At 45.2% G+C, this 142,869-nt stretch overlaps 3 protein-coding genes and 4 long non-coding RNA genes across 11 annotated transcripts in view; 3 read left to right on the top strand and 4 right to left on the bottom strand.

The window, feature by feature from the left end:
- nedd9 (neural precursor cell expressed, developmentally down-regulated 9) overlaps window positions 1-20,699 on the bottom strand; it is a 31,862-nt gene extending 11,163 nt beyond the window's left edge. The window contains exons 1-2 of one of the 3 annotated variants that reach the window (XM_081612334.1): window positions 20,529-20,699; window positions 4,636-5,013 (exon numbers count right to left, since the gene is read on the bottom strand). In XM_081612334.1, coding sequence (XP_081468460.1) covers window positions 4,636-5,013; window positions 20,529-20,684 — 534 coding nt within the window. In that variant the 5' untranslated portion in view covers window positions 20,685-20,699. Of the gene's footprint in view, window positions 1-4,635; window positions 5,014-12,215; window positions 12,369-20,391 lie in introns of those variants that run through there. The other 2 variants (XM_008422923.3, XM_008422924.3) reach the window with 2 other exon arrangements.
- LOC103473013 (uncharacterized) overlaps window positions 1-39,922 on the top strand; it is a 57,602-nt gene extending 17,680 nt beyond the window's left edge. Inside the window, exons 5-6 of the long non-coding RNA XR_534962.3 lie at window positions 38,967-39,118; window positions 39,211-39,922. This is a non-coding gene — a long non-coding RNA (uncharacterized LOC103473013). The remainder of the gene's footprint in view (window positions 1-38,966; window positions 39,119-39,210) is intronic.
- LOC145553616 (uncharacterized) lies at window positions 6,003-12,209 on the bottom strand. Its single transcript, XR_014089669.1, has 2 exons — window positions 10,148-12,209; window positions 6,003-6,370 (listed from the first exon to the last, which is right to left on the bottom strand). It is a non-coding gene; the product is annotated as an uncharacterized LOC145553616 (long non-coding RNA).
- Window positions 39,923-57,123: 17,201 nt separating the features above from the next.
- LOC108166710 (uncharacterized) lies at window positions 57,124-60,997 on the bottom strand. Its single transcript, XR_001777064.2, has 3 exons — window positions 60,825-60,997; window positions 58,600-58,687; window positions 57,124-57,251 (listed from the first exon to the last, which is right to left on the bottom strand). It is a non-coding gene; the product is annotated as an uncharacterized LOC108166710 (long non-coding RNA).
- A 6,036-nt stretch (window positions 60,998-67,033) lies between these two features.
- On the top strand, window positions 67,034-73,559 carry tmem170b (transmembrane protein 170B). The gene is made up of 3 exons (XM_008422921.3): window positions 67,034-67,877; window positions 69,785-69,955; window positions 71,001-73,559. Exons 1-3 carry the CDS (start codon window positions 67,715-67,717, stop codon window positions 71,129-71,131), a joined length of 465 nt encoding a protein of 154 aa, XP_008421143.1. The 5' UTR covers window positions 67,034-67,714; the 3' UTR covers window positions 71,132-73,559.
- Window positions 73,560-82,883: 9,324 nt separating this feature from the next.
- On the bottom strand, window positions 82,884-92,462 carry LOC145553590 (uncharacterized). Its single transcript, XR_014089630.1, has 3 exons — window positions 92,158-92,462; window positions 83,305-88,903; window positions 82,884-83,174 (listed from the first exon to the last, which is right to left on the bottom strand). It is a non-coding gene; the product is annotated as an uncharacterized LOC145553590 (long non-coding RNA).
- A 105-nt stretch (window positions 92,463-92,567) lies between these two features.
- On the top strand, window positions 92,568-140,056 carry hivep1 (HIVEP zinc finger 1). Of its 3 annotated transcripts, XM_081612238.1 has the most exons (10): window positions 92,827-92,947; window positions 97,597-97,859; window positions 98,218-98,325; window positions 126,303-126,356; window positions 127,660-133,301; window positions 133,773-133,906; window positions 133,987-134,162; window positions 136,150-136,251; window positions 137,484-137,941; window positions 138,828-140,056. In XM_081612238.1, exons 3-10 carry the CDS (start codon window positions 98,286-98,288, stop codon window positions 139,599-139,601), a joined length of 7,380 nt encoding a protein of 2,459 aa, XP_081468364.1. In that variant the 5' UTR covers window positions 92,827-92,947; window positions 97,597-97,859; window positions 98,218-98,285; the 3' UTR covers window positions 139,602-140,056. The 3 variants fall into 3 exon arrangements, with proteins under 3 accessions (XP_081468365.1, XP_081468364.1, XP_081468366.1); XM_081612239.1 differs by lacking the exons at window positions 92,827-92,947; window positions 97,597-97,859 and adding an exon at window positions 92,568-92,698; XM_081612240.1 differs by lacking the exons at window positions 92,827-92,947; window positions 97,597-97,859 and adding an exon at window positions 97,878-98,101.
- The last annotated feature ends 2,813 nt before the right edge of the window (window positions 140,057-142,869 follow it).

Genomic DNA, 142,869 nt, shown 5'->3' with positions numbered 1-142,869 from the left:
ATCTCGATTTTCCTACCTGTTGATACTTTTTGTTTCTGAAATCCTTGGAATGAGAAGCACTGCTGGTCAGCTGGCTGCTACATTTTTCCCTCATTAGCAAAACTACGTAATTGTAAACATTCAAAAATGTTTCCACTTGCAAAAAACTCTAAAAAAGAGTCGAAGTACGTGAACCAAAGGAGCAACATTATTAAAGTAAGGCTGTTGTGAAACAACAGTAGAGGACTCTGGCTACTGGAGCAGATAGCCTGACTAAAAAAACCAGCAAAAATCAGTTTGTTATATCCTACAAAATAAAACTCCTTAGTTTAAATTTATTCTGTATTTTTCTCAAACCTATTAAAATTCACAATTTTTTAAGGTTTTTAAAAAATATTTTAGCAGCACTAACAGTAGTGTAAAATTATGTGTTTAGATTGTTTTTGCTGTTTGTTTTAAATGTGTTGGTGCAGATAAAGTCTCCTCCTGCTCCAGTCGCAGTGTGAGTTTCGTTTCAGCTAAAACTGTGAACATAGACAGAAAGAAAAGGACGAGTCAGTGAGATCAGGCGCCTTCTTTCTGCCTGCGGTTGATTTATACCACCTCCATTCGTGTTTCACACCTTTTCATTGCTTTTGTTCTCAATCACGACCTCTTCCTTCCCGCTAATGGCCGGCAGACACGTATCATGCAGCTGACCTCCTCTGTGGCCTTCAGCCGCCTGTTTGCATCGACCTGGAGGCTAGCTGCCTGCAGCGGTCGGCTCTGCTGCAGCCAGGCTGCAGGAACCTTTTCTGCCGAGTCACAGCTCCATCGTGACTCCAGCCTGTTAAGGCTCCAAACTAATTAATGCAGGAATCCCACCAGGCCGTCTCCAAAAGCCAAACAGCTTAGAGCCGATTTTGGCTCTAATGAAGATCATCTGCTGTGATCAAAGCAGCAGTTTAATCCGTCGCTGCAGTAATCTGTAAAGCTACTGGATGTGTCTTACGTCCAGCGTTTAGTTTCTAAGAAATGATGGATGTTTCCAGGCTGTTGGCCTCAGAGTACCAGGTGAGTCTGACGGAGACTCCTGGAGCGCACGCCGGCTTTACGGCTGCAGGACGTGTTACCTACAAATCTCTCTTATCTGTGCTTCCAACTCTCTAAGTGACCTTTGACCTCTTGCCTCTGTCATCTGAGTCACATGCACTGAGAATTTATGACAGCTGCTAGCAAAAACATCTTCCTAGATGTTCTCTGGATGGATACTGTGCTGCTGATGCGGCCCTGATGGGCTTATTGCCATGACGACCATACTGAGCGCATAACAAGGGATTATCATCCTGATTGAGACTGACAGGAGGAACTCAACTGGACTTTGATTGAGCCATTAGAAACATGCCTGTTTCCCTCTTCTCCCCCGCAGCATGATGCTGCCAAGGAGATGGTGGGGTCAGGGTTATTTTTCCTCCATATTTAATATATTTTAGGAGGGTAACACTAAATACCCCCGGCTAATTTAGATTTAAAATAATTTTTATTCAACCAGGAAGTTTGTTTCTGAGATAAAATGCGACATTCTCCTTTAAAAGAGGAAAAAATAATCAATTTAGAAAACATAATTGATTTTATTAATAAAGGCCACGTTGAATATTATTCCTGTGCAAGAACTCCTGTTCAACTAAAATCTGAAGTTATAAGGCAGCATTTAAGCTAAACAAATGTAATAATTATGGAAAACTGAATAAAAAGTGAGAAAAGTCTAAAAGTAGATTTTTTTAACGTGTTTTAAAACCATGTGGAAGTTTGGGAACCGTTGCTGGTTCAGTCCAAATATCTCAGGCTGAACCGTGAGAAATCAAACCATCTTCGTCTGCAGGACAGATTCATGCAGATATTTTGGACTCCAGAACCGACCCGGTTTTCTTTGTTTCCTTCTGTTTTGGTTTGAGTTTATGGTTAAAGAGGCTGTGAATGCCTCCAGCCCAGCATGCCCTGCATTCCTTCGGCTGTTCTCTAATACTTGATCACATTTACTGCTTCAAAGTTTCCATTTTGGGGGAAACGTCGCCGCAGAGCGGATTGTTCTGCTGATTTATGAGCTTCACAGGAATCTCAGACGTCTGGAGGATCTGAAGCTCAGATCATCGTGTTTAACAACCCGGTCACCTGAAGTCTTATCAAACCCGATGACACGCCCCGGGAGCCCATAAACTTCCTGAATTTGTGCTGCCGATCGTTAAATCTTTTGTTGCTGCAGTAGCAGATTGGGTCAGCGTCGGGACGCAGAGGGGGAGGGAGGAGTGGAGCAGGAAGAGAAGAAAGACAAAAGCGTCTGGAAGAGCCGATAAGAGCCGATCTGAACTCTGAACCCGGCCCGTCTGTAGGCGGCGAGCCTGAGGATACAGAGGAAATCAGCTGCAGGCCTCAAGAACCCCGGCGCTCTGGGTCCCAGTATGGAGGTACATCAAACCTCTGAGTCCGTTTCCACATCAGAACCTCTGAACTACATCAAGAGGAAACAACTGGATGAGCTGGAAGGAACTGGGACACAAAAACCAGCAGAACCTTTCCTCTGTGGCTACTGGGCTTAACGTACAGTCATTACTGGGAAGACTGGTTCAGCAGCTGGGAACCAGCCTCACTTCTACTCATTTCCATCCAATAAAATTTAGCTCAGGACTGAAATCTTTTTATTTTCTGATTCTGCTCGGTTTATTCAGTTTGTTTGAATTCAGGTAGGTCCAGTTCAAACTATTAAACCCAACTGGACTCACATTCCTGTCCAGTTCAACCCATTGAATCCTGTTTTCATCAAATACAACAGATGCATTTAAACCAATTCACTCCACTTTAATACGCTTTGTTTCTGTCTAAATGAATTTTAGTACAGTTCATATATGCTTTTCACGTTCAATAAATTAAAATCCGATTTAATCAGCAGGAAATATTTAAATTAAAATCCATTCAAACCACTCCTACTCCATTCATTCCAGTTTGTCCAAATATAATAGAGCTTAATTCAAACTAACCCAAACCAATGCTGTTCAACTCATTTTAAATCAATGCTTAATAACTCAGTCCAATGATGTCATAACACCTTTTTCAATTACAACCTAGTTTTAATCGAATAAAGACTGAAATCAAACTCGGGACGATCCAGTTAAATCCAGTACGACACAAGTACCACCAACGAGGCAGTTCTGATCAGATCAGTTGTAATCCAGTTCAATTCTGTGCTTTCTTTGTTTTTCCAGTTTATTTCAATTATAATCCCATTAAAATCCACAACATTTAATCGACAGCGATTCATTCATGATGTTAACGTTAATCTGGCTAATTTTCCTATGAATAAATCCTAATTTAAACCTCCGATGATTCACCTCTCGACTGAACAGTCGAGTCTGAATCCAGTAAAATAACGTCCAGCAGGCAACGGGCTTTAACTGGACCGGTCGGCGGATTTTCAGTCAGCACAGTCGGCCTTTCTCAGGACTATCTCTTTAAATCACAATGACCCTAAACTGATCCGTAGTCCTGATACACGTCCAGAACCTCATCTCATCCGCGCAGTAACAGGATTACAGCACAAAGCAGCCACTCATTAGAGACGCCGCTCATTTTCCACCTTAATACCAGCTCTGGGCTAAACCTGCAGGAGTGACTGACAGATGTGTCCTTTAAGCCGCCGCTGTGCAGCGAATCGAGCGCTAAGCTGCTGGCGCCGGCAGCCTGTTTATTCGGAAACACACCCAGCTCGTTTCTATGACGGCCGCAGTAGATCGTCTTAGAATCGAAAAGAGACCCTCAAGACGCCAAAAACTGACAGAGGATCTAATTACCATCCGTCTCCTGGAGGGCCGATCGCGTCTGAGGTGCTGGAACCAGTTAAACGCTTCAATAAACGAGGACATTTTCGCATCGTGTTTCAGCACAGACCTGCTGCTCTGAATTATGGTCATGATGGATGCAAACGCTGCATCTTTGGATTTAAATGTCTCTAAAGTTTATAGCCTCTTAACTTCTCCCTGAAACGCCTAGAAAAATGCACACTGAGGGAAATTAGATGCAGTTCTTCAACCTTTTGGAGCACATGCAGAAAGAGTCGGACTTATTCCAGGGACTCTGCTCATTCTTACAAAGTCTCAAATTCCTTTATAAAAAGATTAAGGCCTTAGAATGTCTGAAATTCATTAAAAATGCAAGTTGGCCTCAAATATCTTAATCACAGATCTTAAGTTTCGTCGTGGCTAGACAAAATTTATTCCATGCAGTTTAGTTTTCTCGCGGGACAAATGTTTGAATCACACGCAGACATCTTTATGAAAACATGGACATGTACGAGTTATTGATGATTTGTTGATAATATTCAGAAAATATTATGGTAATTATGCTTCAACAAACCTGAAAACCTGGAAAACTGTTGATAAAGATTAAGAGAGGATGATGAAGGAAACGTTTCCCTCTACTCTTCACTCCAGCAGCTGCTTTTGTTAATGAGACATTTATCAAGCCCTAATCAGAGAAATCAGCAGGTCCAGCCTCTCGTTAAAATGAAATCCTGGAAATTATCGTCTCTCATCCTGAACCTAATAAATCAACAGTCAGACTGACAGATTACCTGATAGAGAGAGCAGTGGTTGTGGTTAGCTGAGGGAAATGAAAATGACTCGCCTTGCTGTGTGTGCTCTCGGCAGCCAGCGTGCTTCTCGGTGGGACTTGGTAGATGTCCTGTCCTGCAGGAACCTGGTAGATTCCCTGCGGCTGCTTGTAGAGGCCCTGGGCCCCCGAGGTCGCCGTCTGTTGGAGGCTCTGAGGTGGTGACTGGGCGGCGGCGGCGGTGGCCGATGGCTGGGCCTCGAACATCGGGCCGATCAGCAGCTTCAGGCGGTTGCCGGGGGCGATCCCCTGGCGGCCGTGCAGAGAGCAGAGCCACCATCCTTCCAGTCCGCCTGTGTTCTGCTCGATGACGGTCAGGATGTCCCCCTTCCTGAAGGCCAGTTCCTCGGGAGACTCCGGCACGTTGTCGTACAACGCTTTGGCCATCAGGTTCTGCACAGACAGATCGCAGTTCTTTAGGGTTATCACCACCAAGAAGGAACAACTTTGGGTTTCTGCACCAAAGGGTCAGTATTTTGGGAAATGGCTGCCTAAATGCATTTTCCATTTTAGGAGTTGTTAGACCAATCAGAGCCCAGCGTGAGGTTTACAAGAGTCCTAGTCCAAGTCTGAGAACAGACACTAAAGGTTTTCCACAGCTTTTCCCAAAGGAGGGATGGACTCTGGTTGGATATACAAGGTGACAATCACTTGGATCATCAGCTCTACAATGGTTCCTGGGCTAACATGACTGAATCTGGATGAAACCTCAATTAACTTTTGTTTTACTGTTGGACCATCTGCTTCATGGCATTTTTTTAAACCGTTAGGCTGATTTATGCATCCAGTTTCTAGTTAACCAGCTCCAGAGTTCAGAATTATCCAGAAATAGGGAATAAAGGCATTATTATTCAGAGAAAGTTCACCTCCAGATTTTAAACACCGAACTGACTTCTTGCCTTTTAAACCAAACCTGAACTTGCACCGCTTCAGGAAACGGTTTCTCCAAAGGTCTGACGAGGGTTCAGGGATAATAACTGAAACCCAGAGATCCTGCAGATAGGAAAAGCCCTTGAGCACGGCGCCGCCGGTGCTGCTGGGTCTGAGCGAGGCATTTAAGCCTAATTACCGCAGTAAATGCATCAGTTCTTGAGCCTTTTTTTAACCAGTGAAGGAGGAAAGTGCATGAATACTTCTTTTGAACCTTCAGCTCTTTGCAGCTGTCCAACAGTCGTGCACTTTACCCTGCATGCTCCATTAAGAGCAATTAGGAAATACGTGACTTGCTCAAGGGCACATCGACTGTAGATATGAAGAGAGAGTACATGTACAGCAAACACTTTTATATTTAACTCGACTATAAGCAGACCCTTTGTTGTTTCCTGAAAGTCCAAATTAAAACACAAAGCGTGACAGTTTGTTGCACCCTTTTTACTCCCCGATTGACCAGAAATGTACATTTTTATTTATTAAAGTCAGCTCCTGAGTCAGAAAGACGGGAAAAGGAACATTTTGACTGGTAATCAGGAAGTTCTCTTTGTGGCTGCTGCTGGTTTGAGGCTTTCTTGAACCTTCGTTGACCTTCCTCTTTTCTGCCAGTCTAATCCACGTAGTTCCCATGTAAAACTCAAGGCCGTTGTCTCTCACTCCGTATCAGGCCAGGGTCTCCCTGCCCATTGTCTGATCCCAGCCAGTATCATCCGCCCCACAACCACTCTGAGCTGGACCCTGGGGTGGAGGCCGCTGGCCAATGGGGGCAGAGACGTAGGGGTCGCCTCGAGGAAGCAAGTACTGGTTCCTCTGATTGCTGCTGTAATTTAGAGAAAAACTGCTTTAACATCAAGATTATTTGATTTCACTGCATCCTAAGACTGCCAGGCATTGTTGTGTTGCTCAGACTGGCGACTCTTGAACAGCAGAACATTTTAGACCAGACTTTCTCCAATTCTTTTGATTTTAAAACTTATCCTGCTTGGAATACACATGGCAGAGTTTTACAGTTATTGGCCTATTTTCAAAACCTAACAGACTTGATGCATGATGATAAAAAAAAAATCTTAGGTATAACATGGTTGGTCGTACAGTTTGTGGTGCCCAGACGACGCTCCATACACAAACCGATTTCACTCACCAACATTCAGGTGTAAGTTGGGAAATCTCACAAGATCAAACATGAGTTCAGAGTAAACAAACATGGCAATAGTTTGCGGTAAATATCTACGTAAGCTGGACTTTATGGTGCGCCGTAGCAGTTGTTTTGTCCTCTGTACTCTGGATTCCTAGAATACAGAAGTGTCCATGTGTGGTGTCCTTGGGGAACACCACACATATCAGGCAAAAACAATCAGACACGCTGAATGTCCCTGATTTTAGATCGGAGAGGTTCCAAAGACCTTCTGAGCACACCGGATCACTCTGAATACACGGCAGAAAAATATCCCCAGATTATGTTGCAAAAAAATCCCTGTAGTCGGGAAGTGCTTAAAGTTGTCTGAAGGAGGAAATCTGGACAAAAATCGACATGAACCGGACATAAAGCCGTCTTTACTAATAGTTTTTTCTCAAATCTGTCAAGTTAAAAATTTTATCTTGACAGATTAAGCTCCCAATGCCAGACCTGAGAGGTGCAACGTCACGCAGCAGATCATCGAGTTTCCTGTCAAGTAACCGGGTGATGGCACTAATATGTTTCTGCTTAAGCTGCACCATATGAAAATCAACAGGATGCAGTCTGTCAAACCTACTGGATCTCTGTGCAGGACACTCGCAGCAGAAATTAAATCAAGGAATAAACAGACAGAAGAGCAGCCTTCATTATGCTTCTGCAGCTCTGTAACCCGCTGCCAGTTTCACTAACACCATGCACGCAGACTGAAACCAAAGCGGAAAAAGAGCTAAAAAAACCCCACCATTGCCATCGCTGTACGCCTGAGATGAAAGCTAGAAGGAGGGAAGGTGTAAAGGAAACTCTGACCCATCACCCGCCTTGTCAGCCGCAACAATCTGCTCATCGTCTTTATTTAAACATGCAGTAGATGTTAAACCCAAAGGGTGTTAAAGCCAAGACCGTCTCTAACCACTCAGTTTGCACCACTTTGATTTTTTTGTAACTGTTTTTATGCAGATGATAACATTTTAATTCTTTCTGTGGTTAAAGTCACCAAATTTCTTGGCTAAAGTTCAATTTATTGTCGGTCCTCAAACTTTTCTTTGTGCATTGAAAACATAAAACTCCAAAATACAAACACACCAAAGATAAAATATTTTTTAAAAAAAATGTAAACCAGGAGTCTACATCCACAGATGCCACATGATAAAGGACTTTTAATGTTTTCTAAACAGGCAGAAGGTGAACTAGCCCACACATGATCCTCACCTTCTAAACTCAGTGGAATATTACTGCAAAGGTAGCGCCAGTTTTCCACCAATTTTAAGTAAGAACCGGCTCTAAACTTGCACTGGAAACAGTTCTTTGGACAAATCCCATTAAGATATTTTAGATATGATCAGTAATTTTACCCCTTAGGAAATCTGACATCAGGAATGAAGAGTATAAGCAAAAGTTTTCTATGCCTTTCTTCATGTTGAAGAGGAGTCTTTACAAGCAAATCTTCCAAAAAAAAAACAACCTTTCAAACTCTTAAATTACTTCTGAAGCCACAAATAACAGATTCTAATTCAGTAAACCAAAAATAGTGTTTCACAAGAACTTTACAACTGTGCAGATACCAGCAGGGATGTAAACACTTATTGAGTTTGTTGGGAGCAGTGATGATTACAGAGTCAAACAGCTGCGGGGAGGAAGGGAAGGACCTGCGGTAATGCTACTTTATATGACTTTGGATGCAGAAAGATCTTGAACAGCGCCCCCTGCAGTCCCAAAGCCCTCAACCTCCTCAGCAGGTAGTCAGCTGAGTCCTGACCAGTTTATTGTTCAGGTGAACATCCAGGCATTGATAAGAGTCCACTGTCTTACTGTCCACCATAAGCATATAAACAGAATCTGAAAGTCATATTTGCAAGATTTAGGGGAAACCTCATGTAAGCACCTGAAAGATTCATTACAATGAACCTTTTTAGGTCTTTGTAGGTTTGCTTGGTAAATAATCCCAGTAAATGTTCTAGTTTTGGACTGAAAATGAGTAACCGCCTCCCCAAAGTCCACATAAAAGGCCCTCATGAAGCTCAAGAACTACACATCCAGACCACAGGAAGGAAAATGCAGTAAGTATGGCTACAGTAGAGTATTCATTGGCAAACTGGCAGAACAAAAGTGATCCCAGTCTCAGTCTCTGGTGAACACCTTCATTATCTTTGCCCCATAGTGTCAGACGTTTCTGATGAATTTCTGAACCTCTGTGACGTCGTTCAGACCAGCCAGTTTTGTTTTGAGCTTATTGAAAAACTCGCCCACCAAACATAGGACCTCATCGGCTGTGATGAGTCCGGAGACCGCAGAGATCCCAAAGGAAATGGTCTGACACGTTTTCACAGCTTCTCACTGCGGTTCTTTTTTTTATTGGGGAGGTAAACAGAACAGACGACGTCACTTGATGAATCATTGTCACTTTTATAGCATCTCTGCAAATGGTGAATGGTGGATTTCAAAGATGATATCTGAGGCTTGGTGTGAAGCAGTAAACATGACCTTTAACTGGTCTGAACTGGTTGTTGGCTGTAAAAACAACAGATCTGTCTGAAGATCTATCGATCTGAGCTGCTACGCTAACAAACCTGTTTGGGTTTGAGTCCAGATGTTCAAATCAGAACCGAGTAAACAAGCCAATGTTTGCATGGTCCTAACAGTGTTTAGATCTCCATCTAAGGAAGCCCAAACTGTTGGAGGCAAACCAAACTAGAGCACCTAATGGGTCAACTAGAGGCATCCAGATCAGGGTTAATCTCATGGTTTTTCAAATATTTGACAAATCTAACAAACAATGGCTCAGTGGTTCTGTTTTAGAGAAACGAGTAGCAAGAAGAAGAGGAAATGAGAGGATGGGGTACACCCTGGACAGGTCATCAGTCCACCTGGTGAAAACCCACGCATGTAAGCTCCATGCAGAAAGACCCAGGTTCAGAAAATGAATCTACCCATGTAGAAATGACTGAAGAGGAAACCAGCACACCTGTCCGCTTTTTAAGTTTGTTGGACAATTTTCAGAACCTGAGAGACCCAACACATGATAATAAAAAATAGTAGAAATTACAGATTTAGTCCTAGAGTTACAACACGGCACACATGAACCACTTTCAACTGTATTCACCATGTCAACATGTCTCCAGAGCAACCATTAGTCTCCTCTTTGGTCTCCTACCATCACAAAAACAAACAGGCAGACTTTGCTGAAGTGGAACTGGGAGGTATGGTCCTTTCTGATTGGTCGAGTTTGTAGTAAAAACAGTGGCAGGATGTAGAGTGATTGAGGAAATTAACCCAACTGAAAAAGAAATGACACCCCTCTCCTTTAGTAAGGGAAGAAATGGACCCGACTCTGATCAGACGGCACCGGTGTGTTCTGATTGGCTCCAACTCTGCTTGAACCCTTCCAGAAATAAAGGACGGCCGTTGCGTAACGAGCCCCACCTTTTTCTTTCAGCGTTCTGGGTGGTTTCCTCTCATCAGGATGAAGGCGGCTTTGGCTGAAGATTTCTCCAAACACACAACCCGGGTTCCCATGGCGACCAGCGCTCTTCTGTTTTGAGCCCAAACAAACAACCTGCTCCTAAAAGCGGCGGTCTGCTCCGCCGAGGAGGTGGGGGAGAGGGGGGGGGGGGCGTCGGCGGGACGGAACGGGCCGCACCGCTGCAGCACGTGTCCCGGCGGTGGTTCACACACTCTCATCTGGCCTCGTTTCTGCGCCTTAATATAGAACATAATTATAGTAATGACGGTAATGAGGAACTGATGACTTTTCCGAGCCGCTCCTTGGAGTGAGGCCTGCTGCGGGTGAAAGCCGGTTCAGATAAATGGGCCGTGTGAAGGTTCTGGTCGGGCAGGCTCTTGGGAAGCTGTTCTGAGCTCAGGTCGTTTTCGTAACCGACCGCCATGTGTTAACATCTTTACACCACTGAGGCCTTGGAGGGGACGTGACACAATACAGCCAATAACGCCTTACGCAACCAACCATAAATCAATACAGCACAAAGAGTCGCAACCGTAAACAATGCTTTATCTCTGAGGGCAGAGCAGAAGGCAAAGTTTCTGGCTACCTGGTCTGAGATCACACCGGCTCTGGGAAGCTCCCCAGAATGAGGCTTTACCAAGCCTCTGTCATCAGGTTCGGTTATTTACATTCAAATAACGAGACATTATTCTAAAGAATACCATCTGAAAGCTCGTTGGCACCCGATCAGCTTCTTCACCATGTTGTTCACGACGCCAGCACGCCCAGAGCTCTGCGGCATTGGCTTAAAACCACAGAAATGAGAACATCAGCGGAAGTTTTAGCTCATTCAGCGGTTTTAAAGCCTCTGACTGCAAAAGAACTGTGAATTGACAGATAAACATCAGCAGTGACTCAATTATTATCTGGCTTGTTTTTCATGAATCAGACTGACTTTCATCAAGAGTACCCCAGATATTTCACTACGTAATCTTCTCCAAAAGCTTTTAGTGCAATAAATCCAGCATAAATATTAATAATTCGCAATGCTCTAAAAAATCTAACAAGATTTTCTTCAGGAATTCTAAAACATTAGAGATTAAATGAATCCTCCGCCGCTTGCGGATGTTGCTTGTGCGTCAGATTTACGGGCGTACCAGAAACATGCGAATATGAAGGTTCCACCCAGGTCTTTTTTACCAGAAAAAAAAAGTGATTAATTGCATCAAAATTTTTAACAGGTAAAATCTTTGAAATTTATCAATTAAAATGAACGCGTTAGAAATTCACCACAGGCAGCATGTAGATGGATGCAAGCGGGAGCTGTTTCATGCAAATTTTGAGCAAACTTTTAAAATGTCACAAAAAAGAAAGGCAATGTAGTTTTGTTTCCATCTACTGGTAAAGTGTTTTTTCATCAGAGGTTGATGCTACGTATTGTGGTAATAAACAGGAAGTAAAGGTTGCTAAATAACATAGAAAAAGAGTCCCGCCCTCCAACTGGAAGTCTGGTGCCTCTGGTAAGGCACCGAGCCACCAGTGAATGAGAGCGTTCACTACGTTAGAACTTATTCAGCAAATGTGTTTCCACCTCCACTTTAGCACTTTAACTCTTTTTCATAAAACCTAAAAACCATCTCAAAGCGTAAAAACGTCTTTTGCAAAATTGAAAAAGTTCATTTGAATTTTGCTTTTTCCATCTACTTTTTTCTAATGCGATTCATCAAAATGCACAATGAAAAAATGATGGAAGCACGGTTAGAATAGAAACAAGTCTGAATCAGGTGTGATCAATGCCTTTCTGCCAAATGGTGCCAACAGTAGCGCTGCTCCCTGCTTCATGTTCTCTGTGCATGCAGGGGTTCTCTCTGGGTACTCCAGCTTCCTCCCACACTCCGAAAACATGACTGATCGTTTAACTGGTTGGTCTAAATTACCCTTAAGGACTAGTGGGTATAGCAGTCTGCATGAGTAAAACTCCCAAAATACTCAACAGAGATATTCTGTTTGATATTTACAACAAGTAATAAATAGATGGCAACTTCAAACCTTCTGTGGTAAAGATGAAATATCAGCTCCTGCAGAAGGAAGAGCTCGCTGCTCAGAGGAAATCACTTCAATGTTGATCTTTACGTCACTTTTGGCCTTTCAGGCGTTTAAACTGGAGAACAGAGAAAGCTCCTGTCAGTGTGAGCATAAAAAGCTGCCTTTGTCCCCAGAGTAAACATGACTGGGCCCCGCTGGCTGCAGAGGAAACCTCCACGCCCTGCAGTGTCAGAGCGGCAGGTCCGCAGCAGGATGTGAAGCCGAGCCGCAAACTGATCGCTGCAGCGTAATCATGACGAGACGAGGGAGTTTCCCTGGCAACAAAGCAACATACGCAGCTGTAATCTGTATGTTCGGGAGCCAAGTCATGACGTGGGTAAACTCTCTGTCCCACATCTTCACCCACTTTACTCTGAATCATTTATTTACATACAGTCTCCTGCCTTTAAACAGGCAGCAGCAGCTTTTAGTCTCCAGATGTTTTCATCTGCAGCAGGAAAACCTGCTGAAATATGAAATTTAGTCTGAAAATGTCTCCTCTCGTTCAGCTTTTATCCAGATTCTGCTCTAACTGTAAATCATCACGAGTATCAACACATTAGCTAATTAGGTTTTCTAGTATCTTACTAAATATAACAGCAATGAAACATGAAAATCTGTTCTAAATTAGAGCTTCTGACTTTAAAAGCCCCGATAGAGCTGCAGTTTACGCAATTCCATACAATCGTCTCCAAAAACCAGAAAGTCAACAAATCAGGAGAAAATCTGAGTCAAAAATCAACTACAAACAAACGAGCTCAGAGGACAGATGAAGAAAATGCACCTTGCTTCGGTTTCTGGTCGTTCTTCTGCTGGTTTGGACTTTTTCACACCAAACGTATATCAGCTTTTATACGCTGCCGGGTGTTTCCTGCTCACCTGAAGGAATTTGTCAATGAGACTTTTTTATTACGCAGAAGCGGGTGGACATTTCAGGTCCACTGATTTTTTTCTCTTTTTAAAAAATGTATCACAAAATTTCAGTAACGTGATATTTCTAAAGCAAAATAAAAAAAAAACCATTACAATATCTTGGATTTTAGTGTCCAGCTGTCATCACTAACCTCCGTGGATACCAGGGCCCCAGAGCGGTATGTTGCCAAATAAAAGGACAAAAATCAGAAAAAATATTAGAAATAATAACGTGAGGTCAGAACACGTGCCTAATCTCACTAAACAACTTGTTTGCTCTTTTTGTAAAGTGCTTTGAAATTCTCTGCTGTTGCTGAATTCAGGTTTTTAAACAGGAACGACCTTCAGATGTCGTTTTATAGAGTCCCTCTGCTGGGTTCCTGCTGTCCGTCTGGAGCCGTTAAACTCCTGATGAAACAGGACGTTTGCTCTGCTGCAACGCCTTCAGTCAGGAAACAATCCAGGTTCAGCAGGCTTCCTCTCATTTTGTGTTTTTCTGCTGATTTTACAACCACATAAACTCCAAGGTAGTCTTCCCTCCTCGCCCTGCAGCTCTTCCTGCAAACAGACCGGACTCCTCTCCGTCTCTCTAAGCTGTCATTAGGTCCTGAGGAAACGACGATTCATCCTGGGGCTCCAGCGGGAAGACGTTAAATCTGCGACAGACGTCTGTCCTGAAGTGATTTACAGCTTGGATGATGATCTGAGAGCCTCCCTGCAGGATTATTTCCCAGCTTCCTGGCGATGCCAGGCGAGGTTGCGCCTCAGCATCGTGGTAACCCTTGGAGACCAACAGTAATCCCCGCGGGGGGGCATTAGCTGACATGTGAAATATGTTGAGTGGTATCTCCGCGGGGCCACATTGGATGGTTTAGCATACAAGAATCCCCAATGAGCCGGAGATTCACAGCAGTGTCCCTCTGATTTCACGCTACGCAGAGATGCCAGAGACACAAAGACGAGTCGCCGAGACCGCCAAGTCCGTCTGGGATGAATCCCTCAACATTCCCACTTTTATCAAGACAACAAACAACCGGCTCTGTGATCACTCAGAGGGAGTTCAGGGTGTTTGACATGAGACGCATGGAAAACCAGAAGGATCTGGGTCAATGTGTGAAGCTGGACAGAAAACATTTAAAACTTTACTACACAACGCATCAACGCATAAAAATAAAACTAGAAGGGTCGGAGGTTCCTCGGCAGAGTTAAGCCTGGTTCACTTCACACAAGACTTAAGAATTATCGGCCGATTTTCAAAACCTGACAGACGATGAGATTATCTCTATGATCCAATGAGAATAACCTGCACACCGGTCAGCTTTTTAAGATTTTAAAATGATCAGTCGATTTTCAAAACCTGAGACCCGACACACGGTGATGAAATATTATAAAAGGTTGTTCTACAGTTGCAGCAAACCACTTAAAAACCAATTTTACTCGCCGACATTAGATGTCAGGCGGGGAATCTCACAGAACTTTGAGCCCAAATGTGAGTTCAGAGAAATAAATGTGACCAACCAGACAGAAGCAATGGGGACAGTTTGATACGAAGACCTCTCCAACATTCTCTGGACTTTCTGCTTCACCCTGGCAGCTGTTTTGTCTTCTGCATTTGGGATCCCCTCCATGTTTCCATCACATTCATCGACAATTCACCATGTTGAATATTTTAGAACGGAGCGGATCCAACGTTATTCCAAAAAGACCGGATATCTCTGAGCACATAGCAGGAATGTCCACCATGATTATCTTTAGAGCCATCTGGATAGTCAGAGCGTTCTTCAGATCGCCGGACAGGAAAACCATGTGAAATTGGTTTCAACAGGTTTGATTCCAACTGAAAATGAAGCTTCAAAGCTGGTTGAGAGAAAATCATCCAATTCCGATGCCTGGTCAATACTTTGGTGCATTTCTGGTAAGTTCTCTGAAAGTTTCAGACCCGTTTTGGTCCGATATCAGTGCCTACAACTCAACAGAACCTGACTGTTGACCGAACACACCTCTATTATCATCCTTGCTTTTCTGTAGATGAGCTGAAAGATGCTGCTTGTAGGAAAATGGGTCAAACAGCAGCAGGAAACACGACTGGTTAACCTGCAGGCAAAGTGCTTTTCAGCATTATTCTGTTCATATGTAGTCAGAAAAATTACATTTTAGTCCAATTCTGCTCAGGTTTCAGTCATGACGCCAAACCGATCAGAACCGCTAAACCTTTCCTGCTGCTTTTGTCACTGTGACACAGGAGCTGAGATGCATCTTGGCCACATTACAGGTTGGATTATTTAGTGCAGTGGTTCTTAACCTGGGTTCGGTCGAACCCCAGGGGTTCGATGAGTCGGTCTCTGGGGTTCGGCGGAGCCTCTGCCGCGGAGGTAAAGACACACTTGTGTAAAGTTGTGATGACGCCCCGCTTTGCCATCACTTGCTGCAGAGGATCACGTTACATTGCTTAGCCAATCAGAGTATCACGTTACATTGCTTAGCCAATCAGAGTATCACGTTACATTGCTTAGCCAATCAGAGGATCACGTTACATTGCTTAGCCAATCAGAGTATCACGTTACATTGCTTAGCCAATCAGAGCTGCGGAGGAGCCCTGATTGAAGGAGCTCCACTCCCAGCATGGATTTGAACTTTTGTCTTTAATTACTTCAGCAAAGCTCACAGTTTTTACCAAATTCTATAGTTTAAATCTGCTCCTTAGTCGCATCTTTTCGGGGTTGGTACTGCCTCTAGTGGTGTGGGGGTGGTAACACAACTAATATAATTACATTATTAAATCAGAATACCGCAAAGTATTTTGTGTGTCTGACGGAATAAGAAGAGTTCGGTGAATGCACATATGCAACTGGGGGGTTTGATACCTCAAAAAAGGTTAAGAACCACTGATTTAGTGTGAAACTGTTGGTTTGGAGGGTCGACCCCTGGTTTCCTCCCAGCTGAAAACAAGCGTCTCATTCAGGAACCGCTGCTCCGACACGTAAACACTGAAGCAGACAGGAGCAGAAACGAAACGGCTCGTTAACAATGTAAAGGGGGCATCTTGAAACAATCGGTGCATCTTCTGAACCAGCCTCCCATGAACCATCGCCCGGAATGCTCTTATTCTCCCAGGGAGCTCCTCGACCTCCCACCCCCACCCCCTCTTTCATTTCTGCAGGCCCTTTCAGCACCTCCTCCTCCTCCTCGCTCTCAGAACAATGTCAACTCTCCTCCAGCTATGTTGGCCCACTGCCTGAAGTCTGAACCCAAGAAACTCGGAGGGAAACACTGAGATTGGGTTCGCCTAATCGCTCCTCCTGGCTGTGACTGTGCAGCTATTTCTGCAACACTTACATCATCTGCAGAGAATGAGAAGGTTCCAGGGAAACCAGATCCCAACGTCACCGTGTTCAAACTGAATCACCTCGGCCCGAGCCTCACAGCAGCAGAAACACTCTCAAAATCTGGGTTTCATGGGATGTTTGGGTGTTTTCAGTGATGAGTGTGTTGTGACCTTTCAGCTGCCATTGTTTCATCATTTTTGAGCATGTTTTGAAGTATTGCTTCAAGGTTGATGGAAATGGCAAAATACAAAATTGTTTTCTCAATTTTGCAAAACTGTTTTTATACTCGCTCAAGATGGTTTTTTAGATTTTCTGAAAAAGAGCTAATTGACACACATTTGCAGAATACGGTCCGACGTCTGGCGCCTTTCGCTATCCTTCACACTGATTCGCTGAACCCAAAGACGAGGAAGACTGTAGCTGTTAGCTTCTGCGGTAGCGCCAAGATGGCTTCCACTGGGCGTATTAATGTATAATAAGGTACATTTGGTGTTTTAACTGTTAAAATAGGCAGAAGTGTTTTCATGAGTTTCAACTATTCACAGATTTTAGCAATTCATGGGCAGCTGTCGTCCCAAACGCCAAGATATACCATGGATGGATGGATGGATGGATGGATGGATGGATGGATGGATGGATGGATGGGTGGGTGGGTGGATGGATGGATGGATGGATGGATGGATGGATGGATGGGTGGGTGGGTGGATGGATGGATGGATGGATGGATGGATGGATGGAGTTGTGAACTCCCATCTTCTTCTCATTTATTTTTTTTACCTATATTTATGTTTAAGGTTTCAGCTGGTTTATGGTTTTATTTCTCATAAACTCCTGAAGCTTCTGTGAATGATCTTCTGTTTGTGTCACTGCGGATCCGTCTGGATGGACGTAGGAAATTCTGACCCTCTTTAACTGATCTGGGAGCAGCTGGAACCCGACAAGCCTGCTGTGACGCCGGAGTGGCCGAGTCCAAACGTCGCCGCCCTAGTGGACTCCTCTGGCAATGCGGTGTGACGAGAACGTGTTTATTATCAGCAGAGGGTGTTCATCGGCTGATCAGTCTCCCCGTTTCCCATGACCACTGTCACCATGGAGACGCTCACACCCAAACCATCGTCCTCCTGCTGGCCTGTGATTAAGGTGCAGGCCGTGACTCAGCAGGACTGGGATGAAGGTTCTGGATCCAACAACCCAGAGAGGAAACCTTGAAGCTCCTGGTGTTTGATTTGAAGCCCAGCTGACCTCTGGTTGGTTCAAATGTCTGGGATAAAAACTCGGGAACCTGCACTAGCAATATCAGGGCTGTCCAAAGTGTGGCCTGCGGGCCTTATGGGACCCAAAAATGGTGCAAATTTGGCCCTCCAGCACAGGAAGTTGAAGAAGATGGATCAGTTTTCACTGACAAAATGTTGAAATGGAAAATATTCAGTAGAAAACTAAGAATTCATCTTTTATCTCCTTCATGGCTTTCATTTTAGTTTAGCAGTAAATACAACCACAAACATCCAGCGGCTCCGACTGAAACCAGGTCTGGGCGCGACCCATTTATTAAGCTACGATAAGTATAGGAAGCTTTTTCACAGAACGACTGACACACTTCCTGTTCTTGTTTCTCTCAATGTAGTTTTATCTATGTTACAGTAATATCTATATAATGGAAAATAAATTTCATGCCTTCTTTTAATAATCGTCTTAATTTAAAGTGCTGCTCACATCCCTTTTTTTTTCCAAAAGTACATTTTCATTATTTGTTTTTCTCCAGTGGAAACCAGAAACTAACAGTATAATTGTTTGAATTTCTAACTTCAAGTCCATTTTTGGCAGCTCTGACTGCTCCAGCAGCGTGCTAACGGCTACGAACTGCAGAAACAGAGAACTTCCTGTTATGCAAACACCAAAGACGCATCAAACTGAGACAGATAGATGATGAAGATGATCAGGACAACATCTTCATCATCCGCGTTTCATAACAGAAAAACGGCCGACGTGCACCGACTGCGGCCGTCTTCTGGGCCCGTCTGCTTCAGTCGCAGTGGTTTGTTTAAACCAGAGCAAAGTTTAACTCTGATCAGATAATAAGGATCCGGTGCAGGAGGTTGAGCTGAGCTCTCCTGTAATGAACCGTTCATTCACTTTCCAACCGTTATATGCACCGATAATTCGGCCCAGATTTCCTTAATTTGGGAGGCTGGCGATCAGCCGACATGTCCATGTGAAACTGATCTTATCTGCCTCCACAAAGGCCTTAAAATCAGTCGCTGTGACCAGCCCACCAGGCCACCAGGCCACCAGGCCACGTCTGCACTTGGTAGTTATTCAGTAAAGCATTGTAAAAACTGCACTGGATTAACGCCGTTCACCTCGACACAAAACCCAGATACTGGGATCAGATTAGCTGAAGAGAAATATCAACATTCTGACCAATCACAGCGCGCCTCCCAGAGGTGTGTACCGGAGGGGAACGGCGAACCTGGGCTTCCCAAAGTTCGCCGGGTCGCCACGGGAATTTGGTAAAAAAAAAGAAAACTAAAATGAGTCCCAATGTTTTCCTTCAACGAAGGTAGATCCAGTTAAACCTCCTTCGTTTTTGTCGTTTACTACCGTCTCCATGGCAACGTCTGACCATCCCACCTTGTAACAAAATGGAGGCCGGCAGCCAGCAGACTTTTTATGTTTTTTAAATGGACTCTGAATCGTAGTAAATAAGAATTGTGATTCTGACGTGAATCAGTTTTTTTTATTTTATTTTTTATTTTTGCGACTTTTCTGGGTACGGAGCGAAATCAGGATCAGGTTTCTACAGATCTGCGCTCGGCTGCCTGGCCTTTACACAATTCTGTCTTAAGCTGTTTGTTCCGCAGCATTTAGGGTGAGAGAAATAAACAATTACAAACAGGATGTGGATCATTTCCAACAACCGTGAGAATAGCATGATAAGCTAACCACAAGCTGCGCTATTTTAAACGGCGATCTCACCCCAACCCAAATTTGCTTTTAATTTTCAATCTTTCAGCTGGAAATTTCATCATAATTTAGGTTTTTTTTTTTGTGTAATTTGATCACAAATATCAAAACAGATCAATACTTTTCCCTTAAAGAACAAAGGGAAGGCCAAGACTTTTCTACAGTTGATAGAGACTTTAATAAGTCTGACAGTGTTTTTACAAAAATGTTTCCAGAACATGTTTTTATGACAGGCAAAACTGTTTAAAACATAATTATCCGTTAAGATGAAGAACTGTCACATTAATACAACATTCATTATATTAACTGTTAGCTTCAAGAACCTAAATGTAATCTGGATTTTGGAAACAAATAATACAACTATTGATGAAAGTCATTAATAATTATTAAACTGTTGACAGAGTATACTGTAGTTTTTTGGTTTTGTATTGTCTGCAGACATCTTTATTTTTCTTTCACCAAAGATCTAGAAGTTAAGCCTCAGTTTGAGTTCACTAACTTAAAAAAAACAACATTTTTCTGCCTCTGCTGCAGTTTACTGATGTTCTGGATGGCGTCACATACATTTCCAGGTTTTAACCCTCATCATCCAGCCCACATGATTATAGGTTGGTCCCTGCAGCTGGCCACGCCAAAGTAAAACCTGAGTCCAGTTTTCAGTTTTTAACATGGGGGCCCTGGTGGCTTCGCGCTCCAACCGGGGGGAGTTTTTTCTTATTTGCGCCTCTGCTAGCAGCACATTTAAACCTGCGCTCTGAACCACATCAGCTACAGTTTGAAAAACTGTCATCGTTTCCTTTGTGAAGTTCCTCCTTCGTTTTCAAAAATCTGTTCGTATTTTAAAGGTTTGGGACTTTAAAAATCAAAACTCAAGCAGAAACTCAGCAGAAATGTTTCTGACAGAAGCGGCGGCGGAAAGTAACCAATCGCGTACTTACTTTATATTTCATCCTGCTTCTTGTCGCTGCAAATCCCCCAAAAAATTAATAATAATATCACAAATATCCGATTTCTGACGACCAGCAGCGACTCATGTAAAAGACAGCAGACCGGAGGAAGTTCGTCTTTCAATTACCGATCCATCCGGAGCCACATCCACGGAGAAACACGCAGAAATCCGTCTGAGAGCCGCAGCGCCGCTTTCTGCTCCGCTCCGACCGGACTGTTGCTCCACACCGCCCGGCTGCGGCGCTCCGCTGCGCACGCGGCCGCTGATTGGCCAGCGCGGCATTCTGGTCCCGCCCACTACTCCGTCCGCTACAAATATGACGTCACCCTAAAATAAGTCGGTAAAAGTAACAAAATAAAAGCTCGCAGTAAAATCCACCGTATAAATCGCCCTATTTGGGGGGAAAAAAGGCATATTATGTGAATAAAAAATAAAGATGAATTATAGTTTATATTGTAAAATAATTTTTAAAAATGTAAAAAGTTAGATTAAAAATTTTTTGCTACTTTTTATTAATTGATATTAATAATCAATGATTATGATTATCTTTTACACATATCCAGAACAGTGTAATACTTCATAGGTTAGAATATTATTGAAAAGTTCATTCATCTCATTAAGTGAAACTCATATAGATTAACTCCACACAGATGAATGTTTTAAATGTTTCATTTCTATTGTTATATTCTGCTTACAACTATAAAAACACAAAAACATTATAACTTCAGATCAATAAAAACATTTTACCACAGAACTGCAGGCATAATGAGATGTTTAATATCTGCTTAATGGTTTTCAAAATGTACTTTTGTTGAAAGTAACTGTTTAATTATAATAAAACAATATATTTATAATATTTAAAACATGTCTTATTGGCCAGAAGAGCTTAAATGCATAACTTTTGAAATGTAATAGCAAAGCAGATATTGCACACACTAACACAGGATGACATTTGTTTCTCAAAATATTCTGCAGCTAAAATAAATATTATATTTATATTTTCTTGTCTTGAAAGAGCTGAAAGCTTCAACTAAATCACATTAAATATAACAGGGAAGAGCATCTGTGGTCAAGCTTGTGGACAATTAGCCAATAGCAAACATGGCCACTCAATGTTTTAGTTGTTTTTATTAATCAGGAGTAAAACTGGCTTTATATGAAGTCACTTCGTTTCCAAGCTTTCAGCTTCTGTTGAAAAACTTTTAATCCAAAACTAAAATATTATTTATAATGTAGCATCCTCTAATTATCTGCGAAAAGCGAGCTGACACTTATCTTCTGCATGATCTCTGACGACAGATCAGGAAGTTCAGTAGGTTTATTTCAAACTGAAGGAAGTGAGTTTATGCAGCGCGTTTCATTTCATCTGCACGGAAACGCAGAATGATTTCACAGAAACCTGCAACACCAGATAGCAGCTTCTCACACTTCTGTTATCTGCTACAGGGCCATGCTGCAGCTCTGCTGCTGCAGCTCCTCTACTGCTGCTGCAGCTCATCTACTGCTGCTGCTCTTCTACTGCTGCAGCTCTTCTTCTACTGCTGCAGCTCTTCTACTGCTGCAGCTCTTCTACTGCTGCAGCTCTTCTACTGCTGCAGCTCTTCTACTGCTGCAGCTCTTCTACTGCTGCAGCTCTTCTACTGCTGCAGCTCTTCTTCTACTGCTGCTGCTCTTCTTCTACTGCTGCTGCTCTTCTTCTACTGCTGCTGCTCTTCTACTGCTGCAGCTCTTCTTCTACTGCTGCTGCTCTTCTTCTACTGCTGCAGCACTTCTTCTGCTGCTGCTGCTCTTCTGCTTCAGGGTCAGCCTGCCCTGCAGACAGTTCAGGTTTTGTCGTCAGGTCTCAGTTTGTTCATTCGTCCCTTGCAGGAAGTTCAGTTCAGGCTATGAACAGAAATTTACCAGAAGCTGTAAAGCAGATTTTTTTTTTACTTTTACTTCCTCTTGTGAAGATGGATTTTATCATAGCATCCCTCTGCTTCCTGAAGATAAATTTATTAAAAATATGTTTATTTTATTAGTGGTTACACTTGATTATTGTTTTAAATTCTAGTTAATTGCAACATATTTAATTAATGAAGCACAATTTTAATCAAAACCTACATATAGACAAAATAAGCAACATTTTCAGTTCAAAATCCCCTTTTTGCTGCTAAATTACTGAATGAATAGCCAGAGGAGCTGAACAGCAAAGACCTTTATGGTTTTAATCTGTCCTTCAGGCTGTTCAGCCATCAGATTGGAGCAAAGTTCAGCTTTCCAGAGTTTCAGGAACTCCTGATCATTCATGGAACTTCTTTAGAAATGTAGACTCCACAATTTAATTATTTATTTTTTGTTCATAGAAATAAAAATAAAATATCGGAGTCCTGTCATTTACAACATTAATCATATTGTATTTTCAAAGATCATTTTTATCAGTAAACATTTAATGTTCCCACTCCCAGACCTAAAAACACACATCCATATTTGCCCTGAACCCCCCTATCTGGGTTAAATGGTTCGTTCCTGCTTGGAGCTTCAGGGTGACGCTGTTAGCAGCAGACAGTAGGAAACATGAACGACTGTAGCTGTTACTATGCTGCTAAGAAAAGTTATAAAAGCAGGTTTAAAAAAAACAGAGAGAGAGAGAGAGAAAAAGACAAGAGTGTTAATTTATACCCCAGTTTTTCTCCAAGAGAGGTGTGTGAGATTATCAACCATTTAGCATAATTAGCTTAGCTACAGACTACTGTTTGCCTCAATTTCACTAGCATTTAATGAATTAAGGAAAAAAAATGACCAACATATTCATATATTTAACTTGTACCTTTTACCACTTAACAACAGGTGAGTCAGACAGCAGCAGCTCTAACCCACATCTCTCCTGAGTGAAATTAAAGCTGCAGTTTTTATATAAATTTTTTTCCACATAATTTTTTAAACTGTCATGATGTTGTGACAGTATGATATGAGAGGTAATCTGTGAAAAATCTATTTCCTCTGTTTTCTCCCAGTGCTAGAAACAACCAGTCAGAGGTAGGAGAGTTTTAACGCTGTCAATCACAATCTCATGTTGCTGCTCATCCCTATTCTGCAGCTAGCATAGCCTGTTGTGAATGCTCAGTTTAGTTAGCATAGCTACCAATGACGGCAGATAAACGGTTTCTTGTAAATGCTAAGTTGCTTCTCCACCATTAGCACATTGAGCAGTGAATGAATGAGGATGATTGACAGCGCTAAGACCCTCCTACTGGTTCTGATTGGTTGTTTTGGTCAGAATGGTGCATCACTTTAACCAGTAATTCAGGGAGGAGATGGTGGATATTGATTGTTTCCACAGATTATCTGTCTCATAACAAGCTGCTACGACATCATGACAACTTTAACAAATATGGAGAAAACATATTTTTTATTAATGTTATGAACTGCAGCTTGAATAAAATGCAACTACTAGGATTTTTTTAGAAGTCTGGGTTGCTTTATGTGTAGTTGCACGTTGCTTTTGACTGTTGCTCAATAGAAAAAATTTAAGCAACCTACTTGCATTCTGGATGTGGACTGTTGGATGTTAAATTCATGAGCAGTAAATATTGTGCTAATTATCAGTATTGAACCAAAGAAAGCAAAGCAGAAGAAGCCTTTAAGATTGTGACGTTTTTTATGGGTCAAATAGACTCAAAAAATTGTAACAGCATCTGCGCAGGGGGGCCCAAACTAATCTTTAGTCATGGGGCCCCAAGATTCCTGGCGGCGCCCCTGTCAGGGAGAGAACTACAACATGCAGGAATCCGGCCCTGTGGGCACCCTGCGCTAATTAATCGAAATCAACATGCAGCTAAGCAGTTTTATTTTTTATTTTGTCAAAAAAAAATTCACTTCCTTATTTTTCATGTTTTACTTATTAATGAATTATTTTCTTTCTCTTCAGAATTGCAGGCAACTGTCAGTTAATCAACCAAATCCAGTTTTGGTTGATTCTGAATATTTAACCTTATGAAAAAAAAGAGAAACTGTAGAGTACAAGGCTGAGCTGAGGACTGACGGGAACGGGTCAGTCTGCTTCAGAAAGTCCTGACCCAGTGATTGGACTCGGTCACAGATTGTACCAGAACGTATCAGCATGCGCTGGCATCATTCACATCTTGTTTTGTCTGCTTCTCTAAACTCTGTGTGTGTCAAACCGAAGTGAAAAGAAACGCCCGTCTGATTTCTGTAAAACTCTCCGTCTCTCTGCTCACGCCTCCAAGCAGCTCTGAAGGTCTGCCGTTCCTGTTTGGGCCGGTTCTGCTGCGCTGAAGGCCCGGACCTGTAATTATCCTGTTTTCCAACGCTCTAATCTCAGTCTGCTCATTTATCACAATCACAGAGATCCAATCGGCCTGTTTGTCCCGCCGAGCAGTCACATCCTCTGATGAAGGCCCGCTGCCTGGGCGCTCTAAACACTCGTCTGTGTAATGTACACTGAGCCCAGCTGGGGCCCATTCTCTGGACCACAAGTGGGCCATTCCTCTCTGTGTGTGCCGTGTGATTATACTCATGTGAACACCTGTTTCCTTGGACCGACCAGACTCATTTTCCCGTCTGCTTACACCAGCGAGCGTCTGGCCGTTGCTAATCCGCTCCTCGTCGTCCTGCTGGATCCCGCTTCTGGATCTCACGGGAGGCGGCGTACGGTCGGCAGCCAGGAAGGGATTTCTGCTGGCATCTGGGCCGCCGCGTGTCGCCATGACAACAGCGTCACGCCTGGCGTGTCGGGCGAGCAGAAGCGTCGTCCGGCGTCTGTGAAAGACGAGCCGGGGGCCGTTCCTCTTCCATAAGTAGAGGTCACAGGGTGGCCCTGGACGCTCCAACTCAGCTCCGGCTGATTTATGGAACCAGATGTTTGGGATTCCTCCTGCTGGACGCTTCCATTATAATAAGCTACTTAAAAAAGCTACTTTCTGATAAACAGATTTAGTGTAATGTAAAGAAGTTACATATAAATTTAGTTGAAATTGAAAGATTTTATGAGACCCAGTTTTAAAGTATGATTTTGCAGTGGTGCCCCTAAAAGGGGGGCCAGGGAGGGCCAGGGCCCCAGAAAAAACATGTTCAGTTCATTCAACGGCACACAAAGTCATGTTCTCAAAGTATACATGTAAAACACAGAGAATTAAATGTTTTATATATATATGCATATATCACAAAAACCTGAATTGTTCCTCTTGTTTCTGTGGGTTGACCTGAATTCAAAGTCAAAATAAATAGAGGAAAAACATTTTGTCAGCCGCCCTGAAGCCTCTACTGACCCGTCCGACCCCCTCCGATGAAAATCTTCTCCGATGTAGTTTTGAACATAAAAGTTATGCGGAAGCCTCAGAAAATTATTGGAATATTAAAATTAAAGATTTAATACATTTAAAAGTCTTATATATTATACACCCTCTTGGTTGTTCCCTGGTTGTCATATTGTTGAAATGCAATACTTTCATATTAAGTTACAAAAAAATCTGTTAAGCTTATTGAAGTCAGTGATCAAACTAATAAACTTTTTATTCAGAGTAGTAATTTAAAATTTAAATACATTGCATATAAAATACTGGAAATGAACAAAATGTTTCCTGTTGGAATTCAGAAACCATTTTAAGTTAACAGTAAATATAATTTACTGGGTTTGTTCAGTTTTGAATACACTAAAAAGAAAAGTAAAATCCAGTGTCAAATGGATTAAATGACCATTTTATTTGCTTTAAAAAAGCCTTAACATGTAAAATTATAAAGGTCTATACTGTTATGTATTTACATATTAATGTAAACTTGTGTTTGAATGCGGACAGTAGAAATCTCTCTCTCTTTCTGCTGAGTCATTTAGGCATTTAGTGAAGCTTCATTCAGCTTTTGGTAAATTATTGGTTTGTAGAATAAAGTTTCATGTTGATTCCTTTTTGTTATGCTGTAAGTTTACCAGAATAAATTTAACGTGGACCTGAATGTCGCCCCAGCAGCCCAGAGGAATCCACCAACACAATGCAGCAGAACCAGGGAGATAATTTAGGATTCTGGCCCTAAACCCAGTAAACCCAGTAAACCCAGTAAACCCCTCCACCACCGTGCTCAATAGTTGGTATTCCTGATATTTGTGCTGATCTGGTTCCGTCCGTCATGGTCCAAGGTCACTACTCTGTCAGAGGACGTTGTCCCAGAACTCTTGTCCTCCATCAGGTTCAGTCTGGCGGCCATCTTGTTTCTAGAAAGGAGAGGCTTTCTCTAGCAATCAGACTGGATTAGTGATGACCTTTAACCTTTAACCTTCTAACTGAGCTCTGAGATGGAGCTCTTGGCTTTCCGGTTTCTCTGAGAATGAGAATAATCCTTTTTTTATGTTCAGTTAATTACATTTTTTATTATTTTATTTTTGTCTTCTTTTCAATAAATTTTTTATTTGTACAATTCATTTCTTTTATTTATTTTTTTATTTTTAATATGTTATTTTAATTTATTATTATTTTTATTATTTATTATCTTGGAAATGCTGTTGCTCTCTTGGCGTTAAGTTAGCACACCCGTTGCTCCAGAGCAGAAAGGGTGTACTTAGTTTTCCACTCAGCGTTTCCATTATCCTTTTACAATGAATCAGAGTTGAATCTGTTGAGTGTTTTTCTTCGCCTGAGATTAGATTTGATGAATTATTCCTTAAAGCGCCTGATGAGTAAAATGTTCGCTGGCGTTGACCAGAGCAACACGAGCTAAAACATGCTTTAAGTTTCTAGTCGTCTATTTTAACATAATAAGAGCTGAACACTGAAAGAGTTTAGCCATCGCAGCCGTTTTCCTTGTTTTTAGCGGTTTGTGTGGAGCGTGGGGGTCTGAACGCTCCAGCTTTTCGTCGATAAGCCCCTGAAAGCAGCACAAATGCTCTAAGATAAGCGGTGGATCGGTTCCCGCAGGAATCTTTCAGCGCCACAGAGCCGAGCTGTTGGCAGGGATCGGCGTGTCGCTGGAATTTTAAAAGCGCCGCCGACACTGAGGCATTATCCCGCAGCAGCCGGTGACAGAATGATGAACGGTCGGCTCCGCGGCCCGACGCCGGAGCCGTCCGGAGGCCGGTGGCTCACGGGGGGGAAGGCGGGCCCGGCAACCAGCAGCCGGGCCCGGAGACACAGCCGACATTGAACTGGGAGCTTTTAAAAACGGCCTTGGCACCCGGTGCATTCACTGTGAGCCTGTGCAGCACAATCCAGACGTTTACGGCCTCGTTCTCCACCGCCCCCGGGTCACTGGCATCACTGGGGCCGAATAAAGCCGAGCCTTGAGCTGCACAAGGAGGCTTTCAGCTGGCTGAAATACGACTGCCACTGTCAGAGCTAATGATGCCCTGATGGTGGGGGGGCTGGCTCCGTCTGGAGCCCCTCTGGATGGAGGGGCTCTCATGTTCGGGATCCAGATCGTCCAGATATTCCTACCCAGTGGTTTGGGAAGGTGGATATTCCAGCTGAGTAACGTGGAGCTGCGTGGCGGCTTCACGTCGAGTCTTCGCTCGGTTCGGTTTTATTCCATCGACTGAAAAGGCGTCCAGATCGTCCAGCTGCGTTTTATCTGCATTATGAGGTTTGGCTTTAGTACGGAGGCCCGTTTCTGCCATGAAAGAGGAAATAAAAGCCCAACAGGAAGTTAAATCACAATTACTAGTTTAGTCAAATTTATAAGAATAAAAGTCAGATTTATGACTTTTATTGTGATCAACTTGATTTAGTCATACTTGTCAGTTTAAAGCTAGAATCACACGTTTTAAAGTTAATAGTTTTAAAGTAAATTACAGAAATAAGTCAATACAAGTTTAAAGGCACATTTGAAAGTTTTATAATCCTAATTCCTAAAAGTAAAAGTTAGAATTATGACCTTAAAGTCGCAGCATGATGCTGCCACTCCCATGGAGTTGAATAGAAATGTAAATTTTCCTTCCTCTGTGCCATCATGAGCTGCTTTATGCTGGACTTTCCCCTAAAATCCCGGTGAAATTTAAAAGTTCACAGGGTTCCTGAGTGATAACTAATAATCCATGATGCTGCAGGAGGATTTTTATGTGAAGACATATTTAAGTTTGCGTGGATGTCAGAGGAAGGTGACGATAAGCTGTCCACTCTCACACCTGACGCCCTGCAGGCTGTGGAGGTGGCAGACGGCGGCTTGTTGGTCGCTGCAGCCTCTTCCTGATTGGCTCCCCCCGACAGCGCTGCCCTGTGAGGAAGAGGTGAGAGGAAGAGCGAGAAGAGGTGTGAGGAAGAGCGACGCCCCAGCTTTAATCAGCTCAGTAAACCCCAGCAGCTCCACAGGCCGAAATAAATCAGTGAGCGGCGATGGAGGCGATGATGGAGCTGCTGTTTGTCTCTTTAGCGCTGATTAATGAGCCGTAGCAGCTAAACATGCGCCGCAGATTTGAACGTCGCTCAACATAAATTAATTTCAACAAAATGCGAACATGAGATACGATCATCTTCAAGGTTAAACAAGCGGCTCTCTCCTAACGACGCATCGGCGGTGATGGAGGTGTTTCTCACTGCTTATAAATCTTTCAGATGCACCAGATGGCGGCTCCATCGCTCTGCGTGTTGTTGGCCATCAGACACAAAACACATCATCACGTTTAACTTTACAACTCAATGTTTGCATGAGCCTTGAAGACTGAAGTTTTCACAGTCAGGACGAAGAGATGACGCTTCAAAATCACCTGGAGCCTGAAGGAGAGTTGTTAAAAAATAAATACATTCTCGATATAATACTGGAAAATGAATGAATGATTTCTCCAATAGCGTAGCTTTAACAACACGGCCTACTTTTATTTGCCGTTCATGTTGCTGATTAAACGTGACCTCAATCAGATTCGTCAGAAGAAGGATGTGGACGTCACACAGCAGCGCTCGGTTCACGGCAGCAGTAACGGCCACGGCTGTCTGTGGATCAACTTTAAAGTTCGTTCAGCAACGATAAAAACGTCACAAGACAGAAGAAGACTAAATGTTTTACGTCCAGATTTACTCCGTCTGGCTTCTTCTGGTGCAGAATCACGAAGGTCGGATAAAATGCAACCTGAGCGTTTTGACGGCAGGCGCTTTGAAACTATAGAACATGATGGATGGATGGATGGATGGATGGATGGATGGATGGATGGATGGATGGATGGATGGATGGATGGATGGATGGATGGATGGATGGATGGATGGATGGATGGATGGATGGATGGATGGATGTTGACTTAGTGAAGGTATTATCCTCAGGTTGCTTTAAAGGTTTTCAGTCATTCATGTTTTGAGTTTTAAAAGCATCAAGTTGAGTCTTGCCCCCCTGTTTCTTGCCCCCCTGTTTCTTGCCCCCCTGTTTCTTGCCCCCCTGTTTCTTGCCCCCCTGTTTCTTGCTCCCCTGTTTCTTGCCCCCCTGTTTCTTGCTCCCCTGTTTCTTGCCCCCCTGTTTCTTGCTCCCCTGTTTCTTGGCCCCCTGTTTCTTGCCCCCCTGCTTCTTGCTCCCCTGCTTCTTGCCCCCTGTTTCTTGCCCCCTGTTTCTTGCCCCCCTGTTTCTTGCCCCCTGTTTCTTGCTCCCCTGTTTCTTGCCCCCCTGTTTCTTGCCCCCCTGTTTCTTGCCCCCCTGTTTCTTGCTCCCCTGTTTCTTGCCCCCTGTTTCTTGCTCCCCTGTTTCTTGGCCCCCTGTTTCTTGCCCCCCTGCTTCTTGCTCCCCTGCTTCTTGCCCCCCTGTTTCTTGCCCCCCTGTTTCTTGCCCCCCTGTTTCTTGCTCCCCTGTTTCTTGCTCCCCTGTTTCTTACTCCCCTGTTTCTTACTCCCCTGTTTCTTGCCCCCCTGTTTCTTGCTCCCGTTTCTTGCCCCCCTGTTTCTTGCCCCCCTGCTTCTTGCCCCCTGTTTCTTGCTCCCGTTTCTTGCCCCCCTGTTTCTTGCTCCCCTGTTTCTTGCCCCCTTTTTCTTGCCCCCCTGTTTCTTGCTCCCCAGTTTCTTGCCCCCTGTTTCTTGCCCCCGTTTCTTGCCCCCCTGTTTCTTGCCCCCCTGTTTCTTGGCCCCCCTGTTTCTTGCCCCCTCTGTTTCTTGCCCCCCCGTTTCTTGCCCCCCTGTTTCTTGCTCCCCTGTTTTAATTCTCGGTGCAGAAACATCTGTGGAATCTCACATCTCCTCTTACGCTCTATTTACCCAAACTCCACGCTCCTGTTTTCCCTTTATCCCAGTGTGTGCCAAGGATTTGCGGTTCCGCTCGGTGGATCCAGCAGGTTTGGACGCGGCCGCTCTCTGTCCGGGCTCTGAAACAAAGCGTGGAGGGAAAAACATGGTGGGGGTTTGGCTCCGCTCTGCCGGTTATTTATGGAGAGGATCCAGCCATCCATTCTTGCTCTGCAGGCGGGGGCGATGCGGGTGGGAATTCTGGGAATTGAGGGATCACAGCGAGGCAGCGACCCGACTGTGGAGAGCCTCTGGCTTTGGGGAAACGCTGCTGCAGAGTTCTGCTCATACATGCAGCAAAACAAACGCAACAAGGAGAGTTTTAGGGGGACTTGACCTCCGACTCCTCCTGCCGTCTTTTCTCTTACCTTTCCTTCAGCTCCGTCTGAGCAGACCTTACGAACGCCTACGTCAGTTTCATCAAACCAAACCATGACCAGAACCGCAGTCACCTGCTGTGATTCCACCGACCATAAAGGTGCGTAAACTGAAAGGACAACAATAAATTAGCCAAATCAAAACACAGCAACTTTGAACAAACCCGGTAGGCGTTTTTTCAGCCACATCACATTAAGTGTATTTTACAAAACTGAGATGGAAAAACGTCTTTTGTGATCAACTGCCGAAAAAGGCAAATACGACAGGAAGTTGTAGGAGAACGATTTTTTATGACTTGTAGTGTGAACAGACTTATTCACATCTGATGTTATATTTAATTTCTTATTTAACTGAAACACTGCAATTACAACATTTGGATTTTTCGACATTAGCAGAATATCGACAACGTTTTGGTCACAGCAGTAACGGACCCTCATCCAGGGATGGAGCTGGGCTCTTTGTGCCCCTGGTAAGGCTGCAGTGTAGGCGTCTTGCTAACAGCCTCATAGCAGAGCACAGTCTGCGCTGGCGTGTTACTCGGGTCTGGAGCTCAAATCTAATTGTGGGTCTGGACGACAGGCTGTGGCGGTTCTGATTGGGTCGGGGAAACTGTGCCCGGGGTCTGCGGCTGCGCGGCCAACCAAACGCTGGCTTGGGTCCGGTTTGGGTGGAGGAGACCCGATGAGCCGAAGGACGCCTCTGGGACTCAAACCTGCTGCTGTGTGTCTGCATCCTAACAGGGTGTTTGTGAGAGTATCAGGTAGGAAACGGCCCGGTTCAGACTACGGTGCCGGGGCGTCACTGCATGTTGGAAAGTTTGCAGAGATGGATCTGATGGTTTACAAAGTAAACCTCAGGATAAATGATGTCCTGGACGGCTTGAGGCTGCAGACCTCCTCTGTGTCTACATAACCCAACGCTCCCGGTTTAAACTGCTCCTGACTCCTGCTGTCTCAAACACATTAATGCTCAACCAGACGTGTGGTCAGGAGACCGATCCAGTTTCTGCTCTCAGCCATCCGGAGTGGTTTGGTCTCAATGCCGCGCCTCCTTCCTCCTCCTGATGCAGCTACTCAACCACATGCAGGCCTCACACAGAACTCACTTTTAATACGAGCAGATTCACAGAAGGTGAGCAAAACGTGGAACTGTATGATGCAAAACCAAACATTCAATATGGAGCAAGACTGGAGGGCAAGGAGAGAGAGAGGAGAACCAGAGAGAGGAGAACCAGAGAGAGGAGAACCAGAGAGAGCAGAACCAGAGAGAGGAGAACCAGAGAGAGGAGAACCAGAGAGAGGAGAACCAGAGAGAGAGAAGAGAACCAGAGAGAGAATAGAACCAGAGAGAGGAGAACCAGAGAGAGAGGAGAACCAGAGAGAGAGAGGAGAACCATGGAGAGAGGAGAACCAGAGAGAGAGAGGAGAACCAGAGAGAGAGAGGAGAACCATGGAGAGAGAAGAGAACCAGAGAGAGAGAGGAGAACCATGGAGAGAGAGGAGAACCAGAGAGAGAGAGAGGAGAACCAGAGAGAGGAGAACCAGAGAGAGAGAGTTTAACCAGAGAGAGGAGAACCAGAGAGAGAGAGAGGAGAACCAGAGAGAGAGAGAGGAGAACCAGAGAGAGAGAAGAGAACCAGAGAGAGAGAGGAGAACCATGGAGAGAGAGGAGAACCAGAGAGAGAGAGGAGAACCATGGAGAGAGAGGAGAACCAGAGAGAGAGAGGAGAACCAGAGAGAGAAGAGAACCAGAAAGATAAGAGAACCAGAGAGAGAGGAGAACCAAGGAGAGAGAGAACCAGAGAGAGAGGAGAACCACAGAGAGGAGAACCATGGAGAGAGAGGAGAACCAGAGAGAGGAGAACCAGAGAGAGAGGAGAACCAGAGAGAGAGAGGAGAACCATGGAGAGAGGAGAACCAGAGAGAGAGAGGAGAACCAGAGAGAGAAGAGAACCAGAGAGAGAAGAGAACCAGAGAGAGAGGAGAACCAAGGAGAGAGAGGAGAACCAAGGAGAGAGGAGAACCAGAGAGAGAGGAGAACGAGAGAGAGAGAGAGTTTAACCAGAGAGATGAGAACCAGAGAGAGAGGAGAACCAGAGAGAGAGAGGAGAACCAGAGAGAGAGAGGAGAACCAGAGAGAGAAGAGAACCAAGGAGAGAGAGGAGAACCACAGAGAGGAGAACCATGGAGAGAGAGGAGAACCAGAGAGAGAGAGGAGAACCAGAGAGAAAAGAGAACCAGAGAGAGAGGAGAACCACAGAGAGGAGAACCACAGAGAGAGAGTTTAACTAGAGAGATGAGAACCAGAGAGAGAGGAGAACCATGGAGAGAGAGAGGAGAACCAGAGAGAGAGAGGAGAACCAGAGAGAGAGAGGAGAACCATGGAGAGAGAGGAGAACCAGAGAGAGAGAGGAGAACCAGAGAGAAAAGAGAACCAGAGAGAGAGGAGAACCAAGGAGAGAGAGGAGAACCAAGGAGAGAGAGGAGAACCAGAGAGAGGAGAACCAAGGAGAGAGAGGAGAACCAGAGAGAGAGAGGAGAACCAGAGAGAGTGGAGAACCAGAGAGAGAGAGAGGAGAACCAGAGAGAGAGGAGAACCAGAGAGAGTGGAGAACCAGAGAGAGAGGAGAACCACAGAGAGGAGAACCATGGAGAGAGAGGAGAACCAGGGAGAGAGAGGAGAACCAGAGAGAGGAGAACCAGAGAGAGAGGAGAACCAGAGAGAGAGGAGAACCAGAGAGAGAGGAGAACCAGAGAGAGAGAGGAGAACCAGAGAGAGAAGAGAACCAGAGAGAGGAGAACCATGGAGAGAGAGGAGAACCAAGGAGAAGAGAGGAGAACCAGAGAGAGGAGAACCAAGGAGAGAGAGGAGAACCAGAGAGAGGAGAACCATGGAGAAAGGAGAACCAGAGAGAGGAGAACCAGAGAGAGAGGAGAACAGAGGAGAACCAATGAGAGAGAGGAGAACCAGAGAGAGAGAGGAGAACCAGAGAGAGGAGAACCAAGGAGAGAGAGGAGTATTGGAGTTGAGGAGATCCGGTTTTTCTCCTTGTCATCACGCTCTTTGGTTGTTTTGTTCTTTATTTGTGATTGTTTTGATTATTTACTTGTTATTTTATATTCTATATTTCTTGCCATAGACATTTAACTTCTCTGTTCCCATTATTGTTCGAAAGGTGTTGCCATATAAGTTTATTCTATTGTTTCTGTGAGTCTCAGCCGTCTGTCTGTCTGCCTCCTCGGTTTATCTGCTCTCATTCAGCTGCAGCTGCTCCACATCTCCTCTGATGGCCTCACCTGCCTCCTCCGTCTCTTTCCACTCCTCCCTCCTGGTTTTTGTTGTTCTTTGCTCGATTATTCTGTCCCATTCCTGTCAGTCTCCTGATACCTCCGTACCTTTATTTTTCCATTATTTGATGAAAAATAACTAGAAACCAAACTATGAGGCTTATGTTAAAGGGATTTAGCAGAACGTCTGGTTCTGGCAGAGTTCTGCATCTTCTGTGTGCAGGAACATCTAATTCATCGCCACAACAAAAGAAGGTTTCCAGCCTGAATCTGTCCTGCTCCTCATCCATCGCCTCTCTCCTCATGACTCTCAGCATCTCAGGATTTGTTCCCGCCTCAGGCTAATTCGTATTTATTAAATGCAGAAGCAGAACCCTCAGAACAAATGAGAAATCCATCGGTGGAAGAATGCGGCGCGGGCTCGGTTCCCGACCCGGCCGGCTGTTTGTTTCTGCTGCTGAAGCTCCGGATGTTTGTGTTTGAGGAGCTTTTAATGTGGCTGAAAACGGAGCGTAAATCACTCCATGTTCCTGCTCAGAACCGCCGGAGCTGCACATGTTCTGGTGCAGAAACAGTTTGTGCCTCTGCTTGTTTTCTTCTGGAGTGGAAAAAGTTATTTTCTGCTCCAAAGGTCAAAGACGAGCAGCAGGAGCTCCCAGCTTCCTGATCGGGATTCAGGAAATATGGATTTCTCCTCGGAGCGAAAGCGGTTCCTTCGGAGCGCTGGAATGAAAACAGGGCAGCAGTTCTGCCGGGCCGCCGCCGCCGCTGCAGGGCATGCAGCTCCGATCTGACCCGATCTGACCCGTCTGCACAGAACCTCCCTGGAGCCAAAACGGACCAGAATCCACTTCATCTAAACCTCGTTTACTTCTGGTTGTGATGTTTGTTTACGAGTTCAGGTCATGCTAATGAAGCCTCTGGAGGAATGGAGCTTTTAAACGTTTTCAGACGCAAACCACACTTTACGGGCTTTTATTCTGAAGGGAAACATTTCTGACAGCAGAGAGGAGAAACTGAAGGAGATTCAGAAGTTCTGATGGAGGCTATGGTTCCTCTATCCATCCATCCATCCATCCATCCATCCATCCATCCATCCATCCTTCCATCCATCCATCCATCCATCCATCCATCCATCCATCCATCCATCCATCCATCCATCCATCCATCCATCCATCCATCCATCCATCCATCCATCCATGCATCCATCCATCATCCATCCATCCATCCATCATCCATCCATCCATCCATCCATCCATCCATCCATCCATCCATCCATCCATCCATCCATCCATCCATCCATCCATCATCCATCCATCCATCCATCCATCCATCCATCCATCCATCCATCCATCCATCCATCATCATCCATCCTCCATCCATCCATCCATCCATCCATCCATCATCCATCCATCATCCATCTATCCATCCATCCATCCATCCATCCATGCATCCATCCATCATCCATCCATCCATCCATCCATCCATCCATCCATCCATCCATGCATCCATCCATCATCCATCCATCCATCATCCATCCATCCATCCATCCATCTATCCATCCATCCATCCATCCATCCATGCATCCATCCATCATCCATCCATCCATCCATCCATCCATCCATCCATCCATCCATGCATCCATCCATCATCCATCCATCCATCATCCATCCATCCATCCATCCATCCATCCATCCATCCATCCATCCATCCATCCATCCATCCATCATCCATCCATCCATCCATCCATCCATCCATCCATCCATCCATCCATCCATCCATCCATTCATCCATCCATCCATCCATTCATCCATCCATCGATTCCATCCATCCATCCATCATCCATCCATCCATCCATCCATCCATCCATCCATCCATCCATTCATCCATCCATCGATTCCATCCATCCTTCCATCCATCCATCCATCCATCCATCCATCCATCCATCCATCCATCCATCCATCCATCCATCCATCCGACGTTGATCCGTCCGTCCGTCATTATAATATGGGGAAATGTTTGTTACTGGAATAATCTTCCATTGGAAATGAAACTTTTTATTAATAATTAGGAATTCGTGACTTAATGCAAACTTCCGCATCTTGTTGGATAGCTACTTGTATGTTTTTAGTTACTTATTTCCAGATATTTGTTGTAGAAACTAGACAACATTTAAGATTTTGTTAGTTTTTTGAAGTGTTGAGACATGACTTGGACTTGAGCCTTTTCTCTTTTTTGGGACGAATGACTTGTGAACATCTGAGTCTGGTGGTTAAATTTCCTGAAACTGTTTCTGTTCCCTTTGATTCACCAGAACTGGTTCTGGTTCTGGTTCTGGTCTGTTCGGACCAACCAGCTCCATTCGAGCCGCTTTCATCCCCTTTAAAATGAATGAAATATATTCAACCCATTTCCAAGCACGGAAATGTTTTGTCCTCTCATCCCTCCCAGTGAAGGATCGGGGAAGTGGGTCACGGCAACAGCAGCATTCCCACCGAGCAGACGGCGTTCCCGCCGGCATCACATCCGCCAAGCTTTCCCGCCGCTGCTCCGTTCGGGGAGGAGAAGCCTTTGAAACCAATCCTCGGCCTTGTCACAGAAAAATCAATGAAATATGAGTTTTAAGAGGAAGCCTGGCGGGATTCGTACCTGCCTCCCTGCTGCTCACACATCCGTCTCTGCAGAACAGAACAGGCTTTGTTGTGCTGACACTTTTCAAGGATTCACTTACTGACTTGTTTCTGCTTTTTTTCTGACTCCAGCTGTGAACGCTCCTCGGATTTTGTCTCTTGGCATTTTTAGAGCACATCTTCCCAAAACCCAGAGCCGGTTCTCTGGAGCATCTGGTGTTGTGGGAGAGACGGTGTGGTTTGTTTGTGTGGGCGGCAGACATGATGAAAAGCTCCGAGTTGGAGGAGAAACCAGATGAAGGATTTATGGAGATGGATGTTGGAGAAGGAGAGCAAAGAATCCTGCAGGAAGCATTTTTTTAAACCGATTATTTCTAAAAATGTCAACCAGACAAACAGTGACTGTCTGAGCTGGAGAAGTTCTTGTTGGCGTCTCCACCATGAGAGACAGCAGGACGGAGCCGGTCTTATCCCAGCTTTATCTGCAGGAACGGGAGCGATGCATTGCTGAAGCTCTGGATCTGCTGCTCCGGATACGTTCCGACTCTCAGCTGTGGTTCATCTGGAGCAGGACTGAAGGAACCCGATCCGGACCGGGCCGGAGGGATCCGGAGTAAAGCTGCTGCTCCTTTTATTCCTGAGGGGAATCATCAGGAAAACTGGGATACTAGACGGACGGACCCTAAAACCTTTCCATGTAAATACTCTTCCAGTTTTTCATGCCACTCAAACATTTATTTGCTTACTGGCTGATAAGAACCAATCAGAACCAATAATCCTTCGGTCCAGTTCCAGCCAGATTCTGACCCGTTCAACCCGGTTCGCTCTGAAGAACCCTGACGCTGCAGCGGAACCATAAAGCGTATTTATAAACCCGGAGCCAGTCATTATTTCCCCTCCGGTCGAACTGGAGCGGCTCTGAGAGAAGCAGATGATTTACGGAGCTCCCTGCTCCGCCTGCAGGTCCTGATCCCATCTTAGGTGTGTTTTTCCTGGGAAATTCCTGCTGCCTCGGGCGCAGGCTGAGGTCACTGACACCATGAGGTCAGTAAACACGTTTTCCCCCTGAACGTGTCAGCAGGCAGCCTCAGACCTCACATCCACCAGCAGACGGGATCCAACGAGTTCGGCCATGTTGCTGCTGTGTTTAGGAGACACAACTAAAGCTGGTTCAGCTGCAAACCTGCCGCTCCGAAGTCACAGATCCAAGTAGTGATGTCATGCATTCATCTAAACATGAGACAAAAAGTTCAGAACCTTCCGCTCCAGTTTATCCAGAACCGTTCAGAGGAGAAATCTGATGGGAATGAATGAAAGAGTGAGTGGGCATGACTCTGGCGTCTGATTGGTCGGAGATCTTTATGACCCCCAACAGTGAGAAACACCTGGCAGGAAGGAGACGGGAACCCCGACAGCCACCTGGAGAAACATGAACGATTCAACCGGGTCAGAACCGGGTCAGAACCGGGTCAGAACCGGTGGCCGCCATTTTTAAAGTTACACAGTCAAAAATGATCCAGAACCTTGTGAGAGAAAAACTTTGGGCTTTATTTTTACCATGTTATTCATTCATTTATAAATGTCAATTTCAAACTAAATGTTTACTTTGCAAGATAATTATTTAGCTTCAAATGTAATATTTAGTTAACAAGCTAATTTCTTTAGCAAGCTAGCTTTTTAGTGTCAGATTCAATATTAGCTAGCAAAATATTCAGTTTGAAGATTGATAGTTATTTAGTATCAAAATAAATATTTAGGTAGAAATACAAAAAAAAGCTTCAGATTGAATATTTATTTAATAAGCTAAAGACTTAATTTGAATACAAATATTTAGTTAGTAAGCTGGTTATTTAGCTTCTAACAAGTATTTAGTTAACAAGCTAAATAATTCAGTTTGAAGCCATAAAAAAAATATTGCTGTTAATTTTTGACTGTGATCTTACAAACGGTACTTTATGCAGACCCGTCATTTTACTCTCAGCTGAAGGGAAAATCTGAGAAAAATCCTACGGCCGTACCGTGAAAAAACTGGATGAAATGATAACTATGTGACGTCCATCCACCTGTGAGTGGTAGTTTTGATCTGTGCAGGTCCAAACAGAACTGGGTTTCTGACCAGCCAGGATCCTGTTGTTGCCTCGCGGGGAAAATGTTTGCAGTTTTTTGCTACTGACAGTCATGGGACACGAAATGCAACTGGATCCTTCGGGTTTACAAGTATAAACTGTGACAGAAATGGAAAGGTAACGTTAGCGGTCGTCGTTAGCAACACATTTAAATGTTGATGAAGGAGCCTCACACTGAGCTCTGAATGTTGCTTCTTGAATATTTTCAGCTCAATATGTGATGGGGTTTCTGGTGACGAAGCAAAGAGGAACAAGCTGCTGTTGGTATTTACAGGCTCCTCATTAGAAACAGTTTCCTCCGCAGTCAGCAGGTTGCTTCTGCGTTTGTGGGTCAGCATCGTTTGAAGACTCACAGAACTGGACATTGGTACCAGCCCCGCTCAGAAGTTGCTACCACAAGCTAATTTTCCCATGTTAATAAATCTCCCGCTCCGAGTCTGCACCTCCACCGGAAAATAAAACATCTGCATTTTGCTGAAGCATGAGATTCCTCCGGTGTGTGAGGAGCAGGCTGCTGCTGCTGCTGCGACGCCGGAGGGGCTCGTTACAGGCTGTAAATCCTGCACACATGCACTGTCAGCACACACGCAGCGGGACGCAAACACACTTACAACCCGACAAGCACATGATCATAACTAACCCAGGAATAACTTAAACATACAGTCTGAACAAGTTCAGTAACTGTGTTGGTAAAGCATGAATCACGTCCTGCTGGGCTGAAGTTTCCTGGCAGAAAAGAAGCTGAAAGGTCTGATGACAAAAACACCTGCTGACAAAAATCAGAGCAGCTGCATGTCAATAATCCATCCGTTTCACTGCATCGCGACCAAAACCTCCAGATCTGGCTGAAAATCTCTGAGCTGACCTGAGTTTTACCCTCTGTGACACTTTGAGTCGCGATGATGCAGCAGCTCAGCTAGTAATTATCCTGCCTCACAAGAAGTGTTACTTCTGCTATTTTACATTTCATTTGTATTTTAAAAGTATCCAGAAACATTGGCTTAAAATATCCAGTTTAAATAATAAAACAAAAAAGATTAAACAATTTTAGCTCAAACAAATCAGACATAAAAATGTATTTCAAGTCATAAATTATAGTTTTAAGATTGAGTTTTCTTCGGGCTTGTAGCTCATGATAATTACATTCATTTCAGTAAAATAAACTGAAATGAAAAGTGAAAGAAAAAAAGCTGAAAACTGTCAACGAATGAAGAATTTATGACGAGACGCCAAACGTCACCAACAAAACAGGAAATAATGTAGTGACAGGAAACGCTCCAGCGTCAGTTCTCAGAGTAAAGCTTCATCCCATAACAAAGAGAAAGTGAGGAGAATTGTTTAAAGTGGAACAGTAGTTTCGAGACTTAGCAAACCAGCACCCTGTGGAGGAATTTAAACCCCATCTTGTTATGAATAAAAGGCCTTTGGACTTTTAGATTCAGTTGTTTTCTGCTTCCGTCTGCAACTAGCTTCCCCACAGCAACATGTTGTTTGCTTCAAGCTAATGCTACACATGTGGTGGATGGGAAGGACGGTAAAATGCTGAAACACAATCAGACTGCAGCCGTAGTCATTTGGCTCAGACATGGAGAAAAGAACCATCACAGCCAAAGCTCACCATGCAGGAGGAACGTTTACAGTCAGGAGCTGGTTTCAGTGATTGTCCAGCACAGAAACAAGATTTTGTTTGTAGTTTTTTCCTCCACCCTGTGGGACGATCCCAGAGCAGAGGCCTCCAGGGGCCCATGATCAGGGTTTCTCATTCACACGTTTATGCTTCTCTTAAAAAAAGAGTTAAAATTCCTCAAACAAGACTTATTTGGGCTTTAATTATTTTTAAGATATTATTTAGCTAAAGTTTGTTGACCTTTGAACCATGACGTGCTTGTCTTCATGGAGTCAACGACTCCAGCAGCAATAAACTCGGTGATAAAAACGTCTTAGCTGCACGTTTCTGTTTAATTAGTGGGATTAGTTCTCCCACGCTCCAAATGGGAGGCAGACGGTCGGGAAAGGTCGAGGATTAAACGATTTGAGCCGAGATCCTCCTGCAGAACCTCACCGGCCTGAGCCCGGAGCGAGCTGCGTTCAGGTGCAGCTGAAAGACGACCTCCCTGCGTGGACCCACGTCTCTGATCCAAGGACAGAGCAGTGTCCGGTTTCTCCGCTCCAGGGTTCTGTGAGAAAACAGGGAACAAAATGCAGCAGCCAAGAGGAAACCCGAGATTTACCCACTTAAAGCACAACAGAGATCAGGTGTCCCCCACCAGCTTGTTAAAAGACGTCCTCAGGGACACCAGTGGGGACTGAGTGGGACATCTGCCACCGTCTACCTCACAGAGACAATGACTCACACGGCCGAAGGGGAGAAACACTCGTCCTTTAGCTGGTAAAAGGATGACTGCATGGGTGACTCACTTACCCAGGAAGCATCGCAATCTTAGACATATTACTGGACAAGCACTGGCCGGGGCCCCCCAAGGCCCCTGGTGGGGCCCACCAGGGCTGGGGCCGCCCAAGGCCCCTGGTGAGGCCCCACCAGGTCTGGGGTCCCACCAGGCCTGGGGCCCCCAAAGGCCCATGGTGAGGCCTCACCAGGTCTGGAGCCCCCCAAGGCCTGGGGCCCCACCAGGCCTAGGGCCCTCCAAGGCCCCTGGTGGAGCCCCACCAGGTCTGGAGCCCCACCAGGTCTGGGGCTCCACCAGGCCTAGGGCCCTCCAAGGCCCCTGGTGGAGCCCCCCAAGGCCTGGGGCCCCACCAGGCCCTAGGCCAGGCCTGGCCTTTCGGAAGGCCAGGCCTGGTAGAGCCCCACCAGGCCTGGTGCCCCACCAGGTCTGGGGCCCCACCAGGCCTGGGTCCCCCCGGGGGCCCTGGTGGAGCCCCACCAGGTCTGGGGTCCCACCAGGCCTAGGGCCTCCCAAGACCCCTAGTGGGCCCCAGCCCTGGTGTAAAAGTAACAACAAAATAACCAAAAATGGAAACGATGAAGTTTGCCTGAGTTTAGTGTGTTTTGATCTCAACTGTCATGTGAGAAACTAAATGTTTCTGTTGCTGCTTGGAAACGTTTTGCATCCAGACTCACAACCAACAGTTTAAAGACTCATGAGCTGCTTTTTCATGACAGAAATAAATAATATCTTCCTGCAGGACGTCACTGAGTTGTCTTGGTCTTATAAAGCCGAATGGTCGGCATGGAGATCAGAACCATCATCAAATAGGAACCGGGTCAAATATGAAATACAGTTGGAGTCAGAAAACGGACTCCAGCGCCTGGCAGTGGTGGAAACACTTCTGCTAATGTGTTGGCAAAATGTACGACGTTGGGTCACGAGCAGTAAATAAACTTTACTGGACTTAAAAACATTGAAATCCATCAGAGTTATAATCTAACTTATTAACTGATTAGCCAGAACTTTCTGGACACATGTCCGGTATTAAAAGTCTCTCTGCCTCCAAACCCGGCTGCTGCTGGGCCGGGTTGGACCGCTGAAGGCTCGCTGCGGGTTCTGGCTCTGGAAGTTGGGAAGTGGAGCCTCCATGATTGATTCAGAGAAGTTGAAGGCCAAATCTAACCACTTCTGAGGCATTTCTGCAGCAGTTGGTAGGGAGCGTTATCCTACCGGAACGCCTCCATGAAGACCCGGACTGGGTCAGCTGCCATGTTCGAATTGGCGCCGCCATTGAAAGCATCATCCACAGGAATGTTGGGCCTTTGGTCCAACATTGTCCAGATGCCCCTGGTGACTCTTCTTCTGCCTGTAATAGATCCTGAAGTGCGACTTGTTTCAGTTTTTCATCAGTCGTCTGATCACCAGGATCTGGTTCTGGTTAAAGTCGCCTCATTTTTACCGTTTTTTCTGCCTCCACCAAATCTCAACGCTTCCTTTTCCCTTCCCTTTCGACCTCTGCTGTCAGCTTCATGTCGTTCCTGAGGAAGCACCAGAACCTCCCACACTCTGAAGGCTTCATCTGTGGAGCAAACAGTGTCGGTATGCAGCAGTCCCCACTGGGAAAATCTCATCCTGCTGTGGATGAGACCCTGCAGGCCCCCCTGACCTCTGACCTCTGCTCTCGACACGTATCTGAGTCTGGTGCGGTCTTCCGGACCCTCCGGGAGGCTCTGCCTCAGACGGACTGACAGCTCTGCGTGTTCTCAGAGCTGACAGCGTGCACAGGGAGCGTGTTTTCTCAAGGCCTCGTCTCCTGTTAGAAAAACACTCCATTTGTTGTGCGAGCCGCTGGGGAGTTCAGTCTGTGCTGCTGAAGGTCGGTCAGACCGCTACGAAAGCTGCAGCGGCACGCAGATGTTGAATCTGACACAGATCTGTTGATGGTGAGAGCAGTTTCTGTTTTTCACCGTCCTGCTGAGACGTCCTGCAACAGTTTCCCTGGAGAGTTACACAAAGAGAGAGGACTGAATAAGGCAGACTCCAGGAGGAATTATGGTTTAGAAAATAAACCTAAGCCCTTAGAATCCTACAAAACAGCTGACGGCACATTTACCATCAACAAACATCACCGCAATGCTCTAATCTGAGGATTTACTTGCTTCTTTGGCAGTTGTGAAACAAAGAAGACCTGCTTAAGCTCCTGAGATGGTTGCATCAATTATCTTCCTCCAACTGTCTGCAGAAGCAGCTCTACCTCTGCAGAGGAGCAGAGTTTTCAGCTGGCACTGATGAAAACAGGATTTTAGAAGTTTCTCAATTCAACTTTTATTTTTCGGTTGATTGTTGTTCCTTCTTACGTTGGCTCCCCCGCTGGTCCGAACCTGTTGTGCAGCTGTGATTGTACACTCAGCAGACCTCAACCCAACAACCAGATCGAGACGCACGTTATGAGGCCGTCCGCTTCCAAACGAACTCTGGTAGGATTTGTTTCTGGTGTGGATGCAGAACGGCCTTGATCCAAACCAACTACAGGACATGTACGTGTTCTTGGACTTCCCAAGCCTCCGCTGCTGCATCATAGCAAAGACCTTGAGCCCGTTAGTGTTGCTAGCACTGTGAGTACTCTGATGTTGTGCCTGATCTTGCGTTTTCTGCTTGGCGATGCTGCAGTGGGTCCGGTGGCGCCGAGCATCTAGTTCCATTCAGCTGCATCTCCGTGGTCTCGGATGTGGAGGTGCTGATCCTCATCCCAAATGCTTCCCACTCAGCAGTGAACTGATTCGCTGCAGGTGAACATTCTTCCACTCTGAAGTCATTCAGTGGCGCCGGGCAGAGCGCGATCCCACCACAGGAGGATCACACTCTGAGGGTCCATTCATGGTTCTGGAGAGGAGGGTCTGCCGAATGGTCAGGCTTCAGATTCAGGAGCAACACTGTGGTTCTGGTTCTGGTTGTGGAAGACTGGACCAGTTCTGCACCCTCATCAGGGTCCTGTGGGGTCCATGGAGGTTCCCCCTGCCGGTCTACTTGTTTTATGGACCTGGTGTTCGGCCCGTCCCTCAGGTGCTTCAGGAAAACGGGCCGTTTTTTTGGACCGGTGTCAGAGCTTGGTCCACATTGTAGGCAGTAAGTAGTGCCTGGTTCTGGTGACAGTTGGACTCCGCCAAGGTTCGTCTCTGTCACTGGGTTTGATCATAACCTTCATGAACAGAGTTTCCAGGTGCAGCCAAGCAGTTGAGCGGATCCGATCGGGTCTCTGCTTTTTGCAGGTGGTTCTGTTGGCTTCACTACACCACAGTGAAGTGGTGAAACAGATGCAGGGAAATCACAGACATCTTGGTCCATAAACCTGTTTATGAAAGTTTGATCTGCTGTAACAAAACAACCATCAACAAATCTGACTCCCCACATTTCTCCATTTCTCCACTGCTGTGGAAACTGTAGAGTGGATGTGTTTCGGTCCTTTATTGCTCATGTTTGTTAGTTTTCCATTGTCCAAGTAGTGAACAATGGAAAGAATTCAGTCAGAATTCAGTCAGAATAAAACCGTTTTATTGTCCAAATCCAGATGAGAAGTTTGTTTTTTAATGTCACAGAACCCTTCAAACTCCACCCAGATCTGTTTTCATCCTAATCAGGACTGAAAAACCACCAGGAATGTTAATTTAATTCTGAGACGACGCCAGAAAAAGACAACAGCTTGTACTTTCAGGCAGATAAGCAAAGAAAGATTTCAGCTGACCCATTTTACTGACAGAGACCTGTTGATACCATCTGACACGACGGCTGAAAAACGTTGAACAGCAGCTGATGAACCATGAAATTAGATGCCATCTTTATTTAACGCTGTTCACATTTTTGCTGCCTGGTGTTTTGGGAGTGGAAACAAGTTCAGACACGCATTACCTCAACATTTTCTCAGTTTTTTGTCCTCTGTTTGGAGACGGTGCTGTCATCCAGCAGACGTTACACAAAGGCAGTCTATCATTTGACACGAGGCGAGCCGCTGCCTCATCCAGAGCTCTAATGGATGCGTGTTGAAGTCATCGGGGATCTGACACAAAGAGAGAGCTGGGAGAAATATCCAGAGCTGCGGTGTCAGCGCCTGTCAGGAGCAGAAAAATGATGTGGAGATGAAAGCCGAGCCTCTTTTTCGTTTCTGCACCATCAGAAATTCGCTTTTCTTTTTTAAAGGGGCAGTATTGTGTCTCCTCCAGCCACATATTGTCATATTATAGCAAAATCAAGTAACTGTTACCTTTAGTTGTTAAAAATGCTGTATATATAAAAATTTATTTAAAAAAAAAATTTACTTCCTGATTTAACACCTTGAAATTGGGCCTCCGTCTCTTTAAGAAGCTCCTGCTCTCTCTGAAGCTCCGCCTCCAGGAAGTCGTCCCAACATGGCTCCTCTGTTAACCCTTTAACCCAGCGTCAGCCCCTGTAATGAGCTCAGCAGCTTTTTGCTAATTGCTTCTGGCTAGTCTGAAGGAGCTGAGTGGGGGAGGAGTTACGGCTCGAAGGCGGGGCTAGGTCCACCCAGGCGTTTTGCAGCTGAATGGTTGCCATGGAGATAAGAGGATTTCTTAAACATGCATGAAAGAATCAAAGCAAGGTGCCTACTTACTGGGAAGCTTTGAGTCTAGCAGGAGATCCTCTTTGGTAAGATACTGCCTACTCATCAACTCCCTGCCTGATGTCATTACACCGATGGAGAACATCACCTTCAGGCCACCTGCACAATGATGTCATCAGGCTTACCTGGCTAGGTAGCCATTATACTGTCTGTTGTTACTGCAGAAACCCGACGGGTCGGTCCGAACAGCGGCGGCGGCGGCTCCTCCGTCTGACACGTCCGTGAAAACAGAAAGCGACAAACAGACACGAAGTCCAAAACTGGACCTGAAATTACAGTAATTTGATGATTTCTCAGCAGCTGAGTCCTCACTGAGCTCTTCTAGCTTTGATTCTGCTCATTTATGGGTCCGATTGGACGTCATTTCCACTAAAGCAAAACTTTTGTTTTAGCTAATGTTTGTTCCTGATCATGTTAATTAGTTAATCGATATTAATCACATTGTAACTGAAAACCATATAACAACATTTTAATTCAAAAACCTTGAAAATGAAAAACCTGGATTTTCTCGTTTTGCTCATAATCTTTTAATCGCTTTATAAACTCATTGCTGAACTGCAGCAAGTGTTGCACTATGTGAAACCTGAGTATCGGTACATTTGGACTTCTATCTGCTGCTTAACATCTGAGTTTTCATTTTTCTCTGTATTCAAACCAAGACTTTAAATTGTTTGAGGTCAAAGTTCAATAAAACGTTGTTTCCACTAAGCTTTTTTATGAATATTATCCACCATCAGACCAGATTTTTTGGTGAAAACCTTTAATGTTTTCATGACAAACCGGTGGAAACGTCGCGCAGGCTTTGCTCGTTCCTGCAGCAGCAGCATCTGTCGGAGTGCAACCTGAATTTAATTTCACAGCCGTCTGTGAGGAAACAACGCTCTGACTCACAACCAGCGAAGCTTTACTTTGGCACCGATCGGTTAATGAGTTGTTCTCTCCCGGTAAATATTGTTGTCTGGGAGAGAAACTCAGAAATTAAACCAAAAAAAAAAAACCCCACAAAGAATCTCCAAAGTATTTATCCTGCATCAGCTGTAATTATTTCCACAATTAGCATTTTTAATTTGTGTCGTCGTGCGGGTGGGGGGGATTGCTATCCGGTCTGTTTTCTTCCCACCAGAGGATAATCCCAGTTTGTCTCACGCAGAGCCGCATAATGTTATGCAAATGAGTTCATCAGGCTGGAGACGGAAATTAACTTGATGAGGAGCAGATAGCTGGAATTTCATTCTCTGCGCTTCGACTCATTTAGGAGACGGATGAGTTTTTATTTCAGAGACAAAGAGACGATTCCCAATCAGCCCCAGACATCGGCTGCTAAATGTAGAAATCTACTGTGAGCGTTCAACGTTTCTGCTCGTTGAGATAAAATTTAAAAGGAGGTTTGATGGAATAATCCAATCACAGAAAGTTAACAACCACAAATACCTGCCTATTTTAATAGTTCAAGCACCAAATATGAGTTGAATGCATTAATATTCCAGTGGAAACCGTCTGAGCGCTAATGCAGAAGCTAACATCTGCAGCAGGGATGCCCAGTGACATGAATAGGCCTTCTTTAGAAATAGCTTTTTTATTATAAACGTCCAATAATATACTAAAAATGTAACATTTTATTTACATCGACAAAATGCTTTTATAAATCAGTGAGTCTGGTTGTGTTCACTGGCTGGTTCCGTTCTTATGTTTGTGATTCCCGATGCAGAAACGTCGTTAATTATTGAGAATCTATTCTTCATACCTCGTTTTTCAAACAGGATCTGTTGATCTGTAAAATATCTTCCTCTACTAGATGAGAAAGTGTCGATGTGCGGCAGCCGCCTGCGATTCAGATTTACTCCATGTGAGACCTGAGGTGGGCCGTACAGGGGCCTCCAGAGGGCCGTGAAAGGCCCCCGAGCCGGGCCTTGGGCATCCTGGTGTTGAGCTGCAGCGCCGCGGTGGAGCTGAAGTGACTCATGCTCTCTGCTGGACGCCTCATCGACCTCAGGACGGCCGCTCTGCAGTGATCAGACGGCGAGCCGGCAGAACACGGCCGGGTTGAGGGTCCGTGACCGCAGAGACCTCGGCCCACTTTGCTCTGACAAGCACCACCTGCTGCTTTCAGAACCAAAATAACTCTGGTTCCTGATGAACAGCGACTCGGGGTGTCTCTGCTGTGAGTCCGTCTGGTGTCGACCAGAAACCCGACCGACCCTCCAGGACCGGGTCCAAACCTCCGGCTCTCATCGCGTCACGCCGGGCGTTCGGTTGGACCGTCCTCCCCATGGTTATCCAATCACCACCCTGCCACGACCACACGGCCCAGTCAAAGTTTTCCATGGCCCGGGCTGGTGAGAGCGCTGTGGTTTGGGGTTCAGGAGTTGAGAGGTTCTGCTGGGTTGGTGGATCCATGTGGGACGGGTTAGCCTGTTATTACGGCCATCTGGGAAGAGACTCACCGCCGCGGTTCTGGATCAAACACGGATCCTGTTGTCAACCTGGGGATCTGTGCAGCTCAGACTCATCAGAGTTCTGTTGATGAAGAAATGGTCGGTGACCCGGAACATCTTCTGGACCTGCAGGTTGACCCAACGTGCTGCCAAACCAGGAAAGACTTCCCACTTCTTTAAATCCTTGGATTTTATGTCTTTTATTTGCATCCAGGGGTTCGAGGGTAGGAGGAAATATTAAACCCAGACTAACTCATAATCTTAGCAGAATAAAGATGCAATAATGCCAGATTAAAGTTATTCAATACGAACAAAAAGTCGTTTAAAAAAAGCTTCTGTCATCAGATTATAATAATCTGATGCGTTAAAAGATCAAATATCTCCTCATCTGTAAAACTGATACCAAAATAAAACTTCAATAGATGCTCAACGTTCCTCGTTTTAATTATTTTATATAACTAAAATTACTATTTCATTCTCCTAATATTACGACTTCATCCTCACATTATTGCAACTTTATTCTGGTATTATTATGATTTTATTTTACATTTATACAACTTTATTATTGTACTATTGTAACTTTATTCTCTTATTACGACTTTATTCTGGTAATAAAATGACCTGATCTCCTGACAATGCTACACGAACTGGTTAGCATGTTGCTATTTTAGGCTAGCATAGCTTCACTGAGAGGCTAGCTCCTGTTAGCACAGCAATAGTTCATCCCTGCGTCCAATCGGATCGTTTAGAAGCAGAAATTAACCCCCAATGGGCCGAGAGAAGCGACGCTGTATGTTACCAGCTTCATCCTTAAACATTATTTCACAAACAGCTGTGGGGTTTTTGGGAATCTGACATCTTTTCTGGCTCATCCATGAATAAAACCTTCGGTTTGCACGTCCAGCCATCTTTGTGAGTTTCTCTGTCTCGTCAGAAGGGAAACGTGAGGAGAATCGGGTTTCTGTCCCTCAGTCTGACTCAGCCTGCGCTCTGAAGACGACGGCCTCCCTGTGAGTCAGTCAGCTGAGCCCCCATCAGGCCTGCATGCCTTCCCCTTGAGCTCAGCGCGGATCCAGAACGCACCGAGGTTCTGCTAAATATACCACATGTTGGAGCAGAGAGCTGGTGTGCTGCGCGCGGCCAGGCCGGCCCGGTCCGGTTCCAGTCTCAGGCTCGACCCGAAGCACCCGGGGGAACTTTATGCTGTTTAAACACCAAAGACAGAATCAGCCGAGCTGAACGGACCAGACGGCAAATTTATCCAAAGAAATGGACGAGGAGACGGACAGAGTCTCGAAAACGTCTCACTCTGGAAGTGGAGGGAAAATGTTTCACAGTGAAGACCAAAGTCAGGGGTGTCCAAAGTGCGGCCCGGGGGCCGTTTGTGGCCCAGGGACCGTTTGTAGCCTTGGGGCCGTTTGTGGCCCGGGGACCGTTTGTGGCCTTGGGGCCGTTTGTGGCCCAGGGACCGTTTGTGGCCCGGGGACCGTTTGTGGCCCGGGGACCGTTTGTGGCCCGGGGACCGTTTGTGGCCCGAGGACCGTTTGTGGCCCGGGGACCGTTTGTGGCCCGGGGCCGTTTGTGGCCCGAGGACCGTTTGTGGCCTGGGGACCGTTTGTGGCCCAAGGACCGTTTGTGGCCCGGGGACCGTTTGTGGCCCGGGGACCGTTTGTGGCCCGGGGACCGTTTGTGGCCCGAGGACCGTTTGTGGCCCGAGGACCGTTTGTGGCCCTAGGACCGTTTGTGGCCTTGGGGCCGTTTGTGGCCCTTTGAATAACTGAGTTTGGGCCCCAGATGAGATTTGGCCCCCCTGGCGTTTGGAGGAGATGCACATGGACGATTTTTGTAGACAGATTTTGTCCAGATGTTTGTCTTTTAATGAGACAGAATGTGGAAAAGGCCAGTGGTGTGAGCACTTTCTCAAAAACTGGTCAGGTGTGAAATGAAATGAAGGCTAAAGCAGAGAGACGAGGGTTTCACAGAGATTGTGCATTTTTAATGTTTTTTTTCAGAGAACATTTGTGAACAGCTCCATAGTTTGGTTGGTGTGACCAGAGGAAGGAGGTCGTTGATGTGTGAACCCGGTAGGACGAGGACATGGATCGGTGGATTTATCTGCAGTACAGAGAAGAAAAATCATCCGGTTCCTCCGTGCTCCAAACCACCCAAACCACTTCCCCAGTCAGCTCCTTCAGACTAGCCAGCAGCAATTAGCAAACACCTGGCGGAACTGCATAACATAAAAATGTTGTCAAAGGGTCAACAGAGGAGCCATGTTGGGATGACTTCCTGAAGGCGGAGTTTCAGAAAGAGCAGGAGCTTTTAAAGAGACAGAGGCACAATTTAAAGGAGCCAAATCAGGAAGTAAATTTTATTTTAAATCATTTGGAATATACAGCGTTTTTATAATAACTGAAGTTAAGATATTTACTTGATTGTGCTATAAAATGATATGTGCCTGGAGAATACATGATACTGCCCCTTTTCCAAAAATAAAAATGTGGTTAGGTCAGGCTTTTGAAGATCTGCGATCCGCCAGCTCTTGGTCACTTGTTTGCAGTGGATCAGTGCTACAGAGGAGGATGTCTTGTTGCATTTTTGATGAAGTTCCCTCTGTGTTAATGAGAGAAAGTTGAAAACATGGAGCTCATGACGCCTCTCTGGGTGTGGATCCTCAGAAAACCGTGTTTTGAGACACGCTGGACCAAAGCTGCTATTCCTCTGTTTGCATAGCTTTTGGCTAACTCTGGCTTCAGCTGGCTTGTGCAACGGATCGGTGGTAACTGCCTTAAAAGGAGTCACCTCCTGGGGAAGTCTGTCCTGTTAATACTTGCCTCCCGAGGCCTCAAATTCAGCTGGAAGGAGAGGAGATGGATGTGGAAATTTACCCCAGAAGAAGAAAACAAAAATACCACAAAGATACCAACAGCATCAGATCTGTGAGGTTCTGGGATGTCAGATGGATCTCAGCCAGTGGTTCTTTCCTACGTCTAACAGCTGCTTTCTTCCCGGTTGGGAAATAATTAATCTGAGTTCTGTCTCCGTTCTTGCCGGAGTAAATTCCCGGCTCACCTGGAATGACGCCCTGCCTGCACCGGTCCCGTTAAACTGTCCAGGCATGAAGCCCATCAGAGCTCCGTTCAGGAAATGACATCACTCAGAGGAGTGATTTGCTGAAACTCCTTCAGCTTTCAGTCACTGCTAAATGGTTTGTTACCAAGGAATTTCTCCGCCTTCAGGGGGTGAGTTCAGGAAAGCATCGTGACGGCAGTATTCAAACATCTTGGATTTTCCAGGTTTTGACACCTGAAGCCCAGATTTCAGTGGAAACGCGTGACGTGCATTCAGAACCCAGGGACCCATCGGATCATCGTGGAAAAGTTCAAAGCACAGTTAGCTTCTACCCAGCAGCATCCCAAGCTTTGGTCAGTCCATCATCTGAACATTTTACTCTAAAAAGGTTTCAGCTGTAGATACAAACATAAAAATTAAGGTCGTATTTTTTAGTATTTCCCATGAGCCACTTGGATTTCAGCATGACGGCCAGTGTTCAAGATGGCCACCGTTTTTTGATCATCTTAGATCAGTGGTTCTTAACCTTTTTTGAGGTACCGAACCCACCAGCTTTATATGCGCATTCACTGAACCCTTCTGTAGTGATAAATAAAATATGATTTTTTTCCCCCCAAATTCAAGACATAGGGGTGACCCAACTAGACCCAACTAGAGTTGGTGACCCAACTAGACCCACTAGAGTTGGTGACCCAACTAGACCCAACTAGAGTTGGTGACCCAACTAGACCCACTAGAGTTGGTGACCCAACTAGACCCAACTAGAGTTGGTGACCCAACTAGACCCAACTAGAGTTGGTGACCCAACTAGACCCAACTAGAGTTGGTGACCCAACTAGACCCACTAGAGTTGGTGACCCAACTAGACCCAACTAGAGTTGGTGACCCAACTAGACCCAACTAGAGTCTAGTTATGTCACCCCATGGTCACTAAGTCTTCTTAAAAGGTAGAGTCTCTGAGAACAGTTCTTCAAACTATAGTCAGTGTTTTCAGCAAAGTTGATCTGACTGTCCATGAACGACCCAAAGTATTTAAAATCTGCCACAGTTTCAACAGGTTGGCCATCGAGAGAAACTGGAACCACTTTAAGGTCTTTAGATCATTTAATTAGCTCTACATTCTTAAGAGATTGAAAAATTAATAATAAATAATAAAGACTTTGCGGTTTTCTGATTTAGTAATGTAATTATATTAGTTGTGTTACCACCCCCACGCCACTAGAGGCAGTAGCAACCCCGAAAAGATGCGACTAAGGAGCAGATTTAGAAGTTCACCGAAAGCTACAGAATTTGGTAAAAACTGTGAGCTTTGCTGAAGTAAATAAAGACACAAGTTCAAATCCATGCTGAGAGTGGAGCTCCTTCAATCAGGGCTCCTCCGCAGCTCTGATTGGCTAAGCAATGTAACGTGATCCTCTGATTGGCTCAGCAATGTAACGTGATCCTCTGATTGGCTAAGCAATGTAACGTGATCCTCTGATTGGCTAAGCAATGTAACGTGATCCTCTGATTGGCTCAGCAATGTAACGTGATCCTCTGATTGGCTAAGCAATGTAACGTGATCCTCTGATTGGCTAAGCAATGTAACGTGATCCTCTGATTGGCTAAACAATGTAACGTGATCCTCTGATTGGCTAAGCAATGTAACATGATCCTCTGATTGGCTAAGCAATGTAACCTGATCCTCTGATTGGCTCAGCCAATCAGAGGATTGGCTGAGCCAGAGCGGGGTGTCATCACGACTTTACACAAGTGTGTGTTTACCTCCGCGGTCGGCGGAGGCTCCGCTGAACCCCTGAGACCGACTCACCGAACCCCTGGGGTTCGATCGGACCCAGAACCCAGGAACCACTCTCCTGGGTTCTGGGTTCTGGGTTCTGAACCCAGGTTAAGAACCACTGGTTTAGACCAATCATTGCCATAAAGTGTTTTCTATTTTGATGACTTGGACTTGAACTTTGTGTCAACAGTCTTACCTGTTCGAACCAGAAGCTGTTGCCACAACACGAATGAACAAATCTTGTAAGACCTAAACATAGTTAGCGACTTAGCTAACGCTACCACCAAGAACATCTCTGAATGGATTTGGATTATGTGTTCCCACAGACAAAAACGCAAAACTGTTTATGTAATAAAACTATTAAAAACGGGCAGAACCTCCAGGAGCTAACAGCTAGCGCGCAGTGCTAGTGCTAAACAACAGCCAGGACGTCGCGTCAACGAACAGGAACACACACCTAGAATAACGTTGGTTTTCACTGTTTTCATCCCTGGACTTTGACTACAAAATCTCTGCAGCAAATAACGTTACATAACAGTTAAAGAAAACATGAGGAATGGAGGAAACTGAAATAAAAAGATAACGACACAGCACCAGGAGAGACTGAATTCAGCTTCTGTGCCGTCAAAGACAGGATGTCCATGACTCCGTAAAATGTCTTCAATTCATTTTAAATATTGAGTTGTCCTTTAACATGTTGACAAAAAGTCTTAAATTTGTCTGGACAGGACAATTTAACCTCATATATTCTATGTAGTGTCACATTTAGACATCTTGATCACGTTCTGTGAAGGTTGACGCTACCGCTAACTCACTGCTAACTGACCCTCTCTAGCTAGCTGCTAGCTGGCGCTTCACACCTGAACTCAGCCTCCCAAACACAACGGCTACAACTCTGGAAACTTGTGGAAGCCTTCTCAGCTCGTTTCTTTTTTTTTTTCTCAAGGCATATTTCTTGATTTTGGTCATGGAAATAAAAGTAACTAAGTCAGAGTACAGTGGAAAAGAAAAAGTTGTAAACTGGTGTTATATATAGCCTTAATGTGAAAACGCTAACGGTGAGTAAGCAGCAGTGTGTGTGTGTGTGCTTTCAGGATTTTATGGGTAAAGTCCAGCAGTGTTTGTGTAGGTGACTGATTGTGCCCATGTGTGGAGCAGGAATGAGGAGGCCACATTATGGGAAGAGTGAACAGAAATAGCTCTGCGGGATTCGGGCCTCCAATGACCTCAGCGCTCCGAGTACTACGAGTTCTGTTTAGTCTAAACGCCGCTGCGTTTCAGCGTGACTCACACCAGCTTCACCAGTTCACAGGAAAACCTCTGCGTGGGTTTGGGGATGATCTCTGCATCGACTCGCACGCTTTGCTCCAGATGAGCGGATGTTGTCTGAGGGCAGGTTCTGTTTCCGACCCGTTTATCTGTAAGGAATTACTTTTGTCCTTTTACCCAGGAATGACTCAGGTTGACTAAACGCACAAATGATGAGAGCGGTCGTTTTCATGTACAATAAAGTCCATACTTCATATTCTGGTAAACAGACATGCTAACCGTTGAAGCTGTGAGGTCAGGAGGACGTTGCTCGCTCTTTTTCCAGTCAGCAGCCGGTTGTTTTCTGGGATCTTAATGTTTTCCGTGTGTTTAAACTCCAACATGAAGCGGGATTACGTGAAGATGCCAGTTGTGTTTTGGTTGCTGTGCCAGAGGTTTTCCTGTGGGTGGCTTTGTTTGTTTTCTGCTATATTTCTTCCAAAATAAAGTACAAAAATAAACTCAGAGGGCTTGTTTCATAAATCGCATTTGGTCTGTCACGTCTTACATAGCAACAAGGCGAACAACATTCCTTCTGTTGCTGAAATAGCTTCTCGCCACTGATTTTTCTGTTCTTTTTGCAATCAGATCTATATTTCTGTAGTTTTTATTTCAATGTTTCTGTGCATTTATCCAAGAATCTGTCAACTGCACCAAAAAGCTGAGCACATTTCTCAGCAGGAGCTGCCGTGCAGCACAGAGATCATTTTAATGCTCCTCGTTAGAAAGAAAGTGGAAGAGATTCAGTTGTTATGCTAAGCTTGAGTGAAATCAGTGCTTTTAAAACGTTTTAAATGGTATCCTGATGTGAAAATAATGCTACATTTACTTAAAACATATTAGTTTACAGAATATTCAACCTTTTTTGAAGGTTTTGTGAATTTACGTTGACTCAAAACATCTGATTTTTATGGAATATTCATACTTATTTGAAGGTTTTGATGCAGAGAAACAGAGAAATGTACGGCTGACTTTAGCCAAAGATTTGGTTTCTAGAGAAAACTGGGATCCTGGATGTGCAGACGGTTCACAGAGCCAGTCTGTCTGCAGTTCATGGACTAAGTGAGGAGATAAGATGGACAGATTGGAGCTCAGGTGTGTGTCCCCAGGTGTGTGTCCTCAGGTGTGTGTCCTCAGGTGTGTGTCCTCAGGTGTGTGTCCCCAGGTGTGTGTCCCCAGGTGTGTGTCCTCAGGTGTGTGTCCTCAGGTGTGTGTCCTCAGGTGTGTGTCCTCAGGTGTGTGTCCCCAGGTGTGTGTCCTCAGGTGTGTGTCCCCAGGTGTGTGTCCCCAGGTGTGTGTCCCCAGGTGTGTGTCCTCAGGTGTGTGTCCCCAGGTGTGTGTCCTCAGGTGTGTGTCCTCAGGTGTGTGTCCCCAGGTGTGTGTCCTCAGGTGTGTGTCCCCAGGTGTGTGTCCCCAGGTGTGTGTCCTCAGGTGTGTGTCCTCAGGTGTGTGTCCCCAGGTGTGTGTCCTCAGGTGTGTGTCCTCAGGTGTGTGTCCTCAGGTGTGTGTCCTCAGGTGTGTGTCCCCAGGTGTGTGTCCCCAGGTGTGTGTCCTCAGGTGTGTGTCCCCAGGTGTGTGTCCCCAGCTGTGTGTCCCCAGGTGTGTGTCCCCAGGTGTGTGTCCCCAGGTGTGTGTCCCCAGGTGTGTGTGTCCTCAGGTGTGTGTCCCCAGCTGTGTGTCCCCAGGTGTGTGTCCCCAGGTGTGTGTCCCCAGGTGTGTGTCCTCAGGTGTGTGTCCCCAGGTGTGTGTCCTCAGGTGTGTGTCCTCAGCCCGTTCTGAAGTCTCCTTATCTGCAGCTGTTTGGTCAGGATAGGATATTCTGGCATCAGCTCACCTGGAGCTGAGCAGCAGAGCAGTGTGATGTAAACGTCTGGATCGGGTCGAGCCGATCCAGACGCTGATAGTTCTGTCCGGACCGGACGGCTTTGGCTGCTCCACTGACTCAGAAAGTTTCCGTGTTGGACTCGGCCGCATACCGTTGGCGTCTGCTCCTCTGCTTCCCGACTTCCAGACGAATTACCGCAGCGCTGAGATGGATACGGGTCCCCTGGGGGACCGGCTGTCCCCTGGGGGACCGGCTGTCCCCTGGGGGACCGGCTGTCCCTTGGGGCAGCCGGCTGGAATAAGCGAAGTTTCAGGTTAGCACCTTCCACTGGCTGCATTTCTGCTCCTTGCAGCTGAGCAGCCATTTTTACCATCAAGCCTCCTGGAGGCTGGGAGGCTTTAGCAGGACTTCCTCAGTTCTGATGCTGATTTGATTCAGACTAAACACTTTTTTCATCCAGTTCAGAAAAATGATAAATCATGCAAATGGAAATTATTGAGCTCGTTTTAATTTATCACGCGATTAATTGATTATTAATTGTTTACTGCGACAGGCCTACCTGTCAGGTTGACGTTTGTAGATTCTGTTGCAGTGATCAGTGCAGCTAAAGATGGACGAGCTTCTCTAGATCTTGTGGGAAATTCGTTCTTTAATCCTGGAAATGTCCTTCAGGTGATAGAAGGCCGACTTTGTAGCCGTCTTTATGTGGCTCTGCAGGTTCAGGTCCATCTCTGCATCCAGATTTAAGGTTGTTTATTGGCTGAAACGCCGTCAGAACATCCACAGACGGGACTGGGTTTACGTCTTAAAGGAAGCAATGAGAACAGGATTTAGTTACTCTCTTGTGCTTAAACGTATAAAATGTGTTTTAATAAATTAAATAAAAAGCAGCTTTGGGTTCTTTAAAGTTTGTCTCTAAGTAGAAGTTGATAAATAAATAGTTTCTATGAAATTAAAGAGAGATGTTTGTTCAATAACTTTGTGTTGTGCTCAATATTTTCCATCGTAGAAACTTTTATTTAGTCAGTAGTAATTTTGTCTCCCTCTGCATCACCCTCCTGCTGTGGCAGGCCACAAACAGTCAGTCAGTGGGCCGAAAATGGCCCCCAGCCCACACTTTGGACACCATTACTGTAGGCCAAAACATTTTTTACCTTTTAATTGATCTTATCTAATTTAATCTGTCATTTTTGAGTCGTACTTGTGTGTAAATCTTTGATAAATACAAACTTTAAAGCTTCTAGCAGCTGTTTGCTGGATGATCAGGATTCATATAAATCATTAAAGGTCCAGGATAAACAGGAACCTTCTGCCAGCGATGAGGGAACGTAAACTTGCTAGGCATTCGCTTCTGGCCGCATCTGAGCAGCAGCCGCTCATTTCGTTACCACAACATTCTGGTTCTGCTGCTGCCCTCCAATAAAAGCCCATCAGAGTAGAACGTTATTAACGAGGACAAGTAAATTACCCGACGCAGACCAAAACAGAAACTCTGGGCCCTCAGGGAGCCGCTTTCCTCAGTGAGAGAGCCGACATGAATCAGCTCGTCCTCTCCTGACTGGAGGAGCTGAAGCTCATCCTCCTCATCATCGTCATCATCGGTCACTTCTTCAAAGAGACGTCTTCCCTTTAATCAGGCAACCGCTCGCTGCAGCAGATTACCGCCTCCGCTCGCTGCTTCCCAGAGAGACTGGGACGGTTTTCCAGCTCCAGATCAACCTGCTGGCTGTGGTTCTGGTTTCTACCTCCGTTTGCATCAAACGGGTTTGTTGTGAACACCTGCCGCTAGAGAAGCCATCAAAGCAGGCAGAAACCCCCGGCGTGTGATCCTGCAGCCGCTCAAAGGAAACCGCAGACCCCGCCCCGCTGGACCCCGGCAGCAAGCCCTGCTCTGTCCACCTGTCAGGGCCAAACCGTTCGTAGGACCAGCCTCTAACGGCCCAGTCCGCTCCAACTGGGAATCCAGGGACAGAAACTGGTTAATAATCTGAACTGAGCACCAATAGCTGGTTTTAACCCAGATTAAACGATATGTCACAGAGCAACGTTCTTCATGTTTTAGATGTGTCTCTGTTTCATCACATCTGATCACCTGTTTATCACCTGCTGAACCAAACCTGTGGGGTTGAGATGTTTTCTGGTTCTGACCCACCTGAATGTAACGACTGGTTCAGTAGCGGACCTCCGCAGAACTTCATGGCTGCTAAGGAGGTGATTGGCCATGAAAACCAGGGACATATCTAAAGCATGAAGGACAAATACCATGTTAATGTAGCACATTAGCATTAGCTTCCGCTAAATACCATGTTAATGTAGCACATTAGCTTCCGCTAAATACCATGTTAATGTAGCACATTAGCTTCTGCTAAATACCATGTTAATGTAGCACATTAGCTTCTGCTAAATACCATGTTAATGTAGCGCATTAGCTTCTGCTAAATACCATGTTAATGTAGCACATTAGCTTCTGCTAAATACCATGTTAATGTAGCGCATTAGCTTCTGCTAAATACCATGTTAATGTAGCGCATTAGCTTCTGCTAAATACCATGTTAATGTAGCACATTATCTTCCGCTAAATACCATGTTAATGTAGCACATTAGCTTCTGCTAAATACCATGTTAATGTAGCACATTAGCTTCTGCTAAATACCATGTTAATGTAGCGCATTAGCTTCTGCTAAATACCATGTTAATGTAGCGCATTAGCTTCTGCTAAATACCATGTTAATGTAGCACATTATCTTCCGCTAAATACCATGTTAATGTAGCACATTAGCTTCCGCTAAATACCATGTTAATGTAGCACATTAGATTCCGCTAAATATCATGTTAATGTAGCACATTAGCTTCTGCTAAATACCATGTTAATGTAGCACATTAGCTTCTGCTAAATACCATGTTAATGTAGCGCATTAGCTTCTGCTAAATACCATGTTAATGTAGCGCATTAGCTTCTGCTAAATACCATGTTAATGTAGCACATTATCTTCCTCTAAATACCATGTCAATGTAGCACATTAGCTTGCGCTAAATACCATGTTAATGTAGCACTTTAGCATTAGCTTCCGCTAAATACCATGTTAATGTAGCACATTAACTTCCGCTAAATACCATGTTAATGTAGCACTTTAGCATTAGCTTCCGCTAAATACCATGTTAATGTAGCACATTAGCTTCTGCTAAATACCATATTAATGTAGCACATTAGCTTCCACTAAATACCATGTTAATGTAGCACATTAGCTTCCACTAAATACCATGTTAATGTAGCACATTAGCTTCCGCTAAATATCATGTTAATGTAGCACATTAGCATTAGCTTATGCTAAATACCATGTTAATGTAGCACTTTAGCATTAGCTTCTGCTAAATACCATATTAATGTAGCACATTAGCTTCCACTAAATACCATGTTAATGTAGCACATTAGCTTCCACTAAATACCATGTTAATGTAGCACATTAGCTTCCACTAAATATCATGTTAATGTAGCGCATTAGCTTATGCTAAATACCATGTTAATGTAGCACTTTAGCATTAGCTTATGCTAAATACCATGTTAATGTAGCGCATTAGCTTCCGCTAAATACCATGTTAATGTAGCACTTTAGCATTAGCTTATGCTAAATACCATGTTAATGTAGCACATTAGCTTCCGCTAAATACCATGTTGATGTAGCACATTAGCATTAGCTTCCGCTAAATACCATGTTAATGTAGCGCTTTAGCATTAGCTTCTGCTAAATACCATGTTGATGTAGCACATTAGCATTAGCTTCCGCTAAATACCATGTTAATGTAGCACATTAGCATTACCTTCTACTAAATACTATGTTGGTATAAAGCATTAGCTTCCACTAAGTACCATTGCAGGATAGTACTTTAGCATTAGCTTCTACTAAATACCATGTTAGCATAGTTCACTAATGTCAAACTGGAGGCCTGCGGGCCAAATCCGGCCCACTACAGGTTTTTATGTGGTCCTGTAGGCTCTAGTTTACCACATAAATAGAACTGTAAAGATAAAAGTTGCATGCTTAATTAATATTTATTGATCAAATCAATTCAGTTTTTATCTGTAAACGGCCAAATTAACAATGTGAAAACATGTTCAATGTTATTTAACTTCAGAAGGTTTTCATCAAAAGCAGAGAGAGCTATTTATTAATATTTGATCATTTATTAATGTGCGGTTTTATCAGCCTCCTGCTCCACGTCCCACAGGACTTCTGTCGGACCGAGACCTGGTCACCGTGGCAACCACTGGGCTGACGGGATCCAGTTCAGGACGCCAGTTTGAGGCGATCAAAGGTGTTCTGACCCGGTCCACTCAAACCCAGTCAGATCATATTGTTGCTGCTGTTGATGACTCACCTGAGAGGAGACACACCTGTCTGAGGGGGGAGGACGGGGGACAAAGACTGGCAGGAAGACGTCAGGACTCTCTGATGTCCCTCTCAGCTCAGATTCAGTTACAGAAAAAAACCAGAAACACAAAAAGATGAAAATCTGTGAGCTGAAGAGAAAAGCTTTGCGAACCGGTTCCAAAGAGCCGCAGGTCCGAACAGAACCTGACTGATTCCCGGCTGGGATCCGGTTACCACCAAAATCCCCACGACCCAGAGCCACTCGGAACCAGAACCAGTTCTCCTCTCAGGAAACGTTTCCTCTGGAAAACAAGGAGAAGGAATCCACCTGCTGGCCGAGCCGGGAATCGCTCCGACCCGGAGAGCCCATCAGAACCGGGGGTACTTCTGGGCTTTCATTACACTTTAGTTTCATTTCAGTGGGTTTGCACATTTTTATTAGTTATTATAAGTTAAATATTGTTTAGTTTTTATTGGTCAAATAGTTTTATTTTTTTCATATTTGGTTAATTTTCAGGTTCTGATATTTGACTCGGTTGCTGATCAACACTCAGCAGCAGAAAACATTTTAAAATATAGACTCAGTTATTGTTCACTACTGTGATAAACTATAATATTGCTGTTTTCAGACCAGTTCCGGTATTATAATGGTAATTAAGGCATAATAATGCAAGAACACATTCTCAAATTAATAAACTTTAAATTCTAATGAACATTAAACACTGAAAGACATTTTAAAATATCCAAAATAAATAAACAAAACAACAGAAACAGCAAATAAAATGAGTCATAAAGTCTGTAAACAAAATTATCCTGAAGCCAGTTGAGACCAAAACACCAAACTGAAAACTTTATCATCCAGTTTTTGGTAGAAAGAGAGAAAAACGATGAATCATGCAAATTGAACTTATCAATTGATTTATTGATTATTGTGACAGGCCTCATCATTTCTGGCTGCACTGGGAGGAACCGAAGAAAGACGAGGAAGAAACTTACAAAGGAAGGAGGGAAGGAGCCTAGGAAAGGAAAGGAAGGAAGCGACCTTCCTGTTTTCAGGTCACCAGGTGTTAAAGGTCACGGGGTCAGCCGATGTGAGCTGGAGGTCAACCTGGTTTGAAACTGGGGTAAATTTTCCCAGAATCCTCCCCGGCCTCAGAAACATCCAGCTGGTTTGAGCATCTGCTTGATGTCATGCAGTGAAAACTGAGCCAGCAGTTTTCCTGAGACTCACCTGTAAACTCAGGACGCAGTTTTCCTGAGACTCACCTGTAAACTCAGGACGCAGTTTTCCTGAGACTCACCTGTAAACTCAGGACGCAGTTTTCCTGAGACTCACCTGTAAACTCAGGACGCAGTTTTCCTGAGACTCACCTGTAAACTCAGGACCAGTTTTCCTGAGACTCACCTGTAAACTCAGGACGCAGTTTTCCTGAGACTCACCTGTAAACTCAGGACGCAGTTTTCCTGAGACTCACCTGTAAACTCAGGACCGGTTTTCCTGAGACTCACCTGTAAACTCAGGACGCAGTTTTCCTGAGACTCACCTGTAAACTCAGGATGCAGTTTTCCTGAGACTCACCTGTAAACTCAGGACGCAGTTTTCCTGAGACTCACCTGTAAACTCAGGACGCAGTTTTCCTGAGACTCACCTGTAAACTCAGGATGGAGTTTTCCTGAGACTCACCTGTAAACTCAGGACACAGTTTTCCTGAGACTCACCTGTAAACTCAGGACGCAGTTTTCCTGAGACTCACCTGTAAACTCAGGATGCAGTTTTCCTGAGACTCACCTGTAAACTCAGGACCGGATTTCCTGAGACTCACCTGTAAACTCAGGACCGGATTTCTGAGACTCACCTGTAAACTCAGGATGGAGTTTTCCTGAGACTCACCTGTAAACTCAGGACGCAGTTTTCCTGAGACTCACCTGTAACTCAGGACCGGATTTCCTGAGACTCACCTGTAAACTCAGGACAGAGTTTTCCTGAGACTCACCTGTAAACTCAGGACGCAGTTTTCCTGAGACTCACCTGTAAACTCAGGACGCAGTTTTCCTGAGACTCACCTGTAAACTCAGGACGCAGTTTTCCTGAGACTCACCTGTAAACTCAGGATGCAGTTTTCCTGAGACTCACCTGTAAACTCAGGATGCAGTTTTCCTGAGACTCACCTGTAAACTCAGGACGCAGTTTTCCTGAGACTCACCTGTAAACTCAGGACGCAGTTTTCCTGAGACTCACCTGTAAACTCAGGACGCAGTTTTCCTGAGACTCACCTGTAAACTCAGGATGCAGTTTTCCTGAGACTCACCTGTAAACTCAGGATGGAGTTTTCCTGAGACTCACCTGTAAACTCAGGACGCAGTTTTCCTGAGACTCACCTGTAAACTCAGGATGGAGTTTTCCTGAGACTCACCTGTAAACTCAGGACCGGATTTCCTGAGACTCACCTGTAAACTCAGGACCGGATTTCCTGAGACTCACCTGTAAACTCAGGATGCAGTTTTCCTGAGACTCACCTGTAAACTCAGGACGCAGTTTTCCTGAGACTCACCTGTAAACTCAGGACCGGATTTCCTGAGACTCACCTGTAAACTCAGGACAGAGTTTTCCTGAGACTCACCTGTAAACTCAGGACCGGATTTCCTGAGACTCACCTGTAAACTCAGGATGCAGTTTTCCTGAGACTCACCTGTAAACTCAGGACGCAGTTTTCCTGAGACTCACCTGTAAACTCAGGACCTGTTTTCCTGAGACTCACCTGTAAACTCAGGACGCAGTTTTCCTGAGACTCACCTGTAAACTCAGGATGGAGTTTTCCTGAGACTCACCTGTAAACTCAGGATGGAGTTTTCCTGAGACTCACCTGTAAACTCAGGATGCAGTTTTCCTGAGACTCACCTGTAAACTCAGGATGGAGTTTTCCTGAGACTCACCTGTAAACTCAGGATGGAGTTTTCCTGAGACTCACCTGTAAACTCAGGACGCAGTTTTCCTGAGACTCACCTGTAAACTCAGGACCAGTTTTCCTGAGACTCACCTGTAAACTCAGGACGCAGTTTTCCTGAGACTCACCTGTAAACTCAGGACGCAGTTTTCCTGAGACTCACCTGTAAACTCAGGACGCAGTTTTCCTGAGACTCACCTGTAAACTCAGGACGCAGTTTTCCTGAGACTCACCTGTAAACTCAGGACCGGTTTTCCTGAGACTCACCTGTAAACTCAGGACAGAGTTTTCCTGAGACTCACCTGTAAACTCAGGACCGGATTTCCTGAGACTCACCTGTGCACTCAGGATGCCGTTTTCCTGAGCCTCACCTGTAAACTCAGGACGCAGTTTTCCTGGTTAAAGACTCACCTGTAAACTCAGGACCGGATTTCCTGAGACTCACCTGTAAACTCAGGATGGAGTTTTCCTGAGACTCACCTGTAAACTCAGGACCGGATTTCCTGAGACTCACCTGTAAACTCAGGACAGAGTTTTCCTGAGACTCACCTGTAAACTCAGGATGGAGTTTTCCTGAGACTCACCTGTAAACTCAGGATGGAGTTTTCCTGAGACTCACCTGTAAACTCAGGACGCAGTTTTCCTGAGACTCACCTGTAAACTCAGGACCGGATTTCCTGAGACTCACCTGTAAACTCAGGACAGAGTTTTCCTGAGACTCACCTGTAAACTCAGGACAGAGTTTTCCTGAGACTCACCTGTAAACTCAGGACCGGATTTCCTGAGACTCACCTGTAAACTCAGGATGGAGTTTTCCTGAGACTCACCTGTAAACTCAGGATGGAGTTTTCCTGAGACTCACCTGTAAACTCAGGATGGAGTTTTCCTGAGACTCACCTGTAACTCAGGACGCAGTTTTCCTGAGACTCACCTGTAAACTCAGGACCGGTTTTCCTGAGACTCACCTGTAAACTCAGGACGCAGTTTTCCTGAGACTCACCTGTAAACTCAGGACGCAGTTTTCCTGAGACTCACCTGTAAACTCAGGACGCAGTTTTCCTGAGACTCACCTTTTTCCTGAGACTCACCTGTAAACTCAGGACACAGTTTTCCTGAGACTCACCTGTAAACTCAGGACGCAGTTTTCCTGAGACTCACCTGTAAACTCAGGATGCAGTTTTCCTGAGACTCACCTGTAAACTCAGGACCGGTCTTCCTGAGACTCACCTGTAAACTCAGGACGCAGTTTTCCTGAGACTCACCTGTAACCTCAGGACCGGATTTCCTGAGACTCACCTGTAAACTCAGGATGGAGTTTTCCTGAGACTCACCTGTAAACTCAGGACGCAGTTTTCCTGAGACTCACCTGTAAACTCAGGACCGGATTTCCTGAGACTCACCTGTAAACTCAGGACGCAGTTTTCCTGAGACTCACCTGTAAACTCAGGATGGAGTTTTCCTGAGACTCACCTGTAAACTCAGGATGGAGTTTTCCTGAGACTCACCTGTAAACTCAGGATGCAGTTTTCCTGAGACTCACCTGTAAACTCAGGATGGAGTTTCCTGAGACTCACCTGTAAACTCAGGATGGAGTTTCCTGAGACTCACCTGTAAACTCAGGACGCAGTTTTCCTGAGACTCACCTGTAAACTCAGGACCGGTTTTCCTGAGACTCACCTGTAAACTCAGGACGCAGTTTTCCTGAGACTCACCTGTAAACTCAGGACGCAGTTTTCCTGAGACTCACCTGTAAACTCAGGACGCAGTTTTCCTGAGACTCACCTGTAAACTCAGGACGCAGTTTTCCTGAGACTCACCTGTAAACTCAGGACCGGTTTTCCTGAGACTCACCTGTAAACTCAGGACGCAGTTTTCCTGAGACTCACCTGTAAACTCAGGACCGGATTTCCTGAGACTCACCTGTAAACTCAGGATGGAGTTTTCCTGAGACTCACCTGTAAACTCAGGACCGGATTTCCTGAGACTCACCTGTAAACTCAGGATGGAGTTTTCCTGAGACTCACCTGTAAACTCAGGATGGAGTTTTCCTGAGACTCACCTGTAAACTCAGGACCGGATTTCCTGAGACTCACCTGTAACTCAGGATGGAGTTTTCCTGAGACTCACCTGTAAACTCAGGACGCAGTTTTCCTGAGACTCACCTGTAAACTCAGGACCGGATTTCCTGAGACTCACCTGTAAACTCAGGACGCAGTTTTCCTGAGACTCACCTGTAAACTCAGGATGCAGTTTTCCTGAGACTCACCTGTAAACTCAGGATGGAGTTTTCCTGAGACTCACCTGTAAACTCAGGACGCAGTTTTCCTGAGACTCACCTGTAAACTCAGGACGCAGTTTTCCTGAGACTCACCTGTAAACTCAGGACGCAGTTTTCCTGAGACTCACCTGTAAACTCAGGACGGTTCCCTCTGTGCTCCGGAATAATCTGTCACCTAAAGCAGATTCTGGGTTCTGACTGGGTTTTTCCGGACGTTGAACCTGAAGCTGAACTCCGCCTGCAGGGGAAGCGGTGCCGATCCAAACGGCGTCAGACGTACGTCTGAACTGGGTCAGCTCTTCCCAAAATACTCGCCGCTCCTCAGAGAAATGTTCCAGAACACCACGGATCTACGTAGCAGCAGGTTTCCTCTCCGCTTCCCACCGGCTGCAGGAGAAACGGCAGAAAGCTGTGAAACTTCACATGGCTCCGTTCTACCGGTCCGGTCCGGTCCGGTCCGGTCCGGTCGGATCAGCTTCATTCATCCGTTTAGTCAAATAACATGTTATTATTTACATTCATCTGCAAAACTGGCTGGAATCTAAAAGTTCAAAATGTGGAAGATGTGTAGATTAAATGTTTTAATTTCCTGAATTGATGGAATTGCTTTGGTAAAACAAGACGAAACAAAACTGCAGCATCTGTTCGTCTCCAGCTGCTGTGGTTTCACATTTACCATTCTGGATAGATAATAGAACTTAGATATTCCTCCCTAAATACTAAAACACATGAAATATAAGATATTGGTATAACTACAATTAATAGAAAAATATATAAACCAAAATAAATCAAGTAAACCAGGATTTATTCTGAGTCAAGCAAGAAAAGTTTGATTACAGTGGCTGTATTATTATTATTATTATTATTATTATTATTATTATTATTATTATTATTATTATTATTATTATTATTTATTTATTTCTTTTTATTATTATTATTTCATTTTTAATTAACTTTTTTTACTCCTTGTTTAAATTCCGTATTTTATTTCCAAAATAAAAAAAATCTCTTCCGAACATTAACCTCACACTCAAAAACCAAATGTTCTGTTGATTCAAACGATAATTTACAAAAATTACATTTAATCGTTTCAATTCTAAATGACGTCATCGGATTTAAATAAACCGTAAAACGGTGACGCCTCAGCAGCCAATCAGGGAGCTGCTGCATCTACCCGTTGTCAAGGGCAACGCTGCAACGGCAGCTAACGCTAAATGTTGTTAATCGGAAAATATTAAATAAATGCAGATTTACAGAGTCTGTGTGGGTTTTAGCTCATTATTTATTGTAAATTTCGACCCTCTGATGTGTTTTTATTAATATTTGTCAGATACGTCGCTTTTTACGTCCTTGCGTTGCGCCTGCGCACCGATTCCCATTCACAGAGCGGTTTACGGCAGCGCGGATATTAGAGCGGAAGCCCGGATCCGTCAGAGGGATGCTGGCCCTTTAAGGATGATGCAGCGGGACCAGCCGATGTAGGACGAGCTGACCGTCGGTGCGCCCGCCCGCCCGCCTGCCGCCGCTGCTGCTCCGCATCATGGCCTCCGCACAGCCCGCACCGCCGAGGACCAACCGACCACCCCGCGGCCCTCCCCTTCCCGCAGCGGAGACGGACGTCAAGCCGAAGCAGCGGCACCGGTAGAGGCGAGCCGCTCCGCCCCGGTCTCCTCCATGCCTCCGTCCAAAGCCAAGTTCAGCTATCCGATAAAGAGGGCTGCGAACCCGGGCGACGGCGGCGGCGGCGGAACCATGAGCCGGGATTATTCCCTGAACCTGTCGGTGCAGCAGGTGCTGAGCCTCTGGGTCCACGGCGCCACCCTGAAAGACTTCACAGGTAGGACCCGCGGGGAGCGGCGGGCGGCTGGCCGCAGGCGCAGCCAGCGCCGCCTGCTGCCGCGCCGCCGCGAGCGGCACCGCGTCCATTTTACAGCAGGAAATAAACCAGGGAACCGTGAGCCAGGAGGGGTCTGTGAAAACCAGGGATGCCATGAGGTATTATGGGATGTAAAACCTCCTGATCCTCCCTTTGTCTGCAGAGTCCGGCACGAACCTGAGCTCCGGGTCACATGAGGCCATTAGAGTCAAATCATCTTTTTTTATTTCGCTTTAAATCAAACGACGCAGACTCCCATCTGCATGAATCCGCCGCTGCAGAAGCATCAGCGATTTAATCTGCAGGAAGGCCGGCTCTCCATCTGCAGCGTGGAGTCATGGTTGGTGTGTCATGTAAACAGCAGATTGCAGCAGCAGAGGCGGAAATGTGCTCACATTTCTCCACTCATCTCCGTCCTGAGTGGAGAAACACTCAAAGCGTGCGACGCTGACTCAGCAAGAAGCGCATCTCAGAAGTTTGCCGTCCCGCCGCGCTGCACGCATGGATGCATGCATTCACGCTCCGCTCCGGCCGATCAGCCGCAGCGGGCGGCTGGTGGCAGAGATACGGCATGCGGTCAGCGGAGATGCAGGCCTTCCTCTCAGCCACCCGGCGGCTTAAACAAATCAGTTTCCTGTTTATGAGATGTGCGGTGGAGCAGTTTCACTTCAGCAAACCATAAATAGAGGAAATTTAAATACTGAGGCTTCCGGAGCTCAAACGGCCCAGCAGGTCTGCAGCTCCAGGCCTGAGGAAACGAGGCGCGTCTGGAGATTTTTAGGACTAAATTCAACAAGAAAGAGAAAATAAATAGTGATTTAAGTCCATCACGTGTCAAACTCGAGGTCTGGGGGCCAAATCCGGCCCGACATCAATCAGTCGCTCCAGCTTTGTGAAAATTCACACAAAATCAACGTATTCATGCTACTGCATTATTATGAGTTTATTGCTAATTTTCTGCAAAAATGATGAAAAGTGTTGGATTTAAGTGACTAACTCCCACCTGTAGGTGGCAGTATTCTCATTTTCGCTCCACTGCTGCCTCAGCTCTACTTGATGTCACAAAAACTCACATTTACTGTCATCTTTAAGCACAAAATACTGCAAAAATATCTTACAGATGTTTCCAACATGGCTTTTGATCACAAAAACAACCACAGAGTCCTGGAGGCGCCGTGAAAAGGTTTAATGTTTTCACTCAATCCAGACATTTATTTACCGTATTAACATTTTAATCATCAGTTTCATCAACACATAGTTCTCCCATGAGTCTGAGCAGGCAGTGATCCGCGCCACTGGACCGCCATCTTGGTAGGCGATCGCAGATGAACAAACAGGAAGTGCTCTGACCCTCTGGACCAACGTACAAGAGAAGGTCACATGAACAAAACCTCTGCTGTCGGGATCGACTCAAATGAGACGGAGAATATGGACTGTTTGTTGTTGCCATAGAAACTACCATGAGTTAGTTACAGATACCTACCAAGATGGCTGCCTGCTACAAAGTTCCCTGAAGTGTGACATCACAGAAAACTACATCTTTATAAAAAAATAATAATGTTCTAGACTTTATTCCTCATTTATAAAAGTTAGTTTCTTTGTTTCCTCCTTTCCTTCCTTTTTCTCTGCGTTGTTCCTTTATTCCTTTCCTTCCTCTCTTGTTGTTTCCTTCCTTTCCACCTTGTGGTTCTAAAGTAACCAGTAGAATAATAATTCTGCTCCTTGACTTTAGAAGCAGGTTAATGTTGGATGGTGATGTTTTGGTTCTGATGTGTTCTTCCTCTCTGTTCTCCCTCGTTCTTCCTCTCCTCCTCCCTCTCCTCCTCTCTCTCCTCCTCCTCTCTCTCCTCCCTCCTCTCCTCCTCCAGAGATGTGGTACTGGGTCTTCCTCTGGTGTCTGTTCTCCTCGCTGTTTGTCCACGGCGCCGGCGGTCTGCTCATGTTGGTCATGCTGCAGCGCCACCGGTGGGGCCGCCTCATCACGCTGGTTCTGGTCAGCGTCGGCTTCCTCGCCTCGCTCTCTGGAGCCGTCATCACAAGTAAGTGAAGCACGGTGGGGGCAGCATGGGGCTGCGGGCTGCAGGAGGCCCTTCCTGTGTGGTTCAGTTCAGGGCCACCAGGGGGAGACAGAGGGAGATTAGTAGAGAGGAGGAAGAGGAAGGAAACGTCAGAGATCCAGAAACTACTGAGTTCATGTCAGGACCTTTGACCCCGTGTTGCCATGGAGACCAGAAGACTCTAGAGAAAGATTTTAATTGTCATTTTTTAAGAGTTGGTTCCTTTGTTCCCTCCTTTCCTTTTTCTTGTGTCCTTCCTTCCTTCCTTCCTTCCTTCCTTCCTTCCTTCCTTCCTTCCTTCCTTCCTTCCTTCCTTCCTTCCTTCCTTCCTTCCTTCCTCCCAGAATATTCAGCCTCTTCATTATTAATGTGCAGTGGGGGGGGGGAAGGGGGGGCAGTGATGAAGAGGAGGAAGATGAAGGAAATGTCAGCGTGCAGGGAAAAGGTCAGAGATCCGGGTTTCCACGTCGTCCTTTAGCGACGACCTGGTTCTGATCCAATAACGGTTCAGAACTTCAGTTTCTCCAGAACCAGAGAGTCTCTCTGCTCTCTGATTGGTCAGAAAACAGGAAGTGCTGAGTCAGAAACATCCCTGATTGGATGGAGAACCTGGTAGAATCCAGAAGGTTCTGAAGATTCCACCGGGTCAGAACCGTCATGGCGCTCTGGGCTGATGGTTCTCTGAGAAAAACCCTTAAAGTTAAACTGGGATTGTTGGGAAAACTGGAAACGGGATTGGAAATTTAACTGGGTCGGAAAAAGTCCAACTTCCTGTGAAAACCGAGTCGGATGAATCCAGCAAAGATTTTTTAGAAAGCAGGAAAATTATGGATCCTGGAATAGTAATGGAAAGTTGAGTGGAAGGAAAAAGTAGAAAATCCTTTAAAAAGCTACATTTGTTTTTATGTGAGATCATCTGCATCCTGACTGAGTTGGATCAGAACTTCCTGTGTGTGTGTGTGTGTGTGTGTGTGTGTGTGTGTGTGTGTGTGTGTGTGTGTGTGTGTGTGTGTGTGTGTGTGTGCAGGCGCGGCGGTGGCCTGTGTGTACCGCGTGGCGGGAAAGGGCATGGCGCCGCTGGAGGCTCTGGTGTTCGGCGTGGGCCAGACCTCGCTCTCCATCATCATCTCCTTCTCCCGCATCCTGGCCACGCTGTGAGGACGAGGGGCGGAACCCGGCGCCGACCCGAGGGCGAGGAGGAGGAGGAAGAGGAGGAGCGCTCACGCTGGCTGCAGCACAGGGCGCCCCCTGCTGACTCTGGAGGGTTACTGCAGCCGTCCCTGGGCCAGATGGAGACTCATCAGGGAGCCGTGGTTCTGAGGTTCTGGTGCCAAAATCCAGCTGCTGCTGGAGACTCAAAACCTCCAGATCAGAGAGGAGGAGGAGGAGGAGGAGGAGGAGGAGGAGGAGGAGGAGGAGGAGGAGGAGGAGGAGGAGGAGGAGGAGGAGGTTTCAGCACTTTTATGTTCAGTGAGGAAGAGGAGCAGAAACCAGCAAAGACTGGATCAGACTGAAGGTTCGTCAGCAGGAGTTCCTTCTTCTGAACCAGTTCTCCCGTTGTGGTCCCGGTTCTCCGGTTCTGGTCCCGGTTCTCCTGTTCTTGTCCCGGTTCTTAGTCCCAGGTCATGGAGATGTGGGTGGAGATTCCTGGAATTCAACGACCGCAGCGACCAATCAGAAACGCGTCCTGATATGATGCAACATGACCCGGGTCATCGATACGTCAGGATGTCGGCCATGTTGTGAGGGGCATGTCTGCTGTGAAACTGGCTCTAAACGAACAGCTGAGATGATCGTCGTTTTTAAGATCAGCAGCATTTGATGGTAAAGAAACAAAACCTGCTGAATAAATATGAAAAATAAAAAAATATAAACTTAAAGAACCTCTGAAGACAGAAAACCAGCAGCTGTATTTTCATGTTGTTCTCCTGAAAGTATTATTTAAATGCTAAATTTGTTTCAACAGTCTATAATTTATTAACGGAAATTAATAAACATTAATTATACGATCATTTTTATTAATGATTAAATTATTAACACTTTAATTTATTATTAATAATAATTTAAAATCCAATTGATTAAGAATACATATAAATAATTACATTAACTTATTAAATTACTGTTGAATTAATATTTTTTTATAAATTAATAAATTTATTTCATGGATAAATTAATTTACTAAACTAGTTAGTTTAATGTGAAACTGATGAGCTGCTGCCCACTTCCTGTCCGTCTCAGCAGAAACGCCCCTCACAATATGGCGGCCGTCACATGACCAGAAGCTTCCACATGAAACCCACTTCTGTAATTAATAAGCAAACATCGCCCCCTGGTGGAAGCAGGAGCCGCTTCCTGAAGCTGCTCACAGTTTGAAACGTAGATATCGGCAACAGACTCCAGGCGGAGTTCCTCAGAGCTCAGCGCTCGGCCCAGAGCCGGTTCTGCCTCGTGACGTTATTGGAAAGCAGAATTTTAAGATCTGAATAATCTCCGAGTGAAAAAGTTTTCACACCCCATGAGCTTCACTTTGTCCCATTCCCAGCGCAAACTTTAATTTATTTAACGGTTTAACTAGGAGGAAAGTCGTCTGTTGGTTTTCATAGTGCTTTGATGAATGTAAAAATCTAAAAAGTGCGGCATGTTTTTTTTCCCGTCAGGTGTCTTCTGGAGGTTTTGTTCCAGAACCATTCTGGGTTTGGCTCCATCCAGCCTCCTCGCCCCACAGCATGATGCTGCCAGCCCCGTTTCTCACTACAGTCTATAATTTATTAATGATAATTAATAAACATTGATCAGTGCAGCAGATTCTGAGCTGGACTGCTGTCATTTAGGGGCGCCAGAGTAAAGGGGGATGGATGCACTTGGTTGCCTGTGACGTTTAAGGAGCTGTTGCCGTGGAAACGTGTGAATGAATCCCAGATTTTCCTGGCATCCCGTTGTTCAGGCCTGAACACGGTTCTGTTTGATCCGGGCCGGTCCGGTTCCGGGTCAGCGTCGTCCCATTCGGGACCCAGAACCAGAACTTGGCTCTCCTCGGCTCCTGGAGGTGTTTCCCCTCTGCCTCGTTCCGGGCCGCTCTTCAGGTCGCGCCGGGGGTCAAAGGTCACAATGCCAAAGCTTTATTCATCCCGTTTCATCTGGACTCTGCAGACAGTTCTGAGTTTAATCTGAGGAGGTTCTGCTGGCTCTGCGTAACGGACCGACCGTCAGTACCGGCCCTGAGCACCGGGGGGCAGCGCTGCCCCGTAGTGCAGCTGCAGCAGCAGCAGCCGGTGCTGCAGCGTTCTGACCAGAACTCTCTCTGAGGACGTTCTGAATGCCGCTGCTGGTTCTGCCGACCTCTGCGGCAAGAACGGCCCTGATGGAGCCACGGCTAGGGGTCAAAGGTCACCCTCAGGAGGACTTCTGCTCAAACGGACAGACAGCCAGAGATGAACAAGCCGTGTTCATACTGTAAAATATTCTTTTTTTTAATTTTATACCAGCCAGACCTCTGATATTTATAACTACTGCCTATTTCTGTACAAACTGACCTCCTGTACTGTAAATACAGTCGGTGGAAATAAAAACCTTTTGCAACATGAAAGCTGCTAATAATCTGTTTGATTTTTAACCTGCAGCTCCCAGAAAACATCATTTTCACAGGTAAAGTAGGAAAACTTTTCCTTTAAACGTGTTTTTACGGCTCCGTTTCCCCAACAACCTGGAGACATTTTATGAAGACATGGCGGACGATGAAACTCGTCCGTTTTATCTGACCGGTGTTTTACTTTCTGTCACGCTGCGTTTTCAGGTTGTTAAAGTTACAATAAGTTCGATTCAGCGCAGAAAAAAGTTTTCACACCCCCTGAAAACGTTTAAAAATCTAAAAAGTGTTTTATTTATTCCTCCCCAGTGAATCCATCCCATAATATCTCCTCCAGTCTCGGCTCTCCTAGCAGGTTTTCTTCCAACCATCAGACCAGCAGCATGATGCTGCCACCGCCGTGTTTAAAGTGAGGATGGTGACTCGGCTGATGTGACCTGCGTGGTGAAGCTGACCTTTGACCTTGCTCCTCGGCTCAGGGCAGATTAATCCTCCCAGGTTGTGAATCTCTGCAGCTCCTCCAGTGCCGCTGCCGCCGAGACTTGGTGGGTTCAGAGTTGAACCAAGGTCTGATTTACCGTTAAAACAGATCCACTTTTATTTCATGAATTCATTTTAAACTGTTTTTATGCAGCGCATCCAAACTTTATTAAGTTCCAGGCGGAACCTTTGTATTCACGTGTTTCTGGTACGCCCGTAAATCAGATGCACGTCTGCTAGCAACGACGACGGTCGGACATCCATCCATCCATCCATTTTCCTGCACCCTTTTTCCCTCAGTGGGGTCGGGGGTGCTGGTGCCCATCTCCAGCCAACATTTCGGGCGAGAGGCGGGGTCACCCTGGACAGGTCGCCAGTCTGTCGCAGGGCAACACAGAGACACACAGGACACACAACCATGCACACACACACACACTCACACCTAGGGGCAATTTGGAGAGACCAATTAACCTGACAGTCATGTTTTTGGACTGTGGGAGGAAACCGGAGTACCTGGAGAAAACCCACCATGCAGGGAGAACATGGAGACTCCATGCAGAAAGACCCCAGGCCGGGAATCGAACCCAGAACCTTCTTGCTGCAAGGCAACAGCTCTACCAACTGCGCCACTGTGCAGCCCGACGGTCGGACAAAAATGTCTAATTCTCTCGACCCACTGAGGTTTAATTTCTGCTTCTCTAAGCGATCTGATTGGACGCTAGGAAAGATTATTGCTAAAAGGAGTTAGCCTACCCGAGAAGGTATGCTAGGCTAAGGCAGCTTCTCAGTGCTAAACATGTAGCTAATGCTAACGTTAGCATCCACAGCCCACATTTCAGATGGTTGAATAAATGTTGCTTGATTTTTTATTTTAATGAATGAACTTGATTAAAAGCTTTATTTGAGTCCCACATTAGTGAAACTTGTTTTTCCTAAATCTTTGCAGCTTAAGGAGTTTAAGGTCCTTGTCAAAGGAGGTGGCAGTGTCATGCTGTGGGGTTGAAAAAAAATAATGTGGAAATATTGAAGCAACGTCTGAAGACATGAAACAGGAAGTGATGTTTGGTGATAAATGGTCTCTTAAAGGGACAGTAACCGTCCGTGGTTCGGAGGGTAGACGCCGTTTTAAACATGGAGGACGTGATGCTGGACTCAAACGTCTCACATCTGATGTGACCTTTGGTGTCGGGCCTGAATGGACCGCCTGGGGTTTCGCCCCCGACCTCAGCCGGGGGAAGGCAGGTCGCCACTTATCAGCCTGTTTTTTGTTATTTTGTGCTTTAGCAGCGAACACAGCATGTGACGGCGGCGGCGGCTGTGGTCCAATCAGAGGCCGGGCTGAGGCGCGCTGATAAGCGGCCGGCGGCCCCGGGCCGGGCAGGAAGTGTTTCATAAGAGGCCAGAATGTGGCGCAGGAATTTCTGCGTGTTTGATGGATGTTTGCTGAGCTGGGCCGCAGAAACAAAGATGTTTTCCCTCCGATCCGAACATTAATCACAGGAACGCTGCAGCGGGCATCGACTGGGAAACCTGATTACTCAGACTGGGAATGTGGGAATTCCTTCTGACTGGAATGTTGTTTTTCAACAGTTTTCTCACACAGGAAGAATGTTTGCTCTGCAGACACTTTCACAGCCTTCCTACCAAATTACCAGCATCAGGAAATGTTTTTAAACTCGTTTCCAGCTAATATTTGCTCCATGTTTCTCTATGTTTAGACTGAGATGCTGAGTCACATTTCCCTCCAAAAAATCTGGGAATAAATCAGTTCCTCCTCATACATGGGACCAGAAAGTGTTTGGTGATACATAGTTTCATTGATCCCAAAGGGAAAAGCCTGCTAGCTAAATATTTAGTTAGAAGCTAAATATTTACCTTCTGATTAAATATCTAACTTGCAAACTAAATATTTAGCTTGCTAATTGCTATTATATTATAGCTAATTAACTATTTGGCCCACTAGCTAAATATTTAGTTTGAAGCTAAGTATTTAGCTTGCTAACTACATGTTTAGCTTGAAGCTAAGTATTTAGCTTGCTAACTACATTTTTAGTTTGAAGCTAAGTATTTAGCTTGCTAACTACATGTTTAGCTTGAAGCTAAGTATTTAGCTTGCTAACTACATTTTTAGTTTGAAGCTAAGTATTTAGCTTGCTAACTACATTTTTCGTTTGAAGCTAAGTATTTAGCTTGCTAACTACATGTTTAGCTTGAAGCTAAGTATTTAGCTTGCTATCTGTGTAACTGTAAACGGCTCCTCTTTTCCTCCTCTGTTTTTGATCTGATCTGCTTGGTTCTGTCCATCCAGGTCCATTGTCTCATCTGTCCAGAGGACATCGTCCCTGTAGTTTGTCCTCGGCTAACCTCGGTCCGGCAGCCATCTTGTTTCCAAAGAGGAGTCTTTCTCCTTCATCCCCTCCAAGCTGCCATGGTGGTTTAGTGAATGTTGGCAGCTGAAATGTTTTCCTGTTTTCTCACTTCATTAATGCCATAGCAGAAGCTGCTTCCTGTTTCTATGAGCATGCAGAACGTTTTGCAGCGTTCGGGTTCGTGATGTAAATCCGTCCTGTCCTGCTGCCTGGTCTCCTTCAGCTGCTTCCTGTTTCTATGAACATGCAGAACGTTTTGTGGCGTTCGGGTTCGTGATGTAAAGCCGTCCTGTCCTGGTGCCTGGCCTCCTTCAGCTGCTTCCTGTTTCTATGAACATGCAGAACGTTTTGTGGCGTTCGGGTTCGTGATGTAAAGCCGTCCTGTCCTGGTGCCTGGCCTCCTTCAGCTGCTTCCTGTTTCTATGAGCATGCAGAACGTTTTGCAGCGTTCGGGTTCGTGATGTAAATCCGTCCTGTCCTGCTGCCTGGTCTCCTTCAGCTGCTTTCTGCTGCTGACCTGCAGTTTCAGGCCGACTCCGAGCCGCTGGCTGCTATTGTTTCCTGGACAGGAAACACTCCAGAGTTGATCATCAGTGCAGACGAGGCGACGACTGCCTGCCTGCTCAGAAATAACAGGACCCCCCCGACGCTCCTACAACCCCAACAATGGCTGGCGGGCGGCCGAGCCTTTGACCCGGCGGGTCGCTCCGCGGTGCCGGCCGTCTCTTTGTGCTGCAGCTGTTCATGAGGCGCAGGCAGGACTCGGTACGATCAGCGCCGGCCGTCTGGGCCGAACCAAACCAGAGCTTTGGGTCAGAACCGAACCAGGCCTTCGGGTCAGAACCGAACCCGAACCAGACCTTTGGGTCAGAACCGAACCAGGCCTTCGGGTCAGAACCGAACCAGGCCTTCGGGTCAGAACCGAACCCGAACCAGACCTTTGGGTCAGAACCGAACCAGGCCTTCGGGTCAGAACCGAACCCGAACCAGACCTTTGGGTCAGAACCGAACCAGGCCTTCGGGTCAGAACCGAACCCGAACCAGACCTTTGGGTCAGAACCGGACCAGGCCTTCGGGTCAGAACCGAACCCGAACCAGACCTTTGGGTCAGAACCGAACCAGGCCTTCGGGTCAGAACCGAACCCGAACCAGACCTTTGGGTCAGAACCGGACCAGGCCTTCGGGTCAGAACCGAACCCGAACCAGACCTTTGGGTCAGAACCGAACCAGGCCTTCGGGTCAGAACCGAACCAGGCCTTCGGGTCAGAACCGAACCCGAACCAGACCTTTGGGTCAGAACCGAACCAGGCCTTCGGGTCAGAACCGAACCCGAACCAGACCTTTGGGTCAGAACCGGACCAGGCCTTCGGGTCAGAACCGAACCCGAACCAGACCTTTGGGTCAGAACCGAACCAGGCCTTCGGGTCAGAACCGAACCCGAACCAGACCTTTGGGTCAGAACCGGACCAGGCCTTCGGGTCAGAACCGAACCCGAACCAGACCTTTGGGTCAGAACCGAACCAGGCCTTCGGGTCAGAACCGAACCCGAACCAGGCCTTCGGGTCAGAACCGAACCAGGCCTTCGGGTCAGAACCGAACCAGGCCTTCGGGTCAGAACCGAACCAGGCCTTCGGTCAGAGTTTGACAGTAAATAGGGTAATGCGAGAGGGCGAAGACATGCAGCAAATGTCACCAGGCCGGGAATCGAACCTGCGACCACCGCCACGAGGACCAAGGCCTCAATATGTGGGTTGTGCTTTTCCCCTGTGCCACCACAGCACCCCCTGCTTTTCATACTTTGCATATGAAAGACATTTTTGGCCTTCTTGGTGTTCCATACCAGAGGAGCAGAAACGTCTGAGTGGAGAATCTCACATTCAAAATATCAGAACCATAAGTTGTTGTTGTTTACATGAATATGAGTGAAAATCCTCGCTGTGGCGTTCAGGTCCATCCGGTCTGCGGCTCCTCCATCCTCTCTCCAGGTCCGGGTGACGGATTGGTCGGAACCTGGCAGATGTTGGCAAAACTTCACATCTGGATTTAACCTCCAGGAGAATCTGACGTTAAAGTTTGTGGTTGGAAGGGGAGGAGAAAAGGCGGAGGCTGACCGTCCTCTGATGATGATGATGATGATGATGATGATGATGATGATGATGATGATGATGATGATGATGAGAGCAGCCTCTCTTCGCCTCCATTGTTCTCGCAGCAACAACCCGTCTCAGTTCGCTGCGGTTTGTCTCTCCTGAACTTTTGTCCCGACCTGCGGCGGTCGCGTGCGAAAACAAAGATACGTAAACAACGATCAGCAGACAGGAAGGCCTTTAACCTTTGACCTCTGAAGACCAGGAAACCCTAGAAACGCTGGGAATAGCAACAAAAGCCTCGGCGTGTTTTCCTTCCTCTGACCTGGAATCCCAGTTTGTCCCTCAGTTTTTCTCTCTCTGAAGATCTGAAACTTCTTACTGATCATCTTAAAACTATTTATTTTTTCAGCTCAGTACATCTGAATATCGAAATGTCCTGAAGCGTGCTGATGGAAAGTTAAGTGGAAGGACAAAGTGGGCAGAAACTTGAGGTGATGTTTCTACGGTGAGTGAAATCTGGGAAACATTTGAGCGTTTTCTCGTTCTGGCCTGATTTTTACCTGCTGCACTCGATGCTGCAGGAGTTTCTTCTTCTCTGTTCATTTAAAATCTGTAAAAAACCAGTAAGTCCTCCAGAGGGGGGCGCTATAATCCCAATCTGAAACTTTTTGTTCTCTGTGCATCACATCAGATTTATAAACCAGTCTACATAAACAGCACAACGGTCTGCATTACATATGTTTATGTTTTTAAACATTTAATTATAGTTTCAATCCACATACTGGATGCGTTTTAATAATTACTGACTAAATAAAGCGCTTTAACTTTTTAAACAAGTTTCACCAAACAAAATACATTTTTGATGATAAATAAACAGCAACATAATAAATGAGGTAAGCCTCCATCTGCTGGCGCAGTCGGGAAGTAGATTATGAATATTTTATAAAATATTTCAGATTTCTAGGATAGAATAAATCCTTGGTGCACTTCCCTATAAGAACCACCAGAGGGCAGCACCACACGGCTCAGTTTTCATGTCCAGGTTCTGATAAGCCTGAGAAGAATGGAGCTGCTGCAGTGGCCTAGTTCAAGGATTTGCAAAGTGTGGCTCCTGTGAGCCAGAAGTTAAAATGATCCAGGATTTATCCTGCAGTTTTATTGAATTTCTGTTGTAATGAACCACGTTTTAAATTCCTCAGGAAACATTCAGCTTGGATTAACACAATCTGACCGACTCATTCAGTTCTCGTTGGTTTATTTCCTGCACAGAAGTAGAAAATGTAACAAGTTTATTCTCAGTATCAGAACAGAGTTTATGTTTGAAACCGGTGGCTGTATTTATCCAAGTTTAATAAGCTAAATAAAAGCTGACTGGCTTGTAGAAAAGCCTCTGGATAGTCGTGGTTCTACTTGCTACGGAAAGTTGGTTGTAGAAAGACGGATACTTAATTTACCACTGAAAGAAAATCATGTCTGAAATTATTTTACCCTGATTTTCAATAAAAAGTTTCCATCTGCATCAACCACCTGCTGCTCTGCGGGTGAAACGTTTATGTTTCCTGGACTGCAGGTGGGGGCCAAACAAAATCAGTCCACGGGTCACAAATGGCCCAAGCGCCACACTTTGGACACCCCTGACTTAGATTTAACTGTTAAAGGGAACCACTATTAGTTATAAAAATAGACTTTATTTGGGATTTATTTTAGACGTAAAAACGATACAGTAACTAATAATAACCGTAGGGTATTTAGTTTTTATTTCTAATAAAATATTTTCGCAGAAATGTCGCCATGTTGTTCACGTTGCAATGCATTCTGGGTAAATGACATGTAATGGTCCAACTGCCTGGTTTTGAGTAACAATATTAAGCCTTTTTGATTTGAACCGGAGCTCATTGAAACCGATCAGAACATAGAAATAATAAGAGGTGATGAAGATGAGGAGGAGCAAACAGAGGAAGAGGACAGAGTTGGCCGTAGGAGCTGCTGCCGCCTTCCTCTGGTTGGACTGCGTGATCCGGTAAGTAGCTCTGTGTCCAGTTAGCCAACAGCGGTTTAGGGTCCGAACTTTGTTCGGTGTTGGGAGTGGTTTCACATTCAGCACCGTTAGCATTTCCAGCAGTAATAGCTCAGTTAGCATTTCCAGCAGCAATAGCTACTTTAGCATTTCCAGAAGTAATAGCTACTTTAGCATTTCCAGAAGTAATAGCTCCGTCAGCATTTACAGCAGTAATAGCTCAGTTAGCATTTCCAGCAGCAATAGCTACTTTAGCATTTCCAGAAGTAATAGCTACTTTAGCATTTCCAGAAGTAATAGCTCCGTTAGCATTTACAGCAGTAATAGCTCCGTTAGCATTTCCAGCAGTAATAGCTACGTTAGCATTTCCAGCAGTAATAGCTTTGTTAGCATTTCCAGCAGTAATAGCTCCGTTAGCATTTCCAGCAGTAATAGCTCCGTTAGCATTTCCAGCAGTAATAGCTCCGTTAGCATTCCCAGCAGCAATAGCTCCTTTAGCATTCCCAGGAGCAATAGCTACTTTAGCATTTCCAGAAGTAATAGCTCCGTTAGCATTTCCAGAAGTAATAGCTCCGTTAGCATTTACAGCAGTAATAGCTCCGTTAGCATTTTCAGCAGTAATAGCTCCGTTAGCATTTACAGCAATAATAGCAGCGTTAGCATTCCCAGCAGTAATAGCTCCATTAGCATTCCCAGCAGTAATAGCTACTTTAGCATTTCCAGCAGTAATAGCTACGTTAGCATTTACAGCAGTAATAGCTCCGTTAGCATTTTCAGCAGTAATAGCTCCGTTAGCATTTACAGCAATAATAGCAGCGTTAGCATTCCCAGCAGTAATAGCTCCATTAGCATTCCCAGCAGCAAAAGCTACTTTAGCATTTCCAGCAGTAATAGCTCCATTAGCACTTCCAGCAGTAATAGCTCCATTAGCATTTCCAGCAGTAATAGCTCCATTAGCATTTACAGCAATAATAGCAGCGTTAGCATTCCCAGCAGCAATAGCTCTATTAGCATTCCCAGCAGCAATAGCTCTATTAGCATTCCCAGCAGCAATAGCTACTTTAGCATTCCCAGCAGCAATAGCTCCGTTAGCATTCCCAGGAGCAATAGCTACTTTAGCATTTCCAGAAGTAATAGCTCCGTTAGCATTTCCAGAAGTAATAGCTCCGTTAGCATTTACAGCAGTAATAGCTCCGTTAGCATTTTCAGCAGTAATAGCTCCGTTAGCATTTACAGCAATAATAGCAGCGTTAGCATTCCCAGCAGTAATAGCTCCATTAGCATTCCCAGCAGTAATAGCTACTTTAGCATTTCCAGCAGTAATAGCTACGTTAGCATTTACAGCAGTAATAGCTCCGTTAGCATTTTCAGCAGTAATAGCTCCGTTAGCATTTACAGCAATAATAGCAGCGTTAGCATTCCCAGCAGTAATAGCTCCATTAGCATTCCCAGCAGCAAAAGCTACTTTAGCATTTCCAGCAGTAATAGCTCCATTAGCACTTCCAGCAGTAATAGCTCCATTAGCATTTCCAGCAGTAATAGCTCCATTAGCATTTACAGCAATAATAGCAGCGTTAGCATTCCCAGCAGCAATAGCTCTATTAGCATTCCCAGCAGCAATAGCTCTATTAGCATTCCCAGCAGCAATAGCTACTTTAGCATTCCCAGCAGCAATAGCTCCGTTAGCATTCCCAGCAGCAATAGCTACTTTAGCATTTACAGCAGTAGTAGCTCCGTTAGCATTTCCAGCAGTAATAGCTCCATTAGCAATGCTTGTCTTTGACGTTTTCCCAGCGCCCGTAGCTCTGTGTCCGGTTCGGCGTCAGCTGTGCTGCTTAGAGTTCGGTGTGGTGGTAACAGCCACACCGGACCTCCATGGATCCGGTCGGATCGGTGATATCAGTACCCAGGCAACGTAGCTCCTGTTAGCATCTCAAAGAGCGTCCAGCTCTGCCTGTATCCACGGCATTTATTTTTTAACTCGTTTAGGTAACGATCACCTGTTGGAGCCTTCGTTGGTTCTGCTGGTATAAATGGGTCAAAGTGTTTGGAGAAACGTCCAGATCAGGTGATTCTCTCCTTTCTTTCATGTGGGAAATTATCCAGATTCGCCTCGATTTTTATTTTTTTTAAATTACAGCCGATAGTGACACCATGTGGTTTTATCTAAAATGACACCAGTCAAACGCAATATAAACAACTGCTGGGGCAAAGTTAGCCTTCCTGTGTTGTAGACTCCGGTACAGAATGGACCTGATGACGTCATCAACCCAACAGTGACAAAATGGCGGCCTCCATGGGTGAAAAATATAACAAAAGACGTTCATTTTTGAAATAATTATGAGTGTTTTAGGAAAATAGCAGCATATTTAGTTCAACATGTTCAACTAGTCCTGGATCCTTTACGATGTTTTCATTTTATTTTGACTCTAAAAATTCAGGTAATCATGAAAATCATCAGTTTTTCTCTCAGGATTCAGTTTCCTTCTCTCAGCTGGAAACGACTCAGCGTGTTTCCCAGCAACGAGGGAATCCTTGCTGCCTCCATCCATCCATCCCTCCATCCATCCCTCCGTTCTGCTGCTGTAACGGCGTGTAGCTGCAGCGCCGGCTGCTGCTCCTTCATGGATCCACGAGAAGATGTTCCATCTTCAGGAGTCTAATGAACAGTTGCATAAGAGCAGAGGAGGTTCAGGGAGTGCAGGGGGGGGGGGCAGAGGTCATTCAGGGGGGCAAACATGTCAAACTGCCTCAAAGGTTCATTATTATTATTATTATTATTTTCTCACATCGATAAACAGCCTCAGTCTGATGTTTTCTCCTCATTTCTGAATTTTGGGGTCGATTCGTCTGATTTTAAGCTATTTTTCTTTGTTCTTATTCTCCTTTCACTATAAACTTTGCTGTTTCTCCTCACATCAGCATCAGATTGTTGTTATAATTCCTGGTTGTGTTTCAGTCGGTTTGAAATCATTTTGAAACGCCTGGTTATTTTTCAGCTTTTTTGCTTATTTCCTGTTGATGTGGCTGCCCACCCAGGACGCCCTTCTAGCAAGGGGCGGCTCGTGTTTCCATTGTTTTTAAAGTTGCAATTAACACATTTAACATCTTTTTCTTAAATTCTGTTACCTGTGAATGAATCTCTGCAGCCTGCAGAATCCAATTACTCAACAAGACATTTGAAGGTCTATTCATGTTATTTCTAAGTCTTTTATTGTGAAGGGCGGTTGTGTGTTGGTTTGACACTTGTGTAGCTGCTTCCTGTCGTCTCAGCCTGCGGTTGGCACTGATAGTGACGTTTGTTTCTGTGGTTTGTCGTTGGGTTTGTTTTGGAGTTTTTCTCTCTTTCTGCAGACGTCTACTTGACTTCTTTTTACTTTATCTCTTTGCTTCCCTTTAAACCTTTTCCCATCTTTCTACCTTTGTTTTCTGTGTCCTTTACATATGAAATAAACTCAAAGAAATTTCTAGAAAAGTTTATCGAGCAGGGCGTCACCCTGAGACCCGGACAGATTGGACGTTTAAAAATTAACAGTCCGTATGAGGTAGCAGTGTGTTTCATTCAGCTTCAGAGTCAGAGAAGTCAACTGTACCTTTCAAAATGGTCGCTGCTTGCATCATCATCATCATCATCATCAGGAAGCTGTGGCAGAAACCAGTTAATTTTACAAACTTGTAAGAATGCGTCTAAAATCAAAGCTGCATATCAGAAGTGATCTTTGGTTCCGGAAAGAAAAGTTTAAAACGACGCGACGTCGCCACGTTCAAATCCCGACCTCTCCACCGAACTTTTCTGCATACAAAAGCACACCGCACTTTTCAGATTTACCCTCCACTTCAGTTATGCTTTACTTTGCTGATTAGTTACATAGAATCCTAAAAAAAAAACAGATAAAATTTGCTGTTTTTATGAAAAAGTGAAATGTACGTATTTTTTTGCTCTTTTTTTTCCATATTTTTTCTTTTTCTGCAGAGGATTTTATCATTCTGATTCCATCCTGGCTCTGTTTGTGGGGGAACCTTTACGCCAACATTCCAGTGTTTTTGTTCTCCATCTTCTGTTCTTGTTGTTCCGAGGAGAAGGCGGTGGGCGGCGGATGGTGGGGTAAAAATAAAGAGCAACCAGAATGAGTCACGGCTCCCTGAATCCCAGTCTGGATAAAAATACTTCCTCAGACACGCGTGCAAACATACGCTGCTCCACGCGCGGCGCGCGTTACATAAGCTGCAGCGTGGGAGGCGGGATGCGAGGCGTGCATAATTCATCGACGCGGGGAGGCTCGGTTCTGCTTGGACGGACCGGGGAGAGCGAATCCGGATCAGAACCAGGGCAGCAGGGAAAACCTTCATTCATCAAAAACAACGTTAGCAGAAGGAGTTGTAAAGTAGGGCTTAATCGATTATTCTAACGATTAATCATTCTGCATCATTTTAAACCATTTTTATACAATAATACAAATATTAAAAGATGCAAATAATTCAGTTCCTTTTATTAAACTTGAACCTGTTGAAGATAAAGTGACGTCACTTCAGGAGTTTCGGCTGAAATACGTTTACAGATAAATGTGTTTTAGCTTAAATTAAACATTTTTATTTTTGTACAATTTTAGCTGAACTCTGAATATTTTAGTGTTTTTTTCAGTAAATGACCTTTTCTGATTCTGAATACTGATTAACAATCAGTTACTAATTTATTTGATGATTGTTTCAATAATATGATTAATCGTTTCATCCCTGCTGTGAATTAAATCTGCTGAGAGAATAAAATGCCCTGCAGCTGCAGTGAAACGGGATCAGTTTCAAACGGATCCTGTCCTGGAAAACCTGCAGTCAAGCCGAACTTCTGTTTGATCCCACCGGTCCTGTTCGGACCCGGTTCGGTTCAGATCCCGTTCTGGAAAAACTCTGTGTGGATGTTGGCCAGCGAGTTTCCAGGGAAAACCTGCACTTTCATGGTGTCAACGTTTCCAGTGACGCAATCCGGAGGGAAAAGTCCCGGCTGACGGGAATGCCGGCTGAAGCTAATGAGGGAAACTTTCAACTCACAAAGACCAGAGAGGAGAAAATATAATAAAATAAAAATATAAATAATGTTTAACGTGGGCAAAATCAGGAGAAAACTAAAAAATCCACCTTATAAAACTATTTACTGAAACTGTCTGTCTGTGCAGGTTTCCCATTGAATTCTTCCAAATCTTCATACATTTTTAATTTTATTCAAACTTGCTAATGAATTTATCTGAACTGGAATTAAAGATTGGAAAAGTTAAAATTTTTGAAAAGAAGAGACAGGAACCCTGGAACCTTTGTTAATGGGATCTGACCTTTGACCTTACCTGACGTGAGCCAGAATGCTTCTTGTGTTGACTCGCTCTGTGTGTGTGTGTGTGTGTGTGTGTGTGTGTGTACTGGTTTATCTAACCTAATTGGGACTGGTTCTGCCAGATTTGCTTATCTGTGCGTTATGGGGACCGGAGCCCGGCAGTGATCCAGATTATTAATGGTTTTGGAAAATGTCTGTTTGGCATAAATTCAGTTCCTAAAATGAATGTTAGTCAGTATGACATCACTCTGACGTCATACTTGGTTTTCACTGAAGGCCATAACTCAGATTGTTTGCATGTGAACAGTGTAGTGAATATTTAATGTGTTTACATAACTAACTCTGGTGTTTTAAGATATTTTCCCGGTTCCGTCAACATCCGGGATCCGGATCAGGCATTCTTTCGGAGAACGTTCCATCCGGCCCCGACTTTGCTTGTTTAAACGTGAGTGAGACTGAAAGGTGCGGTGGTGGGAGGATGTCTTGGTGTTTCCATGGCAACAGCCTCAGTTATGCAACAGTCAGCACTGCGGAGTAAACAAATCATCCACCTTTCATCAGATGTGTGATTGATTCAGGAAAACTGAGTTTGATCTGCATTTATTTGCAGCCTTCAGCGTCAGTGGAGGTTCTGCAAACAGAACAACATGAATGAAAACATAAATGCTGGAGCAGCACCGGTTTTTACCAAACTCCCCGCTGCGAGCCAACAGGAACAGGACGCGCTCCCGGTGAATGCTGCCTTTCTCTGGATCTGGGTCTGTCCTGAGCAGACAGCGCCAGGAAACCCTGCGGACTCGAAGCAGGACAGAGGATCCGATTGTTCCAGTTTGGCTCTGATGGGCAGCTGCGCTGGTAACCCGTGGTACCACGGACCGAACCCCCGCACGGTCCATTCAGGAAGTCCGATTTGATTCACATCTGTAAAGTTACAGTCAGAAATTAATTGGATTATTTAAACTGAGACAAACATGGTGGTTCATTTTTATGTCAAAGTTTTACTGAACCAGACTAAATATTTAGTTAGGAAGCTAAACATTTAGTTTACCATCTAAATATTTGGCTCTCGGATACCCAATTATTTACTAAGCTAACCAAAAGCTCGGAGTTAACTAAATATTTAGTTTACAAGAGCAGAGATAGCTAAATATTTAATTAGGAAGCTAAATATTTTGTTTACCAACTAAATATTTAGCTCTCAGATAGCTATATTTACTAAGCTAGTTCACCAACTAAATGCTCAGAGCTATATTTAGTTAGCTCTGAGATAACTAAATATTTTGCTATCCAGTTTACCAAACTACTTTACCAGCTAGTTTAATATCTAGTTCACCAACTAAATGCTCAGCGTTAACTAAATATGTAGCTATTTCAGCGCTAATGATTTAGCAAATATTCAAATTTACTTGTGTGACCAGCAGGTGTAGATCATTTTTAAAAGTGACGAGATGCACCCGAACAAAGACTTATCAGTGCACAATATTTTATTAAACAATTCTTTAAAACATTTCTTTTTAAAAACGAGGCTTCAAGCCCACTACTCTGTCCCTGGAACAAAAGGAAAAAGGACAGACAAGATCAATTATTCCAAAAGAAAACAAAAGAAATTGGTAAATCAAACAAACAAAAAAGAACACAAATTAGTAACTTCAATCACAAAACAAAACTAAAAGAAAACAATGGAACAAATCGTTGTCATCCGCTTCCAAATGCCCTTCGATGGGCCCACAGGAGTAACGCCCCGCCCACGCAGCCGGCTCAATTTGCAACAGGTTTAGTTGAGAGCCACCAAGACAAGACAAGACAGCAGAGCGTCCAAAGCGCTGCAGCTCCAAACACCATCAGGTGCCTGAAACAGAAAACCCATTAACGGTGGATCCAGATAAAACAAATCAAAAGCTAAATAGCAGGTAGCTTACCCAAGGGTGGAAACATAACCTAACCTGGGAGGAAGCGGGTCAGCAGGTGAGGACCAGACGAAAGCCGCACGCCACAGCAACGCCAGCAGTTCAACACTGCAGAAACGCACGACAGGTGTAGCACCCAAAAACCAACCATGATCTCAGCCACGGATAGCAAAACCGCCACTTACGATTGCAGACGAGTCGACCAAACCCACAAGCCGACATGTAGCCGCCAACCGTAGCAACAGTGGGAGGAACAAAGACACACGCACCCTGCAGCGGCCCGCCCAACTATAAAGGCGTTCGCCCCGCCCACCAATCAACGGTGCCCGGTGCACAGAGTGGGGGAGGGTGGAACACCATCCCACCACACTTGCATAAAAGTGGAAAATATTAATGATGAGTTAACATGAAGAGATTTGAAAGCAAAAGTTTATAAGAAGTTCCCAAGATGCAGCTTTTGTTTTCATGAAAATACTTACCTGAGTTGAATAGCTTCAAACTAAATATTTAGTTGGGTTTATTTAATACTTAACTTGCAAGATTTTTGAAAGAATTTAATGAGAAAAAACTATTGCAAAAATCCTTGAGATTTTTCTTAAAGAAGCGCCACAAAATCTAAAACATCGTGACATCTTGGAGCGGCGTCCAGAATGAATTCAAATAGCACTTCTTGGGCCCCATAAGGACTAGTCGGGCCCCACAACGTAGTGTGTGTGAGGAAAATGGTCCTTACAGTACATCAAATAGAAGGCCACACACACGCACACACACACACACACACACCACACACACACACACGCACACACACACACACACACCTTCCTGCAAATTCCACCCTGAGCTGTAAAAACTATAAATCTGCTTTTAGCGGCTGCTAATTGTCACACAGGGGAGCTCCGTCCTCCACCTCCCTGCCGCACCAATCAGATCTCTGCCATGGCTGCTTCCTGCTCAGTAAAAAGTTTCGATATTCAAATGTAGCTTTTAAAGTTGCTGCAGTTGGCAGAGGTGAGTCATAGAGTCCCACTCTGCTGTCTGCAGGAAGCCGTGGAAGTGGGCGGCTGTCACACGCCGACTTCTTAAAAGGGACATTTTCCATCGCTGCAGCAAACTTTCTCCAGGTGACGCCGGCTTTTTCTCACACGCTTTATGCAGCTGCTGCAGCGGCCAAAGAAAACAAAACACAAAACACAGATCAGGGTTTAAAATGTAGCTTAACTTCTCCATCATCAATTCTTCACAATGTTCTGCAAAACACGGATTTTCTCTGGTGAAAATAGCATTTTGTTAAAACCTCCCTCAGAAGCATCATTTACAGATTAAATTAGTAACTAAATATTATTTACAGTTTATCACATGACATTGAAATGAAAAACCTGGAGATGTGACGGAAAGTGGTGCCACTTTCCGCCAGCTTGAAAAGAAACTTCCCCACAGCATGAAGCTGCCACCACCGTGGTGAGGCTCCGTTCAATTTCACTTAATTACACAGATTTTAACGTGCTAAAAATGTTAATTTTTCAAGTTACGCACAAAACGTAGAGGCGGAACTTTTGTATTTGTTTCTGGTACGCCATTAAATTTGACGTACAAGCACCATCCGCTAACAGCAGCGATGAAGTGGTTCATTTCTACTTCTAACTGATCTGATTGGACCCTGGGAAAGACCCAATCAGATCACAACTTTGTGTTTAGTTGTGCTAAAAAGAGTTAGCCTATCAGCGAAGCTGCAATAGTGCTAACATGTTGCTAATGCTAATGTTAGCGTCCAATTCTAAAGAAGCTCCATGAATAGCACTTTAAGGTTTCTCCAATCTGATGGTTGAACCTGAAGAACAGATGAAAATGTAACGTTTTTATTTTACATGCATGTATGAGTGCATCTAAAATCCATGCTACTTGTAGCGCCTGCAACTCCAAACTGGGCAAACTAAAAGTGATGTTTGAGTTTGGAAAGTAAAGCTTAAAACGATGTTCGTAAGAGTTTCTGCGAATAATGTTTACTCAGTTGTCGCCATGGTGAAATCCCGACTCTTCTGACTTTGTTAACTGGAACGATGTTAACAAAGGTAAATGGAGCGCAGTACAAAGCACACCGCACTTTTCAGATGTACCAGTTTCCTTTCCCTTCAGTTTTGCTCTACATTGCATTGATAAAATCCCAGAAGAGTTTAAATTTGTTATTTCAGGAAAAGAAACACAAAAGTTGAGTAAGTATTTTTGCAAATAAAGAATATCTTATTTTTTGCATATTATGTGCTCTTAATAAAGCATATTTTAACCATAAATAACGACCTAAGCAGACATTAACCACACGGACACCACAATTCTGTATTAAAATGTTTTCTCATTGCTCTGATATAATATTTTAATCTAATTTTAATATTTAAAATAACCTTGATGATGTTTTTCAGAGGGAGTTCTGCAGAATTCAGATTTTAACCCGGGCTAGTAGCTTTTATTTTGAAGGATGCGGGTTTCCCAGATAATTTTGTCCTGTTATTTGGAGCAGGTTATGTAATGTGAATGTGAGCGGGTCGTTTCATGACTTTCTCTCGCAGCGATCAGAAGAAGACAGTTTCCCAGCATGCAGGCCGGTTTCTCCTCAGAGCTGAAACGGTTTATTATGATGAGGCTGCAGTGGAAAGTGTGAGGCGCAGCAGTGAGCGTGTGAACTCAAAGGTCAACGCAAACACGACTGACGACTGGGAGGAGTCTGACCTCTGATGTGCAAATTAGATTTAACCCCTGAAACTGGTTTAGCTGGATTTTACCCTGTAAATGACACAAAATATGTCATTAAACAGGATATCTATATGTAATTATTTATTGCAGCTTCATCCCATTGGAAAACAACTGCTGGGGTCAGCTAAAAAAATTGTCTTAAAGTTTTCATTTCAAACTGAAAAAAAAAAAATTGCTCTCAAGAGAAATGCAATTTAATTAGCAAAAGTTGAATCTGATATGTTTCCTATATAAAAATACATTTAGGATCTATAATTGGAATTATGACCAGTCAGAATAAAAGTGAGATATCTCAAATTTATTTTGACCAGACCTATTTGTTGATATCTGAAATATGTTTCACATAGTAATTTATTGTAGATATGTAGAATTCAAGCCTCTGTACATTTTAATGGTAAATGTGACATCATTTAGTCAGAATGTAATTAAATATCTGAAATAGCTGTTTTATTTAGTGAAATTATAATATGTTTGTAACAAACCAATTTCTGATTAAGTCTGTGTTGAGTCAAATTTTATGTTAAACGGTCTGCCATACCCCCTTAAAGTGGACCCGACAGATTCAGAACCCGCAGTGACGTCAACGTCGCACAGGTGTCAATCAAAGATGGCGGAAAACGAGCCGATGATACGAAGTAAGTAGATAAAATATGTTTAGATTAACAGTTTCCCCCAGCTTGGCCTAATGACCTCAAGCTAAATGTCTTAGCACAAAAGCTAACGGTGTTGCTAACATTAGCGCCGGCTTTTGTTCGGCTTTCGAGCTGAAGTTAGCATGAGGATTGTAGCTTCCGATTGGCCATCTGACTGAAGGGGACATACTGCGTTGTAAGCCCTAAATCAGATACTAACTTCATTGTTTTCTGAACCTTTACAGATATTATTTATTTAAGCTAATAGCAACTTAACAGTTTTACTGGTGTCTGAAGGCTAAATAACTACTAAATAACTGCTTTTATTAAACAAGGTTGTTGTTTATACTTTGGCCACTTGGAGGAAAAAAAAAGAATTATATTTATATACGTATATAAATATAATTCTCTAGTGGTGGAACTCAATAAAAATTTTTTAATCCAGTTACTTTGAGGGCCTCTGATTAATTAACTACACATGTCTCTGATTAATTAACTACACATGACTGAAACACGTCAACAAGATAAGAAACATTTTCTATTCAAAACCTTTTTGCTTTTAAATTACTGAATAGACATACAAGATCAACAATATTTATAGTTTTTAAACATATTAAGGTTCTTAACCCATCAGCTTAGAAAACATTACATCTAGGTAAATGTGGAGGAAATAATTTGATGGAGAAATATTGGAGGTAAAAAAAAATCTAAAATGGCTAATGAAGTAAATATATCAACATCAGTTGTGTAAATAATTATATTAAAGAAGTCACTTTATAAAAAACTAAAACAAGGGCAATTAAAATATAAAATAATCAATAATACATCATTTAAAATTTTAGTTGAATAATCACATTAAAACAAAAATAAATTTTAAGTGCTAGATCTAAATATTAATATCAACCCGTGTAACATATTTTTAGTTTTAGATAAAAATAAAACCAGTTTTGTTGTTTTTGTTTAATTTGTGAATTCAGTTAACACAATCAACTATTTCTGTTTATTCTTGGTTTTTGCATGTTTGGTCCTCCATACTTCGGATCTGCTCTGTTGTTGGTGAACAAACTGGATGTTTGTGAAAGTAAATTCATCGCAGTGTTCCTTGGAACCGCAGGGAAGGGGTTTTCCTGAATGTTTTGGACCGGGAGAGGCCTGCGTTCTCCGGGCGCCGCCCCGGAACCCGTCCCGGCTGTTCGGCTCCTGCTGCGGGGCCGTGTGCAGGGGAAGCCCGGTCGGTGGCGGCGGAGGGCTACAACGTGACCTGACAACAAGGAACCTCCGGGAAAACCGTCAGTCCTGAACTCTGAGCCGAGCCGAGGCCGGCGGGGCCCGGCAGGGGGGTTCCAGCCGGGCGCCCGGGCCCTGAAGGCGGGGAGATACTGCCGTATAGACGGCCGTCTGGAGCCCCCTCGCGGCGCAGAGCGCCCCCTCGCGTCTGGGAGGCGGAGACGGGACCCCCCTGACGTCAGAGGGCCTGTCTGAAAGTGAGGTAGAAGGTGAAGCAGAACCAGAACTGACCCCCGCCCCCCGCTCCGCGGTACTGGAAGCCGCCGAACCTCCAGCACGACCCGGCCCGGTGAGTACGACCCGGCCGCCGCTCCGCCCGCCGATCCCCGGGCCGCCGCGGCGGGTCGATCCGCCGCTGCGGCCGCGCAGGGAACGGGTCATCCGGTGTGAAGTCCCAGGGCCGCCGAGGAGCCTGCGCGCTGCCCGGGCCGTGTTTGCGTGGTTCTGCGTGGTGTCCGCGGACTCCCACGGAGTTGTCCGCGTTCATGTGACGCGGTGCTTGTGCGCGTGCGCGCCGCAGGCTTGCAGGAGCAGGAAGGCGTACCTGCGTGAAGCTGACACCCCACCCACGTCAAAAATCCCACAAATAGTCTGAATGGTTAGTGCTCCGTTTGTGCAGGTTTGTGCCGTTAAAATTTTCGTTTGTGCAGTTTTGGTTTCTGAGATATTAAACATTATTTTTTAGGTCATCTAGAGTTCACCATCCCCCCATATCGCTCCAAAACAAACCAAAGTGGGCTAGTTCGTTAGTGCTCCGTTTGTGCAGGTTTGTGCAGTTAAAATTTTCGTTTGTGCAGTTTTGGTTTCTGAGATATTAAAAGTTATAATTTTGGCCGATGACGTCACCATCCCCCCATATCGCTCCAAAACAAACCAAAGTGGGCTAGTTCGTTAGTGCTACGTTTGTGCAGGTTTGTGCAGTTAAAATTTTCGTTTGTGCAGTTTTGGTTTCTGAGATATTAAAAGTTATAATTTTGGCCGATGACGTCATCATCCCCCCATATGCTCCAAAACAAACCAAAGTGGGCTAGTTCGTTAGTGCTCTGTTTGTGCAGGTTTGTGCCGTTAAAATTTTCGTTTGTGCAGTTTTGGTTTCTGAGATATTAAACATTATTTTTTAGGTCATCTAGAGTTCACCATCCCCCCATATCGCTCCAAAACAAACCAAAGTGGGCTAATTCGTTAGTGCTCCGTTTGTGCAGGTTTGTGCCGTTAAAATTTTCGTTTGTGCAGCTTTCGTCTTTGAGATATTAAAAGTTATAATTTTGGCCGATGACGTCACCATCCCCCCATATCGCTCCAAAACAAACCAAAGTGGGCTAGTTCGTTAGTGCTACGTTTGTGCAGGTTTGTGCAGTTAAAATTTTCGTTTGTGCAGTTTTGGTTTCTGAGATATTAAAAGTTATAATTTTGGCCGATGACGTCACCATCCCCCCATATGCTCCAAAACAAACCAAAGTGGGCTAGTTCGTTAGTGCTCTGTTTGTGCAGGTTTGTGCCGTTAAAATTTTCGTTTGTGCAGTTTTGGTTTCTGAGATATTAAACATTATTTTTTAGGTCATCTAGAGTTCACCATCCCCCCATATGCTCCAAAACAAACCAAAGTGGGCTAGTTCGTTAGTGCTCTGTTTGTGCAGGTTTGTGCAGTTAAAATTTTCGTTTGTGCAGTTTTGGTTTCTGAGATATTAAACATTATTTTTTAGGTCATCTAGAGTTCACCATCCCCCCATATCGCTCCAAAACAAACCAAAGTGGGCTAATTCGTTAGTGCTCTGTTTGTGCAGGTTTGTGCCGTTAAAATTTTCGTTTGTGCAGCTTTCGTCTTTGAGATATTAAAAGTTATAATTTTGGCCGATGACGTCACCATCCCCCCATATGCTCCAAAACAAACCAAAGTGGGCTAGTTCGTTAGTGCTCCGTTTGTGCAGGTTTGTGCAGTTAAAATTTTCGTTTGTGCAGTTTTTGTCTTTAAGATATTAAAAGTTATAATTTTGGCAGATGACGTCACCATCCCCCCATATGCTCCAAAACAAACCAAAGTGGGCTAGTTCGTTAGTGCTCCGTTTGTGCAGGTTTGTGCAGTTAAAATTTTCGTTTGTGCAGCTTTTGTCTTTAAGATATTAAAAGTTATAATTTTGGCAGATGACGTCACCATCCCCCCATATGCTCCAAAACAAACCAAAGTGGGCTAGTTCGTTAGTGCTCTGTTTGTGCAGGTTTGTGCCGTTAAAATTTTCGTTTGTGCAGTTTTGGTTTCTGAGATATTAAACATTATTTTTTAGGTCATCTAGAGTTCACCATCCCCCCATATGCTCCAAAACAAACCAAAGTGGGCTAGTTCGTTAGTGCTCTGTTTGTGCAGGTTTGTGCCGTTAAAATTTTCGTTTGTGCAGTTTTGGTTTCTGAGATATTAAACATTATTTTTTAGGTCATCTAGAGTTCACCATCCCCCCATATGCTCCAAAACAAACCAAAGTGGGCTAATTCGTTAGTGCTCTGTTTGTGCAGGTTTGTGCCGTTAAAATTTTCGTTTGTGCAGCTTTCGTCTTTGAGATATTAAAAGTTATAATTTTGGCCGATGACGTCACCATCCCCCCATATCGCTCCAAAACAAACCAAAGTGTGGGCTACTTCTTGTAATTCTTCAGATTCTCAGCTGTTGTACAATGTGTACATTTTGTTTTGAACTTCAATAAAGACTTAGAACAAGAAAAAATGTGTCTCATTTCAAGAAATGTTTTAAGATAGCAATGTTTTTTCACGAACGTAGCGCACAATAATTGAATCCTGCTAATAAATGACATGCAGCCTGACCCTAACGTAATGTGTATAACCTGTTCAACTGTGCTTTGATTTCGGAGGTGGTCTGAAGAATTATATTCACATTGTTGATGTACTGTCTGCTGATTATGCAGCAAACGTGTAAAAAAATTACATGAGCCTATAAAGGCTAATTTGCTAGTTGCTTGAGCAAAGATTTTGCCGAGTAAAACGGAAATGTGTCATTATTTCAAAGTTCATCCAAGTAATGTACTTAATATTTAGTAAATATAGTTTCAATGCAACGACTTTCATTTCATCCAATTTCTTAAATTAAATGTGTATGGGCTTCAAGGAGACATGTTTTGCGAACTTTGACATAGTTCTCACACAACTGGGATTGGCTCCACCCACACTGTAGTGAGCCTCCTGCCCCCCCCCCCCTCCCATCTTGTTTTGCAGAGCAAGTGTAATTTCAACCTCTCGTTAATATTCTAGCGGTCTCAAATCGTTTTGAATAAGTCATTTTTGGAATTTTTTCAACCCCGATTTTGATTTTTTAACAAGGTAAAATCAAATTAATGCTCAACTAGCAAATTGGCCTTTATAGGCTCATGTAATTTGTTTACACGTTTGCTGCATAATCAGCAGACAGTACATCAACAATGTGAATATAATTCTTCAGACCACCTCCGAAATCAAAGCACAGTTGAACAGGTTATACACATTACGTTAGGGTCAGGCTGCATGTCATTTATTAGCAGGATTCAATTATTGTGCGCTACGTTCGTGAAAAAACATTGCTATCTTAAAACATTTCTTGAAATGAGACACATTTTTTCTTGTTCTAAGTCTTTATTGAAGTTCAAAACAAAATGTACACATTGTACAACAGCTGAGAATCTGAAGAATTACAAGAAGTAGCCCACACTTTGGTTTGTTTTGGAGCGATATGGGGGGATGGTGACGTCATCGGCCAAAATTATAACTTTTAATATCTCAAAGACGAAAGCTGCACAAACGAAAATTTTAACGGCACAAACCTGCACAAACAGAGCACTAACGAACTAGCCCACTTTGGTTTGTTTTGGAGCATATGGGGGGATGGTGACGTCATCTGCCAAAATTATAACTTTTAATATCTTAAAGACAAAAGCTGCACAAACGAAAATTTTAACTGCACAAACCTGCACAAACGGAGCACTAACGAACTAGCCCACTTTGGTTTGTTTTGGAGCATATGGGGGGATGGTGACGTCATCTGCCAAAATTATAACTTTTAATATCTTAAAGACAAAAACTGCACAAACGAAAATTTTAACTGCACAAACCTGCACAAACGGAGCACTAACGAACTAGCCCACTTTGGTTTGTTTTGGAGCATATGGGGGGATGGTGACGTCATCTGCCAAAATTATAACTTTTAATATCTTAAAGACAAAAGCTGCACAAACGAAAATTTTAACTGCACAAACCTGCACAAACGGAGCACTAACGAACTAGCCCACTTTGGTTTGTTTTGGAGCATATGGGGGGATGGTGACGTCATCTGCCAAAATTATAACTTTTAATATCTTAAAGACAAAAACTGCACAAACGAAAATTTTAACTGCACAAACCTGCACAAACGGAGCACTAACGAACTAGCCCACTTTGGTTTGTTTTGGAGCATATGGGGGGATGGTGACGTCATCGGCCAAAATTATAACTTTTAATATCTCAAAGACGAAAGCTGCACAAACGAAAATTTTAACGGCACAAACCTGCACAAACAGAGCACTAACGAATTAGCCCACTTTGGTTTGTTTTGGAGCATATGGGGGGATGGTGAACTCTAGATGACCTAAAAAATAATGTTTAATATCTCAGAAACCAAAACTGCACAAACGAAAATTTTAACGGCACAAACCTGCACAAACAGAGCACTAACGAACTAGCCCACTTTGGTTTGTTTTGGAGCATATGGGGGGATGATGACGTCATCGGCCAAAATTATAACTTTTAATATCTCAGAAACCAAAACTGCACAAACGAAAATTTTAACTGCACAAACCTGCACAAACGTAGCACTAACGAACTAGCCCACTTTGGTTTGTTTTGGAGCGATATGGGGGATGGTGACGTCATCGGCCAAAATTATAACTTTTAATATCTCAGAAACCAAAACTGCACAAACGAAAATTTTAACTGCACAAACCTGCACAAACGGAGCACTAACGAACTAGCCCACTTTGGTTTGTTTTGGAGCGATATGGGGGGATGGTGAACTCTAGATGACCTAAAAAATAATGTTTAATATCTCAGAAACCAAAACTGCACAAACGAAAATTTTAACGGCACAAACCTGCACAAACGGAGCACTAACCATTCAGACTATTTGCTGGATTTTTTGACGTGGGTGGGGTGTCAGCTTCACGCAGGTGGAAGGCGTCCCGGCTGTTGCAGAGGGGTTTTCCCTGACTCCGCCCCTCGCTGCCAGGGCGTTCACGTGTTGCCACAGAATCCACGCTGTCCACGCGCACGCGCCCTGTCGTGTTTTCGTGTCAGGACCGCGCCTCCGCTCTGCCCCCCTCTCCACTTTTCCGCTGAGCCTCCCCAGGTGTCCGTCACCTGTTAGGACGCGGCGTTCCCTGCGAATGCGCAGACGGACAGTGCGCATGTCCGTCCAGCCCGGACCGCGCTGGCTGCAGGTGAGCATCCAGGCGTGTTTGTGTCATGCGTGTTTTTTTGTTGCTGGTGGAGCCGCAGGACGGTGATGTCATAGCGGAGTGGAGACCAACCATCAGCCGGTAGTAAGAGTTATGCAACATGGAGACAAAGCGGGTTCTGCTGCGGCGGTTCGGATGGTTCTGATCCAGGTTCTGATCGGTTCGGAACGGAGCCGCGTCCATCTGCAGCATCTCCATCAGATTATCCTCCTGTTGCTCCTCAGGTTGCTGCAACGTTAAACTCTGTGAGTTTATGGATGTGTTTTCCTGCTAACCGTCTGTGTGTGTGTGTGTGTGTGTGTGTGTGTGTGTGTGTGTGTGTGTGTGTGTGTTCCTGCAGATGCACCCAGAAGTCCCGGTGAGGTGAGGAGGATAAAGAGAAGATGCAGCAGTGAGTGGAGGCTAAAGATGCCGCGCACCAAGCAGAACAACCCCAGGAACCTGAAAGGTGAGCGCCTACTTCCTGCAGGCGGATTCCCACAGGTCCTTGATTTCCTGCAGATTTTCTCATCAGCTTCTCTGCTCAGATCCATTTCATTCCTTCGTGTTTTTCTGCGTTTGGCCTCCAGTAGTTGCTCAACAGAACGTCTGAATTATGTGTTTTAGTTGCCGTTGTGTTGGAAGTAAATCCCTTTTTAGGAAGTTTTCGGTGGAAAACTTTGGCTCTGAGCTTCTGGGATTCTCGGTTTCTTCCAGCTCTCCACTCCATTAATCCCACAAAATGTTCAGCGGTAACAACGTCACAGCTAATTGGTCGGTAATTGAAACCAGAAATTTCCCCCTCTGTCGTTTTTCACCTGTTAGCTGTTGACTGAATCCTGAAAAAATCCTTTTTTCCTGTTTTTGCTGTTCATTGAATGCACCAGAGCAGACTTTATGGCTTCTAAATGGAGCAGAAAGCAGCTTGTTGTTTAAGGAGGAACTAAACACCAAATAAACTTTTTATTGCAGATAAACAGCATAAACTGGCCCTTATTGCTGCCTTCTTTGGGTTTCTGTGCAAATTGTCTTCAGTTTTGTGTGACTGTGTTTGATTTTTAATATTTTTGACTGAATCTGTCTCAGTGCTGCCCTCTTCGGGTTGAACTGTGGTCCTGCAGGTGAATTTTCCTATTGGTCAACGTTACAGACATTAGTTCTGGTTTAAAATCAGACAGACGCCCCCTGGTGGCGAGTCAGGAGTTGGCATAGCGAGCGTTGCTCGATGGCGTTTCTCTGCTATGAACACGTTTGATTCATTTGCAACGTGGAAACGGGGCGGAGTCCCACTCCACTCCGACTGCAGGTGCTCAGGAAATTATCTTGGCAGATTTGCTGCTAGTCGCTTTTTTGGAAGAAAAAAGTTGCTTTTGTCTGAAAGGATGCTTAAAGTGATAGTTGTCAAATTGGCAACAGAGCTTTTTCTGTCTTGACCACATCCCAGCTTATCCTCACATGTGGCCACGCCCATTACTGCCTCGTGGCTCCGCCCACTTCGTCAGATTTGTCAGAACAAGTTTCTGCTTTACTGTCACTTTAAGTAGCTGCTTTGAGAAAAATAAGTTCACAACAGACTCGTTTGTTCTGCTTTAACCCAACTCCAGTCTGCTTGTCTAGTCAAAGTCCGGTTTGGTTGGTGAAATGTGAATGCTAATTGACCTCTGACCTCTGGTCCTCCAAACCTCGGTCTGGGTCCGGTTGAAGTGAACTCTGGTTCGGTTTGAATGTGAACGCCAAGCAGAATGGAGACCGCTCCAAAAGCAGGAAGTGGACTACAGCACAGGGCATTCTGGGTAAATACAACCAAAGCTAACATGTTAGCCTAGCGCTAGCAGCAGAAATGGCTCCTGGTCTTCAGCCTAAAGAGAAATCCTCCAACCTCTAAAATCCTCCATCTTGTTTCCATCTGGTGAAGAAGGAAGTTGCTCTCAGCGTCTTCAGAGGTTTTTGTGTCTTTTCCTTCAGTGGTTCATGGTGCAGCGCCCCCACAGGCCAGGAGGGGAACAGGTTGGTTTGACTCAGAGCAGAGAGAAAGAGAACCACAGCAGATGATGGAGTTCTGGTTCCAGTAGAACCGGGTTGAGTCCAGATGGTTGATCAGAGCTCTGAGACGTCCAGGTTTTCCCTGACAGTCTCTTCTTTGGGGCTCTGTGAGGTCATGGTGATAATCTCGGTGTTTATAAATAAATAGTGGACAATCTGCGTCGTCTCCAGCCTGTGTGTTTGTGAGGACGCAGCAGATTGGACTCGGATCGGCGCGTCCTGCGGTGTGAACGACGGCCGGCCCGACGGGTTTCCTGTCGAGCCGCCAGCAGACGGCGGCGCCACACAGATGGTGACTGTGAGGCGCCGCACGGCGGGTGTGATCGACAGAACGCAGCGCCGCACAAACACTGCAGCACAAACAGAACCTGGCCCAGACAGGGCCCGGTCCAAACAGAACCCCACTGGACAGAACCCGGCTCGAACAGAACCCGGCCCAAACAGAACCCGGCCCAAACAGAACCCGGCCCAGACAGGGCCCGGTCCAAACAGAACCCGGCCCGAACAGGGCCCGGTCCAAACAGAACCTGGCCCGAACAGAACCCGGCCCGAACAGAGCCCGGCCCAAACAGGTCCCGGTCAAACAGAACCTGGCCCGAACAGAACCCGGCCCGAACAGAACCCGGCCCAAACAGGTCCCGGTCAAACAGAACCCGGCCCGAACAGAACCCGGCCCAAACAGGCCCCAGCCCAAACAGAACCCGGCCCGAACAGAACCCGGCCCAAACAGGGCCCGGTCAAACAGAACCCGGCCCGAACAGAACCCGGCCCGAACAGGTCCCGGTCAAACAGAACCCGGCCCAAACAGGGCCCGGCCCAAACAGATCCTGGCCCGAACCGAATCTGTCCCAAACAGAACCCCATCAGTAAAATCTGGTCAGCATGAGGCTCGTCTGTCTGGTACCAGTTTATGTCAGGAGTAGAGTTGGATCGATTAATCACGATTAATCGATTACTGAAACAATGTAGTAATTGATTAATCATTAATTATTGAATCTGACCATTTGATTTAGGGGTGAAACGATTAAACAGATGAATTCTGATTAATCGATTGTTGAAATAATTGTAAACTAATTCAGAATCAATTAATCATTTAAGAACAACATGGAGCAGTAAATAAGTCAAATGTGTACAAAAATATAAACATTAAAATTTTAGACAAGTCTGTAAATAGTCCTGTCCCAATAATCAATAATAAATCTCATAATAAATTAAAACGAGATCAATAACTTCCATTTGCATTATTTATTGTTTTTCTCTTTCTAGCAGAAACTGGATGATAAAATTCTGAAGCTTCGGCCTCAAATGAACCTTTGTTCATTTTATCTGTTGTTTATTTTGGATATTTAAAACGTTTTAAATGTTCATTAGAATATAAAGTTTATTGATCTTTATTATTATGCCATTACGACCAGAAAATGGTTTAAAAACTTCAGTATTACGGTTTTTCCCTTTTCTCGGCCAGCTGACTCTGTTGGGCAGCAGGTGACGACCAGCAGCAGGTCCAGGTGTTTGTAGGATCAGCCAATCGGGTCAGTCGCTCCGTCTCCGCCGGTCGGCGCTTTAATCCGACTCCCAGTCAGCAAGCGGCAGCAGAGGAATCGTCCCGTCATCCGAGTTGGAGAAGCTGCAGACGCGCCTGCGGCTGGTGACGCAGTCTGCGGTCAGAGAAGCAGGAAGTCCTGAGTTTCTGTTTGCGCCGCCGCCGCCGCCGCCAGCTGGTCTCCCAGCAGCGGCTTTCCTCACAAACATTCACTCCCCGCGTCAAACCAGCAGCGCTGGAGAAACTCCTGCAACTTTATTAGACATCAGTTATTCACTCGATTAACCGGTTAATAAAAAACATTATTAGCACATTCTGCAGGTTTTTATTTACCACTTAAGCTTATTTTACAGCATATTGGAAATGCATAAAAATACAGATACATAATTTTTAAATAAAATATTTTATTGCCTAAAACACAAAAACAAATTAAAATGATTCATTTAGTGAATGCTTGATAATCTGTAGAGTCTTTGATTAATGTTTGAATAAATTGATAGTTAGACAATAAAATGTGTTTAGTAGATTTATTAATAGATGTTGAAGCAGGTGAAGCTAAAACTGCCACTGGAGGAGATAAAACAGACAAATGTTTTTATTTTAAATGACTATGTTTGTATTTTTGTACAGTTTTGGTTTAATTATTAAAATACATAAATACAGATAAATAATCAAATCCTTATTTTAAATTAAGAAATAAACATTTCATGCAATAAAATTAAAAAAACATATAATTCCTTTAGTGATTTGTTGACTAATCTTTGAGGTAATTTTTAACTGATTAATAGCAAAATGAGCTTGATAGATTTATTTTTACAGAATTTGAACCAGACGAAGTTAAAACTGAGCTGATAAGAACAGAAGTTTTTAATCCTAAATGTAAAATGTTTAGTTTTTTTGTAGTTTTGACTAAATTACTGCTTTTAGTTTGTTTTTCAGAAAATGTTTTTTTATTCAGTACAATCCGGTTAACGATTAATCAATTACTAAATTAGTTGACTATTACTTCAACAATCGATTAATCACGATTAATCGATTCAGGTGTAAATCAAATACAGTCAGATTTTGTGATTATTGATCAGACATTGTAAGTTTATCGCAGCTGGAGGCTCGTCTCGACAGCTGCGCCCGTCAGATGGTGCTTCCCCATAAACGCCTGTTATAAACTGGGAGCTTTAATGGTTCCAGTATCATTACAACTATTCATAAACTTAATAACTAATAAATGTAGCAGGTATCAACAGACCAGAACGCGTCATCAGCAACAGATAAATACTCACCAGATATCAAAGTATTGAAACTGAAACTGAAAAAGTGCAGTACGTCCTGGAAGTTCTCAGCACTTCTGTTGTTCCATATTTTGTTACGTTCAGGCCTGAAATGATTAACTGGATAAATCAGATTAATCGAACTTTCAAATAATCAACTAGTTTGGTATTTATTTAATCGTTAACTGCAGCACACAGACTCAAAGAAGTCCGTTTGCTGATGAAGCCAAAACTGTACGAAATAAATACATTTTTCAATTAAAATGACAAAAAAAACTAAACCTTTTTGTCGGTAAATTAGTTTTACACAAAACTCAAGTCCAGTTATTTTCTGTCCAATCATGAATGTGTTCATTGACCAGTCGGTCATCAGATTAGCTGCATGTTGTTAGTTTAAGCTGAAAGGTTTGAGCTTTTCCCACGTCAGGATGATCTGCAAATGGCTCATAAAATATTTACTCTGTCGTTTAAAAAGGAATTAAGAAGTTTATTCACATATTTTTAATATTTTATAAAAATTGTTAAATGAAAAAGCTGCAGATTCTGATCGTTTTCTGTCTGATTAATCGTCAGAGTTATTGATTGTTGATAACTGAAATAATTTCTAGTTGTATCCATAATATTGAGATGTTTTGTGCTATTAGAATAGTTATAATAAGATGGAGAGAATCTCAAGTATCCATGGATTTTATTTATTTACCAGCAGTTATAAAATATGAGTTTTATAAAGAAAACTATTTTTTTCACTCGTTTTTAGCATTTTTTAAAGGAAAAACTGGAAATCTGAAGACACAAGTAAAGAAAAGCATCATGTGTCGACATATTAATTTACAGAGACGATGGCTTAGAGCAGTGGTCCCCAAGCTACGGCCCGTGGGCCGGATCCGGCCCGCCTCCACATTTGGTCCGGCCCCCTGAACAGAGAGCGTTCAGATTTTTTTCCATATGTTGTATTTTCCGGTTTATATGTGGACTTTTCTTTAACCACCAGGGGGCTCTGTAGCAGGAAGTGTGTCCTGTAAACTGTGGGTGTTTTGTTTTGCATGGCGCATTGCTGCCATCTGTTGGACTTTTAGGGAACTGCTTGACTTTTATGTTATTTAATCAGTACGGTTGTTTGCTAGCGGTAGAGCAGATGAACACACGTGTTTGTTATGAACGCCGCATTCCAGGTTTCCCTCAATGGAATATATACTAGTCAGTCCCAGTGACCGTTTCACTAACGGTTTTTGCCCATGTGCTTTCTGGGTAAAAATCAATCAAGAACCCCCCCCCTCCCCACCCCCTGTCAACAATTTACGGCACTTTTTATGTTACAAACTGACTCCGGCCCCCACCAGAGACGGGAAAAGTTATGTGGCCCTCACAGGAAAATGTTTGGGGACCCCTGCCATAGAGTCTGACCTCGTTGACCTTTGTGCTGGTAATTGTGCCAGCAGTTGTCTTGGTAAACGCGCGGCTCAGAAAGGGTTAACTCCCTCGCTGGATTCCTGCTTGTTGTGTCACGCTCAGGCAGCCAAACCAGTGTTTCCATGCCGGCCCCTTAAATTACAGCGCTCCTTCACACAAAGGGAACTTCTCTCCCTCCGGCCGGATCGAGCCGGGCTTTAGCAACTGTAACTACAACAGACGGGCCGAGACTCGTCCGCGGCCGGCGCGGTAACTCGGCGGTAACCTCCGGGAAGCTTTCATTTTCTCAGCGGCAGAGCGGGGAGGCTCCCAGCTTTCATGACCAAAACATTCAATCAGTGGAAAACAGCTGTTCACTTTCTGCCCTGGACGGTTTAGCCCTTGTTTTTATGACGTTAGCTTAAACTTATAACTCAGTTATTTCTCTGGCAACTTGTTTTCGACTCAGACACAGAAAAATGAAAGTTTGATGACTGCAGAGATCTAGTTGTTTCGGCGGTGTCTGAAGGTTTAGTGGACGGTTGTTTCCTCCTGACGAAGCTTTGGAGGCAGCAGGGGAACTTCCTGGAAACGTTCACCTCCATTATAGATTCATCTGAGTTATTAACTTCAGTGCAAGTGATGCTTTTACAGCTACGCAATAACATTTGCTTTCAATTAAATAATTTAGCAGAAATTTTCTGATTTTTATGTAACCAGTTTTTTGAATCGTTTTTGCTGAATCATTCCCTCTAAGCAACTGTAAAACATAAACACAACATATGTCTGAATTCAACCAGATGCAGAGAAAAGCTTAATAAGCCATTTACAAAACCAAAATGTTTCTGAAGTTTGTTGAACCAAAGAGGACGAGGACCAGGACTGTGATGTTTGACTGAAGCAGGAAAGTGATGCCGGCGCAGTGGTTGGTTTTTGTCATGGTGTTGAAAAGGTTGAGAAATAAATAATATATCCGATGTCATTAATCGGCCCAGATATTCATCGTGGGACCAGCCGTCTTCTGTAAAGGATCTGTTAAACTTTGTGAAACAGAAACTGTTTCAATCCAGTTGCTATGAATTTTCAGTAAACTTGTAAAATGTTGCAGAAAACGAAAATGTGAATCGGTTTCCATCTGGTTTGGAGCGAACCAACCAGTCATAACAGGTTCAGTAAACCAGAGACTCCTTCGCTCCGAGCTGGAGGTTTGGACTTTTCCAGGGTTTTGATCTTATTTCTCCCTCTAAATTCTCTGGATTGGTTTATGTCTGTTTCTTCACCAATAAACTTCTCTTGATGCTGCTGCTGTTCTCATGTTAACCATCACACACATTTTCCTCGAGCCTCATGGCTGACGTTCGTCTCACGCCGCCGCCGCCTGAACGCCTCGCCTCTGAAGGTCGTGTTGCTTCGTGAGTTCTTCTTCATAAATGATTTAAAGGGATCCTATTAGGAAAAATCAACTTTTTGCACATTTTCATTCTTCCCTTTGTGTGCCTGCTGCTTCTAAAAACTGCCCAGCTGGTTTTGGGAAATAATTTAATGGTTTCCAGTGTCTGTAAAATGAGCCATTTCAAAAACTTCCCTCCCTTTTTGAGTCAATTCAACGGGCACTGTGCCGTTACCTAGCAACCCCAGCTGAGTTCTGTCTATTACCTAGCAACCCCAGCTGAGTTCCGTCTATTACCTAGCAACCCCAGCTGAGTTCCGTCCATTACCTAGCAACCCCAGCTGAGTTCCGTCCTTTACCTAGCAACCCCAGCTGAGTTCCGTCTATTACCTAGCAACCCCAGCTGAGTTCCGTCCGTTACCTAGCAACCCCAGCTGAGTTCCGTCCGTTACCTAGCAACCCCAGCTGAGTTCCGTCCGTTACCTAGCAACCCCAGCTGAGTTCCAGCACATTTGGTCAGCTGGTTTTGCGCTGTACAATGGCTGCTGGAAAACACAAATATTTTGTTGTTGATTTGCCATCCAGAAAACACTTCCTGCATTCTTCCTGGTTGTGCAGGAGGCTCTGCTAATGCTTTTCAAAGATGTACGGTTGTATAATTATGCATATGTTTGCTGCCATTTTCACACGCGAATATCGAGTTGGGGGCGTGGCCAGAACAGCTTATTAGGATTTAAAATGACAAGAGGCCCTAAAAGAGAACTAAACAGACTAAAATCTGATTATTTAAGAATGATTTTGTGTAAAAATGTAGTGGAAACGTTTTGCACAGACCAAAGATCAACCCTAACCTGTTCATAAAGTCTTAATAGATCACCTTCAAACTGTGGGCCTCAGCCTGTTTCTGTGTTTCCACTCATAAAATCCTCCTGCCGCCTCATCGGTCTGCTTATTGGGCGTAAACTTTTCAAGGCGAAGCGTTGCTGAAAGCTCTGAGGAGCTGAAGGTAAATTGGAGCTAACGAACGGTGACCTCCCTGGGTTTCCTGAAAGCATGCGCCGCCACACGCAGCTGGAGCGCATTTTCCCCTCTGCAGGCCGGCTCTGCCTGATGCTGCCTGCGGCGGCGGAGACGCACTGATGACACGGCGAGGAGGAGGAGGAGGAGGAGGAGGAGAGATGAAGAACACTCCAGAGGAAACGTGTCATCTGCAGGGGTGGGGGGTGACGCGATGGAGCCTCTAAATAAACTGAAGGATCCTTCATGGAGGCAGCGCAGGGCTGAAGCCCTGAAAGCCCGGCTGTGTGGGGGCTGCGCGGCCCGATGCAGGGGTTGCCAGGGAAACTGAGCGGGATGAATGCGGGTCTGCAGGTGCTGTTCTGGTGGCCGACTGCTGGAGCCTCCTACGAGCACGGAGGGCAGGAAACGGGTCGGGGCCGCGGAGAAACGCTGGAACATGTTCAGACTCGGATCTGATCTGATCTCAGCTTCTCACTTTCACTTTATTTAACCTGTAAAGTGACGTTTCCCAAACTCTGCCGGGCTGAGAATCACTTCACCGTGTAACAAACTCCCAAACCACCGAGCTTCAGACGGACATCTGAATACAGCCTGACAATATTAGCCTGTTAGCTCCTGTTCTTTGTTCATCCTACTGGTCTGAGTGCAGCTGCTTTGTAGATGTTACTGAGTCGTTTGCAGATTTTAAGCCTGGTTTTCTTTCAGCCCGCCGTAAATAATTATTTTTGGTGTTCAGATGCAGTTGGTGAGCGCGGGGCGCAGCGCTGCTCAGCGCCTCGTCGCCGTCATGTCGCAGCGCAGGCCGGGCCGGGCAGACCCGGTTCTGCATGTGGGATGCTGTGTTTCGTCATAGAGGTCTGAAAACAAAAGCACCATGAGGAACAGAGAAACATCCAGACATGAACTCCTCATGCACTTTCGCCTGACGATATTTTCTAACTAACAGTAACTTTAGCTTTTATTTTTAATGACCTGGTCTTAAGGTACTTATTCATTATTATTTTTAAACACAATCCTTTGTTAAATAATTGCAGGCGTTGCACTTTGAGTTCACGCAGATTAACGGTCGTTTACGTGCAGTACCATGCAGACCACTAGGGGGACCACAGAAAGACTTCCTTAACGCTTAAATCTCTTCATTAAATATTTCTCTGTGGTTTGGAATAAATGTAGAAGTCTTCTTCTTCTGTGGTTTTAAGTCAGGGAAAAGTGTTTATTTCCATGATTTGCATCGCTCCAGAGTTTTACTGTTGATCTAGTTTCATGGAAAGTCAGATTGATGTGGTTCTGGAGCAAATCGGTTCTGATTCTGGTGCAGTTTGAGTATCGAATGTGTTTCTGTTAGGGTTATTGTTGACCCTGCAAATGTGATCTTGGCTGATTTTACTCTACTCTTTGAATGTCGCCGTTTAAATTTTCTAACTCGATTCTTCGAAATGCGCATGGAAGAAAAAACATTGGTGAATCTAAATTACTAACAAAATGTCACAGCTTCAGAAAAAATGCTGCAGCTAAATGAAATAAAAGAAAGAGAAAAAAAGCAAAAATAGTAATCATAAATCGCTGCTAACTCACTCCAGACCACTAGAGGGAGTCGACCACCAAATGGTTTGGGCCCAAACTGTCGGTAAGGACGGAACGTCCAGAAGACGTCGGAGGAAGAAAAGATGCGTCAGACTTCAAATCTTTAGCAATAATGAAGAACAGCAGCATCTTTATGTATAAAATACCAGACGCCCCCCAGTGGCCTGGAGGACTTTGTTTTTTCTATTTGTGGTGTTTTCTGTCTGCTTCTGCTTTCTGTGGTTGGAGGATTTTTCTGTTGGGTTTGTTTTTTGTGTTTGTGTGTTTTGTAGTTTCATGTGTGCGTATTTCACTGTTTCCTGTTCAGTTTAGGGTAGAAATGTGTTGTTTTTCCTAAACACTCCTTCGTGCAGAAACCCTCTGACCCGGGGGTAAATGTCCAGAGGGTTAATGTGGAAATATCTGCAGGAGGAGGAAGAGGAGGGCGCTGCCTGCTGGCTGAGCTTCCTCCTCTTGCGTAACTCTGGACGTCTTTTCTTCAGCTGCTGTTGCCATGGGTAGGGATCCTGAAGGGGGGGTCTGAGCTCACAGTGCCACTCGGGTGGGAAAATCTCAGAGGAATTCTGCTCCGGCTGACGTTCTTCCTCGCTTTGCTGCTGAGTGAGGAGGAGGATGCCGGTGATTGGCTGCAGCGCTGCAGACCTCCCTCCTGTAAGTAACAGCCTGTAACTGTACGAGAGGAGCTGCGCGGCTGCAGGGCGTCGGCGTGAGTCACGGCGAGCTTCAGGTGTAAAACGGATTCCTCACTGCAGAGTCAGAGATCCGGCTTCCCCTGCAGGCCTGAAGCCATTAGCTCAAGTAGCCGGATGTCAAATTAAAATGCAACAAAATTATCAGCCACATAAAAAAGTCAAACAGTCTTTTCTCTTCCGCTGCGGAAACACAGCGTTGGAAACCTCTGATTATCTGTTGTAGAGTTTAAACGCAAAGATTTCCTACGAATCCCACATAATTTTAACTGAAATCTGAAGATATTTCCGTTCAGAAAGGATCTAAAGTCCCTCCGGCAGCGTGCGGCTCGGCGTCGGGGAACCCAGTTCAGAGGAAGGGATTAGCTGGTTCTGCAGAAACCCGTTAAAAACTGCTGGATGTAAATCAGGTGCAGGCAGAGCGTCAGGAAGCCGAGTTCACTCAGGGTTTAATTAGGAAAGCATCTCTAGACCTGCTGGGTCTTGTTGGGTTCATACTGAAAAATGGCAGAAGAAGAAGAAAGTTGAAACGGGAGGAGGCTGAGGATGAATCCCTGAGGAACACCAGCTGGTTAGAGGACGCAACGTTCTGACAGCTTTTACACTGAAACAGGTTTTTAAATTCTGCATATTTTGATTTAAAAATGGAAGAAAAACATTAAAATGACTTGAATGCTTTTTTGCTCCCAGTAAAATTCACTCTTCTACCATTTTAGCTTTTAAATGTTATTATTTTCAGCTGATAAGTAATGAGATTGATGTGATTATTGGTGTTAGTTTGGGCTGAGGTGCAGTTGAAGGTGTGAATGAAGAGCATTTCCTCCCACAGGAAACATCAAAACCTCTGAAACACGTCAGGAAGGTTCAACTGTTTATGCTAATGAGCTAATAGCAGAGCTAATTTTTCATGTTTTGCTAACTTTGGAAACATTTGGTGCACTTTAGTTTAATATTTCCAGATGAATGCTACTTAGCAGTTTTGTAAACTTTCAGTTGAATAAAGTTTGTGTTGAAGTTTTGATTACCGACAGCTGAAATCTGTCAGTTAGCTGTTTATATCTGTGCTTTTATTTTGAAGACTGTTTATGCCGCAGTTCATTTTCCTCCCGTTATGTTTTCCCTCTATGTTGCGGTGCAACAAATAGTTTATTCTGGTGTTGAAATATTCTCTCCTCCGTGTTTTGGGGAAACTGAAGTCGGCCATTTTACCGAAGAGCTTTGGATTCAACATGTTCAAAAACTTTTTATGAACCCTGTGATGCTGTGAGTTCTGGTGAAGCCAAGAACAAAAACAAATCATCTTCCTCCGACTACTTCCGGTCTTCTTCTTCGTAGTTTTCGCCAGTAGTAGTTTCATATGGCTGAAGAACCACCCTAACTTTTTCTTGAAAAAATGGCGTGTTTCCATTTGGCGGATTTATGTTCGTGATTTAAATGTTGTCAGTTTTCTGCTTCCTCCGGACCGGATCCGGATCGGCCGGTGTGTTTCTGCCGCTGCAGCTCCGCGGCTTCATGCCGCCTGCAGCGGCGGATCGATGCTGCATCAGGTTGATGGTATTTATATCCCGCTCGCCCTGCAGCTAATCTCATGTTCAAAGTGTGTGAGGATTTAAAGAGCTGCGCCGTTTTTAGCGCTTCATCCCGCTTTGTTTGGCTTTTTATAGCAGGAGGCGCCGCGCCGCGCCGCGCCGCGCCGCGCCGCTCGGGGAAGTCGGGGCAGGGAGGGCTTTCCCTGATTTACAGAAAGGATTGAAAAAACGGAGCGGAGGGAGGAGAGAAGGAGGGCTGCAGTGACGGAGGAGAAAACAGGCAGAGAGGGAAAGGAGAGCTCAGAGGACGGACGCTCGTCTTGGTCGGTCGGCTGTAATTTGGGAATGTTTGGGTCAGGAATGTCGGGGGTTTCCCGGTGAGCCGCCCAGCGGGGAGTCTTCCTCTCCTCCTCTTCGTCATATCAGGTACAGCAGCTCGGCTTTGTGTTTGTGTCTCTGTTGGTCGCTGAGGTAAAGTTTCTCCTCGGTTCCGGCTGATCCGCGACCCGGACACCTGTCGGCCCAAAGTCCTCAGGCTGAAGTTTCTGTTCCGGTTCTGAGTGAAGAAGAACAGAAAACAGCGCAGACTTTATAACCTGGACCGAAGGTTCAGATTTTCCTGCAGATCCTCAGGGAATGCTGGAAGATTCCCAAACAGAAACGCACCGATCCATCGGCCACTGACTGGAATTGGCAGATTCTTCCCTGATCAGCTCTGATCGGTGATCAGATTGTAATCAGATCGGCTTCGATCAGCAGCCAATTATTGAACAATCAACCTGTTCCTACATGTTAATCAGGTCGTGATCAGATTGTAAACAGCGTGGATCATAAATGGCTCTGATTGGTGATCAGTTGTGATCGGCTCGGACCGCCAGCCGATTACTGACCAATCAACGTGTTTCTGAACTCTGATCATCCATCATCCATCCCAACCAGCCAACAGTTTGTAGCTTGATAATTTTATAACTGAACTAAATGAGATGCAGGTGAGGAAAATGTTAATATTTCATTTCGGTTGAGTTAATTTGTTCTTTTGTGTTTTAATTAGAAAAAAAAGATATAAAGAGAAAAACAGAAAATCAGATTTAATCCAGCTTTTGTTCTCCTGATGATTTAATAACGAGGTTTTTATTCGTGTCATATTGATGGTCAGGAGAGGAAGGACGAAGGTTGAGGCGAGGAAGAGGAGGATGGAAACGTAAAGAGGAAGAGGCGCGGTTACGTAACCTCTCCTGCAGAGCGGAGCAGGAGTGAAGGAGGTGAAGGTGGGCGGCAGCTTCACAATCACAAAACAGAGAGGAAAAAAAAATCACATTTCAGTCAAACTGGAGCCTCTGGGCTCTAGAGCGGCTGAATTAACTGACCTGATGATGGATTAATAATCTCAGATTACAGAATATTTCCACCAAACCGCCACAGATCAAACCCAGACAAACAGAAAATCTGTGGAAAAAATCCATCTCTGCTGCCGTCTCCTAGCGCTAACAGTCAGAGCCAGGAGGCGGGGCTTAGCGCTGTCAATCACCCTCCATGTGGCGCTGCTCATCCCGCTCTCTTCCTCCCTCTTTGGGTTTTGAAGACAGATTTTATGATGCTAATATTTGACGCCATTAGGTGTCGTTATTTGACCTGTTGTGTTTTTATTTATTTGTATTTATTTGGTGCATTTCTCAGTAGCAGCTCAAGGAGGAGATCAATCTTTACAGATCAGTCTTTACAGATCAATCTCTACAGATTAATCATTACAGATCAGTCTTTACAGATCAGTCTTTACAGATCAATCTTTACAGATCAATCTCTACAGATCAATCTTTACAGATCAATCTCTACAGATCAATCTTTACAGATCAATCTCTACAGATCAGTCTTTACAGATCAATCTTTACAGATCAATCTTTACAGATGAATCTTTACAGATCAATCTTTACAGATGAATCTTTACAAATCAATCTCTACAGATCAGTCTTTACAGATCAATCTTTACAGATCAATCTTTACAGATCAATCTTTACAGATCAATCTCTACAGATCAGTCTTTACAGATCAATCTTTACAGATCAGTCTTTACAGATCAATCTTTACAGATGAATCTTTACAAATCAATCTCTACAGATCAGTCTTTACAGATCAATCTTTACAGATCAATCTTTACAGATCAATCTCTACAGATCAATCTCTACAGATCAGTCTTTACAGATTATCTGTCTCAAAAGCTGAAACATGGAGACAATTTAAAACAAATATCAAAACATTTCTTTAAAAGTTACACACTGCAGCTTTAATTCATCACAGGAAACAGATTCAGGAGGAAACGCACAAAGTCCCAGAGTTGCGCAAAACAATCGGCATCAACGCAACGATGCACTGGACCAGCAACTGTTGCAGCAACTGTTGCAACATGCAATCTATGAATAGAACGTAACCAACAAACTGTAAAAACAAGAATCATCATTTAATGAGCTGAAGGCCAAGACGAAGAAAACAATAATAATAATAATAATAATAATTATTACCAGTTGCTATCAAACCAGAAAATTCAGAAACGGAACAAGTTTCTGTAGGAAGATCTGACAAAATGTAACAAAACAAGCAAGAAAAAATGTCAGATTCGGTTGAAATGCGACAAAATCTGGAACAAAAACTAAATAAACAAGATCTGCAATAATCTGCCGAGACAAACTGAAGCAGCAAAGTTTCACTGAAAGCTAAAAAAAAGAAAGAAAACTGGAACTGATCATGAGAATCAAAGTAAAATCTGCAACAATTCTTCAGGGCTGAAGCAACAAAAACCCACAGGAGCAACTAAACGGAGGAAGAATCCACGAAGCTTCCTGACAAACTAAGCATATTTACAGAGAGGTCCAATCTGGGCCGATATTAAAAACCGATATTTATCTCCATCTTGCTGCTGTTTGTTTTTGGAGGATGACGGGAGGAGCTGCTCATCTGATGACAGGATTTAAGACTAACGATTAATCATTCATCCATCCATCCATTTTCTTTCACCCTTGAAATGGACGATTAATCATGATTAACTAATTATTGAAATAACTGATCGATTAATCGTTAATTGAAGCATTCAGACTCAATAACAGGCATTTTGTTGTAAGAACAACAAAGTCAGAGCAGAAATTAAATCAAAACAGTAAAAAAAATAAACATTTTGCATTTGGGATAATGAAACAAAAACTTTTCCCGTTAACTCCAGAACTCCTCAAGTGAAAATTACGGAAATATTTTTTCCGTAATCCAAGTGGTTAAAAGTAAAATCAGAAAGTCTCTGCAGGATTCTGGGAGTTGAACATTGATAAATATCGGCTCTCAGCCAGAGCAGCTCCACTGCTATCGGCCTTCGCCGGCTTGAACGTTTCGGTTGCCTCTGATTCTCTGCGTTTCTGACTCACTGCAGTCATAAACAAACGAACAGAAAGCAAACGTGTCACTGGAAGTGGTTTAGTTTGCGACGTGCCGGAACGAGTCGGGGAAGAAACGTGGTGACTCACGTCAACATCGGCGTGTCGGGACGATGTTTACCTTCCTCACCTGAAGCTCGTTAAAAGGTTTTAATGTCATATTTACGGCAGTTTGGACAAAACCAAAGGCTCCACATTATTATAAATCAGGAAGAGAAAATAAAACGGGAATCTAAAGGCATTTAAAGTCGTGATTTTAGTTTTATTCAAACATTTTGCTGCAGCTGAGTTTTGTTCCTCTGTCATTTTAAAGCTGCAGTTTCAAACTTTTGTTAAAATTTGTTAAAAATGACAGTTTGATATGAGACAATCTGAAAATAATCAATTTCCTCCCTGAGCTGCTCCAAAAAATAACCAATCAGAGCCAGGAGGCGAGGCTTAGCGCTGTCAATGCGCTACTGTATGTGCTAATGTTGGAACAACAAGTTACTGTTACAGGGAAAGACATTTTTCTGCCGTCATCAGTGGCTATGCAAACCAGCGTTAGCATTTGTAGCAGGCTCTGCTGTGAACCAGCTGTAGCTCAGGAGAGGGCGAGTGACTGGCAGCACTAAGACCCGCCTCCTGGCTCTGATTGGTTGTTTTTAGTTACCGCAAGAAGAAGGCAGAGATTGATTTTTTTTTTCCACAGGTTATTTGTCTTGTGACAACGTAATGATCATTTTTAAAAATATGCTAAAATATTTTTTATAAAAGTCTCATCCTGCAGCTTTCAGCCCCAGATGACAGTTTAGCTTCTCTAACCTGATTAGATATTAGAAGCTGAAGCATCAGGATCACCTGGACTTTCCGCTTCAGGAACGTTTCAGGAACAACTTTGTTCCTGCAGCAGCAGCAGCTGCTGGCTTCCTGTTCTCTTCCTCTCAATCCTCAGATCTGATTAAGACGCGTCTCTCTCTTCCTGGGAGCTCGGCGGCTGACGCTCTGCACCGTGACGACAAACAGCTGCCGTTGGATTCAGACTGAATCCTGGTAGATTCCTGCGTTTGTTGTGTCTCTCCTGGCATCTAAAAACTTTCCAGGAAGTTTTGGTGTTTTCATTAAAGTGGCTGACAGAGAGAGGACATTTGATTTCCTGGAAATCGACGCCGATAAGGTCCAGACCAAAGTCAGGCTCAAGCAATTAATCGTGATTAATTAAAAATAATCATCAACTAATTTAGTAATGAATTGTTAACGGGAGCACGGCGATTCAAAGCAGGACTTTATCTGAAAGAACAAACCAAACTACACAAAACATGAACATTTTCACTAAAACATTCTGCATCTGTAAATCTGTTCCACCCAGAAACTCGTCTGGAATCATATTTTGATTCACCGGGTCAAAGTTCAGCCAGCAGATCGGTTCTGACCTGCATCCTTCCAACAAATGTTCCTGAAGAAACGCTCTGATTACAGTTCAGGCACTAAAACGTTTATTTTCTTAATTAATAACGAGGAATTTATTTATTAGCATTTTCTTATGTATTTCTAATGCTGTGTAAAATGACAAATCTTTAGAATGTGCTAATTTACAATTGGAATACTCGATTAATTGTTAGAAAAAGCGATTAGTTGTCTGAATAATTGATAGAGAAGTCGATTAATCATCAATAATCAGCAGAGCAGTTGAATAGTCAGAATAATCGATTTCTAAAAGCAGTTCGTTCCCCAAACCTCTGGACAGCAGAGTGTCTGTGAACTCGGCAGTTTTAATAATCTGACTTTATTTCTGACCCGTCTGAATGTTTTCTGCAGTTCAGAGAAGCTGAACTGAACAGTTCGTTTTCTTAACGACCCGATTTCCATGCGACTCATCGGACCTGAAGCGTTTCCTGTGGGTAAGAAATGAAACGACTTCTGATGATGATAATTAACATTTGCAGCTGTGCAGATGATTCACCTGCAGCAGTCAGAGGTGGTTCTGTCAGAGCGGGTCGGGCTTTCAGCGTTTCTGCTGTTCAGATCAGAAATCAACACGTAGAACTCGGTTCCTTCAGGCGTTTGTTTGTGTTTTGGACCCAAACTGGGCCGAGTTCTGACGGGTTTGTGAGGATCGTGTGTCTGTTTCTGCAGCAGCTGAAGTTCTTGGTTCTGTTTGACCAAACGGCGGAGCGTTCGGACCGTTGATCCCAGCCGACTCAGAACCGGATCATAATGGTTTTCAGTTCTTCATATTAGTTCAGTTTTATTGTGACGTTTTTATTTATTTAGTTTTAATTAGTTTTTGCTAGTTATTAGTTGACTTGTTTCATTTTTATTAGTTATAGTAGTTTTAGTTTTTTTCATCCTTTTAGTTCATTTTAGGTGCAGAATTAAAAAAGATCAAAGGTAATCAATACTCAACAAAAAATAAGCTAATTTTTGTCTGAAGTCCAATTTGTATGGAATGGTCCGATTGTGACCCATGAACTAACCTGCTGGATCATGATGTTCATTTGAGTCTGACACACATTCATTTAGCTAGCTAAATGTTTAGCTGGTAACCTAAATATTTAGCTAGCTCCAAGCTAGCTAAATATTTAGCTGCAAGCTAGCTAAATATTTAGTTTACAAGCTAGCTAAATAAGTGTGTCTGAGGTAACTAAATATTTAGTTTACAAGCTAAACATTTAGCTAGCTCAGGGCAAATTAAACCATGAATCGTTTAGCTCAGGATCCAGTGGTAAACGGCATAGTGCCTTTAAATCGGCTCATCTTTTGTTTTTCAAGAAAAGAAGTAATGACAGGAAGTGATTAGAAATCAGGAGATCATAAAAACCAAGCTTTTATTTTGGTAGTCCACTTCCAGTTATTGGCAAGTGAATTTGGATATTGGCTAAATATTTAGATCCGACCAAATATTCAGCCTGAGCTCCATATTTAGCTTTATGTGCTAACTGAATATTTAGCTTGAAACGGTGAGTTTAGCTTGAACGTAGTTCAGAGTCGGTTTCTGTTTGTGTGGAAAAGGTTGAGAATGCCTTCTGGCCAGGTTCTGGTTCTTGTTCTGTTCCTGGTTCTGGTCCTGATATTGGTCCTAGTTTTGGTCTGGTCTGGTCCTGGTCCTGGCCTGGTTCTGGTCCTGGTTTTGGTCCTGGTCTGGATCTGGTTCTGGTTCTGGTCCTGGTCTAGTTCTGGTCCTAGCCTGGTCCTGGTCCTGGTCTGGTTTTGGTCCTCGTCTGGTCCTGGCCTGGTTCTTGTCCTGGTCTTGGTCCTGGCCCTGGCCTGGTCCTGGTCTAGTCCCGGTCCTGGTCCTGGCATGGTTCTGCCCTGGCCTGGTCCTGGCCTGGTCCTGGTTTTGGTCCTGGTTTTGGTTCTGCCCTGGTCCTGGTTCTGGCCTGGTCCTGGTCTAATCCCGGTCCTGGTCCTGGCATGGTTCTGGCCTGGTCCTGGTTCTGGTCCTGGTTTTGGTTCTTGTTCTTGTTCTGTCCTGGTCCTGGTTTTGGTTCTTGTTCTGTCCTGGTCCTGGTTTTGGTTCTTGTCCTGGCCTGGTCCTGGTCCTGGTTCTGGTCTGGTCTGGTCTGGTCTGGTCCTGGTCTGGTCCTGGTTTTGGTTCTTGTTCTTGTTCTGTCCTGGTCCTGGTTTTGGTTCTTGTCCTGGTTCTGGTCTGGTCTGGTCTGGTCCTGGCCTGGTCCTGGTTTTGGTTCTTGTTCTGTCCTGGTCCTGGTTTTGGTTCTTGTCCTGGTTCTGGTCTGGTCTGGTCCTGGCCTGGTCCTGGTTTTGGTTCTTGTTCTGTCCTGGTCTGGTCCTGGCCTGGTCCTGGTTTTGGTTCTTGTTCTGTCCTGGTCCTGGTTTTGGTTCTTGTCCTGGTTCTGGTCCTGGTTCTTGTCCTGGTTCTGGTCTGGTCTGGCCTGGTCCTGGTTTTGGTTCTTGTTCTGTCCTGGTCCTGGTTTTGGTTCTTGTCCTGGTTCTGGTCTGGTCTGGTCCTGGCCTGGTCCTGGTTTTGGTTCTTGTCCTGGCCCGGTTCTGGCCTGGTTCTGGCCTCCTCTGAGTCCAGGGAGCTGAATGGAGCTGGACTCCCTCGGCGCGGCTCAGCTGTCATTAGCCGAGGCTCCTGCAGCCGCTGCGCTGACTCAGCGCTAAGCTGCTGGATGAGTCACGGCCCGGTTCTCCTGCCGGCCCGGCTCTGCTGCTTGATTACAGAGCGGGACGATGATCCAAACGGCCGTGATGTTGCACACAGGCAGCGGTCGCCGTGTGTGCCGTAAATATTTAGCTTCTCTGGAACTAAACGGCTAAACAGCCCAGAAATCCCGCCAATGGATTCAGGATGTAAACAAACTGCTGCAGGTCCAACCGGATCAGGATGTTCTGATCCAAACACTCGGTCAGTGTTTTTCTAAATGCTCTGTCGTGACCTTTAACCTTTAACCTACTAATAAAGGCCTACAGAAACTGACATCAGTGGGCATATCTTTGCTAATCTGCTAATGTTTTGTTTAGCATTTTTGCTAACTGTTAAAACGATTAGCACACTTAGCTTTCCTTAAATTAATTGTTCAGAACCAATTCTAAGGTCTATTTTCTAAACTTTCAGTGGAATAAAGTTCAACATCTGTTGAGTAGTTAGATGTTTATATTCATGCTCTTATTTTGAAGTCTGTTTACGCTTCCTCTCCTCACACGCTACCTTTTTTCCCCAATAACTTTATTTAAAACAAGAAACACGAACAGCAGAGATCAAGTTTAAAGCTGAAGGTTTTACATCAAACCAAGTTGGTCCTCCACGTCGTAGTCTTTGTTCTACTATTTATTTTAAAATTACTTTGTCTTATTTTTATTATTAACTTTTTTATATTTTAATTTAATTTACTTTTTGTTAATATTATTCTGGTATAATCTTCAGGCCGTCGTCTTCCTGTCTCGGCGTTGTGAACACACTCATCGCCGAGTTTTTTACGCTGATATTGATGGGTTGTCAGATGCATCGGATCAGCAGAACCCGGCCGAAACCGTCTTTAGGTGTTTCAGCGGTTCTGTTTGGCTGTGACCCAGAACCGGTCACGGCCCGGTTTGTGCAGCTCTGCTGTAATCCTCCAACTATGTGCAGATGTTGCAAAGTTTGTTTTGTAACGTTACAGCAGCGTGACGATGACCCAGAGGTGAGTCATCTGTTCTGGTCCGGTTCTGGCCAGATTGGGCCGGTTGCACAATCAAGAAAACTCTGAGTTGTGCAGCTGAGCAGAAGCAGCTTGGTGGAGAAACAGGAAGTGAAAGCAGCAGGATGGTTCTGGCCGTGGATCCTCCTGCAGCAGAGGGAGGAGGAGGAGGAGGAAGAGGAGGATCCCCTGGAGGTGCCGCTGCCGCTCGCAGTGACGTTGCGGGCCGGGTTCTGCCGGGCCCGCCCCCCTCTCACCGCGGGCCTTACAGGAATTCCCCTCGTCATCACTCAGAGGAAACCGCGCGGCGCCGCCTCAGCTGATAGGCAGGAAACACACACACACGGAGCGGGTCGGTCCCGGGACCGAGTCCAGAACCCAGAACCCAGAGGAAGAGGTTCTGCTCTGCACTGGCTGGTCCTGCATGTTGGTTTCTGTTGGAGTTTCTGGAACGGTTCTGCTTCAGGGCCCGGTTCTGGTCCGATCGGTGGAGGTAAGGTTCTGAACAAAAACAGGAAGCAGGCGGTGCTGTCGCAGCGGGCCGGCGGAGCTCCACACCTCCCAGTGCTCCCAGTTTGTTCTGTCCCAGTGGTTCTGGTTCTGGTGGAATGGGCCAGGTCCAAAGCTGCTGCAGCTCTTTGACCCGCTGGACCTGTTAGTTCTGGAAGCTGCAGGGTCCGGTTCGGTCCGGTTCAGTGACTGCTTTGGTTTTTTCTTTTGCACTTGAAGGGAAAGTAAAAATTGACAGCTGCTGGTTTTACTGGGTGAACTGGGAGGCCATTTCCTGAAACGGGACCTTCATACTTCCTACTGGTTGCCTAGCAACGGCTCCCTGCAGAAACCAAAACACAGCAGATTAAATCTACCTGTACTGCAGGGCGGCTGGTTCTGAACACCTGAAACGTTGGTTCTGGTTCTGACTGCAACCAATCGGGTTAATCATGACCAATCAATCATTGATTAATGGTAATTAATCGATAACTGGATTAGTCAAAAACTAAACATATAAAGTCGAATCTGTACAGAATTACAATTTGCATTAATATAAAAATGTCTGTAAATGTTTTACCCAGAATTTCTGGAGCTGCTTATTTTATATCGACAGTTCAGGTTTGGTTCTGATGGAACCGCATGTTGCTCCAATCAGGGGTCCGGTTTGGGTTCTGGTTCTGCTGGAACAGCATGTTGCTCCAATCAGGGGCCCGGTTTGGGTTCTGGTTCTGCTGGAACCGCATGTTGCTCCAATCAGGGGTCCGGTTTGGGTTCTGGTTCTGCTGGAACCGCATGTTGCTCCAATCGGGGGTCCGGTTTGGGTTCTGGTTCTGCTGGAACAGCATGTTGCTCCAATCGGGGGTCCGGTTTGGGTTCTGGTTCTGCTGGAACAGCATGTTGCTCCAATCGGGGGTCCGGTTTGGGTTCTGGTTCTGCTGGAACCGCATGTTGCTCCAATCGGGGGTCCGGTTTGGGTTCTGGTTCTACTGGAACCGCATGTTTCTGATCAGCTGACGGTACCCGAGTTCTGATTCGGGTCGGGTGGAACCGGGCCGCAGTAGAACCGGCTGCATTTTGAATCATATTTTTTACTGCCAGAATTTGAAATGGTAGTTTTATCGTCTTTTTGTCCTGTTGGGCCAAACTGGTTCTGGTTCTGGTTCTGCCTTCTTGGATCCTTTACTTCAGGTTTCAGATAATTCCAGACTAATTTTAGAAAACATTAACGAGCATGACCCGGTTCTTTGCCATCTGGGTCAGAACCGCTGCTTTGAAGTTCTAAACCAACCCGAGTTGCTGCTGAAACCAGAAGCCGGAGCTGAATTAACCGGGTCCGGTCCGATTTAATCTGGAGACATTCTGATCATTTTGGGTCTCTGAAGTTTTTCCCTCCAGCAGCAGCCAGACGAGACGAGGGATTCTTGCGTCCCTCGATTCAAACCGATTCATAACGATTCAAACCGATTCATAACGATTCAAACCGATTCATAACGATTCAAACCGATTCATAACGATTCAAACCGATTCATAACCGATTCAAACCGATTCATAACGATTCAAACCGATTCATAACCGATTCAAACCGATTCATAACCGATTCAAACCGATTCATAGCGATTCAAACCGATTCATAACGATTCAAACCGATTCATAACGATTCAAACCGATTCATAACGATTCAAACCGATTCATAACCGATTCAAACCGATTCATAACGATTCAAACCGATTCATAACCGATTCAAACCGATTCATAACCGATTCAAACCGATTCATAGCGATTCAAACCGATTCATAACTATTCATAACAGATTCAAACCGATTCAGCACTGATTCAAACTGATTCATAACGATTCAAACAGATTCAGATTCAAACCCGATTCATAACGATTCAAACCGATTCATAACGATTCAAACAGATTCAGATTAATAACCGATTCATAATGATTCAAACCGATTTATAATCAATGCAAACCGATTCATAACGATTCAAACTGATTCATAACGATTCAAACAGATTCAGATTCATTACCGATTCATAACGGTTCAAACCGATTTATAACGATTCAAACAGATTCATAACGATTCAAACCGATTCATAACGATTCAAACAGATTCATAACGATTCAAACAGATTCAGATTCATAACCGATTTAATCCCACCCAGAAAACTAAACCCACCCTGAAAACTAAACCCACCCTGAAAACTAAACCCACCCTGAAAACTAATCCCACCCTGAAAACTAAACCCTCCCTGAAAACTAATCCCACCCTGAAAACTAAACCCACCCTGAAAACTAATCCCACCCTGAAAACTAAACCCACCCTGAAAACTAAACCCACCCTGAAAACTAATCCCACCCAGAAAACTAAACCCACCCTGAAAACTAAACCCACCCTGAAAACTAATCCCACCCTGAAAACTAAACCCACCCTGAAAACTAAACCCACCCTGAAAACTAAACCCACCCTCCTACAGCAGAGCCGGTCGAAAGGCTCTGACCTGTTAGCTGCAGTCACGCTACGACAGCAACTCCTCTACAAATGTTTCATAATTGTGGCAGCTGCAGTCAGAGGGAGCTGGAGGAGTTGATTTTCATATTCTTCCCCCTCACACTCCGAGCCGCCCGCTCCGCTTCCCGTTATTTCAGGTTTTAACTGGGAGCCCACGCAGGCCCATAATCAGCGGCCTGCAGCTTCCTGCGGGGGCAGCAGCGCGCGTTCAGCAGCAAACCTCTGCAGAGGAGCCACAGCCAGATGCCTCCTTCTTCTTCTGCTGCTGCAGGGAGGCGACGCCCGGACCTGGACCCGGACCTGGACCTGGACCCGCCTCTCTATGCATTATTGAGAGCTGCAGGTTTGGGCCGGCGCTCGTCATTCTGTTCACGTCCTCACAGCCGAGCGAGATCGGCTCAAACACCCAGCGCTCCGCTTTTTATTCTCATTTTACATTTGCTCCCTCTCCGTCTCTGAATTATTGAGCAAATCTCATCCTGCAGCCGAGCCTGACGGGAAAAACCGAGTCCAAACCCACAAACATGAGAAGCTGCAGATGAATCAGATTAGCTTCAGTTTTTAATCTCTTAATGATCGGCAGTTTGATCCCGTCCACCAGGAATCCGTTGTTCTAACGGCTTCAGCTCGGCTCTTTGAACGTCTGAACTTTGACTAGGCCACAACTTCAGAGTCGTGATGCAGGTTTAACAACACGCTGCTGTTTGGGTTCCTGGTTCTGCTGGCGACCCGGTTTGGTCCAAGCAGGAACCCTTTGGACAGTAGAGGAATCAAGCCCACACCATCACCCCTCCACCACCGTGCTTACAGCTGGTTCTGTCCGTCCTGGTTCTGTCCAGAGGACGCTGTCCATCAGGTTCAGCTCTGCTAGCCTCGGGCCGGCGGCCATCTTGTTTCTAGAGAGAAGAGGCTTTCTGCTTCAGCCCTTCCAAGCAGCCATGTGGATTCGGGGTCGTGACCTTTGACCTGCTAACGGAGGCCTGTGGAGTTGGATCTCTGGGGTTTCAGGTCGTTTCTCTGAGCTTCACATTCTGACGTTGGGCTGAATCTTCTGGGACGGTTTAGATTTTACATTTTATTTATTTACTTTAAATATATATCTGTTTTCTTTGCATTTACTGAATTACATTTAATGATTTTATTTTTTATTATTTCATATTTTTATTTATTTACATTAAATCCAATAGTTTTATTTAAATTTTTTATTTAGTTAATTTTATTTTTACATTTTTGTTATTATTGTTTTATTTATTATTATTTTAATCGTCTTGGGAATAATAATGTGCTTCCAGCCCGGCGTTGTGTTTACACACCTGCTGGTGATAAATGAGCCCAGAAGGTTCTGATCTGCAGAACCGGCCCGGTTCTTAATCCGGGTCCAATATGGAGGCACCAGAGACGCCATGCAGACGAGGAAATGTGCATAAATCTGTGGCTTTGAATTTTAAACTCCTTTTCGCTCAGAAGTTTCTCACATTTTGTTTTTGATTATTTTCTTATTCAGAAGATCTTTGGTTAAAGGAGCAGATCCACTCTGTGTGTGTCAGGGATCTGCTGTGTGTGTCAGGGATCTGTGTGTGTGTTTTATGGATCTGCTGTGTGTGTTAGGGATCCACTGTGTGTGTAGGGATCCACTGTGTGTGTCAGGGATCTGCTGTGTGTGTCAGGGATCTGTGTGTGTGTCAGGGATCTGTGTGTGTGTTTTACGGATCTGCTGTGTGTGTCAGGGATCCACTGTGTGTGTCAGGGATCTGCTGTGTGTGTCAGGGATCTGTGTGTGTGTTTTACGGATCTGCTGTGTGTGTCAGGGATCCACTGTGTGTGTCAGGGATCTGCTGTGTGTGTCAGGGATCTGTGTGTGTGTTTTACGGATCTGCTGTGTGTGTTAGGGATCCACTGTGTGTGTAGGGATCCACTGTGTGTGTCAGGGATCTGCTGTGTGTGTCAGGGATCCACTGTGTGTGTCAGGGATCCACTGTGTGTGTCAGGGATCCACTGTGTGTGTCAGGGATCCACTGTGTGTGTCAGGGATCTGCTGTGTGTGTCAGGGATCTGTGTGTGTGTTTTACGGATCTGCTGTGTGTGTCAGGGATCCACTGTGTGTGTCAGGGATCTGCTGTGTGTGTCAGGGATCTGTGTGTGTGTTTTACGGATCTGCTGTGTGTGTTAGGGATCCACTGTGTGTGTAGGGATCCACTGTGTGTGTCAGGGATCTGCTGTGTGTTTTAGGGATCTGCTGTGTGTTTTAGGGATCCACTGTGTGTGTCAGGGATCCACTGTGTGTGTCAGGGATCCACTGTGTGTGGTAGGCATCCACTGTGTGTGTCAGGGATCTGCTGTGTGTTTTAGGGATCTGCTGTGTGTGGTAGGGATCCATTGTGTGTGTCAGGGATCCACTGTGTGTGTCAGGGATCCACTGTGTGTGTTAGGGATCCACTGTGTGTGTCAGGGATCCACTGTGTGTTTTAGGGATCTGCTGTGTGTGGTAGGGATCTGCTGTGTGGTAGGGATCCACTGTGTGTGTCAGGGATCTGCTGTGTGTGTCAGGGATCCGCTGTGTGTCAGGGATCTGCTGTGTGTGTTAGGGATCTGCTGTGTGTGTCAGGGATCCGCTGTGTGTGTCAGGGATCTGCTGTGTGGGGTAGGGATCTGCCGTGTGTTTTAGGGATCTGGTGTGTATCAGATCTCTGGAGCAGCAGCTTCCCGTTGTCGCTGCGTTTTGTAAACAAACGCTGGTCGCTGGTTTTCTGCTGGCAGGATTCCTTTGTTTTGCAGCTCAGGGTGGAGACGGCGTTATGTAATCGCTGGAGAGAGAGAGAGACGGAGGAGGGCGTGCCTGTAATAACACACACACACACACACACACACACACACACACACACAGGCAGGATGACATAATCCACTGACCTCCTCCACTCCAGAGTTTCCTGGCACGCATCTGGGAATCTGGGAACATCCTGCTTTCTTCCCTCCTGTTGGTGTTTGAGTGTGAAGGAGCGTTTTTGTTCCAGGATGTTTTCAGGGTTTCCTGGTTGGAGGAGAAAATGTTTCTCTTTTCTGTAAAATCTTCAGGTTTAAATGAAAAGGGGACAAATCGTTCCTGGTTTCTCCTGCAGAACTGATCCAGTTCTGAACCCAAACTAACAGACACCAGCTTAGGTTCCTAGAACCTCTGATGGGTTTGTCGGTACTTCATGAGTCGGGTTGTCAGAACCGGTCCAGTTGAACAACATTCATCACTTTAATGAGACGCGTTGGTTCAAATATCAAACGCTCCTCTAGGAAATATCCAGGTTCAGATTTCATGTTTTACAGAAACAATGAAGTTCAGACGGTTCTGGTTCTACAGAACCTACAGATAGAACCCGAGAACTGAGGAAGAACAGAAGGAGGATAAACGAGTGGAAGATGAAAAGATCTAAGCATGGATGGAGGGATGGTTTAGATTCCTGTCAGAGCATGTTGCACTTCCTGTCGGAGCGTGTCGCACTTCCTCTCGGAGCGTGTCGCACTTCCTGTCGGAGCGTGTCGCACTTCCTGTCGGAGCGTGTCGCACTACCTGTCGGAACGTGTCGCACTTCCTGTCGGAGCGTGTCGCACTTCTTGTCGGAGCGTGTCGCACTTCCTGTCCGAGTATGTCGGACTTCCTGTCGGAACGTGTTGCACTTCCTGTCGGAGAGTGTTGCACTTCCTGTCGGAACGTGTCGCACTTCCTGTCGGAGCGTGTCGCACTTCCTGTCGGAGCGTGTCGCACTTCCTGTCCGAGTATGTCGGACTTCCTGTCGGAACGTGTTGCACTTCCTGTCAAAGCGTGTCGCACTTCCTGTCGGAGCGTGTCGCACTTCCTGTCGGAGCGTGTCGCACTTCCTGTCGGAGAGTGTCGCACTTCCTGTCGGAGAGTGTCGCACTTCCTGTCGGAGCGTGTCGCACTTCCTGTCGGAGCGTGTCGCACTTCCTGTCGGAGCGTGTCGCGCTTCCTGTCGGAGCATGTCGCGCTTCCTGTCGGAGCATGTCGCACTTCCTGTCGGATTGGAGGCGCTGGTTCTGGTTCTGCAACTGGACCAGCTGAGAGTTTGAGCTTTATGGTACCAGTGCTTGTTAGCATCACTAGAACCAGAACCAGTTCAGAACCACAGATTACAGCAGAACTTCTGGTTCATCCCCATCCGGTTGGGTCAGAACCGCTCAGTGAACATCAACGTTTTCAGCCCCTGGTTCCTCTTTGCGCCTCGGTCGGTGTATCGGTCCGTTTGGGTCAGACAGAACCAGGCTGCTGACCTGCTGCAACCAGGCAGAACCAGAACCAGAACCAGAGCTGGGTGTTTCCCAGCATGCAGCGGTGCAGCAGCGTGTTTTGATGCGTGTTGCTGCAGCGGCGCGGGAAGCAGCAGCAGCAGCAGCATCGTCTCTGCAGCGCCGCTGAAAACGTGTCTCTGCTTCTCTGTTGCAGACAAAATCGAAGAGGCGCAGAAGGAGCTGAAAGATCCCAAAGGTTCACAGGAAGGTAAGAACCAGCTCTGTCAGGGGGACCGGAGAGTTTCCACACCCAGCAGCAGCAATCTGAGCAATCAGTTTGTTTTCCTGTTGGGCTATGTGGGAGAAGCCTGAGGGCTTAACTGGTTTCCAGTAGGAGAAGCTTCAGCCTCATCCGAGAGGTTTAATATTCTGATGGGTAGTGAAGCTAAAGCAGCGCAGCTCCTGTCATAACGAGACGGACCGGAAAACATCCAGCGACTTTTCACTCCAAAACTTACTTGGACCGGAGAAATCTTGAAATGTTTTGGAAAAAGTTTTTGTTGATGAAAAGAAACTGAAAACATTTTATAGACCAAAATAAATGAATGATTAGAAAACATTTGACCAAAATCAGAAACCTGCATGTTCATTATTCTTCCAGTTAGGTTAAAGTTTTTAGACACAGCTGCTTCAGCTGCAGAGGGAGAAACAACAGTTATTAGGTTTAGGGGGTGAATACTTTAGATTGGTTGGGTCAGATTTATTCCTCTTTTGAATAAACCTCTTTTTCAGTTTCTACAGTAAATGTTTGAGTTTGAAAGAAAAAAGCTGCTGCTCTTTATTTAATCATCTAATGTTTATTATTTCCTCACTTCCTGAACAAACTGTTTTCCTTCATGTCTAGATTTGGTTTATCTGCAGTGAAACACTGACAGACATTTTCTCTTTGATTGATGATAAAACCATTAAAACCGGTCCTGTTTTAACGCAGGCAGATGAAACCAGGAGATGTTTGCAGACGTCCAGTTTCCTGCCTGATGCTCCTGTTTTGTGTCTGAAACCGTTTCTGTGACGGTGTTTATCTGTTGCTGAGGGTTCCTGCACAGCTTGCCTGAAGAACAGATTAAGTTGGGGAAGATCAGGCACTCCTTAATCTAATTATGTCTAGAGAACTTAAAGGCCTCCTGAGCTCATCCTGGGAAACACCATCACAGGCCAGGAAACTGTGACGGAGCACAGCGAGCGTTGCGTAACCGTGTCCTGAAAACCCCGGCCCGGCCCGGTGCTGAGGCTGCAGGGTTCTGATCAGCTGCTTCTCAGAACCAGAACGAGTGTTAGACACACCAGAAACTTTAATACATCTTTAAAGAGTTTTCTTATAAAAGTCTCTTTCAGATTTTGTAACAAATTAGTGGGGTTGAAGGAAAGAACATCGGTTATAATGCTGATCGGGAGATGACTCAGATTTTCAGCTGACGAAGCGTATTTTTGTTTTCTGATCAAGACTGTGGAACACTCTGGATGACAGCTGACCTTCTGAACCAACGATGTGTTTGTTTCTGTCTCCACAGGCACGTCTGAGAGCAGTCAGAGGGCTGCGGACAGCATAAAAGGCCTGAAGAGGAAAAAAATTGTTGGAGAAAATCAGCTGAAGAAAAATCCCAAATCTCCCGTGAAGAAGCCCCTGAAGTCAAAATCATGTGAAGCTGCAGCCCACGACTCGTCACCTAAAGACACGACACCTTCCTCCTTCCCCACCCGCCCCTCCAGCAATCCACCAACATCCCCAAACAGAAAAGAAGACCCAGGAAATGTTGTACGAACTGCAGCATCCCTCGAGGAGGGGTCCCATTTTTCTGATGCTGAGAAGGTGAAGCAAGAGGGGACGTCTTCTAGGCCTCCGTCACGTGATCCCTCAGACAGCAAGGAGAGCCTGCAGGTTACTGCCGAAGAGCCTCTTGCCAAAGACAGCAAGAGCCCAGAGCACGGCTTCGTGGGAGAGTCGTACCGCAGCAGCGACCCTCTGGACGTCCTGCTGAAGGCGATGGAGCCTGACTTCAGTACGCTGACAGAGAGGAAAAGCCCCTCGCAGGCCATGGCCATCAATAAAACACCTGCTTCTCTCCATCCTCAGCTCAGAGGGGGAGTAACTCCTCTCCCTGCGGTCAACATAGGTCTCCAGACGCAGCCTCCCCACATGCAGACCTATTACATTGACAAACAGGGGAACGTCATTGGCATTGCAGCAGCTCTGCAGGGAAATCTGCAGACATCTCAGCAGGGTGCACCACAGTTTGTGCCAGTTGCTTCAAATTCAGAAAAACCCAGTTTGCACATGAACTTTAGCACCGGACCACCAGCTCCAATGGGCACCAATGCTTTGCCCCAAAGCCAACCCCCAGTAGCACAAACATGCCAGTCTATTCCTGCCAGTGTTCCCAGCACCATTCAGGTTCCAGTAACGCCGAGCAGCAACCAGATGCAAATGACCACTGTCATGAACTTCGGTGCTGAGCAGGTCGCCAAGGACCAAAAACTTAAAAAGCCCGGAAAGTATGTATGTGAATACTGCAGCCGGGCGTGTGCAAAACCCAGCGTGCTGCTCAAACACATCAGGTCTCACACAGGAGAGCGCCCATATCCCTGCGTCACCTGCGGCTTTTCCTTCAAAACCAAGAGCAACTTATACAAGCACAAGAAATCCCACGCTCACGCTATAAAGCTGGGGCTCATGGCACGCTCTGAATCTGGAGGTGGATCATTGTCTCAAGAATTGGACAAAGCTGCTGGTACACACTCAGAGGCAGACGAGAGTGCTGACAGTGATGAAGAAGGTAGCACCGCCGACCTGGATCCAGATTCTACGCAGAGCTGCACAGCTGCTTCCTCTGAAAACAGTTTACAAGGTGCAGGCATTACGCCCGTAGAGCTGAACTCGCCAGTAAGATCCTCCCCAAGTCGGAGGGTCCACGAACCTAAAGTGACGGCAGCTCTTCCAAAAGTTGTTGTGTATCCGGTTAACGTGTCTCCTCTGAGGGCAGATAGTCCAAGAGTCACAGGTGCTGCACCTGAGCAAGCTGCTGCTCAAAGGCAAAGAGAATTTCAGACTACAAATCTGAGATCAGGCATCTTGTCCTCCCTGAAGGAGGTGGAAGGTACGAATCCCTCACTGGACACTGTAAGTGAGGATGAAGACCAGCAGTGCAAGTCTCCCCTGTTGGGCGGGCATGCTCAACTTCAGCGGCAGCAAGCTACAGACTTCTCTCAGCAGCAGCAGCCCAAGTGTTTGCTCAGTCCCCGCAGTTTAGGAAGCACAGATTCTGGCTACTTCTCTCGCTCTGAAAGCGCCGACCAGGCCATGAGCCCGACAAGTCCCTTTGTGAAGATAATCCCCCCAGTAGACCCTGACATTGCCAAGAATACACTTCCCAGCATCCCTGCCTTGGCTGCAACTGCAATGCATGTTGCAGCTGAGCAAAAAACACGACCCCCAGAAAGACAAATGCGGCCACCACTGGAAGCCAGTGCCCGCTCCCTGGAAGAGCGCATTTCAAAGCTGATATCAGACAATGAAGCAGTGGTGGATAACAAACAGCTGGATAGCGTTAAGCCACGGAGGACCTCTCTGTCCAGAAGAGGCAGCATTGACTCCCCAAAATCGTACATCTTCAAAGACTCATTTCAGTTTGATTTAAAACCGATGGGAAGGCGGTCGAGTTCCAGCTCAGACATCCCTAAGTCCCCATTCACCCCCACAGACAAGTCAAAGCCAGTGTTCCTGCTCTCTGTTCCTTCCCCCTACCCTCCAATGGACTGTTTGCCAATAACACGAAGTAACTCCATGCCCACCACACCCGGACACTCAGCCCTACCTGTCAACGTTGCTCCCATCCCCCACCCTCTGAGGGTTTGTCAATCCTTTGATGATAAAATTGGTTCCCTAAATGATGAGGTATTCTCATCAGCACCACCAACTCCAAACCCTGCCATGCATTCTCGCACTTTGGTCAGACAGGTAGCAGTGGAAGATTTTTCCACAAGTGAGGGTCATGGCCTCCCTTCTGTTCGCTCCATGGATGAGGGCTATCATGGCCCGAGTGTCTCCGCTGACTTGATGCAGAGGAGCAAGTCATTTGAACACGGTCAGGACAGAAACAAGAAGCCGCAACAAAACAAAGGCACGATGTACGAATGTGAAACCTGTCGGAATCGGTACAGGAAGTTGGAGAACTTCGAAACTCATAAGAAATTCTACTGCTCAGAACTTCGTGCCCCAAAGAATAAGCCAGTGGTTGTTAAAGAAAGTGATCAAGATGTTTTTCATGTCAGCGTACAACACCCAATCATCCCAAGGTCAACAATCGGCTCAGGGATACTGGATCAACAGACATCAATCAGGAAGAGGCGGAAAATGAAAAGTGTTGGTGATGAGGACGATCAGTCTCCAACTGACACCATCCCACCATGCTCAGTTAGTTTTGAGTCTCCAATAGATCCTACCAATAGGACGTTCTCTCGACATACTCTAATAGTAGAGGCCCAGCCCAAAAACAACCAGCCAAAGCTACCTCAGATCCAGCTTGTAGCACGAGGGATGAATACAGATTCCAGACTGTCGCCCATTAGAGAAACCCAGAATAGCAGCTCGGTGAAGGGAGAGCTACCTAGGCAGGGCAGTGGGACGTCAGTGATTAAACACACCAACTCTCTGACCAGCCACAGCTCATTTGAGACGGACTCTGTGGATAGGGTATCTCCAGTTATAACCATGGAGAAGGATTCCCTGAGTGAAGCCAACATAGAAGGAGCAGCAGCTGGCTCCGCCGAGACCTACCATGAAAAAATGACCAAATCCTCCAGTACTGATTACGGAAACCAAAGAAACAAGCAAAGCAATGATGGCAGGCTTAGTGTTAACTCCACGCCTGTCCATCAGTCTCGTCTTGTTCGCCAAAGCAACATCCAGGTCCCTGAGATTTTAGTCACAGAGGATTCAGACAGGGAGCATGAGATACAGGCTGCCGAACCAGCAGACAAGCCTCCAGATCAGTTCAACTGGCCTCAGAGAAGCGAGAGCTTATCAAAGTTACCGGCAGAGAAACTTCCCCCAAAAAAGAAAAGGATTCGGTTGGCTCAAATGGATCACTCCTCAGGGGAATCCAGCTTTGAGTCTACTCTCTCACGCAGCCTCAGCAGGGATAGCAGTCTCTCTCGTTGTTCCAGCATCTCTGCCTCTTTCGACAGAGATGAGCTCTCTCGATCTGAAAGTCCATCCAGAGCCGAGAGTTCTGGCAAAGTCCCGGATACCCAAAGTCTGTCAGCAGCTTTCAACACCCTTGGTGTGCCTGGAATCATGAGGCGTGCCGCATCTGAGCAAATTACCTGTACACAGCCCTCTGTGGAGATTTCAAGTGATTATCGTAGCAAGTCCTTTGATTGTGGAAATGTGTCTCCCAGCAGGTCTCTGTCACCTGTTGCTCAGCCAAAGACTGGACAACTCTCCCAGGTACCTCTTATCGAAAGGAGGCGTGGGCCACTGGTTCGACAGATGTCTTTAAAGATTGGCCCAGAAAGCCAGCAGCCTGTGCGGAAAACCGTCATCCCTGCAGACAAAGCTCCCATCACAAACGTCAGCTCTTTTCCACAGAACAGATCCCAGCAGATTCACATATCCAGCAGACGCTCCACAGTTCAGCCATTCATACTTCATCCTACAGAGGCACCCCTGCAAAAGAATGAGCAAATGGTGCAAAGTATTAATCTAGGAAGTCCAACTCAGCTGCCACAGGTCCATGGTCTTCCACACCCTTGGCATCAAACGTCAAGGGTTAAAATTACCCAGAAGATCCAGCAGCCGCTCAGCCAGATCACCGTGGGTCGGGAAAGTGTCCAACACAAGACATCCATCTTTGAAGAGAAGAAATGTTTTGTTCCCAAATACCAACTCCAGTGCCCTCAGAGATCAAGCCAAACATTCTCCTTCTCTTGTGCGCAGGGGACTCAGATCGCATTGCCAATTTTAACTATTCCAATAGCCAATCCCATGCTGAGCATTCCCAAATCATCAGATGTAATACAGAATGTTTTTGTTGCCAGTCAGCAAGCCTCTGAGATCAAGACCCAGACAGTTGTCTTGGCAGCCGAGCAGCAAAAGACTCAACCAGGACCTGTTCCACTGCCACAGATCCTAATCACTCATGAGCAGATGCACCCTTCTTCCTCCATGTCCAATAAAAGCAGCCCTTCATCATCTCACAGCAGTGTTGAGACCAACCCCCAGGTTGTGCTGACGGCAAAGAAAGACGCTCCTCCAAATCATCCAGACCAGGTCCCTTCTTTCTGCACTCAGAAACTGGCTTCAGTAACACTTTGTCCCCAGCAGGAACCCACTGCTTCCAGTAAGCGCATGCTTTCCCCTGCCAACAGTCTGGACATTTACATGGAGAAGCACCAGAAACGGGCCAAGGATGAGCATGGGGTGGCCTGTCTGACAGATGGAAGATCACTCAGTTACCTCAATTCAAAGATGTCTGAGGTGACACGACAGAGGAAACTGATGCTCGTTCGGCAGGTTTGCACAACAGAACCGGCAGACAGCCCCATTGAGACCGAAGCGCCTCCTCTGCCTGACGTTAAGACAGCTTCTGAGAAGGACTCGGAGGCCACAGATGATGTGAAACCCATGTCACCTGATGGTTCTGGACTGGATAAAGACAAGGGAAGTGTGATTCCGGAAGAGGCTGTCCTCACTACTACAACAGGGAGTCAGAACTCCTCCATGCACAACACCTCCCTAAAGCCCCAGGAGAAAACTGAGGAGCAGAGATGGTCCCCGGCCAAATCTCTGATCCGACCTGCTAGTTTCCACTCCGGTCAGGGAAAACTGACCACATCAGTATCGATGGTGAACACCAAGGACACCCACCGCCTGTCTTTTCCCAGCTTAAAGACCACTACCACCTTCACATGGTGTTTCCTGATGAAGAGAAAACCTCTGCATGTCCAGCAGACTGGCCTGAAGACATCAGCCTATGTTTCCTGGACTGTAAACCCCAACAATCCCAACCCCCTGGGGCTACCCACCAAGGTGGTGATGTCTCTGTTCGACTCCAAGCAGAGCACCAAGAAAATCCACTACACCTCTGCTATAAAGACGAGCGGGAAGTCGGACATCCTGTCGTACTCGGGCAAACTGAAGGACATCATGCCCCGGGTGAGTCCCTTTTTAAAATATCGGGCACTTCCACCAATAGCGTAGCTAAGCTTTTGTTTTGCGCTTTTGGTAACTTTGAAAATGTTTATTCTGTACCCAGCATGCACCAGTAAACCCATTAAAATCTACTGATGTCCTGCATGCTTTCGGACCATGCCAGTCAGGCAAAATCAGCACCGGAGTTAGCAATACTAAACAGCTAAAAAACGGAAATTATGAGTGAAATGTCTGTTCCAAAGAATCACTTCCTGAAGCACAAACCATGCGGTAGATGTGTCAACGAAACATGAATGGTTGAAATTGCCGCGTTAGCCATTAGCTTCTGATACTCTGTTGGTTTAACTCTTTGGTGTTGGTGATGCTAACGTTGATGATTAGTACTTCAGGGTTGGCATAGCAAGCTTTGTAGCTTGCGGTACCCACCATTGATTTTATTCAGTTGAATACATTTGACTTTACTTTCTCCTTCAGGTTCTGGCTGCCCAGAAGTCTGTGTCAACAGAACCGAGAGGTAAGCTACAACCAGAACCTCAAACCAGTAACGATTCAGACAAGGAGGTGACCCCTTCGGCAGAACCACGGCGCGTCAAAATTTTCGACGGCGGGTAAGACTTGCTCTGTGATTATCTTTGTAGAGGTTTTGTTGTCGCCTCATGGATTTCATATTGACCCCTCAAACCCACAGATACAAATCCAATGAGGAGTATGTGTACGTGCGCGGCCGCGGACGAGGAAAATACATCTGCGAGGAGTGCGGCATTCGCTGCAAGAAGCCCAGCATGCTGCGCAAACACATCCGCACCCACTCAGACGTGCGGCCGTACCACTGTGTCCACTGCAGCTTCTCCTTTAAGACGAAAGGTAAGAGCCGTCAGGCTGAATACAGGATGACCGTTTGTCTGGGTTTCACCTTTTTCTACTTGGTAGCAAAGCAGATTCTTAGAAAATAGGTTTATATGTCAGACTGCAGCACCCCACAAAACAGATTTTTATTTCAGAAATGTTCTGGAGAAGACAGTCAGTTCCAGCTTCTACCAGGAGGATCAGCTGCAAAAGGCCACTGTTGAAGACGCTTGTAGTTCGTTCAGAGTGCTTTATTCAAGCACGACGCCAAGTTGAGTTTCAGTGTTTGTGAAAATGCATCCAATATTACAGACATAAATTAACCTTGTCTGAAAAAACTTTAAATTATCTGACATGTTGACTGATGTGTTTCTAGTTTAACCTTGCAAATATATTATACTACACATATATTATAAATATAGTGCCAATAAAAAACTCCTGAAAACTTCAGCGCTTCTCCATGTAACAGATCTGCTGCATTTGCGATAAAAAAAAACTCGCAAAGAATTATTTTGCTGATGTCCGACATCATTGTGACCAAAGTCTGCGGCGGTTGTGTCGATCTTGGAGCAGAGACTTCAGGTGACAGATGGGAGCTGAATCATTTAGGACCGTTTCCATGGTAACAGCTTTCCTCAGCAGGTCTGTGTATGACTTCACATCACGTTACGGATTGTGGCACAGAGGTAGAAGCGAAGCAGAACAAGCAAGAGTTTGAATTAATGACGTCATTTATTAGCGTTCGTCAGACATTTGAGTGAGTTTTAATTTAGTGCGTCATATTTAAAATATTTAAAGGTGCTAGTCCCTGAATATTGTTTATATTGAATGCAAACTTCAGACTCCGGAGCAGGGGCGTATTCAGGAAGTTTTTAAAGCAGGATATGGGATGATCTGTGGGTGTTACCAAAATAAAACCAAGGGAAGAAGCAGAGCTGGAATAAACTTTATAAAAGTGAGCCGACGGGCGCCGACGCTCACAATATGAACGTCATAAACTTAAATAATTCTGACTAATTGAAGCTTTTTATCTTCTTAAAGGGGCAGTATTTATTTAGCTTTACATTGTGTTACATTGTGTTTTGCCTCGATTATTTCATGCATGTTTGAGAAATCCTTTAATCTCCATTCAGCTGCAAAACGTCTGGGTGGACCTAGCCCCGCCTTCGAGGTGCAGCTCCTCCTCACAGTGGAGCCCTCCCCTGCAACTCAGCTCCTTCAGACTAGCCAGCAGCAATTAGCAAACACCTGCAGGAACTATGGAGCTCATTATAGAAGCTGCTTCTCAGAGCAGCGCTGGTAAAAACGTTGTTAAAGGGTTAATAGAGGAGCCCTGTTGAGATGACTTCCTGGAGGCGGAGCTTCAGAAAGAGAAGGAGCTTCTTAAAGAGACAGAGGCCCATTTCAAGGCGTTAAATAAGGGAGTAAAATTTCTTTAAGACATATTTGATAGTTTTTAAAGCAACTGAAGATAACATAGTTAATTGATTGTGCTATAAAATGGAACATACACAATACTAAACTTTTCAGTTGTTATTCACTAAAGAAATATTCATTTTTGAATTTTAGACCATAAATTAGCTTAAATTTACGTCCAATAGTTTTAGGTGTACATAAAGCTGTCGAAAAGAAGCGTCCATGTTTGTTGATCCTCAGATCTGAATTCGATTGGATTCGATGAGGAAGCTGGAATGAGCTGCAGGTTTCCTGCACTGAGCATGTGCAGCAGGAGCCGTGCATGGCCGTCACATTTACTTTAACGGAGCGACTCCAGCTCTTCCCAGGCTGTAAAAATGAAAGATGTAGTTCCACCGTCTCCAGCTCTGATTCACCGGTCCTGATCAAACTTCCCACGCTGCGCTGCCGAACAGAATCCAGAGTCAGCAGCCCACGTCCCTTTAAAAATGTCTTCATCAGTTCCTCAGCTTTCCCAAACAGAGCGCCCAATTATGTAAGCTCCTTTCCATCTCTTCCACCTGTAACCTCTCTCTGGCTCTGTCTACAGGGAACCTGACCAAGCACATGAAGTCCAAGGCCCACAGTAAGAAGTGCATGGAGATGGGGGTGCCGGCCGGGGCGGTGGAGGACCCGGATGCAGAGGACTCTGGTACGAACGCCATGACTGGCTTCTCTAGCAGAACGCTCAGCAGGACTGAGAGGCGGCTGGTGTTGCTATGCGGATCAATAGTTTTGCCTCAGTCTAATTAGGAACTCTAAAAGCAGCTTCTTCCTCTGGTAACTCGGAGGCCATGTGGGCGGCAAGCACAGTGCTCAGAAAGAGGAAATCGCTGCGTCTAAATTTAGAAAAGGAGAGCGAGTTGCCTGAGAGCGTTCTCTGGTCCGAGTTTGTTTTTCCTCTCCTGCCTGTAATGGAGCCGAGGGGCTTCCTCCTTCCAACCTTAATTCAAATCCCAATTCCTCTTCCAATCCTAATCCAAACCCTGAATCCTTCCTTCCAGTTTATTTACTGTTTTATTTAGGCTGAGGTGGTGCTAAACCACAGGTGCAGCAGTCAAAAAGCCAGATAAGATGCTGAGTCACTTGTTGCTATGGTTATCTGTCCAGGGGAAGCTGGAGCCCCAACTGCATCGCTCGTGCAAAGTCTCAACCTTTTATTCAGTCAGATTTCCATAGTTTATAAAGTTTTCCCGCCCGATGGTCTGATAGACTCAGTTTGATTGGAGCAAAAATTGCAACATTTGTTACATTTTGTGTTAAATGATCCAAACCCTTCGAGCAACCTGTTCCCCTCCTGGCCTGTGGGGGCGCTGCACCAAGAACCACTGAAGGAAACGACACAAAAACCTCTGAAGGAGACACTGAGGGCAACTTCCTTCTTCACCAGATGGAAACAAGATGGAGGATTTTAGCGGTTGGAGGATTTCTCTTTAGGCTAAAGATCAGGAGCCATTTCTGCTGCTAGCGCTAGGCTAGCACGTTAGCTTTGGTTTTATTTACCCAGAATGCCCTGCGCTGTAGTCCACTTCCTGCTTTTGGAGCGGTCTCCGGTCCGCTTGGTGTTCACGTTCAAACTGAACCAGAGTTCACTTCCGCCGAACCCAGACCGAGGTTTGGAGGGTCAGAGGTCAGTTAGCGTTCACACCTTACAAACCGAACCGGAGTTTCTTGGAAAACGGACTGCAGTTGGGTTGAAGTGGACTGAACAGGGCTGGTATGATCAAACCTTGAGGTGCTACGCTGCATCAGTGGCCCGGTCCGTTCCTCCGGTTCCGGACTGGAATATTGTCATTTTTACCATAAAATAATCAGACACTGTTTGCACCGTTTGACAGGAAACAGTCAGTGTTGACGTTGACTCATGAGGTTTTTCTGCTTCAGGTGACCGAAGTCATTTGAGCAGCACCGACCGCCAGGACTCTGACGGCGACGACTCAGACGGGCCTGACGATGAGGAGAACGACGATGAGGAAGAGGAGGACAGCCAGGCGGAGTCGGGCCTGTCCACCAACCCCTCGGTGTCCGCCAGCCCGCAGCATGCCTCCTCCAAGGAGGCCGACGTCCCGCCCAGCGCGCTGCTCGCCCAGATGTCCATCAGCGCCGTGTCTCTCCCCTCGAACCCCTTCGAACGCTCAGACTGCACCCCAGTGACCGGTCCCGCCCCGCTCGCCCCCTCACCCCCGCCCGTCACCGCCACCTCCGACTGCTGCCCCTCCGACTCGGACTCGGTGCACATGATGAGCCCCGTGTCGCCCTGCAGGCAGATGTCCATCGACTACCCGGACTTTGACGGACCCGTTAGTCCACCAGCGCCAAGCCGCGGCTCCAGACCGGTCCAGGTGAGACGCTCATGCTCCCTCCTTCCTCTCCTTTCCTTCCCTCTCCCCCCTGTGACCCCTGCATGGAAGGCGCCGCCACAGACCTCCTCTCAGGCTGCACCAGGTGGTCAAACCCTCCACCTCAGCGCTCCATATGGAGAAGCGTTGGTGCCAAAAGTAAGACTGTGGCAGTGGTGGCTACTTCCCTGTAGCAAAAGGCTATATCAATGCTGATCTGACGTCCCGGTATCGGTAACCAGGATGTTTGCACATCTTTAAAAGTCTTAAATTTATGTTGAAAAGTAAGTTGGTGTCTAATTAATAACAGATTTTGAAGTTTTTCTTTAATCTTGCATATTTGACGTATTTTTCTCTTCTGCCAGACTTTCTCTGTCAGCCAAAAGTTTGAGTCGTACTCAAATGTTCTGTGACCCAAGGTGGTTGAGGCTACTGCTGAGTCACTGCTAACACACACTAGCTAGCTAGGTAGTTTTATTTCGTCTATCATGAGAAAGTGAAAATTTATCGCCAGATGGCTGGATGAAGTTCGTACATTTCCATGGAGATATAAATTTTATTTGCCCTGGATAAAAAGAGCAGCATCACTGGTGTTAGCGCTGATATGCTAACAACTAGCATGCCTGCACAGGTCACTCACTGGTTTTCCTTCTTTCTCTGCTGTTCATTAGCACAGTTATGTTAGCATTAGCCTTGTATAGGCTAATATGTCTATCTGTGCTAGGAATGCTAGCTAGCCTAACCAAGGCTAATGCTGGTAAGTATAGAGAATGAATGTAGCCTCCTGCTACAGGGAAGGAGCCGCCGCTGGGGGAGCATTAGTCTTAATTTTGGCATTTGAACCGAATGAATTCTGACCCCACAGCTGACCTTGGTTCTGATTCTCCAGGATTCTGGACCTCCAGCGGTGAACAGTGAGTCCAGCACTCCGGTGGACCGCAGCACCCAGACGTCCTACACGCCTCAGCTGCAGCTCCCCCTGCAGGCGGCGCCGCAGGCCGCAGAGACTCACCTGTTCAGCCACCTGCCGCTGCACTCGCAGCAGCCGGCCCGGTCGCCCTACAGCATGGTGCCGGTCGGGGGGATCCAGCTGGTTCCGGCTGGTGTGACTGCCTTCGTCCCGCTGCAGGCCGGGCCGGTCCAGCTGACCATCCCGGCGGTGGGGGTCATCCACCGGGCCGCCAGCCCGCTGCCGGCGCCGGGCTCCCCGGGCCAGGCGGAGGGCGGGCCGGCGGCGCTGGGCGGCGTGGTGCCGTGCTTCCCGCTGGGCCCGGTGACGGGCCTGGAGACGCTCAACCTGATGGGGCTGGCCAACGCGCCGGGCCTGACGCTCAACGCCGCGCTGGGCCTGCAGGTCCTGACGCCCGGCCCGGTTCCGCAGGGCGCCGCCCAGAACCCGGTGCCGGGCCTGCAGATCGTCAACATCGCGCTACCGGCCATCATCCCGTCGCTGTCCGCCCTCAGCCCGCTGCCGCCCGGCGCCGACGCCCAGCCGCCAGCGACACCGGAGCCGCCGGCGGAGAAGGAGGGACGGATCCCCCCTCAGCAGAACCCAGCAGCCGGCGCCGACAGACCGGAACCGGCGGCCGGCCCAACCAAGCTGACGGACGAATACAACGAGGCGTCCAGCGATGACGAAGACCGACTCGTCATCGCCACCTGAGGCCGCCGCCGCCGCCTCTTCTTCTCTTCTGTTTTTGTAACTCGTCACTTTTAAGGACTGAAACACTCGAGCCGCGGCTCTCCTTCCTTCCAAAGCACAGATGCTGATGTTGTTACGTGCAATCATCGTCCGACGACCAACCGTTTGTTTTGTACATGCTGTAAAGACGATCGTGCCTTTTCGGAGTTCCATGTAAATAATCCGCTGGCTGTTTGTGTTTATTTCAGATTTATTTTGGAAAATTTGACCCGAAAACGTCGACGGACTTCTTAATGTTTGAGTGACTCTCTATGGATTATGGGGCAAAAATGTTTGTGTACAGATGTTGTGTTCAGCTATTTATTAAAAATCCATGTAGTGCACATTTTGATCCATAAGTCTATAAGTATGTGCATTATGGTAGCTTTACATTGCTGTATGAATATTAACTGTATCAGTAAATATTTGTTTATGAAGCTTTTTGACATCTTGTTGCATCTTTCAGAAGAAACTGAACAAAACAATCATATTTAAATAGTTACTGTGAATTTAAAAGGTAAATAAAACATACATTTAAATGTAATATACAAGTACATATACAGCTGTGAAAAAGTATTTACCCCCCTTATAAATGTGTTGTACCACATTTTTTGATTTAGTTTCCTCAGCCACACAGAGGCCTCATTCTATGGAAAGCCGTTTCATTCAAAATCAAATATTCCTTAAAATAAAACATATTTAAATAAATGGTTACCTTATTTTTTTATTTAAGTATTAATTCCATAACGGTGTTTTTATTTTCTGTATTTTATTTAGTAAAGCAACTTATTTCATGCACTTTAGTGAAATGGAGCCAAAAACTAAAAGTCTATGAAAAATTTACAAAATAAAACACCATTATGGAATTAATAACAAATACTAAAATAAAAAATAAGGTTAAATATTATTGAATATTTATCAGTAACAGTGTTTGATTTTGAATAAAACTGCTTTCCATAGATTCCTGCCAGGCCTCTGGATTCCAGAATGAACCCAAACAGAACCAGTCTGACGACGTGAGGTAGGCTGCCCCAGTGGCCTAGTCAAAGTATGGACTTCAATCTAATCGATGTGCTGCGGTATAAGAGGTTGTTCCTGCTGGAATAACCTCCAAAGTGACTGCTTTAGGGCAGTTCTGCAGGTCAAAGTTCAACCAGAAACAGAAAAGACTTCATTGATGCCTCTTACCACTAGGGGGGTAATTACTTTTTCGCATTGCACTCAACGCATTTGGATCACTTACTTAGTTAAATCGGCATTTCGTGGGAACAGTCTGGTGATGACCACTTCCTGTTCCGTCCAGCAACAGTGTCTGACCAGCCTGGCTGCTAGTTGAGGCACCAAATACTTTTTAAAGTAAAGGTGACCAGAATTACTCTCCAGGTCTAAAACTAATTTATTACAGAAACATAAAAGCGGTAGAGTAGCCGAACGTTTTTACTTAAAAAGTAACTCAATTAAGAGAAAAAAAGTATTTGCTAAAAAGGTAGTGAGCAACTGGTTAATATTTAAATCAATCGTTTAATAAACTTATTGAACTTTCACACAATTTGGTGAATTTTTGGTTAAAAAAGTTTAAAAATTACTCAACAAAATTAAAACGCAAAACATAGTAAAAATGCTGCTAAAGTAATTTTCTCCAAAAAAGTGGGAATAAATAAAACGTAACACCAGCTCCTGTTATGAGGTGGACTGGTCAGGTAGGTAAATCTATGGCAGGCCATGTTATCATAAAATCACTTTCGTCTGACTACCTGTTACTGCAGACGTCTAAACATGAGTTTTGACTCGACACGATCATATTCTGACTCTTCTGAACGGTAATTGAAGATGTCATCAATCACATATTGATAAACATTCCTTTCAAGATGGCGTCACCAGATGTATTATGTGACGAATCACATCTGTAAAAACAATTCAAATTAACTGTGACATTTTAAGAAATCTCAATTTCTAAAAACTCTAAGCTAGCATTTCTAAAGATCTAAATATTTGAGCAAAATCTGTGAAATTCTGATTTTCCTGATTTGTGGTGTTTAGTTTCTGCAGCTGACCTCTGACCTCTGACCTGCTTCAGGTAGAACAGCTCAGAAGGTTGTTTACAGATGATTGCCTCGTTCTGCAGTGATCCATCCAGATCCAAACCCAACAGCGACCCCCGCAGGAGGACCTGTGTCACTGCAGGCAAGAAAACCGCAGCAGAACCAGAAATTGGCAACAATTTCTCACTTTATTCACGCATTAAACTCTTCAGGACAGTTTAAAAGCTAAAAAATAAAGTCAAATTAAACAAGTTTTCATGGTTGTTCTTGTCTTTATTCATCGTTTTGTAAACGTCATAGTTTAAATGCTGATGCACCAAACAGTCAGCCTCCAGCTGCTCTTTATTTCTGCTCATTAGAAGCACAGAAACTGAAATTTCCTGCACACATCGGTCTGTAAACGCATCACTCAGCCCCACTTTAGGATCTTTAAATGTAAGAAATGTAAAAATTCTTACACTTTTTGCTTAATCTTAGCTAATTTGATTACATATATTTATTTAAATGAAACATCTGATTCACTTCTACATGTCTAAGGTTAACATTTTTATTTCATTTTTATTTATAGGCTGTTATAATCTAATTGCTCTTGCTGTTGTTTTTATACACGTTTCCACTCACAGTGAGGATGAGGAGTTATTCTCTCAGATGAAGGTCGTTGATGAAACTCTTTAGCTGAGAGCGCCCCCTGCAGGACAACCAGAATAAAACGGATTCTTTTAAATCGAGAGGAACCAACAGCGCTGGAAAAGTTGTAACTGTGAAAAGGATCCAAGTCTTTTGTTCTACTGGTTTGTTCGCAGAGTCGTTTCCTGCAGTGTGACGTTGAAGTTTAGATCAAACGATCACAGATCAATGGATGAAGCCAAACTGGTTTCAGTGGTTTTACCCCAGTAAGGATGAAACTGGTCATCCTGCTGCTGTTTTCACATGAATCGCTGCTTTGACTGAACCAAAGGAATGACCTGCACTGCAAAAACACAAGATATCATCAAATATTTTAGTCTAGTTTCTAGTCCAAATATGTTATTACACCTAAAAGAAGACAAAACTAATTTACAAAACTAATTAACAAGTAACTTTTCATCAAGCTGTAGTTGTTGTAAGTGAATAATTCCTTCATATTGATGAAACGGTAGTGGCAGACTGTGTTTTTGCAGTGTGATCCAGATGCAGGATTTCAGCTCCACAGTCAGAAACTCTGCATG

This window comes from Poecilia reticulata, chromosome 11, assembly GCF_904066995.2.
Source record: "Poecilia reticulata chromosome 11, P_reticulata-male-v2, whole genome shotgun sequence".
Taxonomy (NCBI): Eukaryota; Metazoa; Chordata; class Actinopteri; order Cyprinodontiformes; family Poeciliidae; genus Poecilia; species Poecilia reticulata.
This window is presented reverse-complemented; position numbering and strand designations above follow the sequence as displayed.

Excerpts from the sequence above, each read along its gene's own strand:
- tmem170b (XM_008422921.3), top strand. The coding sequence starts at position 67,715 with ATGCCTCCGTCCAAAGCCAAGTTCAGCTATCCGATAAAGAGGGCTGCG. Across the intron at positions 67,878-69,784 it reads CACCCTGAAAGACTTCACAG|AGATGTGGTACTGGGTCTTC; the intron begins GTAGGACCCGCG and ends CTCCTCCTCCAG. Across the intron at positions 69,956-71,000 it reads CTCTGGAGCCGTCATCACAA|GCGCGGCGGTGGCCTGTGTG; the intron begins GTAAGTGAAGCA and ends GTGTGTGTGCAG.
- hivep1 (XM_081612239.1), top strand. The coding sequence starts at position 98,286 with ATGCCGCGCACCAAGCAGAACAACCCCAGGAACCTGAAAG. Across the intron at positions 133,907-133,986 it reads GTCAAAATTTTCGACGGCGG|ATACAAATCCAATGAGGAGT; the intron begins GTAAGACTTGCT and ends TCAAACCCACAG. Across the intron at positions 134,163-136,149 it reads CTTCTCCTTTAAGACGAAAG|GGAACCTGACCAAGCACATG; the intron begins GTAAGAGCCGTC and ends CTCTGTCTACAG.